At 42.8% G+C, this 144,179-nt stretch overlaps 1 protein-coding gene across 1 annotated transcript; it reads right to left on the bottom strand.

The window, feature by feature from the left end:
• Positions 1-32,692: 32,692 nt before the first annotated feature.
• FNDC4 (fibronectin type III domain containing 4) lies at positions 32,693-113,571 on the bottom strand. Its single transcript, XM_030195533.1, has 6 exons — positions 113,496-113,571; positions 52,978-53,093; positions 50,715-50,919; positions 40,546-40,635; positions 38,606-38,736; positions 32,693-32,728 (listed from the first exon to the last, which is right to left on the bottom strand). Exons 1-6 carry the CDS (start codon positions 113,569-113,571, stop codon positions 32,693-32,695), a joined length of 654 nt encoding a protein of 217 aa, XP_030051393.1.
• Between the last annotated feature and the right edge of the window lie 30,608 nt (positions 113,572-144,179).

Raw genomic sequence — 144,179 nt, 5'->3', positions numbered from 1 at the left:
CCCATCCCCATGAGCCCTGTCCCCATCCCTGCTTCATCTCTGCAAGCTCTGTCTGATTCCATCTGCACAAGCCTTGAACAGTTTTGATTTTATATTAAATAAATTTAGTAAAGTATAAAAACAAAACCTGGGCTCCATTCCCACTGCATCTCTTTGTGACCTTGGGCAAGTCACTTAACCCTCCATGGTACAGAACCCCCCCCCCTAGACTGTGAGCCCTCTAGGGACAGAGAAAGTACCTATATATACAGCAATGTGTACAGTACTGCGTATGTCTCATAGCAGTATAGAAATGATTATTAGTAGTAGTTTATAAATCACAAACAATACAAAACAAGTACATAAGTACATAAATATTGCCATACTGGGAAAGACCAAAGGTCCATCAAGCCCAGCATCCTGTTTCCAACAGTGGCCAATCCAGGTCACAATATGCCTGGCAAGATCCAAAAAAAGTACAAAACATTTTATACTGCTTATCCCAGAAATAGTGGATTTTCCCCAAGTCCATTCAATAACGATCTATGGACTTTTCCTTTAGGAAGCCGTCCAAACCTTTTTAAAACTTCGCTAAGCTAACCGCCTTTACCACATTCTCTGGCAATGAATTTCAGAGTTTAATTACACGTTGAGAGAAGAAACATTTTCTCCGATTCGTTTTAAATTTACTACATTGTAGCTTCATCGCATGCCCCCTAGTCCTAGTATTTTTGGAAAGCGTAAACAGACACTTCACATCTACCCATTCAACTCCACTCATTATTTTATAGACCTCTATCATATCTCCGCCTTTTCTCCAAGCTGAAGAGCCCTAGCCGCTTTAGCCTTTCCTCATACGGAAGTCGTCCCATCCCCTTTATCATTTTCGCCACCCTTCTCTGCACCTTTTCTAATTCCACTATATCTTTTTTGAGTTGCGGCGACCAGAATTGAACACAATATTCGAGGTGCGGTCACACCATGGAGCGATACAAAGGCATTATAACGTCTTCATTTTTGTTTTCCATTCCTTTCCTAATAATACCTAATATTCTATTTGCTTTCTTAGCTATAGCAGCACACTGAGCAGAAGGTTTCAACGTATCATCAATGACGACACCTAGATCCCTTTCTTGGTCCGTGACTCCTAATGTGGAACCTTGCATGACTTAGCTATAATTCGGGTTCCTCTTTCCCACATGCATCACTTTGCACTTGCTCACATTAAACGTCATCTGCCATTTAGACGTCCAGTCTTGTAAGGTCCTCTTGTAATTTTTCACAATACTCCCGCGATTTAACGACTTTGAATAACTTTGTGTCATCAGCAAATTTATTTACCTCACTAGTTACTCCCATCTCTAGGTCATTTATAAATAAAAAGCAGCAGCCCGAGCACAGACCCTTGAGGAACCCCACTAACTACCCTTCTCCATACTGACCATTTAACCCTATTCTTTGTTTTCTATCTTTTAACCAGTTTTTAATCCACAATAGAACACTACCTCCTATCCCATGACTCTCCAATTTCCTCTGAAGTCTTTCATGAGGTACTTTGCAAACGTCTTCTGAAAATCCAGATACACAATCAACCGGCTCACCTTTATCCACATTTGTTCACCTCTTTAAAGCACTGTGGAGTGGAGGAGTGGCCTAGTGGTTAGGGTGGTGGACTTTGTTCCTGAGGAACTGAGTTCAATTCCCACTTCAGGCACAGGCAGCTCCTTGTGACTCTGGGCAAGTCACTTAACCCTCCATTGCCCCAGGTACAAATAAGTACCTGTATACAATATGTAAGCCACATTGAGCCTGCCATGAGTGGGAAAGTGCAGGGTACAAATGTAACAAAAACAAATGTAGTAGATTGGTGAGGCAAGATTTCCCTTCACTAAATCCATGTTGACTTTGTCTCAGAATATGTTCTGTAATTTTGTTCTTAATAATAGTCTCTACCATTTCGCCCAGCACCGACATTAGACTCACCGGTCTATAATATCCTGGATCTCCTCTGGAACCTTTTAAAAAAATCGGCGTTACATTGGCCACCCTCGAATCTTCCGGTACCACGCTCGATTATAAGGATAAATTACATAAGGATAAATTACATATTTCTAACAATAGCTCTGTAAGCTCATTTTTCAGTTCTCTCAGTACTCTGTGATGAATACCTTCAGAAAATGCTACCCTAGAGGATCTGGATTTGAGCTTTCTACCTAAGTGCCTAAATTTGGCTTCCAGAACCTCTCTCCCATATTTTCCTATGTCATTGGTACTCACATGTACCAAGACAGCCAGCTCCTCTCCAGCACTATCTAAAATTCTATCTAGGTGGCGCGTGAGGTCTGCCACCTTCGCACCAAGCAAGCAAGTCACCAGGCAATCCTCATGTCCACCAGCCACCCAGCTATCTATATGCCTAATGATTGAATCACCAACTACAACAGCTGTCCTAACCTTTCCCTCCTGGACAGCACTTGGAGACATATCCTCAGTGCGAGAGGATAGTATATCCCCTGGTGGGCTGGTCCTGGCTACAGGAGTACTTCCTACTTCACCAGGGTGATGCTCTCCTTCTAGGAGACCTCCCTCCTCCAAGGTAGCACAAGGGCTACCAGACTGGAGGTGGGACTTCTCTACAACATCCCTGTAGGTATCCTCTATGTACCTCTCTGTCTCCCTCAGCTCCACCAAGTCTGCTACTCTAGCCTCAAGAGAACGGACATGTTCTCTGAGAGCTAGGAGCTCTTTGCATCGGGCACACACATATGACATATCACCAACTGGGAGATAATCATACATGTGACACTCAATGCAAAAGACTGGATAGTACCACACTCGCTGCTGGACTGTTGACACCATCTTAGTGTTTTTGAGTTTTTTAATAATTTAAAACTTGCTACAGTATTAAGGATATTAGCCTAATATAAAAGTGTCTTTTAGTTTATATAATATCTTGTATGATTTATTTAGTGTTTCCTTCTTAGATGGTAATGAAATGTATTTAAAACTCTGCAAGAGCACTCCTTGCTTGTTACCCTAATTACAATAACTGACTATAAATGAAGAGTTGTTCTAGGGGTGGACGGGTATTGGGGAGGGTGGTTGGGAAGACTAAACTAGATCCTGCAGTACCTGTTAGATTCTATCTGTTAATGCTGTGGTACAAAGTTTTTAAAACTAAGTGGAAAAGACTATGGAGATTAGTTGATAAAATTGCTTTTTATATTTTTATTTTGTCTAACACTAACCTACAATTCCTCCTTTAAACCCCAATCTTTAAGTTCCCAAAGCACAAAGCAAAATAGCGTTCACTTAGAAGAGAAATGTCCTCTTCTCTCAGAACTTCTCAGAAAGAATGTTCAGTGGGACCTTTCCTCTTTATATAGTTTTGAATCTAAGGGGCCTTTTTTAAACTGGCTCTTTGAAGCTGACTCAGCAACCTATGCAAGTATTCTACTTCCCCACACCTTAATTAACACTTAATTGAGGTCGCTGGATGAGCTACCTCTCCAGCAGCCAAGGAACAGAAAATAACTGCCTTTTAGAACAAGAGTTTTTGGCTGTTTAATTTCTTCCTCTAGAAAAGGTTTCAGTTTAAAAGTATGGGAAAAATGCCTATCTCTAGAGAAAATTTCAGTTTAAAACTATGGGAAAAGGGTTTGTACACTATCCTGCTTATTTTCGAACAAGAAGGCCGGCCATCTTCCGACACAAATCAGTATAATCGAAAGCTGATTTTGGCCAGCTTCAACTGCTTTCCGTCGCAGGGCTGGCCAAATTTCAAGGGGGCGTTTCGGCAGGGTATGGAAGGCGAGACGGGGGCATGGTTACGAGATGGCCAGCTTTGGCCGATAATGGAAAAAAGAGAGCCGGCTCTGACGAGCACTTGGCCGGCTTCACTTGGTCCATTTATTTTTAGGACCAAGCCTCCAAAAAAGTGCCCCAACTGAGCAGATGACCACCGGAGGGAATCGGGGATGACCTCCCCTTACTTCCCCAGTGGTCACCAACCCCCTCCCACCCAAAAAAAAATTAAAATTCATTTTTTTTGCCAACCTGTATGCCAGCCTGAAATGTCATACCAAGCTCCATGACAGCAGTATGCAGGTCCCTGGAGCAGTTTTTAGTAGGTGCAGTGCATTTCAAGCAGGTGGACCCAGGCCCATCCCCCCCTACCTGTTACACTTGTGGTGGTAAATGGGAGCCCTCCAAAGCCCTCCAAAGCCCCCCAAAACCCACTGTACCCACATGTCGGTGCTCCCCTTCACCCCTTAGGGCTATGGTAGTGGTGTACAGTTGTGGGGAGTGGGTTTTGGGGGGGATTTGGGGTGCTCAGCACACAAAGTAAGGGAGGTAAGTCCACTGCAGTGTCCCCTAGGGTGCCAAGTTGGTGTCCTGGCATGTGAGGGGGACCAGTGCACTACAAATGCTGGCTCCTTCCACGACCAAATGCCTTGGATTTGTCCGGGTTTGAGGTAGCCGCCATTAGTTTCCATAATTGCTGAAAACCAATGCCGGCCATCTCTAAAGCCGGCCCAAATGTTGAGATTTGGCCGGCTCCGACCGTATTATCGAAACAAAAGATGGCCAACCATCTTGTTTCGATAATATGGTCAGGACGCCGCTTTACGGGGTCGGCCTTGAAGATGGCCGGCCATATAGATGGCTGGCCCTGTTCGATTATGCCCCTTTATGGCAACTAGTTAATGATGCTTGCTTTTCTCTCTCTCTCTCACTCTCTCTTTTATTCCCCCCTTAATACTAAACTAGGTCCTGCTTGCTTTTCCCTCTCTCTCTCTCTCTTTTTATTCCCCCTTAATACTAAACTAGATCCTGCAGTGCCTGCTAGATTCTATCTGTTAATGCTTTGGTACAACGTTTTTAAAACTAAGTGGAAAAGACTATGGAGATGAGTTGATAAAATTGTTTTTTATATTTTTATTTTGCCTAACACTAACCTACAATTCCTCCTTTAAACCCCAATCTTTAAGTTCCCAAAGCACAATGCAAAATAGCATTCACTTACCAGAGAAATATCCTCTTTTCTCGGAACTTCTCAGAAAGAAAAGGATCAACAAAACCCTTTCTCTCCTCCTCCCTCACAAATATCCCCTGCATTATCGAGAAAACTGAACAAGCCAAATTACTATAGAATGCTACATAGAAAATTTATGCTAACAGACTACCTTGGTCACACATAGAGAAACACAAGTGCTAAAATACATAATAGCTGACAAAAAATTATATTATTAAACCAAAACCCTAAGAAACCGCACCAAAGAATTAGAAAGAAATGCATTTCCTCCTATACCGTGCAAAATATAAAGATTACACATGCCAGGGAGGGTGTTAGGGGAGTGCAACTAGGAGAACTGCCCCCTGGCCAGAGAGCCTTAATCCTTCTGGAAGCTGAAGGCAACACGGCCTGGTAGGCTTTGGGGTCCCTTCCCAAATTTTTGCCTTGTTCTGCAGCCATGTCCAACTAGATCTCTGGCAGGATACACCAGGGGCGTAGCTACGGGTGGGCCTGGCTGGGGGAGGAGCCTGCGAGCCAGCAGCCAATGCCTCAGCAGCCAATGCCTCAAGGCTGCCGAGACAGTGCCTGCCGGTGCCGCGCTTTTTTTTTTTTTTTAAACATTTCTCGTCCTTACTCCTTAGCGCCGTTAGCGCTTCTTCTTTTTGTAGTGCCGGCCCTGCTGCTCAACAGGAAAAGCAGCAGTGGCCGGCAATGGGAGCTGGGGCTGGCGCTGGCATGCAGGGCGGGCCTCGTCGAAGAAAAGAGGGAAAACATGGAAGGATGGGGAGAAAAAGAGGGAAAACAGATGGAAGGATGGGGAGAAAGAGGGAAAACATGGAAGGATGGGGAGAAAAGAGGGAAAACAGATGGAAGGATGGCAGAGAATGAGGGAAAACATGGAAGGATGGGGAGAAAGAGGGAAAACATGGAAGGATGGGGAGAGAGAGGGAAAACGGATGGATGGGGAGAGAGACTCTGGATGGAAGGATGGGGAGAGAAAGGGGAGAGACTGGAAGGATGCAGAGAGAAAGGTGAGAGACTGGAAGGATGTGGAGAGAGAAGGGACACTGAACAGAAAAGGGTAGAGTGATACAGAGACACTGGTTAGAAAGAGGGGGAGAGACATTAGATGGAAGGATCAGGAGAGAGGATAGATGGATGGAAGGATGGGGAGAGAAAGAGGGAAGACGCTGGATGGAAGGGTAGGGAGAAAGAGGTGACACTGGACGGAAGGATGCAGAAAGAAAGAGGGGAGACTACTGGAAGGATTGGGAGAGAGAGGGGAGACTGGAAGGATGGGGAGAGAAAGAAGAGAGCTGCTGGATGGAAAAGGAGAGTAGTGAAAGACTGAAGAGGAAGGGGCATGGGGAGAACAAGGGTGAGAAAAAGATGAAAAGCCATAAGTAGATGAAGGAAATTAAAGAATGGATAGTAAGAATGAATTAAATCAGGACAGAGAGAGAGAGGCAGAAAAATATTGAAGAAAGCAAAGAAAAAGGAGAGAAAAATGAGAAATGGCCAGGAAACCGTGGCAGAAGAGTTAAGCGAAAACGAAGGAAAGCAGAATCTAGAGACTGGGAGTGACACAATGAGAAAAAGTAAATGGCCATACAAGAAAGGTAAAGAAAATAATTTTATTTTTAATTTAGGATAAAGTAATATGGTACCTGTGTTAATAAAGGTTCAGAGACCAATACTTCCTTCCTTAGGTCAGGCGAGGATACCGTAACAGCATTATACTGACCTGAGGTAGGAGGTTTTGGCCTCTGAAAGCTCATGGAAAAGGGTGTTAGGCTATTAAAGAAATTATTTTCTGAAATCTGATGCACTGAAAAGCAGCACTTTACCCTGTGTGACAAATGCATCTGATTAGCGTGACTAAATTTTGCTGGGGGAGGGGGATAGAGAGAAAATTTTGTGCCCACCCACTTTGGGTTCAGGCCCATCCAAAATTGGCAGTCTGGCTACGCCACTGGGATACACATTTGAAATCTGACATATTCTAATCACAAAATAGAGAAGAATTTTTTTTGTACCTTTTGTTGTATGGTCATTTGATTTTTCAAATCATATTGTTCCCAGGTTCTGGTTTCTGTTTCCTTCTTAACTCAAGCGCCAGGGTCTCCAGTCTATTTAACATTTCTTCTTTCTCCATGCTCATCATCCATTTTCCATCTCCATATACTTATCTTTCCCCGTGTTCAGCATTTCCCTTCTCTGTGTCCCCTACACTACCCTGCCCAGCATCTCCCCTGTGTCCATCTCCCTGCATTCACCATCACCACTCTGTGTCCCTATTCGCTTCCCCTATGTCCAGCATCACTCCTGTGTGTCCCTATCCCCTCCAAGTCCAGTATCTTCCTTCTGTGTTCCTATTCTTCCTCATTGTCTAGCATCATCCCTCTGTGTTTATATACCCTCCTATGTCTGGCATTGCCCCCTCTGTGTCCATATACCATCCACATGCAGCATCTCATGTTTGTGTCCCTATTCCTATGCACTCCTCCATGCCTATCATCTCCTCTCTGTGTCTTTATACCTTCCTGTATCCAGCTTCTCCCCTGTCTTCCTCCCCCACACATCAATGTGTCTCTCTTCCTCCCTCAGCTGTGTGTTCAGTATTTCACTCCCTCTTCCTTCATCCCCTTGGTTCAGTATCTCTCTTTACCTTCCATTCTCTGTCCAGCATCTCTCTTCTTTCCCTCCAGCAGCCCATCCATGGGTCCAGCACCTCTCTCTATTCCCTTCCTCTAGCCTCCAGCCCCCCCACCATGGGACTCCAGCACCTTTCCCCTTACCCTTTAGCTCCAGTTCCTCCCCTTATAGCTCCTGTACCTCTCTGTCCTTTCCCTTCAGCTCCAGCTCCAGCCCAGTCCCCCTTCCTGCGGGTTCAGCATCTACTACTACTACTACTACTATTTAGAATTTCTATAGCGCTGCCAGGGTTACGCAGCGCTGTACAAGTTTAACATGGGGAAAGACAGTCCCTGCTCAAGAGAGCTTACAATCTAAAGGTTACAAACTATGTAGTCAGTGTAGGTATCATGAATGGGGAAGGTGGTTATGCTCCAAAAGCAAGGGTTCAGCATCTCTGTCCCCTTCAGCTCCAGCCCTCCCTCCTGTGCTGCTTCTGTCCCCTCCAGTGCTGCCTCTGTCCCCTTCATCTCCAGCTCTCTCTCCCTTCCCTCTAGCTCTGCCTCTGTCCCCTTCAAGTTGAAGGCTTCATCTCCAGCCCTCCCTCCCTTCCTTCCCTTCCCTCCAGCACTGCCTCTATTCCCTTCAGCTCTAGCCCTCCCTCCCTCGAGCGCTGCCTCCCTCCCTCCAGCACTGCCTCTGTTTCCTTCAGCTCTAGCCCTCCCTCCCATCCCTTTCCTCTATCACTGCCTCTACCCCTTCAACTCCAGTCCTTCCTCTCTTCCCTTCTCTCCTATGCTGCCTCTGACCTCTTCAGCTACAACCCGCTCGCTCTCCCTCCCTTCCTCCAGTGCTGCACCACCCGTGCACAAGCCCGGCATTTTGTTTTCACCATGAAGAAGATCCTCACAAGCCTGCTCCAGGGCCTTCCCTCCTCTGCCTGCTTTCGCCTTCTGATGTAACTTCCTGGTTGCTCACCAACTTTTGGCTCAGGAACACTCCACAATTGGAGTACTCTTTGAATGGCTAGTGGGGTTGCTCAATTACTGCCAGAGGATGAGATTTGTGGCTGGAACTGCCTCAAATGAGGCAGTATATCAAATTCGTAAACAATAATTCAATAATAACTGTATAGGGAAGAAGTCGATGGCCTCCCTTCCTGCCGCTGACATCGGCATGCCTTGTGCCTGCTCAGTTCATGCAGGAGCTAAGCATGCACGATGACTGCTGATGTCGGCGGTAGGAAGTGGGGGGGCTGCCAAATTCTTCCCTGCATAGGCAGTGCTGAGTCAGTTTTGGCTGCAGGTATCATCCCCGTCAGCAAAGATACGAAATGTGGCAGCGGAAGCCAGAAGGGGGAGAGAAAATGCATTGCCCCCCCCCCAGTCCACCCTTTGACCCCCCCTTTCTGCACTAGCCCTCTGAGACTAACCTGTCTTATTCCCCACGGGTATCAGTTAACTGGATTGTGCTGCTATTATCACTCCCTTTCCATATGCTGCCCTGCACTGTTCAATACTTTCTCTTTGTATCCCACTCCCTCCCCCATATATCTGCATGTAGACATCCCCCAAATGTCACTTCATTCATCTGAAGAAGTGGGTTCTGGTCCTTGAAAGCTCATGCCTCGATCAATTGGTTTGTCTATAAGGTTCCACTTGCCTCTGTCACTGGTGTAATGAACTGTATCTCTGTGTTTGCTAGAGCCACCTCATTTATTTATACCCAGCAAAGATTTCAAAACATATTCAAAATCTCTTTCTGCACAGATATTTTGTGTTTTCCAAAATGCAATAAAGAGTCATATGGATCAGGTTTGTAGATACCTGTTATTGGCATGCTTGAGGCCATTATATGGCCAGGGTGTGAGCAGTGAACAAGTTGAGTCTTACAAGTGATATACAGGAGTCACTAAAGGGATAGCTATATAAGCCGGGCCCTTCTTTTAGGTGCCCCAATGCTGTGCAGTGAGAGCCTATTCTATTAATGGCATCTGGGCACCCAGATTCCATTATTGAATACTAACGTAACCTGGTATCTGCATTCCTAAATGCAGCAAGGATGCGCATAACTTACTGTATTTTGTAAGCTGTGTGTCCTACCCATGCTCCACCCATTTGCACACCCCCCTTGCATTTATGCATGCTGTTGCAGAATAACAATCAATTTGCTCAAACTTACATGCATAAGTGTGGGTTTTCTGTACCTTTACACATGCAAATGGCGCAAAACTGTAAGTGCTCAGTTATAGAATTGCCTTTCATTTGCATTGAGATAGATGGTTTTTTTTGGTGTATATATGATTTAGGGTTAGCACTTGCTCTTGTAGTTACAGCAGATTAGACATTTTCTAGCTGGATTCCCTGTATAGAAGTCCTGGGAAGGAGCTACAGGGATTCTCAAGGGCATAAAAAACAATCCAGAGGTTTTGGATGGAAATTCTCAAGCAGATCTCCAGAAATCAGTAAGGTGTGGGTATAGGTCAGGCCCAACACCAAAGTAAGGAGGGGATTTTGGGTGCTACCCTAGCTTCAATAAGAACACTAAAAGTAGTAACCAGAGAGAGAGAGAAAGAGAAAGAGAGAAGTGCTACTTTGTGGGAAGTAGGTGGAGGCTGGTGGAGAAAGCCAAGAACCCTGTAAAAATACATAGAAGAGAGTAAATGCCTACAGCTTGGTAAAAGGACCCCTGGGTGACTGAACAGGTAAATAGATTGCAGTATTTCCTGCCTTCTTTTACCAAAAGTGAACAGGCTTTGTCAGCATTGCCACACCGGGAATCACTAGCATGATTTAGTAAAAGAGGCCCTTAACATAAGGTCCAGAAATGTACATCTAATAGATTGGATATATTTATAGAGTATACCTCTTTCATTAAGTATTTTTGATGTGAGTGACTAGTGTTGTCTGATTATTTGAATTTACATATACATATAATAGGCATGTAACTATTAGCACCCACTTTATAGAATTACACCCTATGGGGTGAATTTTATATATGACACCCAAAGAATTGGTGCAAAAAAAAGCCCTATAAGCCACACTTAAATTTAGGTGAGGTTTATAGAATAGCGCTTACTCCTGGGAATCGCACCTGAGTTTAGGTGTGGCCATTTGCACCAACTGAAATGTGGTGAAAATCTTCACATCTAAATTTGGCAAATATCCCCATTATTCTATAACTACCCACATAAATTTTAGGAACACCTCCATTCCACCCATGAACTCATGTGTAAAATTTAGGTGTGGATCCTGCACGTACATTTACACATGCATATTTTAATTAAATATAATTAGTGCCAATAATTGCTTGTTAACAAGCCAATTATTGGCACTAATTCAATTATTAAATGTATTGCGTGTGCAAATTGGGCATGCACCCAAATTTACGCACACAATTTTTAGTGATTTTTCTAGAATTTGGGGGTATATGTCCCTATATCATTGTTGCTGTGCCATCTCACAACCTTTTTCAGTTAACCAATGTGGCTCTGCAGCATGAAAAGACTTAAGGGGCCCTTTCACAAAGCCACGGTAGGGCTACTGTGGCAATGGTGCATGGCAAATCGGCTCTACTGCTGGGCTACCGCAGGAGCCCGGCAGTAGTTCCAGTGTGTGCCACGTACCATTTCCAGTGCTCCAAAATTATTATATTTTTAGTGCCGGGGGCTTACATGGCAGTAATTGGGCCGAGCTGCGCGCTACCCAGTTACCACTGGGTTAGCAATGGAGCCCTTACCTAAGGGCTTCCCCAGGAAATGGCCGTGCAGCAAGTGCTTAACTTACCACACAACCATTTCCTATTTAAAAAAAACCCTTTTAACCACTGCGGCAAAATTGGGCTTTGTCGCTTGGCAAATCTACACGCTGATTTGTTTGTATTTATTTGTAACACTTATACCCCGCGCTTTCCCACTCATTAGCAGGTTCAATGCGGCTTTCATAGTACTACAGGCTAGACAAAGTAGCATAGAATGGATGCAGCTGTGATAAAGTAAGTACAGAGGTGGTCGTTTAAATAGTAATACAGATAAACAAAGTAATATCAAATGCATGTAGATGTAATATAGGAAATAAAGAAGTGATCATAAGATGTGGATAGGTGAGATGGGCAAGGAAGGAGGATGGTAGAGGTAGGGAATGGGAGATGGGTGTGTAATGGGTTTATCGTGTTGTTTATAATGGGAGAATGAAAGGGAGGGAGGAAGAGGGAAGTACTGGAATGTATACGGAGGTGTAGGAAGAGGAGTGTACTAGAAGAATTATACGTGGACATATTCCAGTTGTCCCCGTAGCCTGGTAAAAGGACCCCTAAATGCATAAACTCCTGCTGCTGTGGGGTAGAGTTCTGCGATAAGAGCTATATAAGAGACTTGACAGGAGGAAATGGTGCACTTAAGTGCTTTTCTCAGTGGTGTCCAGGCAGAAGTATATATATATATTTTTTTTTTTTTTTGGGGGGGGGGGGGGGGGGGGTGTAGAGTATCAAGGTAGCATGTAAGGTATAAGGGGCAAACCAAAGGGACATTTCTGCACATCATGCCCACTACATCATAGCTGTCCCCTCCCCTCCCTTCAAATAAGTTGGAATAAATACTACAATAAAATGTTTTAGTGGTCTTTTATGCATAAAGAAATCCATAGACAGTTACAGCCACCCAATGTGAGAGTGAAGTCTGGAGTCCATACAGGATAGGACAGAAACTTGACATAAATCCTACACCTTTTTATTTATTTATTTATTCATCCATTCGATTTTTAGCCCATTCTCCTGGCTGCATACGGAACCGGTTACAGAATAACACACATAAACAAATTAATCACAAATAAAATATACAAAATATCAATTAAAATAAATGTCAAGTCTCACACAAAAACAACTTAACAAATACACCGAAATCATTTAAAATCATTGTAAAAACAAAATCTAACTAAAGACATTACAGCTTTCCTAAACTACAATAAATCATTCATTGATCTTCAGGATTAAGGAAATTTGTTCCAAAGAAGAACAACAGAGTGAGAATAAGCCCAAAACTTCACTCTTTTAAGCTGCAAAGATCTACCAGGAGGAATAACAAAAATTCTCTCACATTGGGAACACAATAGACAATTAAGACTATAAATCAGTTCCTTCATTAGCAAATAACCTGGAGCGATCCCATGAAAAATCTTAAAAGCCCAAACCAATAACTCAAAATACAGCATCTCTCTATGGGAAACCAATGTAGAGAGGAAGAACTGGTGAAAATGGCAACCCAATGTTTGTCTAAACCCATGCTGCAGAATTTTGTACACATTGCAGTCTCGTAATACTTTTAGCTGGCAACCTATGAAACAAAGCATTACAATAATTCATGCATGACATAACATAAACATAAAGTAACTGTGCCAGATGTTTTTGAGAAGAATAGCAGCTAATCTTACAAAGTTGTTGAATGTAATAAAATCAGGAACCAACAACCCATGAAATATGGCCATCAAAACTCAGACCTGCGTGCAATTCTACACCTGAGCTCCATACTTGGTCCTTTGCCAATAGCTCGATTCCTTCCCAGAGCAGGCTAGGGCAAGGGCCAAGGCCAAGGCAACTTTCTCTAAGAATCCACAACAGTCTTAGAAGGATTCAGCTACAATTGATTCAGTATCATCTAATTCATAATAGTTTCAAAACAATTTTGCAACTTTTCCATATGACTCTCTCATGTTGATCCCAGGGGGAGGAACAATTGAATATCACTGAGAGTATACAAAGAAGCACTAGAAGCCTTCATAAATGGAATAAATCTTTAATTCATGGACCTGAAAAACCACAAATTCATGTACCCAGCATGGGCCGTGTTTTGCCGCACAGCGCCCGCGTCAAGGGTCATTGGAAGAAATGGGTGCCAAATACTGAAAACCTGATTTCAGCTGATAAGTAAATTTTAGCAACCAAAAGTGTTGTGCCGCTAACATTCCAGATCAAATGAGCAAAATGACGAGAACGCCAATCTGGAGTGTCAGCGGCACAACACTTTCGGTTGCTAAAATTTACTTATCACCTGAAATCAGGTTTTCAGTATTTGGTGCCCGTTTGTTCCAAAGATTCCTGACGCAGGTGCTGTGCTCTGAAACATGCCCAGTGTTGGGTCCATGAATTTGAGATTTGTTGGGGCCATGAATTAAAGACTTTTTCTGTTTTTGAAGGCTCCTAATGGTTTGTGCTTTGACCCTCTTTGTATTGCTCAACTGAATATCATCATCATAAATATGATATGTGTGCAGCATGCAGGTTCGCAATTTCTAAAACTGGTATGACAAAAAGATTAAAAAGGTTTTGGATTTGAAACCTCCGATCCTATTATAATACATTGATGTCTATCCTCCAAAAAAGATCTAAACCAAGATAAAATAACACCACACAACCCAATCTCAAAAAGTCTGTTCAATAAAATTGAATGATTCAATGTATCAAACACAGCACTCAAATCTAAAAGCAACGTAAAAACATCTGTTCTCTTATCCAGATACTTCCAACAATTATGCACAATAGCTATTAATACAGAGCTATGGCATTTCTGAATCCAGATTGATATCCACATTCATCAACAAAATGTTGCAATTAAGATAATACTACCTTCTCCTGTAACTGATAAAAATGGCAGATTGGAAACTGGCCTAAAATTATCTGGCTTCAACAAATCTAATGAGGGTTTCTTTAAAATAGGGAGCATAGCTGCCATTTTCCAAGCTTCAGAAACCTCTTCTTGTATCAGAGAATCATTAATAGCGGCAAAATTAACTGAGCTGCAATATCATCAGCTACTGTCAACAACACAGAAGGACAAGAAAGATGAAAAGGGTGTAGTAATTCAGGAACATTAGCCAATGAAGTACTGTCTAGCTTCACTGGTTTATTACAAGCCAAATCAACTAGACCTTGATCGGATATTGACTTTAGCTCGGTCTTCACTTTAATCCCCTCATTCTTTGCATCCAATATAGTTTGAATCTTAACAATTTGCTCATAATGTTTTACTATCCAAATTAGAAGGACACTATATAATTCACCTCCAGAAACTGAAAGCAGGTGGTTAGTTATTACAAAAATACCCTTAAATCAATTTAGAACTTTTGAAAGCAGCTGAGAAAGATACATTTTTGCCTCAAAAATCGCTGTCTTATTTCCCTCAGCCTATTTTCTCCACACTCCTCTATTTTTATCTGTTTTAGTTTTACACCAAGCTCTCTCTGCTTTCCTGACATGTCAAATACCCTAAGGGGTCCTTTTACTAAGGTGCGCTGAAAAATGTCTTGCGGTAGTGTAGGCGTGGGTTTTGGGCGAGCGCAGATCAATTTTTCGGCGCACCTGTAAAAAAGGCATTTTTAAAAATTTTTGCTGAAAATGGATGTGCGGCAAAATCAAAATTGCTGCATGTCTGTTTTGGGTCTGCGAACTTACTGCCAGCCATTGACCTAGCGGTAAAGTCTCACATGGTAACCAGGTGGTAATGATGTACACGAATCAAATGCCACTTGACGTGAGTGTGATACACGCATCCGAAAATAAAAATTATTTTTCGGCTGCACGTATCGGACGTGCGCCAAAAATGAAATTACCGCAAGAGCCACTCATAGCTGGGCAGTAACTCCATTTTGGCGCACATTGGGCACATGTGGACGCTTATGTGGCTTAGTAAAAGAGCCCCTAAGTTAATCATTAAACCAAGGAGAGGAAAACTTACCAGAAGAACCTGTAATTTTCTTGTAGAAGTTAAACTTTCATATAGAGAGCATACTTCCAGATTTCAAACATCTACACTTTCATCTCTTTCATCTCTCACTTCTATAACATACATTCCACATTCCTCAACAGTGGAGCTGGGACATTTGCTCTTATAACTCACCATACAAAAACATATACTGTATATCAGTGGTCTTCATTAATTTTTTAGCTGGAGCCACTTTGAATTTGAATTATCCGAAGGAGAGCCACCGCATACCTTCCCATGGAGGACCACAACACTGCTGATCAGTGTGTGTCAATGACATCCATCCCTACCAGCCCACCTTCAAACTTCATTGGGGGTATCCTCAAGGATTTGAGCATTTCCAAATGTATTCTCTTTTGTCTATTGAGAAATGCCTTATCCTTCAAGCATGCAGTTCCATCCCCATTCACGTTCCCCTTTCTGTCCTGAGACTTGGTAGAGAGGCAGAGTAGCAGAAAAAACAACAACAGAAAGATAATGGGAGCCACTCCAGAGGTCTCCTGGGGCCTCCATTGGCCCATGGGCCTTGCATTGAAGAACACTGGTATATATTATTAAAATAGGTGTCATCTCAAGAACACATTCCACTGCTAGATGTTTTGCAAAGAAATATGCAAGATTGTAAAAGAGATACTCAGAACCTACAGTGTATATAGTAGCAAACACCACACTATGCCTCAAAGTGCAACAACTCTACCTATGGAAAGTCAATGCTGCAAATATTGCATCAGGCAGGCCTCACAACCCTATATTCCTCCTACTTGGGAAAATGGAACAAATTGGACTGCTATAGATCCCTACACAGGTTCTATATGTTAGCAGAACCCATGACAAACCCTCGTCATGGTTTTAAACAAATTTAAAACAGAAACCCGCAGGCAAAAACTGCAACAAAAAACTCAAAAAGCTAGACTCCTTGGAGCTGATTCTTTCCCTGGTCTCCAACTCTTACCCCAAGCCTCCTATTATCCTTCTTTCACCATCTTCTCAGTTCCATTTTCACCATTCTTATACTTTTCAGAGATCCATCCCTTTCAATTATTACAGCTGATCCATCGCTTTCCTCTCTTTTACCCCTCCAGAGCACCCTCATTCCTTTTCACTGCTTCTCATCCTCTCTCCATTTCCTCCAGGTCATTCATACCATGTCTCAACCTCTCCCCATAGTTCATCTCCTCCTCTTACTTCCATCTTACACCATCATTTATATCCCCAGACAATCTAACACCCTCCCCCCTACCCACTCATACTTACTCAATTGCCAGGTAATCTCTGCCCCATACATTTCCCATTTATTCTCCAAGTTCCTGGCCTTTTGCCATTCCCAATTCACTGCTTTGCACTCCCAATATTTTACCAAGTTCTCTTCTTCCTGTGTTCTTCCCCCCAGTCCCCCTGGATCCTATTCTTCCTCAGGCCTTATTTCCCAAGTCTCTAAGTGCATGCTTTCCTTCTCCCCCAACCAATTACTAAGTCCTTCCTCCTCTTCCTGGCACCAACACTTCTAACCTAGCCTGGCTGCTGCTCTAGCCATGATGGTTGCCTCCTGTTTCCCTTACAATGAAAGAAGTACCAAGAGCCTTCACAAACGGGACAAAACCTTTTATTTGCACACCATCAGGCATATTTTCAAAGCACTTAGCCTTCCAAAGTTCAATAGAAACCTATGGAACTTTGGAAGGCTAAGTGCTTTGAAAATATGCCTCGTGTCCTGTATATTAAACTTGTACCATGCTAGAAGTGCAAAAGACGTGACAATCCTGTGTATAGTTAGCAGGCAGATTGTGAATGCTGTTGGCGCGGACTTGAGTTTAGTTCTATTCAGATTCAGCTATCAGGTTTTGTCTTGCTTGTGAAGGTTCCTGGTACTTCTTCTTTTGTTGTTTGGACCTTGGCTTGTGTTTTGAACCCTCTCTCTGTTGTTGTTGCCTCCTCTTTCCCATAGCCATGTGATTGAAACAACCCCTGTATCTGTAGAGGCCTGCATGATTCAAACTTTCTGCACAGGCTCCAGTGGTTGGCACAGCTGATGTGTCAACCATGCATGGCTCTGTATATATAGAGCCCGTGGTTTAAACAGATATTTCAATCTGTAGCTGTAGGAAGGAGGAGGTGCCCGTGGCTAGAATTCGAGCCTTTCCCCAGCTGGATTAGGTTAGATGTATTTGCTAGTTTTGATCTGTGGTGGAAATTCGTCTTTTGGAGCAGCCTATGACACTTCTTGCAACCCTTAGGCTTCTCTTGTCGCAGTGCGTCATTGGGTAATTGAAAAAAGGTTGGGGTAAGGGCAGAAACACTTCAGGCGAAAACATCAGTGTTTGCTAAGCTTTTGCCAGCCTCAAGATAGCCTAAGAAAATTATTTGAGCAGGGCGCCATTTCCTCTGCTCCCACTGCCATTGTCATGAGGGGCCCGCAGCAAAATTTTAATAAACCTACATGATCTGCACAGAAAAGACTGGTAGTGTTTCTGTTACACACTACTTGGCAATCATTGGGAAAACTTTATAGTGCGTAGATGGGATTTCAGTACAGATATTTCTTCCTGAGTGTTCCGCAGTAACTTAATGGTTCTTAAGGGAGATAAGTGAATGCTGCTTTACTCAGCACTGCTGGCTCATGGATATTTTCCACCTAGGAATATAGGACACAATATGAAATCCAACACACGTTTTTCTTCATTTTTCTTTCAATCCAAGAAACTTTTATTTGAAAAGAACCTGACAACGGTCTTACTGGTCTTGCCTCTGGGATGCAGAACTCACCTTTACTAAAGCTAAAGGGTGCATTTACACCCCAACGAATCAATATGAATATGGTAGATTTGGCACAATGTAGTGGAATGTTCTTTTAGTAAAACTCCAGATTGGCACAAGATGTGGTAACTGTGTGCAGTTTATCCACTGAACTGTGGCATGCAAACGGTTATCGCATGAAAATAGTTTGGATTTTGACACTATAACATAGCGGGCCTATCCCCTCTCATGCTATATTTAATGCTAACATTAAGAAACAATGGCACTGATCATTTAGTAAAAGTTACTCTTGCACCATGAGGCAAAGACAAAATTTACAAGAAAAATTCCTGAATAACTCCAGTACAAAGTGTCTATATCTCTGTTTTTACTGGAAGACTCTTGATCCTGTGCTGCAAAAATCTGAGAATAATGCCAAGACATACAGTTATTTACAGTGATATTGCAGACATACCATCCAATGTTATATACAGAGTAGTGATAAAACATACACTTGATCTATAGAAAATACAGAGCTCTAGGGCCAGAGTTAAGGTTTGGACCAACGTGGGGCAAAAGAGTGCCAACATCCTGCCTGCCAGGTTGGTGGAACAGTTTTGAAATAATTTATCTTTTGCCCTAGAATATAAATTTCCTGCAACTTCACAAAGTGATGCAGGAAAAAACTTCTGCAAGATGGACACCCGGTGTACCTGAATGTAACTCACCTTGAGCTGCTACTGAAAAAAGTGTGAGCAAATCCAAATAAAATTGTAGGCTTTCAAAGGGACACGATGGAGCTCATTTTCAAAAGAGAAAAACGTCCAAAAGTGGCATAAATCTGCATTTGGATGTTTTTCTCACAAAAACGTCCAAATTGGTATTTTCAAGACCAATTTCTATGAAGTCCATTAGCAGTGCATTCAATTCACAAGGGGACATGTCAGGGGCATGTTAAGGGCAGGATCTGGGCATTCCTAACACTTGGACGTTTTTCAGCCATAATAGAACAAAACAAAACCATCCAGGACTAAAAGCTAGCCCAGTTTTTATAATGAATAAGCCACAAAAAGGTGCCCTAAATGACCAGATGACCACTGGAGGGAATGGGGGATGATGTCTCTTTACTCCCCCAGTGGTCACTAACCCCCTTTCACCCCCCAAGAATGTGATATAAAACATTACTTGCCAGCCTCTATGCCAGCCTCAGATGTTACACTCATGTCCATTAGAACAGCATGCAGGTCCCTGGAGTAGTGGTGTGTGGAGTGCGCGGCAGACAGGTGGACCCAGGTCCTTACCTCCTCCTACCTGTTACACCTGTGGAGGAAACTGTGAGCCCTTCAAAACTCACCAGAAACCCACTCTACCCACATATAGGTGCACCCTTCACCCGTAAAGGCTATGGTAGTGGTGTACAGTTGGGGTTAGTGGGTTTTGGGGGGGGGCTCAGCAGACAAGATAAGGGAGCAATGGTGAGATGTGTACCAGGGAGAATTTTATGAAGTCCACTGCAGTGCCCACTAGGGTGCCCTATTGCTTTCCTGGGATGTCTGGAGGACCAGTCTACTACAAATGCTGGCTCCTCCTACATCCCAATGGCTTGATTTTGTGCGTTTTGCACTTGGACTTTTTTTTTTTTTTTTTTTCGAAAATGGACCAAGAAACAAAACGTCCAAATCACAAAACCTTGTTCAAAACATTATTTTTGAAAAAAGAAAAGATAGACGTTGTTCTTTTTTGAAAATGACCTTCTTTCCTATTCAGATTTTTGACGTTTTTTTGCAAAACATCTAAAGTCAGACTTAGACGTCATATCAAAAATGCTCCTCCACTATACTGGCCTGTGAGGCAGCTTGAAAGAATGATGTAAACCACTTTTACCATACACCTTTGTATGAGATGACTGTTATCCACTTAACAATTTGTTTTATTTACCAGACTGGCATTATTCTTCTTCCCATTCACCCAGTCTGGACACTACATAGCCCTCTAAAAAGGATATGTTTATGGGATGTCTCAAAGCAAGCGATAACAGGATAAAAGGGCTGTGACTCAAGGGGGAGGATATGGAAGTAAAAGAACAGTAAAGCTGATCTCTAGTTCGATGCACATGAGAGATTTACAGTGCTTTCGGAAAACATTTTTGCATGCTTCTTCCTCTCCCCCTTGGAACTTGTTTTTCCCAGGCAGAAGAAGTGAAATCCTTGCAGCATTGATGAACTATTTCAAAAATATGCAAACTGACTTGGAGGATTTTCTGTGCTTTTTTTTTTTGCCCTTTTTGGGGCCAAAACTTAAATCTGATCCATATCTATTAATTTACAGAATGCAAACATATACTCTTTGTCTACAGAATAACACCAAGACATACTGCGCTTGCATTTACAGACCAATGACAGGATGTAAGATCCATATGTACATAATATTTCAATTTGTAAGCAGAATAATGGAAAACAGAGATTTATTTACAGAATAATGCAGAGTAAGACAAATTGCTGTAGTTGGTACATATTTCTTGTGCAAAAGAGAGACGTGCTCAAACCCAACACCTGCTTCCCTCTCCCCCCCTGCTTTCCTAAATTGGCCGTTCCACTTTTTTTGGCATGTTCATGCAGTTTGAATTAGTTACAAAGCTCATCTTTACAGAACCATTTAAAAGAATACAGCCCTTATTTACAGAACTATGTTTATGCAAGCCTTGTTTTATTAATGCAATGACCAGATGGGTGGGGAGAGGTTATCAACCAACCATTATGTTTTTAATAAAAATGTAGGTTTCATATCATTTGGCATAGGGGAAGGCTGATTTTTAGATTGTGACAATTGCAGTCCAAAAAAAGCAGCACTTGATTTGCAACTGGATCGATATTCAAAGCGATCTAAATAGCCAGGAGAGACTCCTGTCCATTGAAATTGCTTGTGCAGGGCTATCTAGGGACATTCAGCGACACTTAATTGGATAGTGCTACAGAATATCCCCTCTAACCATGCCGAAACAGGCCAGTTTGTGGCAGGGGCGTAGCCAGACCTCGATGTTTGGGGGGGTCTAGAGTCCAAAATGTGTGTGTGTGGGGGGGGGGGCACAGTTTGGCCTGCCTCCTTGCCTTGCCACACCCCCATCCCACCGCAACCCCACATACCTTGGCTGTCGGGGGGTCCCCAACCCCTGCAGGCTGAAGCCTTTCTCCAGCGCTGTTCTCTGCACATTGCCTGCCCTGCTTCCCTCATGTTGCGTGCATGCTCACTTTTAGTGAAACTGAGCATGCACAAATTCGCATATGCTCAGTTTCACTAAAACCGAGCATGCACATGAAATGAGAGGAAGCAGGGCAGGCAATGTGCAGAGAACAGTGCTGGAGAAAGGCTTCAGCTGTTGGGGGTTGGGGATCCCTGACAGCCAAATCAGGGGCCCCGTATCCAATTTGAGGGGGCCCAGGCCCCCCAAGTCCCCCGTTAGCTAAGCCACTGGTTTATGAGCAGTCTGGGAGTGGAGTTAGGACAGAGCGAAAACTTAGCCATTTAGCAGCGATTTTCAGTCCACTGACTGACTAATTAACTGCAAAACAGCTGTCCTAACTTTCTATGGCAAGTTAACTGGGCATCGGTTCGAATATCGGCTGGTGCCTGGTTAACTTCCAGGTCAGAGGTCATACCTGGACATTCAATTCCAGGAGCTGCGCAGGCCCTGGCATTGAATATCTGGGTTTAAATCAGTGTCTGGAAGCAGCTTGAATATCTTTCCCCTGATTGCATTTTAGTGATCTGCCAGAAATGAAGGGTAATAACCTGATCAAATTTGATCCTTCATAGAACTCAATGTTTATGATCTAATAACGGGCCCATCTCTAATTTAGCATGGTGGCTTACAACTGTGATTAGCGCCTGGGTTGCCGCATGCTCTGGCCACTTTGTGCTGTGGCTGAAAAATGGCTATATTCATTTTTTTTTAAATGGCCATGTGCTAATTTCCCCATTAGGAAATGGCCATTACTGATGAGATCCCTTGCCGCTACCTATTTATGAGGCAGTTAAGGGCTTCCGCACTACTCCTGCACTAATTGGGTAGCTCATGGTAATGTGCTCATGCTACCAATTAGCACAGGGCATGCCTACTCCCCACCCTCGTGCTAGAAAAAAATTTCTATTTTCTGCCACGGGGATCAGCATGTACTGATCACAGCAATGCCATGGGACGCCTCAGTGTGCCCTGCTGTGTTGCTCTTTCCTCTCACGTGGTGCTCTGCATGGTAGCCCTACCACCCTTTAGTAAAAGGGCCCCTAAGTGCATGTTATTTTTTCCAATTTATTTTTTGCTGGGAGAATGGTATGGATGGGGACGCGGTAACTAGATATTGCACGTTAATGTGGACGTGCTCTCTGGTTAATGTTGGCTTAATGCATGAGCCCTTGGTGCCTCCTTAATGGGAAGAGCTAAGTGCTCTGACATTCATTTTTTTTCAGGTAACACATGCTAATGCAAACATTAGCACATGGCCTGAAAAAAAATTTGAAAATGACCTAAATCCTGGGTACACTAGAAATATGCTTAGCGTGCAGGAAAGTCCCATGTTAGCATGCGCTAAGACCATTTCCTAGTGCCCTATGTCTAGATCTTTGATTTTCCATGTAAATCTTGAGAGGTGATACACATCTTCCCTCAGATTCTATAAACGGCACCCAAAGTTTTGCGTGCAATTTGAGCAACAAGCTAGTAAGCACCAATAATTGGGTGCTATCATTTATTGGTGTTAATTGGAAACAATTAGGATTTGCACACTCATCTTGCTAAAGGCTGTTCTATAGAGATGTACCTGCAAATCTTTTAGTGCATTACTTCAAAAGGGGCGTGGACTTGGAAGGGCCATGGGCAGGTCGGGGGCATTCACTAAAGATGCGCATAGTATTGTAGAATTCGGGGGATTCGTGCCTAATTTACACGTGAGGATGTACACCAGGTTTCAACAGGTGTAAATCCTCATGCCCAAAGTTGGATGCGGATCCTGATACTACACGTTATTCTATAAACAGCGCCCAACTTGACGCATCATTTATAGAATAGCACTCAGTGTGTATTTTTTGGGGGGTGCCCAAATTTTGCCTCCATTTACTAAATCTAGTCCCTTATGGGGTTTGTATGGGTCCTTGAAATCTGTGTATGTTCCTGTAGTTCTATATTGATCTCTTGGACTAAGGCCACTGACAGACCAATATTCAAAAGATCTATGAGCCTAACTTAGGGGTCCTTTTACGAAGCTATGGCAAAAGGGGGTCTGCGCTGGCATTGGCATGTGTTTTTGATGCATGCTGATGCCCCCTTTTACCGCAGGAGGTAGAAGGCATTTTTTTTAAAGAAATAGATGTGTGGCTAGTGAAGCACTGCTGCACACCCATTTCGGGTGGGAGCACTTACCGCCACCCATTGAGGTGGTGGTAAGGGGTCCTGCGCTACCCCGGTTTTAACCGGGCAGCGCACGGCAGTGCCAATTACTGCGCTACAAAAATAAAAATATTTTTGTAGTGCCAGAAATGGCGCTTGCTGGGGTTGGGAACTCTGCGGTAGCCCAGAGGTAGTTCTGGATTAGCGCTGGGCTTACTGCTGCTTCGTAAAAGGGCCTCTTAAGGAGTTAGGGACCTTGATCTTCATAAAAAGTGGGTGGGGACAAAGGTGGGGTCAGGTCAGGAGACAAAAGATAGATTCCCAGCAAAGAGAGAGTCCTAATTTAGGATCTTTTCTTCAGAAGAACTGAGATGCCTAAGTTAATATATGCAAATAGGTCCTAGCTTAAGTCCCTAAGGGGGCTTTTTATAAAGCTTAAAAGTGATTTACGCCAGCAAAAAGTGAAGAAATATCGTAGAGATCAGACTGATTATCATGATGGATACGTGTATTCCTAGATGCGTAAAGAGCAACAGGGGAAAGGACATATTAGTGCTCAAGGTTTATCGAGCAGCTCCAGCAGCAGTGATGATAAATCAGCTGATGATGATCAGGATGGGGAGAGCAGGAAAAGTCGGAGCAGAGGATGAGGCAGAGGCAGAAGAGGGCAGGGTCCTCGACCTAACACTCGAGCGCAGCGGAGAGCGCAACAAGATCGACTGTGGTAAACATTTCAAAACGGACATTAACATCAGCTGAATTGTCCGTGCTATCTAAAGGGCTCTCCTTCATTCCAGTGAACACACACGACCCCTTCCAGCTCAGATTAGAAGTGGAAAAATTTGTTAGAAGACTACAGTTGCGGTTATTTTTTAATGATCAAAATAATACAAAATATGACCATTCAATGGTATGGGATCGGTCAACTTGGTTACCACCAGGTCCGATGGATCCAGTAATCTTGATGTTTAAAACCATGGCCATTAAAGACATAGAAAAAATGGAGAAAAAGAAGATGTTTAGGAAATTTAATATCACACATGAAGAATGGTTAGCTTTGTCTTCTTTGAAGAATGACAGCAATGTAGTCATAAGAAGAGCTGATAAGGGAGGTGCGGTGGTTGTGTAGTCTTTGGATGACTACATGAAGGAGGCATATAACCAGTTAGATAATAGTGACAACTACTCTGTTTTACCACAAGACCCGTCCCCTGCCATCACTGAGATTTCTTTCAGTTCCTCCGCATTGCCACCCTTGAAAACTATTTCTGGTACAGGTAGATCTTTTACATCTTCTTCAGTAAAGATCGAAGCAAATAATTCATTCAATCTGTCCGCTATGGCCTTGTCCTCCCCGAGTGCCCCTTTTGCTCCTTCATGATCTAATGGTCCCACAGATTCGCTCACAGGTTTTCTGCTTCTGATGTACCTGAAAAAGTTGTTACTATGAGTTTTTGTCTCCATGGCAAGTTTTTCTTCATATTCTCTTAGCCTTCTTTCAGTGCCTTGCATCTAGCTTGATACTGCTTATGTTGCTTCTTATTTTCTTCATTCAGATCCATTTTCCATTCTTTGAAGGATGCTCTTTTGGCTCTAATAGCCTATTTCACTTCACCTTTTAATCACGCTGGCTGTCTTTTGCTAATAGGTGGAATACATTTGGTCTGGGCTTACACAATGGTATCTTTAAACAACATCCATGCCTGATTTAAAGTCCCTTGTGGCCAACCCTTTCAGTTTCTTTTTAACCATTTTCCTCATTTTGTCATAGTCATGCTGCTACAGTAGATTTCTTTAGTGACTTCACTCCAGATATCAGCTCAAATTTGATCATGTTATGATCACTGTCTCCCAGCGGATCTCATCACCGCTACCTTTTGTACCATGCCCTGCATTCCACTAAGAACTAGATCTAAAATAGCTCCCCATCTTGTTGGTTCTTGAACCGGTTGCTCCAAGAAGCAGTCATTTATTACATCTAATAATTTTACCTCCCTGATGTAGCATTTATCCAGTCAATATTGGGATAACTGAAATCACCCATTGTTATAATGTTGCCCAAGTTGCCAGCTTTCCTCATTTCTGTAAACATTTATTCATCTGTCTTAAACTTCTTAAACACTGATCTAAATTCTGATGAACACAAACTACAAATAAAAAGGTTTGTTTCATCTCCCCAGATGGAACTGCCTGGATGAATGCACACTTTTTCTGGAGAGCTGCAGATATGGTCATGGACTGTGTCTATTAATTATGTAGCCAGCAAAAATCGACAGTTGATTCTGTTGTGCTCTGACTTGTCAATATATCTGATGGTATGCAACCTTTCAGAAATCAGCATCATGTGCTCAAACTGTACTGGAAGATCTAAAAAAATGTATAATTACAAACCGGATAACCAGAAATGGCTCCCTAGATAGAAGGGACAGTGCCATTTTCAGGACCACATTCCAGAATGCACAAAACATCTATATTTTCAGTACGAACTTGCTACAGCCTGCAGGTGACTGAGTTTTTGCCTACACATTTACTAGGTCAAGAAATACCTTGAAAATAATAGAGGCTATCTGCTCAATACATAATATATTTCATTAACAAAAGGAAAACAAAGCTAAGGTTTTTGAGGGGCAGCAGGGGTTCTCAACCCAGTTCTCGGAACACACTTAGCCGGTCAGATTTTCAGGTACCCACAATGAATATGAATAAGATTTACATATAATAAAGGAGGTGCATGCTTTGAGAGTTGTGACTAGAATGGATGTGCAACACTTAAGGGAACAATGGGTAATAACTGAAGGTCTTTAACAGAAAGCTAGTGAGTCAGGACAGGAGGACACTATTATACTGGCCTGTGAGACAGCTCGAGAGAATAAGGCAAATAAATCCATGCACTGCAAACTACTTTTACCCTACACCAGGGGTTCTCAACCCAGTCCTTGGGACACACCCAGCCAGTCGGGTTTTCAGGATATCCACAATGAATAAATGAATACGAATGAAAGAATCTGCATACAGTGAAGGCTGTCCATGCACAGGACTGGTAGAGATCAGGAGGTGATGCTTTTGCGAGACACTTCACATAACAATGATCGCCTCATGGAAACAGATAGGCAGCTACTGTTAGTTACTGGCTGTGCCATCTGATCAGGTTGAGCTGGGTCTAGGTTTTTTTTTTTCTCTCGTTGCATCTGTACACTTATACTTCACATTTTTCAACAAAAACAGGACTACAAGGGTAGTAGAACAAAATCAGGACCGACTCGAGTGACATGATGAAATGGAAACCATTTTCACCCTAATTTTGTAGCAGTTGTTCTCAGCCCAGGACCTGAAACACACCCTGTCAGTCAGGTTTTCAACATATCCACAATGAATAAATTAATATGAACGAAAGAAATTCGCATACAATGAAGGCAGTGGATGCAAATAATTTCATGCATATTCATTGTGGGTATCTTGAAAAAAAAAAACCCCCAGATTGGTTGAGTGTGTCTCGAGGACTGGGATTTGAACTATAGATGTGAACCGGGGGTTCCCAACCCAATCATTCAGGTTTTCAGGATACCCACAATGAATGTGCGTGAGATAAATTTGCATGCAATGGAGGTAGTGCCTGCAAATTTATCTCATGCATATTTATTGTGGCTATCCTGAAAACATGACTAGCTAGGTGTGTCCCGAGGACTGGGTTGAGAACCTCTGAAGTAGATCATATTGATTTTGGGTACCTAACAACACAACTGTTCTAAGTGCAGTGTAGCAATATATTGATAAGTGATACACCATCACTACAATGTACTACTGTAGGATTTATTTCACATAGAACCTGCCAAGATCCACTCTGGGATTTCACATTATGATAAAGGAAAGTATGCATTATTCCTTTCAAACACATTTCACACTCTGGAGATTTCTTGTTCTTATGGAACCAGAGGAAAATGTCAGAGAGAAGCTGTAAATTATGAAAAGGAGTGTCAAACTGGAATTCTGGCAGGGTGCAACCTGGTCTGGATTTTAGCATATCCCTCATAAATACCCACATGATTTGCATAGGCATTCTCTATACAATGAAAACCAGATCAGTCTGCAGTTTTTCAAGACTGCAGTTTGACACCCTTGCTCTTCAAGCCACTGAATTAGTGTGTGAGACATTAGGAAAGGGTTATATCTGTTACTTAGCTCTTATATATTTGGCACTCTTGTCTCTGCCTAGCTCTCTCTGTCATTTGGCACTCTGTCATCTTTAACAGTATTTTTGTGATATATTTATCTATCCACAATGGGTCTCTCTTTAAACTAATCTGTTGTGAAGTAGATTTATTTTTTATTTATTGCATTTGTATTCCACATTTTCCCATCTATTTGCAGGCTCAATGTGGCTTACATAGTTTTGTTATGACATTGTCATTCCAGAGTATCAGATACAATTAGTGATGTGCAGAGATTAAGTAAGGGAAGGAAGGAAGGAAGGAAGGAAGGAAGGAAGGAAGGAAGTGATAGGGTTAAGTATAGAAGGTGGACTTTCATAGCTGGGTGGGTTGGTGAAGTTGATTAGTGAGGTTATAGGTTTGTTGCACAAACAAATGCAGGTCAATTTTCAGTAAGATTTCTGGGGGGGAAATTTGAAACATCTAATCTAGACATTTCATATATTCCTAAATTTAGTGGTACTATATATATAGCTGCCACTGCTGAATATACTACTAAAAGTAACACATCCAATTATATATATGTTTATATGTGGAAGCACAGAATACCAGGGCTTCTACGTATAAACTATGGGGGCAATTTTATAACTTGGTGTCTTCATTTAGGCACCCTGAGGATGTCTGGTGGAAGCCTATTCCTTAATGGCATCTGGGCGCCCAGACTTAGGGGCCCTTTTACTAAGCTGTGGTAAAAGGGGGCCCTGGGCAGCAGCTGTTTTTGCTATGTGCTTGGGCCCCTTTTACTGCACAGGGTAAAAAAGTCAAAAAAGAAATGGCCGTGCGGTAAGTTCGAACTTCTCGTGTGGCCATTTTGCTGGTGGTGGTGGGGGAGCACTTACCGCCACCCATTGAGGTGATGGTAAGGGTTCCCACACTAACCTGGTGGTAACTGGGCAGTGGTGACGTTGCCCAATGACCACCAGGTAACTCCCTGCAGAAATATTTGAAAAATATTTCTGTTAGCGCTGGAAGTGGCATACGCTGGAGGTGGAACTAATGCTGACACCTGCGTTGGGCTGGGGTAGTTCCGAGTTGCTATGTGGCATGCCTTTAGTAAAAGGGCCCCCTTAAAGAATGCTAGTGTAACCCGATATTGGTGCACCTTACAATTACATGCCTGCAGTTACACCGTGATAGACATGGCATAGCTGTGTCAGGAATGTGTGTAATTTATAGTACTGGTATTCAGTAAGTTACGTGTGAAAGTGGGACTTCTGCCCCTATATATGTCCTCTTGTATTTACACATTATCCTCAAGATTCTATATATTGCGCCAAGATTTCCATGTGGAAATCGAAGAGTATTCCATAACAATGCGCATAAGCTAATTGGTTAACAAGCTAATCAGCATTGATAATTGGATGTTAGCAACCAATTATCAGCACTAATTGGCATTAATTAAAATTTATGTGCAGAACTGTCTAAGCGTATGCTGTAACGTGGTGCGCATAAATTCTAAGTCGCGCAGGTGAAAAGTGGGCATGGCCATGGGCTTGGAATGGGCATGTCATGGGCATTTCTAAAATTTATGCGTGTTGATACAGAATACACCTGGTCTACACATAATTTTGGTGTTGGGATTTCCTTGGCGTTACTGCCCACAACTAAGTTTAGTTGTGCGGAGGAATGCTCAGCATATTCTATAAGCCATGCAGAAATTTAGGATTATTCTATAAAGTATGCCTAAAATAAGGCATACTTTATAGAATATGCTTAGGCGAATTTCATTTTGATGCTGATTTTTTAGGCGTGATATATAGAATCTAGTCCTATGGGGGAAATTCTATAAATGGCACTGAAGATAAGGTGCCGATAAAAATTGGCTCTCAATGTTATTCTAGAAGGGGTGCTCCGGGATGAGCACTCTTTGTACACTAGTGTTGAGCACTGAATTCCACGCTCAACTTTGGCCGTGAGGACTTATGCCAGCTGAAACCTGGTGCAAATCTTGGTGTACAAGTTGGATGTGGATCTCCTCTATTCTGTAACACTGCACACATCTTTTGTCAATGCTCCTGACCCGCCCATGCCCCTCCCATGGTCACACCCACTTTTGAGTTGCACATGATCCGATTTATGTGCCCATTGTTACAGAATAGAGCACAGCCAGATCGGTGCCCAAATTATGTGTCAATTATGTGATTAACTCCAATAATTAAATCATTGGAGCCCGTTAACGAATTATAGGCACCAATTGGGGATTGCACCTAAATTTGAGTGCTCATTATGGAATTTGGGGGTATGCCATTCACGTGCGCTGTTACAGAATTAGTCTCCCTGCTTACACTTTCATGGGTAGGTGTACACTCACACACGAGAGTGTGGGCATTCTAGATATTTACGCATGCAGGGGACACTTGAATGCGGGATCCTAGGTTATAAAATCACCCATCACATGTTTGACTCTGACACCCCAAGTTATACCTGATTTTACTACATCATTGTAAATGTATAATCTATCACTGCCTATATGTATAATCTCTATGTATTATGGCCCTGCCCCCAGAATGCCCCAACCCCGTCCTTTCCATTCTATGTATAACTAAATATACCTAAACAAGGAAATTCTATATATGGCACCTAACATTATGCGCTATTTCTGTGCCAAAAAGCGTTATAATGTAAACAAGGCACCAAAACGAACCAAAAATGTCAGATCCACACACAACTACACTTACATGCCCTATTATAGAATAGCACCTAAGTGTTTCTGAATGGATCTGAAAAGGGGACGTAATGATGGGAGACACGTGGGCAGGTCAGGGGCGTTCCCTTAAAAGGCATGAAGTATTATAGAATTAGGGGGAATCCATGTTAATTTGCATGCTGGGATTTACACCTGGTTTCAGTTGGTGCAAATTGTCACATCTAAAGTTGGGCACGGATTCTGGCACTATTCTGTAAAGGGCACCCATTCTTATAGAATATCGTTTAGTGCTGATATTTTCAACGCTTCATTTTTTGATGCTATATAGTGAATCTAGCCCTTAGATGTGTGTCATGGCACCAAATATTGAAGTGCTTTTTCAATACTGACCCGATAGTATATAAGACATATTTTGGGGTGGATATAGAATTGTAGTGATGTACACAAGGAAAAAAATAGTCAGGTATTTGGCCTTTTTTCCAATTGTCTGAATTTCTGGGGATTGATTCACACATTTGTAATATCAATTTTTTAAAATATGCATGAGAAATTGTTAACATCGATTCATGCACATTAAATTCATAGGTTAATGTGCTTTAAATCAAGTTTGCAAACACTAGAGGGTCAATCCTACAACAAGGTGTCTCCATTTAGGCACCCCTGTAATGTGGGGTAAGAGCCTATCCTGAATGGACACTTGGGCATCCAGGTGACCGTATAGTTCACTAGTATGTTTCAGTGCCCCCATTTACACCTACTATAGACCTGACACATAGGAGTGCCTAAATGTAGCAGACACATTGGCACTTGTAGTATTCTGTAAATTGCCCATCAAATGTTTGCCTGTCCTATGGCCTGCCTGTGCTCCGCCCATGTGAATGCCCCCTTTACAAATACAAGCTGTTCTATTTGAACACCTATTTCTAGAATACCACTTAGGCCACCAAATGACATTTTTATGGGTAAGTTTACACTCAGGTGTCTAAATGTTGGCGTTCTGTACGTTCAGGTGCACAGTTGGTACGTAAATGTGAGTAACTTGTTATAGAACTGCCTTTTACATATTTTAAGGCATGCTAACAACTCAAATGTTCATCCTTAATATCTAGCTTGTATATCATGCTTTCTCTGCGTCTGAATATGCTTTTATCATCCACCTTTAAATATATTATCTCTGCATATTTCTCTGTCATCTCACCTTTTCCCCAGCAGTTAGTTTGAGATTGTCAAAACTTTTGTTAGTTTCTATGTTTTGCATATCGTACATTTTTCTAAAGTGATGCAGCAGTTCCACAGATTAGCTGACCTCAAAGATCTACCCAACACATATCACATCAAGTTTAGGTGACTATGACTCGTTATTACAACATAAAAATTAGTATTTTTGCTGAATTAATAGATGATAAGGTAGCACAGTGTGAATCTGATCAGATTCAATCACTTCAGGAAGTGGAACATCAAACTCATACGTGCGTGGTGTATGCCAGCGGAATGACTTGGGGCAAGAATTAGCATGTTTTCCTCCAGAATATTTTTGCTTGTTGACTATACTTACTAAACTATTGCTTTCTGTATTATACAAAGAGAAAAGGCTGATAAGTGGCAGAATTCAAGCATACCAGCATGCATTTCCATAAACCTACTGGATACTGGATTCTGATGCACTGTAGAAATTAATGGGTCCAAAAGTTCTCTCAGCTTTGTAGTCAGTTTTTGAATGCAAGATGGGTCATCTTTAGTTCAACTAAGACCATCTTATAGCAGTTTTCTAGGCCATCATTTTCTCTACAGACAAGTGTTTCTGTCTTGAGGCCACGGCTACACACTTAAAGACAGACCTTTCCAGGTTCATAAGCCAGCACAATTCCATTTAAATAATCAGTCTAGGTGTACTCAAGTGAGGCCTTTGAATCCATAGTGTTTTTAAAACAATGCACAAGGAACCTACCATAAGTCTTTCAATTCAGAACTGCCACAAGAATCCCCCTCTCTTAAAAGCTTCTAATAAATGGAATAAGACCTTGTGCACTGCACCGAATGGTAAGATAAATCCTTGCATATTGCTGATTGCCTCTCTTCAATTCTCCTTTGCTCCTTTTCACCTTCTAACGTTTGGTCCTACAGTTGGTTATAGACATTTTGGATAGAATTCTGCATGCACTATTCCAGGCCAACTCCAAGCATGGGAGCCCAAGATGAGTGGGACCTGTCGTCGGAAACAGTGGTGTTTGCATGGCTGGTACAACAGACTGGAAAGCTGTCACTGCTGTCCTGATCATCTGTCATTCCTCTTCCTTTAGCAGAATCCTCCCCGCAACAACTCCAAAAGTCAGAACCTGTACTAGACTTCGATAATGTTGACAGAAGGAGCTTTTTTCTGTGGGTGAAAAATATGCATTAGAGCCTTAACCTTACTCACATAAGAACAGTTGTATAAAATAATTAGGCTGATCATCCACTACAAAGGGGATATACTTCAAAGAGTTAAACATCTCCTTAGAATATTATTACTTTTATGAAGTGCTGTTGCATATGTTTAAGGAATACTTAATGTTTTTGTCTGGAACCATTAGTCATACTACTGATAGGTGTTAGAAATATTTCTGCTGGGAGATTTCCATTACCTCATCACTTATAAGTATAAGATACTGAGCTGCACTGCTACCAAACCTAGGAACTTTGTTACGGAAACCACAGAAGTTATATTCCTGAGGCATCTAGCCTAAGATCTATGATAAAAAACCAAAATAAAATGACAAATTATAGAATTTATACAATGATCAGGAATGGTTGGCCAGAATGATTTTCTTTTTGTTGACTTCTCAGAGACTTCTGAAACATTGATGCAGGATGGAAAGATCCTGCCATATTTTGGGGTGAGATTCAGGCTTCTGCAGCCTACCCGATTGCCAGAAACATTATTTCTTTAAAGCACATATAAAACTACATATTTTTCTGCTCTAGCTAAGAGATTTCTATGATACTGTCAAGGCTTGTTTTTTGTCTGCTTAGATTCCCAGCAAGTAATATATGTTTGACCCTTTTTTATCAGCTGTGCCTATGTAACCCCTGGTTAGGTTTGGGAATTATTGAAAAGGGTAAGCCTGATAGAGAAAGTCACTGGGGGGGAGTGACTGGGAGGTCCCTGGGTGGGAGAAAGCCCCAGCCCAGGGGAGGGTATATGGAATAAAATGCAGAAGAATAGTACCCCTGATTTGTAGAGTTACAGTTTGGGAGGAAATAAAAGAGCAGAATTAGAGCTGGAAAGTGTCCTTGGTGGCCTAGGTCTTGAGTTACCTACAAGCCCCCTGCCAAGTGACCCACAGAAGGATAAAGGGGGGTCCTGAAGTGCCAATTTAAGGGACAGTTGCTGTCAAGTTCACAACAGCCAGTGAAGGAGCCAGAGCGTCAAGCGGATTGGGGAATCCGGCCCGTAATTGGGGTTCAGGGTAGGATGAGGTCTGCCCATGGCTGGGATGTTGTCTACAAGGTGATACCCATGAAAGAGAGACAGCTATAAAGGGTCACAAATCAGCCCTGGAGTTACATCTGGCTGCAGGATAGGCACAGAGAGGCTGTGTTTATGTGTATAGCCCTGGGAAAGAAACTGCTCCTTGTAAATACTCCTGAAAGGTATAGGGGAACGATGTCCCCCCATGGTGATCGAAGTCTGTCCTTGAGTTATAGGAGCATCTATTTCATTGATTGTGTTGAGGATCATTGAAGCAAGAATTTGCCAGTTGCTGAAGTTGCAAATAAAAGTTCAAGTTATTATTAAGTCTCTGGAGTGTCGAGTGGTTCCTGGACTAAAGAGTTGAATGGAACCTGGGATTAGATAAGTATCTACCAAAGACCCCAAATGTTATTCTGGACCGTTACCCATCCCAGCTCGACTGAAAAGGAGAATGGGAGGAAGTGTGAGGTTTGCAGAGCTTGAGAGTGAGCAGAAGTTATGGAACTGAAGCAGTGTGAAAGTGTTTCTCTGTGGCCTGGGTTCGGAGCTATCCCGGGTGAGACTCGGGTTACCTAATACAAAAAATAGAGCTCTAGTGACAGCTTGTGTGCTAGTACAAAAAATGAAGAAAAAGCCCTCAGAAACCGTGGGTAAAGTACCCAGGGTTTAGTGCGCGGTTATATTGCTCTTATAACACACGCCACGATTCTATCATTGGGCAAAAAACTTCATTTTAGATTAAGCTTGCAATTTTTATAGCTTTTTAAACTTTTAATTCTATAGCTTAAAATGCTTTATGCTTTCATCAAACACACTTAAAGCACTCCGTTCCCGATGAAGCCGCGTTTCTGGGCGAAACGGGTTCCCGTAGAACAGACAATGAAGAGTGCCCAGCTTAAAAGCTAAGTGCAACAGTTTACGCCTTATTGTTAAATAGTGGTTGTTGGAAAAAGAAAAGAAAAAACATATCTGGAAAAAGAACGAAAAAACATATTTTATAATAGCAACATTTTAAGCTATAGAATTAAAAGTTTAAAAAGCTATAAAAATTGCAAGCTTAATCTAAAATGAAGTTTTTTGCCCAATGATAGAATCGTGGCGTGTGTTATAAGAGCAATATAACCGCGCACTAAACCCTGGGTACTTTACCTACGGTTTCTGAGGGCTTTTTCTTCATTTTTTGTACAAGCACACAAGCTGTCACTAGAGCTCTATTTTTTGTATTAGGTTACTTTTTTGCTCTAGCGCTACTGCTTTTACTCTGTTGTTTGGTCCTATAGAGACTCGGGTTACACCTGGAGCAAGGAGAAACAACAATGTGAGCATGTCTGCTTTTCCAGAGACACCTGGACATTTGTTATAAACACATTTTTTCATATTCTTCTATTTGTTTTTGCATTTTTCTGAATGGCTTGAGACACTACCACCTCTTGGGAAGCTAAGAATAATCTCTATTGTAAGATCCAGTTAGGTGGGACTTTTTTTTTTTGGACTTTTGTTCAAACATCTCGTATAGACATTAGTACTGAGATCAGTGCATGGCCCCAGGACTTTAGAGGTGCTGTCTGTAATCTGCTGCTGCTCTCACATCCCTGGGGCAGGGGCAGAAGAATGTTCCCCCAGTTTTCTGCAACTCCTGCTGATGCACCTCCTGTGATTACCTGCAAAACAGCTGTGTCCACCTGAACTCTGATTCCTGATTTACCATCTGTTTATCTCATAGTCTGCTGATGAATAATTAGCTGTACCTGAGGATCTACTTCTTTACTGTCATTACCATCCACTGCTGATAAAAGATGTGTCTATCCTGGGGTGCCTGAGTGAGATTTGTTTGCTCAGAGTCATGCAAAAATCTGGGCACTGTGGCCCTATCTAGTTGTTGCATAATGTGAGATAAGTATCAAATAAATAAAATAAATAACGAGAGAGAGAAATAACAGGTGTAGTAAAGAGTAAAAGTCGATCAGAGAGAATGCAGTGTTGGGCAGTAATATTTTTAAATGTAATGAGTAACTATAATGATTACTTTTCTGCAAATGTAATGAAATAACTGTAATATATTATATCTTTCAGTAATGAATAATAATGTCTAGTTCCTTTATATAGTTACTTTTTAGTGACACTCATCCAATTTTCTTTGCCTCACTAGGCCCATTATTGGGCTGCTTCTGGTTTCCGGCAAACTTCCTTTTGAGTGAAATCATTCAAGCGTGCAGCACGAGGTATAAAGATGTTGAGTCTTCAACATTTAAGCACTCTGTTTATGTCAGTTTTTTTTATTTAGTAAGTGAAAAAGATAACAATATTTATGTTAGGTGCAAGTTATGTCCGGTAAGCCACAAACCTGAGAGTGATAAAGTAGCATCAGTGCCAGCAAAGAAACAAATCTTGTTCAATCACCTCTTGATTTTAACCATGACATCAAAGTGCCACAGAATCAAGTGGATGAACTCATTATGAACTTTTTCATAGAAGATATGCAGGCATTCAGCACTGTCAAGCTTGTCACAGGGTTGCAACCAGCGAGATCGGTTATGAGCCAGAAAACTCTTGTTGGACATTTTGAGGATAAATTTGGCAAAATGAAGGAAACACTGACAGTTCAATTGAGCAAAATGCCATATGTTTGCACAAGTGCCAATATCTGGACAAGTCATAACTGCAATTTCTTCAGCGTGACGTGCACTAGTTAGACAAAACTTCTCGTGCACTGCTCTTACATGTCAACATATAAGGGGGCAATACACTTATGATCTTGAGACTGTGCACAATAACTATAATCTGGCAGCTAAGGTGACAATGACCATCACATACAATGTCTGACTAAAAGTTGGTACAAACCTTAAATATGCCTCATCTCTGGTTCGTGCACTTCAATGTGGGCTCGATGTCATATGTGGATGACATGCTGGTATTGATCCCTATGGTTGATACTCATTCTACTATGTTGTCTAATATCGCGTCCTATATTTCCACTGTTGAATACTTTAGCTGCATTCATGGATTTAAACTAAAAAAGGCCCAAACTAAACTCCTCTGGATAGATGCTTCTACTGTTTCTATTCTAGATGTACTTACAATTACCAATGATCTCTTGATAAAAGTTGAGCGACTATCTAAGGTGCTGGACTCAATTCTCTCTCTTGAACCTCAAGTTAATTATATTGTCAAGACAGTGTTCTTTAAACTGTGACAGTTGCACAATGTACGTCCTTACTTTGATAAGAAAAACTTCTCTCTCTTGGATCAAGCATTGGCATCATTTAGATTAGTATAATAGTTTGTATTCTACCAGTACAGTTAAATTACACACTAAGCCCAAGATTCTTCAAAATATGGCTGCTTTTCATACGAAAAACTTTGATAGAGTGATTCTGGGCTTGATTTCTTTACACTGGCTACCAGTGCAAGCTCAAATTTATTTCACACTTGCCTGTTTTGTGTTTAAAATGTTTAATGATTTATCCCCAGTTTATCTGTTAAACTTGATTGCTTTTCCTCTGAGAAGATCCAGTGATCCTTTTCTCCCTTTTTTGTGGAGATCAGATTTAAGAAACGTTTAGAGAATTCTTTTAGCTTTCAGGCTGCACAATTTTGGCTCTCATTACCTGTAGTGCTATGGGCAGCCTCTTCTTTTAGAAAAGGACTAAAAATGTTCTTATTTAAGAAATTTTAATACATAATTTTTCTGTAATGTTTTAATTTTGTTAACTGCTTTGAACCACCATCTGGTAGGAGTTGGTGATATACAAGCAACATATCATCATCATCATCACTGTCTTGACTGCAAAGGGTTGAAGAGCAATAAATGAAGAAAAAATACTACTTTTTGAAGCATTGAAGCCAGTGAAGCTATCATCAGAACAAACTGCACCAGCTTCAACCAACAGCGATTGTGGTGATGAAGATAACGACTTCTGTTTTCAGAATGTTGATGGCAGTGACAGAAGTGATGTTGCTGCTGAATTGGACCTATTTCTAAATCATCACAATTCTCATTAAGTAATCAGTGTATCACAGTTTCCTCATATCAAGGCACAGTTTTTTTCAGCATGGGCGGAAAAATTATGACTCCAAGAAGTTGCAGAATGACAGACAAACATTTTGAAATGCAATTGCTCCTTTGTTGTAAGCTATTTTAGTTATACTTCAAAAACAATGCCTTGATATGAGGAAACTGTTATTGGACCTATTTCTAAATGACACTTCAAAAACTGGAACCCTATGAGAAACCATTCTGGTTGAACAAGTTTTTATTTCTTTGCTGGCACTGATGCCAGAAGAAGGCTCTAACTGCTGATGCCACACAGAGGACTGCTGAATATAGATAATGTTTGATTTCTGAACTGCTTTTATGCTAGTTATTTTCATGTTTTTTCCCTCTTAAGAGATATCTCTTTGATAATGGATGGATTTCCAATTGCTAGAATTAATTTTATGTAATGCCCAAACAACTGTTTATATCCAAGAATTAAAAACAACTAAAAGTAACATATTACTTTCACTAAACAAGTAACTGTAATATATTACTTTTTCCTTGCAGTAACTTTAATATGTTTGGGAGACTGTCTGATTCTGTCCAAAGGGAAATCTGTATGAGGGATTATCCCCCCAGTTTATGCTACATGATGTTTATTGGGTTCACAGCACAGCCTCCTGTTGCACAGTAATACTCCCAGAGGGTAGTCCATGCTCCCACTTTCCATATTATTTTATTTTTTATTAGGATGACCCTACCTATCGAGCATTTTGACTACTCCTTATACAGAAACCCTTCTGTGGGTCATGCTGGTGACCTACCTTCCGTAGCAAGCCTCCTGTATGCCGCTCCGGTGTGCTCTGCTCTGAGGATGGTTTGGTTTTTTCTTTGTTATTGTTAGAGTCATTGTCCTTGATGATGTCATATTGGCGGCAGAAAAGTGCAATCACAGCTGGAAAGAATGATGAGATGGAACAATGAGTATATTCTGGTGTTTTTATTGCATGGATGAGAAGAGGGGGGAGCTGTCAACTTTGTGCCTGTTCTCATGATGTATCTCATGTTTCAGTTAAGATACAAATGCTTCAGTGTACTTCTCTACATATCTTGCCATTTGTCATTAATGGCACATTCATGTTAGAATAAGGGTAGTGAAGTGAGAAGTCATTTAACATTATGTGGATTTTCAGCAGTGCTATCTGCCAGGGCTGGCCTAACCATTAGACAAAACTAGGAGGTCACCTAGGGGCAGCAGTTTCTTAGGGGCAGCATAAAGCAGCTGCAGTCAAAATTAAACAATAGATCTTGACAGCCACAAACGCTAATAACCATCGGCATATAGGGCTAGATTCGATATATAGCGTCTAAACATCAGTGCCAAAAAATACCTGTGTAAAAGGTATTCTATAAGCCATGCCTAAAGTTCAGCGCTGTTTATAGCATTAACGCTAAGGTAGACAGGTCACATATAAATTTAGGTGTCGCATGTGGTGCAGATGCCCTTATCTAAATTTACGTGCGGAGCACCATTATTCTGTAATTATGCGCAGAGCACATCTTAATAGAATGAGGAGGATAGTTTAACCTACATTGTTATAGGATGTTTGTGTACTGAACATGATTGCTGGGTTTAATATCAAAATCTTGGAGGGGCTGCAGATGAAGGGCCTGAATGCTAGCTGAGTGAGATGTAAGAGTGAAAGTTTGCCTAGGGTGCCCACCAACCTGAACCTAAGCAGTTAGAGGATTTTCTATTAAGCAAAGAGAGTGTAATTGTGAAAATTTAATCCTGAATGTAACACTGTATAGTAGCTTGGATTAAGTCAACAGAGCATGGTGCAGTCTTTGGTTTAACAATTAGAGAATAGGCTTTGTTATATTAGCTTATAATTTAATTTCTTTTTCTTGGATCAATTCCTAAATTGTGGTCGATAAGAGTTTTTTTTTCTATTTCTCTTTGTATTACTGTTTTCCTATGGTGATGTTGCATATTTTGTGTATTTTATTCAAGTTTATTGAATATTGTAATTATTAAAATTTGAAAAAAAAAGGGTGCCCACCAACCTTTCACTGGCTCTGCTATCTGCACAAGTAGCGCTGTTGAAAATCAATACGTGACTTTATGGGATAATTTTATAACGCCTTTTTCTGCACGAAAAGTCTGTTTCACAAACATTATAAAATAATGTGACTGCATATTTACATAAAAAAGTAGGCAGGCACATAGATTGCACTGCACATAGACATTTCACGGGGTGCAGGTTGGGTAGAATGTTTGCACAGCTGCAATGAACACACATATTTTATATAATACACACAGGTACACACATAGATAGAAGCACACATTTACACCAAATGGGGCAGCTATAAATTTGTATGTGAGCGTTCAGGCTGCTTGTAAGTTCCTATTACATAAGGGGCACAAAGGCATCTATGCTGCCTCAGAAAACTGACGCCTTCTTAAGCTTCAAAAATAGGTGCAATTATTTTAAAATGTATTTTTTTATTAACATTTATTTTACACAGCAACAATTAATGCCCTCTTTTCAGATGGTTCTTTCCTGATATCTTGATTTGGCTGTGTTGAATTTATCTTGTTATTCTGACACATTTCTCTCTTATTGCTATTTATTTATTTCATTTCATTTATATCTCACATTATTCCAATAGATCAGGTTCAATGTGGCTAACAGCTTATTGTAATTAACAGCACAAAAGTGATGCTTTTGACCTACTTGTTTATACTCACACTCCTACTCACCTGCCCACATGAGTAACACAACGATAATAATAATAATTTCCCCCGTCTCCAGCTGCCTCTCCTTGTCCACACCTTCTACGGTTATCTCACCTAAGGAAAGAAGAGAGAGGATCATTCTGTGTTAATAAACAGGAAAACAGAATGCAAATCAACTTATTTCTAATACACAATCACTGTCTGTTCTTGTGGTCTACAAAGTAGAAGCTGAGATTTAATACTAAAAATAGCGGTGTCATGCATTTGAGCTGTAAGATCCCACAGGTGTGGTGCAGTATAGGAGGCTGACATTTTTCTGTGCACAAGAAATGAGCAGGATCTGGGAATAATCATATCTGAGGATCTTAACATGGCCAAATATGTAGAAAAGGTGATGGAAAAGCCAGAAGGATAGGGATGCATAGGGAGAGGAATGGCCAGCAGGAAAAAGGAGCGTGCCTCTCTATAAGAATCTGGAAGACCTCATCTGTGCAGTTCTGGAGAAAGGAAACCAGAAGGAAACTGATCCAGAAGGCAGCTACTGAAATAGATACATTAGAATTTTTGTGAATGATTAGGCTGAATAGGGACCGGTCAGTATTTCCTGTTATTAGGGGTGTGTCAATATATAACAAAGTTGCAGGGAAGAGTTCGAGCAGTTTTGTGGATTTGGATTTGACTTTTGGGAGATAGATTTCTACAGTGGTACAAGCATCCTTTGCCAGTTTGTGGACATTGAATTCAACCGTTCAGTTAGCAGAAGAATCTGGCTACTATGATCCACACTTTGGCAACTGGCCAGCTTGATTATTGCAATAGTTTGTATTGTGGTTTACCACAAAATCAATTAAAATGATAGAGTTCATCCATAATGGGACAGCCTGCTTACTGATAGGTCAGCATCACCCATTTTGTTCGCCATACATTGAATTCCTGCAGAATTGATGGCTCTTGAGAATGGTTATGTGGAAAGTGAGGAGGATAAAGCTAATATGCTAAACAATGACTTCTCTTTGGTGTTCACTGAGAAAAATCCTGGTGAAGGACCGCAGTTGGCTGCTGAAGGAATATTTGGGAATGGAGTGGATACTGCACTGTTTACGGAAGAAAGAGTTTATAAACAGCTGGAGAATCTGAAGGTGGACAAAGCTATGGGGTCAGATGGGATACATCCCAGGATACTGAGGGTGTTCAGGGAGGTCCTGATGGGACCTCTTAAAGATTTATTTAATAGATCTTTAGAGACAGGAGAGGTTCCGTGAGATTGGAGACGAGTGGATGTGGTCCCTCTTCACAAAAGTGGAAGAAGGGGGAAACTACAGACTGGTAAGTCTCACGTCGGTGGTAGGAAAAGTAATGGAATCGCTGCTGAAAGAAAGGATAGTTAACTTTCTAGAAGACAACGGGTTACAGGACCTGAAAAGGAAAATCCTACCAAACGAATCTCATTGACTTCTTTGACTGGGTGACAAAAGAAATGGATGAAGGCCATGCGCTAGATGTAATCTACTTGGATTTTAGCAAAGCCTTTGATACGGTCCCCCACAGAAACTCATGAATAAGCTGAAAGGGCTGAACTTAGGACCGAAAGTGGTGAACTGGATAGAAAACTGGTTTACCGACTGATGGCAGAGGGTGGTGGTAAATGGAATCTGCTCGGAGGAAAGGATGGTGAGCAGTGGGGTTCTTCAGGGGTCAGTGCTGGTGCCCATTTTGTTTAATATATTTGTGAGAGATATTACTGAAGGGTTGGAAGGAAAGGTTTGCCTTTTTGCAGATGACATGAAGATAGCCAATAGAGTGGATAGTCTGGAGGGAGTAGAAACGATGAGAAGGGATCTCCGAAAGTTAGAAGAATGGTTGCGGGTCTGGCAGTTAAAATTTAATATTAATACAATCCAGAAACCAGAAATTGTCATTACTGACTGGCAGTTCTGAATTTGTGTCATACCCCATTAGCCATCATAGCACCAAAACCTCCTACCTCTCTTATATCTAATGAATAAAGTGATTCTGACTAAACTACCACATCTTAATCTACTACATCAACTGTACTCAATTAGATACTTATTTTCTATAGAGATGACTGTGGGTGCCGTGACGTTCGGCGGCAGCCCTGTGTGGTTCGTGAAAAAAGCTGTGATAAGGCTGTGCTTAAAATAATGGTTCCCTTTCAGTTATTCACGTTAAAATGTAATGCCAAGAAGTGCAGAGTGATGCATTTGGGGTGTAGAAACCCAAGAGAGAGATACTGAATAGGAGGGGAGAGATTAGCAACCTCGACTCAGGAGAGAGACCTTGGGGTGTTGGTGTCTGAGGATATGAAGGTGAAGAAACAATGTGACAAGGCGACGGCCATGGCTAGAAGGATGCTAGGCTGCATAGAGAGGGGTATAACCAACAGAAGAAAGGAGGTGTTGATGAGGCCCCACTTGGAGTATTATGTTCAGTTTTGGAGGCCGTATCTGGCTAAAGATGTAAGAAGACTGGAAGCGGTGCAAAGAAAAGCTACGAAAATGGTATGGGATTTGCGTTGCAAACCTTACGAGAGACTTGCCAACATGAACATGTATACCTTGGAGGAAAGGAGAAACAGGGGTGACATGATACAGATGTTCAAATATTTGAAAGGTATTAATCGCATACGAACCTTTTCCAGAGACGGGAAGGTTTTAGAACTAGAGGACATGAATTGAGGTTGAAGGGGCAGACTCAGGAGTAATGTCAGGAAGTATTTTTTCACGGAGAGGGTGGTGGATACGTGGAATGCCCTCCCGCAGGAGGTGGTGGAGATGAAAACGGTGATGGAATTCAAACATGCATGAAATAAACACAAAGGAATCCTGTTTAGAAGGAATGGATCTATGGAATCTTAACAGACATTGGGTGGCAACGCCGGTATTTGGAGAATAAAACCGGTACAGGGCGGACTTCTATGGTCCGTGCCCTGTGAAAGGCAGGGACAAATCAAACTCGGATATACATATAAAGTATTACATACCATGTAAAAAGAATTGATCTTCTTGGACAGACTGGATGGACCATTCGGGTCTTTATCTGCCGTCATTTACTATGTTACTATGTTTAAGGTCTTGTATTTAAGTTCTTTGGAGCCCTTTTACAAAGGCACGATAGGCTCTATGCAAAAGCAGTGAACGCCAAAACAAGATTCACACCACGCTAGAGTGCACCCCTGCCCGTAATTTCAGATTTGGTACGTGCCTATAACTCCTGGACAAATTATTAATTTTATTTCCTACCACATACGGTGTTTCTGTGTTAACTGGCAGTTGGCGCACACCGACTGGTCATCGCACATGTAGCATGTGAACGCTTACCACTAGATCAATGAGTGGCGTTAAGAGCTCATGCCGTAAATAGGCGTGCACTGGTTTCAATTTTACCACAGGTCCTTTTCCAGGACCATTGAAAAAAAGCCCTTTTCCCCAGATACGGTAAAAACTGGCCCAGCATGCCCTCAAAAGACGCAATCGCACTACCGCAGGCCACTTTTTACCGCGGCTTAGTAAAAGGACCCCTAAGTCTTTGTATCAGAATGAATCCTCATATTTGAGGTATCTATAAGTTCTTTATGTTCTATCTAGAGCTTTGTGATTGTCACAACAGCTGCTTTTGCAGCCTCAAGTTTCAGTGAGGTTACAGGTCCTGATTTTATTATTGGCACCTATATGAAGCATCCAAAAAAGATGCCTATTTTTAGACTATAATAGCACAAATGGGTCTTCAAGACTGGAATAATCAAGAGTTCTTTGTTAAAAATAGTGGGCCTTAATCAACCTCAAATTGCAGAAAAACTGTGAATCCTGTAATATAATGACTCATCACAATGAACCTGTGCAATTACAGTGTGGAACCAGTGAAAAACATAATAAATTAATTGTGTCAGCTGATGTGACCAATCCATAAATAGACACTAAACCAACTATAACCAAAGAAAAAAAGACTAGTCATAAATAGACACAAAAGTGGAACTTTATCCCATGCACTGTTTGACAAAAACTTTTTAAAAAGGAGTATTTATATCTAAATAGAGTTTAGCAGCACAACACGGCAGAGCACAATGTCTTTTATTTGCTTACTGGAACAGACTAATCATGTCTAAGATCGATTGTGTATTGTCAACAAATGAGCTAAAGGGAAAAAACCTCAATGTATAACCAAATCACAAAAATATCGGTGAAAGCTATCTGTTCAAAACATAATCCTTCCCTTTCACAATCAAACCAATCATTTGGTCTTACCAAGCAGTAAAAATGGCTGCCTTATCATTAACAATGCATGAAAACTGCCGTCGGTAGGAAAAAACCCGCCAAAAGTGAAACCAGATGCACGTGCATGGTCTCAATAAGTAAAGCAGAAAACAGTGCATTATTAACGACGTCACTGAGGCCCATTTGTGCTGTGTTTTGCTTTGCTTGGTTTAGGTACTTGTGAACCCTCTCTTCTTACTTTTTTATTTTAAGACTATGTCATAAAGGCAACATTATTAGCACCTATGTGCCTTATAAAACAGGCACTCAGAACTAGCTCCAGTAGTGTCCACTCTGCCCTTGGGAATGCCTACATGTGGTACGTGTATACCTATGTGCTTGGCATGGGTACTTACACACAATTTAGATTGTGAGCCCTCTAGGGACAGGGAAATACCCAGTGTACCTGAATGTAACTCACCTTGAACTATTACTGAAAAAGGTGTGAGCAAAATCCAAATAAATAAATAAATAAATAAATTTTATGAAATATCTTTTCTTTGTGTAAAACAGGCTTTATATGTGGAAAAGCTTTTATAAAATGACTCCCTGGAGCCCACAAAGTTTTGTTTTCATGTACTGTGGCCCTGCTGGTGAAATGGCATGTCTTAAGATTTAGAATAGGAAACAGACTACCTGAAGTTTTGCACAAAAATCAAGACTTGGGCAGCAATTCTATCAATTGGTGTCTCACCGTAGGCTTAATGTGAATTCCAAATGGCCTAAGGGTGCAACTAAGCCTTTGTAGACTAATGCAAAGTTACATCGGTGCATCAAAACTTAGGCATGCCTACTTATGACAAGTCAATGGCTGGCATAAGTGGGCACTCCTAGGTGCGCCATGCAATGACCACAACTGATAGCATTCTATATATTGCATGCGTTGCATGGTGACACACCCATGACATGCCCATGTGTATACTCTCCTATCAATTATGCACCAAGCAGTGGAGGTGCACTGGTTATAGAGTAGCATCTAGCACTTACATGTATAACTGTCATGTATTGGCACCAATCATGCATGATCATGCTACCCCATGCTTGATCGAGTTTCATTGGTTCCATATTTATGCTCAAATTTCTTTTAAGTTAGCCTGTTGGATTTATAAAATATTTGACGGCCCGTGCCATTATTAAAGACCATTATTATTTGTTATTTATTTATTTATGATCAACTGTATTTAAATCATGTCTTGACTCTATCATAACCTTACTCTGTAAGCCACATTGAGCCTGCAAAAAGGTGGGATAATGTGGGGTACAAATGCAATAAATAAATAAATTTGTTACATTTGTATCCCACATTTCTCCACCTATTTGCAGGTTCAATGTGGCTTATGTGGAGGGGCATAATCGAACGGAAACGCCTATCTCCATGGGCGTTTATCTCTGAGAACGGGTCCGTGAAGGGGCGGGCTGAACCGTATTTTCGAAAAAATGGACGTTTTTGAGCTGGGCATTTGTTTTTTTTTTAGCGATAATGGAAACTAAAAACGCCCAGCTCAAAAACGTCCTAATCCGAGCCATTTGGTCATGGGAGGGGCCAGGATTGGTAGTACACTGGCCCCCTGATATGCCAGGACACCAACTGGGCACCCTAGGTCAGTGCGGTGGACTTCAGAAAAAGATCCCACATGCATAGCTCCCTTACCACGGGTGCTGAGCTCCCAACCCCCCTCCCCCAAAACCCACTACCCACAAATGTACAACACTACCATAGCTCTTAGGGGTGAAGGGGGCACCTACATGTGGGTACAGTGGGTTTTGGAGGCCTCCCATTTACCAGCACAAGTGTTACAGGTAGGGGGGGATGGGCCTGGTTCCACCTGCCTGAAGTGCACAGCGGTACCCACTAAAAGTGCTCCAGGGACCTGCATACACGCAAGCCTCTAGGACTTGTTGCTGCTGTATAACATTGGAACACCAGTTGACACCTGAAGACTAATCTCTCCAAAAACGTCCTTTATTGGAATAACTGCGTTTACTCACAGTTAACTGCAGATCAGAGGTTGTGCCCCACTGGCAACGAGTCTCCCTGGTACTGATATGAGCAGTAGGTCAGAGCTGGCAGAATGTTGTACAATGCCCTTTTTCAGCCACATTCAAGGTAAGAACTACGTTCTGTAACGTGGCTAACACAGGAAAGGGAACTAAAACTGGCTTACAAAAATGGCCACTACCGCATGGACTACAACAGGAAACACAACAGGGCACACTCTGACCCAGTAGGCAGGGGGAAAAGCACCATGGGAGAAGAGCCTACCAACTACCAACATCGTGAGACTGTAACACAAGCTAATGAAATCACAGAGCCCAATACCCTACACCCACCACAATGCAATGCTGATGTGACCCTGTACTGCAACCGAGAGCCACATCTGACCCAGGGAAAGGCTGTGACAGGATCAAACACATTCTGCTGTCATGGAGGTGGGTACGGCATTTGAGGCTGGCATACAGGCTGGAAAAAAGTTTTTTAAGTTTGGTTTTTTTGGTGGGAGGGGGTTAGTGACCACTGGGGGATTCCGGGGAGGTCATCCCCGATTCCCTCCAGTGGTCATCTGGGCAGTTGGAGCACTTTTTTGGGACTTGTTCGTGAAAAAAAAGGGTCCACAAAAAGTGACCCAAAATCGCTGTAAAAACGCCTTTTTTTCGATTATCAGCTAAAGACGCCCATCTCTCCTCGGCTGATAACCACGCCCCAGTTCTGCCTCCACCACGCCTCCGACATGCCCACGTCAACTTTATTCGTTTCCGCAATAGAGTGCAGTTGGAAACGCCCAAAATCGGCTTTCGATTATACTGATTTGGGCGCCTTTGTGAGACAAACGTCTATCTCCCGATTTAGGTCACACTATAGGCGTTTTTCTCTTTCGAAAATAAGCTGGATAGTACCGTAAAGGCATTCGCCAAGTCCGGTAGAGGAAAAAATACAAGATGATATTGTGGTAGATTAAAGGTACATTCGCCTAGTCTGGTAGAGAAACATATACAAGGTGATATTGTGGTCGATTAAAGGTACATATGTTTCAGGAATGATGGGGATCAAGGGGAGAGAAGGTTATATTGTGTCCATTGTGAGCATTTTCCATCTCACAGATAGGCTGCAGAGAATACCTTCTCCTGCTTTAGACTTAGCCTGGCCTCAGAATGACATCCTATAGTATATCTCCTATCAAACTGAGCTCTCTTTTTCATCAAGCACTGCCATTTCCTCCCCTCACCCTCCCCACTGACAGTTTGAACTTCGTGGGTGTGGCTTGGATCTCTTTCAGGGAGAGAAAACTAACAACTTATAGCAGCAGCTTCAGAGAGCATTTTCCATCTCACAGATAGGCTGCAGAGAATACCTTCTCCTGCTTTAGACTTAGCCTGGCCTCAGAATGACATCCTATAGTATATCTCCTATCAAACTGAGCTCTCTTTTTCATCAAGCACTGCCATTTCCTCCCCTCACCCTCCCCACTGACAGTTTGAACTTCGTGGGTGTGGCTTGGATCTCTTTCAGGGAGAGAAAACTAACAACTTATAGCAGCAGCTTCAGAGAGCATTTTCCATCTCACAGATAGGCTGCAGAGAATACCTTCTCCTGCTTTAGACTTAGCCTGGCCTCAGAATGACATCCTATAGTATATCTCCTATCAAACTGAGCTCTCTTTTTCATCAAGCACTGCCATTTCCTCCCCTCACCCTCCCCACTGACAGTTTGAACTTCGTGGGTGTGGCTTGGATCTCTTTCAGGGAGAGAAAACTAACAACTTATAGCAGCAGCTTCAGAGAGCATTTTCCATCTCACAGATAGGCTGCAGAGAATACCTTCTCCTGCTTCCACCCACCCTACCCCTCTACCCACCCACCCCTAGAGTGACATGTCTTATATAACCTCCCTATCAACCCACTCATTACTTTACCTCACCCATTTCTATTCTTCTATCACCTTCTCCCACTACTCCAACCAGAGTTACACCTAATCACACTGACCACCCTTCAACATCTTCTGTCCTTCTGTGACTGTTCTCTTGTGCTTGACTGCTTAAATATTTTAAATTTAAATGCTTTACTTTTTGTCTATTAGATTGTAAGCTCTTTGAGCAGGGACTGTCTTTCTTCTGTGTTTGTACAGCGCTGCGTACACTTTGTAGCGCTCTAGAAATGTTAAATAGTAGTAGTAGTAGCTTTGGTTATGCTGTGTTGCAGAGTGTAGGTATTTAAGTTGGGTCGATGGGATATCCCTTTTTGAACAGGTTGGTTTTTTTAGTGATTTCTTGAAGTTTAGGTGGTCATAGGTTGTTTTCACAGCTTTTGGAAATGCGTTCCATAGTTGTGTGCTTATGTAGGAGAAGCTGGATGCATAGGTTGCTTTGTATTTAAGTCCTTTGCAGTTTGGGTAGTGGAGGTTTAGGTATGTTCGAGATGATCTGGATATGTTTCTGATTGGTAGGTCTATGAGGTCTGTCATGTATCCTGGGACTTGGCCGTAGATGATTTTTTGGACCAGGGTGCAGATTTTGAAGGTAATATGTTCTTTAATTGGAAGCCAGTGCAATTATCGCGATTTGCCAAATATTAGTCTAGCTGCTATATTTTGAGCGGTCTGAAGTTTCTTAGTGAGTTGTTTCTTGCATCTCACATAGATTCCGTTGCAGTAGTCTGCATGGCTTAGAACCATTGATTGTATTAGGTTATGAAATATTTCCCTCGGGAAGAAATTACAGTGGACTAGGGGAAAATCCACGAAAATCCACTGCTTATTTCTGGTATAAGCATCATAAAATGTTTTGTACTTTTTTGGGATTTAATCAGGTATTTGTGACTTGGATTGGCCACTGTTGGAAACAGGATGCTGGGCTTGATGGACCTTTGGTCTGTCCCAGTATGGCAATACTTATGCACTTATATGTACTTAAGCTATTTTCTTTTCCTTTGTCCCCTACTTTTTCTAGAGCTGGAGATCACCATCTCCTTTACTTTCTATCATCTGTTGGGATGAAATATAGAAGATCTTTACAATTATCTTTTCCCTATCAGGACATCCAATTTTGGTGTTCCTTGCCTATCACACTTAGAACAATGTCTACATACTCATCTTTTTGAAAAAAATGTGAAGACTTATTTATTCCAGAAATCATATTTACAAGTCTTGTGTTTCTTTCTTTGTAATTGTAATCTGCTGTGAACCTATATAATGGGAGTTGGTGGAATATAAGTACCATGTCATATCATGGTACAGCACATGAGACATGGGAGTGTGTAGATGTCTTTGAGCGAGAGCAGACGAGAACAAATTTGGAGTCTTTACAAGCGTGTTAAACCCCTGAAGCAGCAATAGCGAAACGGGGACTTTCCTGTTGGGTTACGATTCAGCTACAGATCGTGTGTGCGACACCATTACATTGGGAGTCAAGATAAGTAATCGGTAGCTTTATCACAGTAGCATATTGTAAAGCAGAAAACATTAAGATATTTTTTGAGACAGATATACTCTGTGATCTCTATTTTTTGATACAGGCATATATCCATTGTCTACCCTTAGGACCAAGTCCATCTTTGATATTTTTGGACATTTGATAGTGTGGAGTTTTTGGGGGGGGCTGGATGATGCTGCGCCGGGCCCATGCCTTATAGTCCGTTCATCTTGGGCTGGCTGGGTGGCGTTACTGAAACCCCTTTTTTCTCCACTTATGCTGAAAGATTTGCATAGTATTGTGGGTGACAACTGATTCTTGTATCCTGTAACAATATACACAGGTAGTGTGAAACTGTGACTTTGGAGTTTCAAATTAATTGCAAGCTTGAGTGTATCATTAGATATAATTTATCAACCAGATTAACTAGGTAATATGAATGAAGGAAAGGTGGAAAAGTGAGAGGGCTCTTGAAAACACAAGAAATGGGTGAGGGAGAAAGGAAGATGGTGCTTGCCTTGGTTGGAACTGTTGGATGGCAGTCGGTCAGTTTCTTTTAAGGTACGGAAATGGACCCGTTTGCTGGCCTGGCTCTCACTGTGAAGCCCAATGGACTGCACCTGGATAATGTAATCTGTGTCCTCCTCCAAATCCCACAATACACAGGCCCGATTCGTGGTGTTGACTTCTCGAATGAACCTCTGCATCTGGCCATCCTGTCGCTGTGAAGCAAAGGCAACATAAAAAATAGGGTTGCATTATAAATAAAATTTTTAATCACGATGAATCACACAATTAAGTTATTTTATTTATTTATTTCCTACTGTGGCTCTTTGTGACTCTGGGCAACTCACTTAACCCCCCCCCCCCTCCCTCCAATGCTCCAGGTACAAAATAAGTAACTGCAGATAATATGTAAAGCACTTTAATTGGAACCACAGAAAGGCAGTATATCAAATCCTATCTCCCTTCCCTTCCCTAAAGGACTGATAATCTCCCTCCCTCTTACCCCCAGATCCAACATCTCTCCTTTTCTCTTTTTTCCCTCCCTCTCCTTTTCCCTCAGATCCATTATCTCTCTTTCTTTCCTGGGGCCCTTTCTCTCTCTCTCTCTCTCTCTCTCCCCTTCTCTCTTCCCTTCCTCCCCATCGTCCAGCACCTCTCCCTCCCTCCCCTCCAACCCCATAAGCTGCGACTCAATCTTGGTGGTGACTTGCACCATGCTGTTCTCGTGGCATGCTCATGGGTCTGCAGCTTATTCATCTTCCTGACCTAGGGTTTGGCATCTGCAGCCCCTCAATTCCACCCCGTAGTCTACCTTAAAGGTGGTCTTCTGTTGGTCCCTGGCAGTGGCAGCATTGTACATATGCTGCCTGCAGTCTGCTGTGAAGCTTTCCTGCTTGTCTGTCCCCCTTCCTCCGACTTACTTCCTGTTTCTACATGGGTGTGACTGGTCAGAGAGGGGAAAAACTTCAGACCAGGCTGCAGGTAGAATATGTGCAACACTGTTGCTGCTGGGGACCAACAGAAAACCACCTTTAAGTTGGACTAGCATGAGGGGAGTTGATGTGCGTGGTGGGAATAGGTGCTAGATCATGCCAAGAGCAGGATTCGGGAACAGAAGAGCAGAAGAGATTGTTGGAGAAGACAAGTTTACACTGCAACATGATAATTTCTTAAAACTGAGATTATTTTTTTAAATTGTGATTAATAATTAATATATTAATCACAGCATTAACTGCAATTAACTTGCGGCTCTAACTAAAAAGTGACGACAAAGCAGCAGCAGCAGCTCAATCAGCGAGATTCAGCAACAAAAACACTTCAGGTACCAAAGACCATTAAAAGGGTGCTTTGAGATTAATAAATTGTTTGCAAGCTAGCCATCTATAGGTAATAGGTCATCTTTTCAGATGGTTGGCTAATATGCAGAACAGAGGATGAAATACTTCTATTACTTATTTCAACCCAGCAGGAGGGTAAATTTATAATGCCTTTTCTATATGGAAAGGCTGTTGTACATGCAGAATAGGGCTTTTATAACATCACGTGACTTGAAACGCGTGCAAAAGTAGATGCAGGGTAAAAGTGCATAGGTATTCCTGGGGTTGTAGTGTGGGTGGATAGAAGTAGAGTTGCAATGCATGTGCATAATTTACAAAATATGCTGTTTTATGCCTAGAGCAGGTATGAATCTATAAGAGCATCTGCACGCCATCTTGGGATTCTATTTTATAGAAGTACATAGAAGTCTATGTTGTCTTTATAAAATAGTCTTAAAATAGGTGCCTTTTTAGACTTCTAACTTTGGTAACCTATTATAAAATAACCCCCCCCCCCCTTAAGATCTGTTTACTTGAATAGGGCATAAAGAAATTTGTTGGCAATTTTTAATAAATTGGGAGTTGAGCAGTTCTTAGAGACCTTATACATTTTTAGCTTGTTTTTGTGAAAGGCTGTATACTAAACCAACACTAAACTAAAGATGTAATTAAAGGAAGATAAGGCAAATTTAGCTAAATTTAAATGTTTTGCATACTCAAAAGATTTCCAATAACATTTGGGGCCCTGTTTACTAAGTTGCGTTAGCGTTTTAAACGCGCCTATAATTAGCAAGTGCGCTAACTGTGTAGGTGCCTATAAGGATATTGTAGGTACGTACACTGTTAATGCGCGTACATGGTTAACACGTGATAAAAATGCTAACGCACCTATAACACAGCTTAGTAAACAGGGCCCCTAATGGGTATGCAGTGTTGGTTGAGAAGAAGAGGGCTTACCTGCTGTAAGATGGCATAGCCAATGATGATATCACCTTCGGGCACATCCCATGACACCGTTGCGGAGTTGGCCTTTAGCTGAGTGACAGTCACATTGACAGGAGAAGGAGGTCTGTCTATGATATCCATCAGAAAAGGATCAAGAGAGAGAGTAAGAAAGAAAGACCAAGAGTTAAGGCAGAACAGATAATGAGATATATAGTGTATTGGAGTCTATGTACTAACCTGTGTTAAAATTAGTAGATGGGGGAATTCTATAACAATGCATCTATATAGGCCCCTAGAGGGCACCTAGTCTAGAATGGAAAGTAAGTGCCTACTGTCCTTTAGAGAATACTAGTGTAACCAGGCATAAACGGACCTATATTATAGGTACAACATTTATGCCAGCCATCGAACTGGCATAAGTGCTCTAAATGCTGGAGATATGCATGCAACGTATGGTCATGCTCGAACCAGACTCCACCTATATCTACAGCTCCCTGCAAAATATGCGCTATGTAAGATAACACGCATATTTACAGAATAGTGCTTACGTGGAGTTTTGGCATGTATACGTTAGCATACACTTTATAGAATTATGCATGCTATCCACCAATTTTAACATGGGCATTACTTCCATTTTAATGCAGGATGTACAGCACTAATGAGATACAGAACATATTGGTATTAAGCTGGCTGCGTTAAAGACAGCATGGCCAGGATAATGCTGCTGCATTCAACAGCTTAGGTCTCCTTGCCCCCCCCCCCCCCCCCTGTAAAGGAAGCAGTGAGTCTGTACCCACAGTCCTCCAATTCTCACAAAATGAAACAGCCTCTGAGCGCCCCTCTACTACCCCTCTGAGCTAGATAACAGTGAAGAGAGCCTTTAACTTCCTACTGGCTTGGCCTCCTGCTTCCAAACGGCACTGCACAGCAGCAAGCCAAACTCTGAACCAGAGACAACAGAGTGCACAAATAGAACAGGATGTGTGTGCCAGGTTGAATACATGCATATTAATCAGTATTACAGCTAGCTCGGTCGCTGTGGGTATTTTGGGGACTGAATCAGTGCATTTTTGATGAGTGTCTGGTTGATGCCTTTTCACTCATTTATAGCCTATGGAAAAGAGCTAAACAAATGTTAGGAGCATGCAAATGTCAGGTGTGTGAATTCAGAGGGGACATACAGTTGTACAGGCTACTTTCTGAAGGGAACATGGCTTAAGATATGAGTGGAACAACAAAGAGAGTCCAATTCTCCCGTAAAAAACAACAGAAAAAACAAAAGAACGGAAGAACTCAAAAGAACCAGACTCAAAAAATATGAAAAGCCAAATTTATTGCACAAGACCCTACACGGTCCGTGTTTCGGCCAAAAGGCCTTCCTCAGGGGTCTATAAATTGGCTTATACAAATATTCATATATACATCCAAAGATTCATTCGAATTCGGACAGATCTGCTGATCCTATCCAAGCTGATGCATAAGTACTACTGGCATTAGTGTGCCGCTACCTTATTCTTCTATTCTCCCTGATATAGTATGGTTTGAGTTATTGTTTGTCATAAGTTTGTTGTGATTTATGCTATTTATTGCTTTATAGTGTGAACTGTTTTGTGTAATGATGAAAGGCCATATAGCAAATTTTGTATCAAATAAGTTAAATTATGCCTGTAATCACTAAAGTCTAGTACTGTACAAATATAATGGCAAGTTTTAAAAAGGTCACTGGGTTGATCCAAAAAGCTATAGACTTCTACCATGGAACATGGTGGAAGGTATTGTTAAGAACAAAATCAATGAACACATTGATAAACATGCATTAAAGGAGGAGGAATCAATACTGATTTTCCTGGATTTTCAAGAGGCAATGTGAGAGACTTCAGAGGAAATGAACATATAAATACAGAAATGTAGAGCCTAATATTCACCTGGCAGTGTTCAGCATTTTGCTGACTGCTGCCATCGTTAAACCCGTAAATTTAATGCCAGGCCATGTTCAGGCTCTGGAATTGAATTTCTGGGTATAAGGAGCCAGCTAAAACATAGCTGGTTAAGGGAGTCTTTTACTAAGGCGTGCTGGCATTTTTAGTGCGCGCTGGACAAAATTACTTATAGCAGTGCGGGGATTAACACAAGTTAATGTCTTCAGAACCCATCCCAGGCACAAATGAATTTTTTAGTGCAGTTTAGCCTATTGTGAAGGATCTTCAGAATTCCTGCATCCAGACTGCTAAATTCACAGTCAGGTGCACATCATCATTGATCCTTTAGTGTATGTTTTTTGCGTATAATATTGTTTCTTTTTTTATAAACATCCCTTATTCAGAAATCTCATGCTTCATGTCATGCTTCATTTCTTAATTCTACCATTACTTTCAATTACTACTTTACTTTAGCTGGCAGCAGAGTGAAGACCTCAGGAACCTCAACTGACTAGGCCAGGTTTGGCGACTTCATCAGGGCAGAGGTTCTTTTTTTGCTCTCCTGCTTCAGTCTTCTTGTTAGAAGATATAGGAATACATTGGCATCTCTAGCGTTTAGCGCGTGCCTATTTTTAGTGTGCACTAAAAATGCTAACACGCCTTAGTAAAAGACCCCCTAAGTTCGATATTCAGCACTTCACTGGCAATGAAGAACCATATAAAGACAGGACTGTGTTTTATGGTGTCCTATTTATGTGATTATCTTAACTGGTTAAATGCCAACTCTGCCCCTGGAATGCCCCTCAAATAGCTGTTTTTGGTAACTGGGCATTTTTAGTGGCCTATCTGGTTAAGGACTGCTGAAAATGCCTGGTTAGCCCTAGATAGGCGATTTAAACGGCCAAGGCCCATGGAAAATGAAGGCAGGTAAAAACCAAATGGCCCACCCATACCAATTACCATGCTCTATAATCCCTTCCACTCCCTCAGACATCCTCTGTGCTGGTCTCATGAAATTTAGCGTATACAAGCATTTAAGATGCACAATGAGAAAAACAATCCAAATGATATGTACACACTGATGGGTTTCATACTAAAATCTTGGAATAACTGTAAATAATACTTTGAAATTCTCAGCTCAATGAGTAGCGGCGGCTAGAAAAGAGAATAGAATGATTGTTCAAACTGTAGAACAAAATGAGAAATATTACAATGTCTTTGCATTGATGCATAGTCAATTATACCTTGGATGCATGCAACATTCAAGGTACAATTGCACTATGCATCAGTGCAAAGACGTTGTAATAATTATGGCTATCAGCTCTTAACAACGATATGGTGGAACTAGAAAAATGCAGAGAGGGGTGACAAAAATGATTAAGGAAATGGAAAGTTTACATGGGTTAGGGATCTTCAACTTGGAGTAGAGGTGACTGATAGGTGATGTGATAGAGGTCTATAAAATCAGGAATGGTGTAAATAGCTATTTACTCTTATCAATACAAGTAGGAGTAGGATACACTCCTTTAACTAGTAGCAGTTCTTGGTAGTGTGTTTTGTTTTTTTAGTCAATGCACAATTAAAGTATGTAATTTGCTACTAGAATAAGTGGAATGGGCTAGTAATATAGCTTAGTTTAACAAAGATTGGGACATGTCTTTTAGACAGGCAGTCGTGGATGTTTTCTGTGAATAAGCAGCAATGAATGGGCATTTCTATTTGAAATCTGATAGGTACAGGTACTCCTGCAGACCTGGACTAATCACTGTGGGTGAGAGGATGCTGGGCCTGAAGAACCACTGATCTGACCCACCATGACTTAATTTTAACCCATTATTCACTTGTTCAGTATCCATGTTTGTTTTAATTATTCCCATAATAAATAACTCCTTAATCCCTTATTTGTCCCATTTGTCTTGAATAGATTGTAAGTTCTATTGAGCAGGCACTGTCTCTTACGTGTTTTGTGTACAGCGCTACGTACATCTAGTAGCGTTATAAAAATGACAAGTAGTAATAATAGTAGTAGTTTTTATTTTGTAGCCAAGTATGTAATTTTACAAAGGGGCAGAGATGAGACCTCACTACAGTTGGATTCTAGTTCCACAGGATCCTCTTTCAGTCTTCAGTGTGCAAGCTATGCCTGTTCCTTGATCGCTGTAAACCTCTCTCCATTGGTAGCTACACATGTCCATGGTCTCTCATTAGTGCTGTAGTCATTGCTATTTCTTTGCTGTGTGTGATAGCCAGTTTACTAGTTATCTTTGCTGCTTCTCTCTCCGACTGTTATTCAGCTATTTGGTCTAAGTGTCCTATAAATAGTAATTGAGGCTTCAATCATTCATGCCTCTTACTAATATTTATGACCTTGAGATCTCTTCCCTTGCAACGTGCTTCTGTTTCCCACCCCATCAATCATCTCTGCCAGAGAAGTAGGCCACTGCTGTGAAAGTACCACAAGCAGAGAGGTTCACAGGGGCTTGGTCGTCATCAGCTGCCAAAATCTTCCACCTCTTGCTGCACCGCCATCTGTCTCACTCACTCACTATGCAGGTGTTTCTCTCTCTGTCCCTGCACAGGTATTTGCCTGTCTTCCTGCATCTCTCTCTCTCTCCAGCTAGTGTCTATATATAATTTCTCTGAATATAATTTACTGATCTAGCTGTATATGTGCCCATCTGATCTATCATCTATTTACATATCTGTCTATATTATCTCTGTACAACCATCAATTGCATTCTGTCATACAGTTCTGGGAATGCTCTTCCCTGTCGCTCCAGGTTCTGATATCGTCACGAGTGTAACATTAAGAACAGTTCTCCGTGTGTCGCTCCTGTGATCCAGCATCACCATGCACATCACATAGCAATGCAGAATCATGGACACCGGGGCTCAGAGCCAGCGCAGGGACAGCTGCATCAATTAAGCCAGATCCTCTGAACTTGTGCCGGAAACAGAACTTGCTATTTAATGAGAGTGATTAGGCAGCATCAGCATTTGGCAGCTCGTCCTGAATGTCATTCTGCCAAATATACCACCGTCTGCACGAATTGGATTTCGATGCAATTTTAGTCTGAAGCCCATGCCTCCCCCTCACCTGCCACTGGTGCATGGCTTAGCCTTACTTCTTTAGATTGAAGACCTCTGCTATGATCTATGTAGTACTGGAAGTGCTGGGCAATATGGGAAATTGTGAATGTCCTTGTGAGTCACATTTCTACATAAATGACAGAGATAGAAAGGGATCTATCAGAGTGTACACGAGAGGTCCTAGTAATAGGGGAGGCAGAGAGACTTGACAAAGTATGCTACAGAGAAGTAGAATGGTCTTGTCACCTAGCCACTACTCCACAATCATTAATTTGCCTCCCTGGTGTCTATACTACTGCTGTGTACTATTATAGAGCAGCCAAGCCTTCAGGGACCACCTGGCTAGTTGGGTTTTCAGGATATCCACAATGAATATGCATTCAAATTAACTGGGTATACCATTAATATTTCAATATAGTTACACTGATATTCAGTATCTAAATATATAATAACTATAACTTCTTTCTCATAAAACAAATATGTACAACTTCATTTATTCATTACAAAATTAATATTCCTACATAGAGCTTCTACCTATGTATCTCGCAAACTAATCTCGTTCAATCTCACTCATATCATTCAATCCTTCAATCCTTCATTCATCCAATAGCCATACCAGTTCTTCCAACCACTGATCCTATATAATAATTCTCACCTCCAACGTTCTGACTTGCCTGGGACCGTGGCTCATTCCGAGTTGGTCTGCTAGGCTCCGTAGATCAGGCTGACATCACCGCAGCCATTATGATGTCAACGTCAGAACCCGGGGGAAAAAAAACCATGCCTCACAGCTGATCCATGTCCAGAGGAGGGTCGCTGGACATGGGTGGCTGCAGGGGAGCCGAGGAAAACCTAGCTAGCGCCCGTTTCATTTGTGTCAGAAACGGGCCTTTTTTACTAGTTTAAAATAAATTTCCCTTCTCTATTTAGACATCAGATAGTAGCAATATACGGGTCCTTTTACTAAGGTGGCCTGAAAAATGGGTTGCGCTAGTGTAGGCGTGTGTTTTGGGCGCATGCAGATCCATTTTCAGCTTGCCTGTAAAAAAAAGCCTTTTTAAAATTTTTGCCAAAAATGGAAATGCGGCAAAATAAAAATTGGCGCGCGTCATTTTGGGTCCGAGACCTTACCGCCACCCATTGACTTAGCGGTAAGGTCTCTTGCGGTAACCGTCTACGCGTGTAGAATTATGATTACCGCCTGGTTTATGGTGCGCATAGCACACACGCGTGAAAACCAAAATTACCGCCCGGGCCACTTGGTAGCTGGGCGGTAACTCCAAATTGACGCACGTAGGATGCACATATGCACCTACGTGGCTTAATAAAAGGGCCCCATAGATCTTAATGAATATTAACCATGTCTCTTTTCCTTCAATACCTTTCTCAAACTCATATTCAGCACATAATAGATACCTAAACATATATTATAAATCCTTACTTCCTTTCAGTCCAACAATAAAAAAAACTATTTCCATCATTACAGATGAAATTATTCCCAAAGATTATGTGTCCAATAATAGAGATGGCATAAATTTGACACAGATCATCAGAAAAGTTGCTGTTTCTTTCATGAATCTGACTATTCGTCTTCCATATAAGCAGCAGGTGATACAACACGATGCAGAAAAATCCTCAGTTACAATAAATCCCTTCAAATAGACTGGATTCCACCACAGTTCTTTTCCTTAGGTCTAGATCAAATTCCTGGATCCCGACACAGTTCTGTGTTTCGCAACTTGTGTCATCAGGGACCAGATTAAAATAACAGCAAAAGAACATATAGGGAGCACTATACAATATAAACTATCATATCCCCACAACCACATATATTTATGATAAGATATTTATGGTAAGAGGGATAAGATATTTATGGTAAGAGGGACCTGCAATATAAAAAATTGAGTTCCTAAATTCAGTTGATTTTATAACACGATAAGATGGTACATCCAAAGTTAACTGATCATCTGACCTACGCAACCGAATTGGCTGATATATGCAGAGTTTGGCAGCCAGGACCTTAGATATGTGTCCCATTAAAATTTTAAAAACCAGACAAATAGTCTTAAACTGGACTCTATCGGGCTCATTTTCAAAAGAGAAAAGCATCCAAAAAGTGTCATAAAGCACCATTTGGACAGATTTCTTCTCAAAACATCTAAATTGGTATTTTTGAAACCTGTTTTGCAGTCGTCTATCTACGCATTTCATCTGCAATGCATCTAAATCACAAGGGGGGGGGGGTGTCTAACACATGGACGTTTTACAGACATAATGGAACAAAGCCAAAACATCTAGGGTGAAAACTTCAACGTTATAATGCCTTTGTATTGCTCCATGGTGCAACCACACCTTGAATACTGTGTGCAATTCTGGTCACTGAATCTCACAAAAGATATAGTGGAATTAGAAAACGTACAGAGAAGGGTGACGAAAATGATAAAGGGGATAGGATGACTTCCCTATGAGGAACAGCTAAAGCAGCTAGGGTTCTTCAGCTTGTAGAAAAGACAGCTGAGAGGAGATATGATAGAAGTCTATAAAATAATGTATGGAATGAAACGGCTATATATGAATTGCTCTTTCCAAAAATACTAGGACTAGGGGGCACGCAATGAAGCTACAAAGTAGTAAGTTTAAAACAAATCAGAGAAAATATTTCTTCGTTCAACGTGTAATTAAACTCTGGAATTTGTTGCCAGAGAATGTGATAAAAGCAGTTAGCTTAGCAGGGTTTAATAAAGGTTTGGATAGCTTCCCAAAAGAAAAGTCCATAAGCCATTATTAAGATGGACTTGGGGAAAATCCACTGCTTATTTCTAGGATTAGCAGCATAAAATGTATTGTACTGTTTTGGGATCTGGCTAGGTACTTGTAACCTGTATTGACCACTGTTGGAAACAGGATGCTGGGCTTGATAGACCTTCGGTCTGTCCCAGTATGGAAATGCTTATGCTATGTTCTTATATATAGATTGTATTTACCTCAAATCATCTTAAAATGTTTTCACAGATGCTATCCCAGGCTGGATACATTGAACAGAACACTGCAAAATGGTGCCAGTCTCAAAAATCGCCAAGACATGCGCAATGATTGTTAACTGTCCTATTTACCAAGTTGAGGACTGTTATGTGATTTAAATCGTGGGCCATTCAACTTCTTTAAACCTGTAGGGGGTCACAGTTTTCCATTAAAAAAAATAAGCCATTGTTCCTTTCTCTGTACTATCGCTGAAGTATCTCCTCCCCTAAAATTGTCTATCATAACTAGCACTAAAAACTTTAATTCTTCCACAGTATGTTGGGCTATTTCCCAATGTTCGACCAAAGGGGCTTCTCTTCTGTTTAATCGTAAATTACTCAAATGTGACATATGATATTTAATTCTCCTTTAGTTTGTCCTATGTACCATAAGTTACAAGGACATCGGATGCCATATACTACATTCTGTAAATCGTCCATCTCTTTCGAAAATGAGCCTGATAGTAACCTATGGAACTCTGTAAGTCTAAGGGGCCCTTTTACTAAAGGATTACTGCGCGGCACCCTGGAACTGCAGCCCGCCCAATGCAGGTGTGCTGGCAGTAGTTCCAACCCCAGTGTGCGCCATTTCCAGCGCTAGCCGAAATACCACAAAATATTTCCGCTGGTAATTGGGCAGTGTTGTACATTGCCAGGATACCACTGGGCTAGTGCAGGAGCCCTTAGTGCTCCCCTCCTGAAATGGCCACGTAGAAAATGTTTACTTACTGCACAGCCATTTCTTTCATCGGCCTTTTTACCCTGTATGGTAAAAGTGACCTCAGCGCACGACACCAACATGCGCTGCCGCTAGCGCAGGACCCGTTTTACTGCAGCTTGGTAAAGGGTCCTTAAGTGCTTTGAAAATGAGCCCCATACCAGCTTATTTTCGAACAAGAAGGCCGGCGATCTTCCGACACAAATCAGGAGATGGCCGGCCATCTCCTGAAGCCGGCGAAATCGGTATAATCGAAAGCTGATTTTCGCTGGCTTCAACTGCTTTCCGTCACAGAGCTGGCCAAAGTTAAAGGGGGCGTTTCGGCAGGCTATGGAAGGCGGAACGGGGGCGTGGTTACGAGATGGCTGGCTTCGGCCGATAATGGAAAAAAGAAGGCCGGCTCTGACGAGCACTTCGCCGGCTTCACTTGGTCCATTTATTTTTAGGACCAAGCCTCCAAAAAGTGCCCCAACTGAGCAGATGACCACCAGAGGGAATCGGGGATCACCTCTCCTTACTCCCCCAGTGGTCACCAACCCCCTCCCACCCAAAAAAAAAATTAAAAATCATTTTTTGCCAGCCTCTATGCCAGCCTGAAATGTCATACCCAGCTCCATGACAGCAGTATGCAGGACCCTGGAGCAGTTTTTAGTGGGTGCAGTGCACTTCAGGCAGGTGGACCCAGGCTCACCCCCCCTACCTGTTACACTTGTGGTGGTAAATGGGAGCCCTCCAAACCCCCCCCCCCCAAACCCACTGTACTCACATGTAGGTGCCCCCCTTCACCCCTTAGGGCTATGGTAGTGTTGTACAGTTGTGGGTAGTGGGTTTTGGGGGGGGGATTTGGGGGGCTCAGCACCCAAGTTAAGGGAGGTATGCACCTGGGAGCAATTTTTGAAGTCCACTGCAGTGCCCCCTAGGATGCCCGGTTGGTGTCCTGGCATGTGAGGGGGACCAGTGCACTACAAATGTGGCTCCTCCCACAACCAAATGCCTTGGATTTGGCTGGGTTTGAGATGACTGGCATCAGTTTCCATTATCGGCGAAAACCAATGCTGGCCATCTCTGACATTTGGCCGGCCCCAACCGTATTATCAAAATGAAAGATGGCCGGCCATCTTTTTTGATAATACGGTTCGGGATCGCTGTTTGCTGCGCCGGCCATGTAGATGGCTGCCCATATAGATGGCCGGCGCTGTTCGATTATGCCCCTCATAGTAACCTATGGAACTTTGTAAGTCTATGTGCTTTGAAAATGAGCCTCTAGGTTTCATTGCATAAAATAGCATGAGTTAGTGGTAAAATAACCCATCTTAATGGTAGCCCACATCGATAACTTCCTCCCTCATACTGTTACCCTCTGGATCACCTTTGAAGCCAGTTTTATCATTCTTAGACCAGTTGTTGCAACCTGAGTTCTACAAGCATGTTCATGTGTGTGTGGGATTTGATTTGTGAGTAGTGGGTCCCCATAGTAGAGCACTGCTTTGGGCTCCAAAGGCTACAAAAAGGAGGTAAATTTAGTTTTGGGTCCTGAGAACCAGGAGGAAGGGAACTCCATCGAATCCTTAGTCTACCATAATGACTTCTCATCTCTTGTATATCTTCCAAGCTAACATCCAACAGTCCACATCAAAAAGTGACAACTCACTCCAGTAATTGTTAAAAATAAAGGATATATTTTATATGCTACTTCACAGACACATATCAAAAGAAAATGAAAGGAAATCCAAAAATACAATGCAAAAATAGATACTGGGTACTTGTAGGGCTCAAAGTATAAGTCCCTCCTTATCTGTGGGTTTTCAGCAGCACTGTGGATAATCCTGGCAAAAATATCCCTGTAAACATCCTGGCACTATCCAGTTACAAATGAGGTGGAATTTGAGTGGCAAGAAGGCAGTTCTGTCCAGCTAAACAGATAGCAGGAATATTCAGCCACTATCCATATAGTTAAGCAGTTTTCATTATCACCACAAACCACTACGAAATGGACTTGGGAAAAATCCACAATTCCAGGAATAACATGTATAGAATGTTTGTACGTTTGGGAAGCTTGCCAGGTGCCCTTGGCCTGGATTGGCCGCTGTCGGGTACAGGATGCTGGGCTCGATGGACCCTTGGTCTTTTCCCATTGTGGCATTACTTATGTACCAATTTTTATTTGATATACCGCAAGGTACTCCTAAATATTAACCATACAGTTATACACATACCCCCACATTCTATAAAAGATTGCCCAAATTTGGGCACATATCCCAGATTGGTACCCAAATGAATTAGTTAACGGACTCCAATTATTTCATTACTGGAGTTAACAAGCACTGAATTGGCACTAATTTCGATTTGGGTGCTGATCTGGCTACACGTTATTCTGTAACAATGGGCACCTAATTTGGATTGCGTGTAACTCTAAAGGGGGTGTGGCCTTAGAAGGGGCATGGGAAGGTCAAGGGCATACACAAAAGATGTGTGCAGTGTTATAGAATAAGGGGGATCCGCGCCCAACTTATGCACCAGGATTTACACCAGGTTTCAGCTGTCATAAATTCTCACGCCCAAAGTTGAGTGCTGAATTCGGTGTTCAACGCTATTCTATAAAGAGTGCTCAACCTGAAGTGCCCTTTATAGAATAGTGTTGAGCACCACATTTTTATCAGTGCCAAATGTATAGAATCTAGCCCATAGGGGGTAATTCTAAAAAGAAGGTGCCAACATTTAGGAACTAAGAATGCATGTGAATGAACAGAATACTGGTGAATAAATGCATAAATGGCGATAACCAGGCTGCACTCTATTCTATAAATGCGCCCCTTTATATAATCTCCTTTGCAACTGGATATCACTGCTATGTGCATAGTTTAGCTATTGGTGGTTGACAGCATCCTATATAATAAAAAGCACTACCAACATTCTGAAGCTGACTCCGTGGCACTGTGGCAGTGTAGGGTTCATAAGTCTGTAGGTCAGCATTTCATTGGCTCTTACTGTCCCCGCCTTCATGTCGAGGAAACGGAATGCTGCATAGTTGCCAAGCAAACAAACGCGACGTCACAGGAACGAAGAACCAATCAGACAGAATGGAACTTGGAGGAGGGACGTGGAGTGGATTGAATCTCTAACAAACAATCATATACAGGGAGGTACGAACATCAGTGGAGGCAAGTGCACAGAACGGAAGGGAAGACAAACATTTAATCACTTTGTCACTCACACACATACACACACATACTCAATCACTCTGTGTAACTCTCTCTTACACTGTCTGTAAAACACACTGTCACTCTCTCAGATGGGCAACTGTATGTTGCATTCTCACGAGTAAGGAGCTCTTCTGATGTGATTGTTAAACTGATTGAAGGGCCTGAACAAGGAAAACTTTTACCACATTGTAACACAGTTTACACAAAAAATATTGTATATAAAGAAATCTTACATATGTAAACAACAATTATATTCAGAATACAACCGTGGAAACATTAATGGCAGGAACTCATTACATTGCTAGCGCCGTTTCATTGTGTTAAGAAACGGGCCTTTTTTACTAGTATATGTATATTAGGCAGGTAGCCAGACCTTGAATTTTGGGAGTGTCAGAACACAAGGTGGGAGGGGCACAAAATTTTGCTTTGCCCAGCCCTAAACTTTGTCTCCCCATGACCCCTCATACTTGAGCTTGTGAGGGTCCCCAACCCCACCAGTAGAAATGCTCCTCCCACGTATGGTCGCTGCCACCTCTATGATGGGCCTTCCCCCCCAGCACATGCTTGGTTTCTGCAAAACCAAGCAAGTGTGGAAAAGCCCCGCCCCCTGTGTATGCTCAGTTTTGCAAAAACTGAGCATGTGGGGTGGTGGTGGGAGGCCCGGTGCTGCGGCAGCAGTGGTTACGAGTGGTAGAGCGCTTCTACTGGTGAGACATGGGGACCCCTGCCAGCCAGTGGCCTAGAACACATATTGGGGGGACCCCAGATCTCCAAGGACTCCCTGTGGTTATGCCCTTGTTGTATATTCAGCACTGCTGTCCATATAGATAGTGATTTTAAATATATGTGTTTTTTAAACCCCACAGCCAGCATGTCTTTAAAGAAAAGCTCTGGCTTCTTACCTTCAACAGTGGGCTGTTAGGCTTTAAGGCAGCTTACAATTAATTCTATCCAACTAATAAGTATCCATACTAAAATCAGCAACAATAAAAGTAAGGAATATAAAACTACAGGAAAACAAGATCAATAATATAAAAAAAATCTCAATAAAAATACAATAAATCAATCATTAAACAATCACTGGCCTATAGTCTTATGCTGTAAAGAATTTCAAACAACACTCTTGCTCAGATCTCAAAGTTCAGCTGAGGCAATGAGTTTAAACAACCTTTGTAGATATAATGGCACCATCCCTTTCATTTGATTTTAAATGCCACTGCTAAAAAAAGCTCTCTATAGGTGCACTGAGCTAATCTTAGAAAAAGCAAGAGCAAGTGGAAACAGTGAGTGTCCTGGACAAGGGAGAGGGATTACTGAGAATAGGCAGAAATGTGATAAGAATGGAAAGGCCATGTGAGTCGTTACCCTTTGCACAGCTGCAGCCCCAGCCAGACCAGCTTACAGGTGGTGGGCCAAAGATGGGATTTGGGTACTTGGAACCTTGGGGGATAAGGGGTGAGGGGAACAGGGGGGGGGGGGGGGGGGAACAGAGCAAAAGATAGATGGTGTTGGGAGTGGGGAGGGAATAGGGGGGAAGATGGATAGGATTTGAGGATTGAGTTGGACAAAGCAGAGTAAGAACTGGACTCTGCAGAACTGGGACTTGGAGATTGAATGGTAGAGTGTTGGGAACAAAACAAGGAATTATGGGTGGGAGAGACTGAGTAGGAATTTTGAAGGGATAGTGAGGACCTGGCAGTCGGTAGTTATGAATAGGGAGTGTGTTACATAGGTTATGAGTAAATGCAAGGGATGTACAGTGGGGGAAATAAGTATTTGATCCCTTGCTGATTTTGTAAGTTTGCCCACTGACAAAGACATGAGCAGCCCATAATTGAAGGGTAGGTTATTGGTAACAGTGAGAGATAGCACATCACAAATTAAATCCGGAAAATCACATTGTGGAAAGTATATGAATTTATTTGCATTCTGCAGAGGGAAATAAGTATTTGATCCCCCACCAACCAGTAAGAGATCTGGCCCCTACAGACCAGGTAGATGCTCCAAATCAACTCGTTACCTGCATGACAGACAGCTGTCGGCAATGGTCACCTGTATGAAAGACACCTGTCCACAGACTCAGTGAATCAGTCAGACTCTAACCTCTACAAAATGGCCAAGAGCAAGGAGCTGTCTAAGGATGTCAGGGACAAGATCATACACCTGCACAAGGCTGGAATGAGCTACAAAACCATCAGTAAGACGCTGGGCGAGAAGGAGACAACTGTTGGTGCCATAGTAAGAAAATGGAAGAAGTACAAAATGACTGTCAATCGACAAAGATCTGGGGCTCCACGCAAAATCTCACCTCGTGGGGTATCCTTGATCATGAGGAAGGTTAGAAATCAGCCTACAACTACAAGGGGGGAACTTGTCAATGATCTCAAGGCAGCTGGGACCACTGTCACCACGAAAACCATTGGTAACACATTACGACATAACGGATTGCAATCCTGCAGTGCCCGCAAGGTCCCCCTGCTCCGGAAGGCACATGTGACGGCCCGTCTGAAGTTTGCCAGTGAACACCTGGATGATGCCGAGAGTGATTGGGAGAAGGTGCTGTGGTCAGATGAGACAAAAATTGAGCTCTTTGGCATGAACTCAACTCGCCGTGTTTGGAGGAAGAGAAATGCTGCCTATGACCCAAAGAACACCGTCCCCACTGTCAAGCATGGAGGTGGAAATGTTATGTTTTGGGGGTGTTTCTCTGCTAAGGGCACAGGACTACTTCACCGCATCAATGGGAGAATGGATGGGGCCATGTACCGTACAATTCTGAGTGACAACCTCCTTCCCTCCGCCAGGGCCTTAAAAATAGGTCGTGGCTGGGTCTTCCAGCACGACAATGACCCAAAACATACAGCCAAGGCAACAAAGGAGTGGCTCAGGAAGAAGCACATTAGGGTCATGGAGTGGCCTAGCCAGTCACCAGACCTTAATCCCATTGAAAACTTATGGAGGGAGCTGAAGCTGCGAGTTGCCAAGCGACAGCCCAGAACTCTTAATGATTTAGAGATGATCTGCAAAGAGGAGTGGACCAAAATTCCTCCTGACATGTGTGCAAACCTCATCATCAACTACAGAAGACGTCTGACCGCTGTGCTTGCCAACAAGGGTTTTGCCACCAAGTATTAGGTCTTGTTTGCCAGAGGGATCAAATACTTATTTCCCTCTGCAGAATGCAAATAAATTCATATACTTTCCACAATGTGATTTTCCGGATTTAATTTGTGATGTGCTATCTCTCACTGTTACCAATAACCTACCCTTCAATTATGGGCTGCTCATGTCTTTGTCAGTGGGCAAACTTACAAAATCAGCAAGGGATCAAATACTTATTTCCCCCACTGTACACATAACCAGAGCATGACAGGGCTCCTACTGATGCGCATATCTTACGGTTATGGTTAGCTTGGCAGATAAAGTTAGCACAGCCTTTATGCTGAACCAGTTAGCACACTGAATATCATTGCTAACCAGTTAAGTGCTGGCTCTACCCCATGGGCAGTGTGGCAGTGGTCAGAGGCACTATTCAGTGGCTGAATATTAGTAGATGGCCAGCTCAGTGGAGTTTAACCAAGCAGGAGCCTGTCCTGCCCTGTTGAACCCTTTTGAATAACGGGCTCATTATTTACAAGAAAAAGTAAAAAAAGTTAAGGGCTCTTGACTCATTGGTCTTAAGTGCACAAGAAAGATATAGTAGAATTGGAAAAGGTGCAGCGAAAGGCGACTAAAATGATAGCGGGGATGGGACGACTTCCCTATGAAGAAATACTAAGGAAGCTAGGGCTTTTCAGCTTGGAGAAGAGACGGCTGAGGGGAGACATGATAGTGGTATATAAAATAATGAGTGGAGTGGAACAGGTGGATGTGAAGCGTCTGTTCACACTTTCCAAAAATACTAGGACTAAGGGGCATGCGATGAAACTACAGTGTAGTAAATTTAAAACAAATTGGTGAAGGCGGTTAGCTTAGCAGAGTTTAAAAAGGGGTTAGATGGTTTCCTAAAGAACAAGTCCATAAACCACTACTAAATGGACTTGGGAAAAATCCACAATTCCAGGAATAACATGTATAGAATGTTTGTACGTTTGGGAAGCTCGCCAGGTGCCCTTGGCCTGGATTGGCCGCTGTGGTGGACAGGATGCTGGGGTCGATGGACCCTTGGTCTTTTCCCATTGTGGCATTACTTATGTACTTAATAAAGGCCTTCTTAAACAACTAGAAAAGAAACAGTAGCAATAGAGACTATGATTAAAACAGTGACATGAACAAGAAAATTGTAATATGCCAAGTTATTGAGAATGTGAGTACCCTATCTATATCTATCTATCTCTCTATATAAAGCACAATAAATTATGGTGGGGTATTCAACAGCACAATGCTTTCCTTTTGTTTCTATATTTAAAAAAATGTGTTCATTTATTTTGTTTTGTTACATGCACAAGTCCAGTTTTTATACCTATAAGTATATTTTAGGCACAAAACTTTTACACACAAAACAAAGAACAACCAAAGGCACATCCCTAACATATAGAGTTAATGGGGGGGGGGGGGGGGGGACACCACATACGTGTAAAGTCTGTGGGTGCTTTTTACTCACAGACTGACACAAGGAAAGTACTCACAGTTATCTGCCCTTCTTATTCTTTTACAATCCAGAAGTATGCATGTAAGTGACCTTTCCATTGCAGCCCTGAAACATCACAGGTACATTTACATGCTTATGTCTTTGCCAATTTTGAATATAAAAACCCTGTTTTATGTATGGAAATGATTTCAGAAATTGCCCTTACTGAGGATCATTTTCTTAATTATTTTCTGTGTTTACGGCTTGTTTTACAGATGGAAAATGGCTGTTATAAATTGCAAGGCTGAACACCTGTACTGACAAGATGCATTTTGGCATTCCTGGTATATAGTTTGGGTGGAGCATGGTGCCGTTGTGATGTATACGAGGGTAATTTTATAAAGCGATACTCAGTGCATTATTTCTAACAAAAAAGGTGCCGGTACTCAAATGCCAGGCCATCCTTCAGGGGACAGGTGCCCACCCCACAATAGCCAGGTCTCCTGCAACCAGTCACAGAATCTAAGGAAAGGAAGACTTGGTGTGCAGAGTCTGACTTCTTTCATTACACTTGTGGACCATGGGTCAATTTTAGCAGGCAATGGAAAAGGTGCCGCAACTCAGTATTCCCAAGTACCCCCCTGAAAAAAGGCCTTGGAGATACCTATGTAAGAAATTCAAAAAGTTGCCTATGCTAGGCTGTATAGAAAGAGGGGTAACCAGCAGAAGAAAGGAGGTGTTGATACCCCTATACAAGTCGTTGGTGAGACCCCACTTGGAGTATTGTGTTCAGTTTTGGAGGTTGTATTGCTAAGGAGGTAAAAAGAGTTGAAGCGGTTCAGAAAAAAGCGACAAAAATGGTATGGGATTTGCATCACAAGAAGTATGAGGAGAAGACCTGATTATGTATACTTTGGAGGAAAGGAGAGAAGGAGTGATATGATTCAGACATTCAAATATTTGAAAGGTATTAATCTACAAACACACATTTTCCAGAGATGGAAAGGTGGTAGAACTAGAGGACATGAATTGAGGTTACAGGGGGGGGGCAACTTAGGAATAATGTCAGGAAGTATTTTTTTTATGAGAGGGTGGTAGATACCTGGAATGCCTTCCAATGGGAGGTGGAAGTATTTTTGTTTATGAGATGGTGGTAGATACCTGGAATGCCTTCCAATGGGAGGTGGTGGAGATGAAAATGGTAACAGAATTAAAAAATGCATGGGATAAACCTAAAGGAATCCTATATAGAAGATTGGGAACCAAACAAGCTTAGCAGTGATTAGATGACACCACCAGTAATTGGGAAGCAAAGCCAGTGCTGGGCAGACTTCTACGGTCTGTGCCCTGATCACAGCGCGACAGGTTTGGATGGGCTGGAATGGGACTTTGATGACTACTTCAGTAGTTGGAGAACAAGGATAGTGCCAGGCAGACTTCTACGGTCTGTGCCTTGAAAATGCAAAGACAAATGAAGATCAAGTACAGATGTGTAGTATCACATCATACCTTATGCCATGACTTATCTTGTTGGACAGACTGGATGGACCATATACATCTTTATCTGCCATCATCTACTATGTTAGGATACTTCCATTCAGGCTCCGTGGAGCCCTTGACACATTTAGAGAATTATCAACCTGATACTGAGACCCCATCAAGCAAATGTTCAGACTTATTTGAATGATGTCATCATTTCTAATAGTTGGGAGGAGCATTTAAAACAGTTGGCTGCTGCCTATGAATTCCTTAGGCAAGCGGGGCTCACCACCAACCAATGCAAATGTGCCCTGGGTCAGAAAGAGGTCCAATATCTAGGCCATTACGTAAGGGGGGGGGGGGTTTGGGTAAAATCTATGACCTCAAAGATAGAGGCAATCCAGAATGTAAAGACCCCTCAGACTAAAACGCAGTTACAAACAATTTTAGGTCTGATAGGATATTACCAGAAGTTTACACCTAAATTTGTAGAGTTAGTGACTGATTTCTCTGCATTGTTACGGAACTCCCGACCCAATAAATTAGTAAGGGACAGAGTGGCAGATCATGCATTTTCCCAATTAAAGGAAGCTCTATGTAAAGATCTAGTTTTAAAGAATTTAGACCTGTTAAGAATTTATTTTACTAACTGATGCCTCAGGGACAGGAATAGGAGTGGCATTAAATCAAGGGGTAGGGGAGGAAGAACATCATATATTATATCTTAGTAGAAAATTGTCTGAAACAGAAGATATTCCACCACTGAAAAAGAATGCCTGGGAGTCAAATGGGCTATTGAATCACTTACTATTATTACCTGTTGGGAAAGCATTCACACTAGTAAAAGACCATGCACCCTTGAAGTGGTTGAGTCAGATGAAAAATAATAACCCAAGACTTATGCATTGGTATTTGACTCTCCAACCATATGACTTTAGTGTAACACATAGAGTTGGGAAGGACCACATAAATACCAACTTTCTATTCATGGAGGAGGGTGGCAATAGAAAAGTGGAACTTAAAGTCCCAAAACAAATGGGGGAGGTATGTGACAGAATATATATCTCATTACAGGGAGGTTTGGGAGGAGATGCACAGGAGAGATTCAACAAGACTCAGGTTTCAAGACTTGCAACCTGGGTTTGAGGTTGGTTTCATAGCCCTCTCGTATACTTAGGGTGACTGGACTGGGACTCTGCTGTGGGTGGTTGTAGTCGATCAGGAAAGGCTACGAGGGAGGTGTGGTGGTGGTGGGGGACTAACCCTTCAGGATTTCCATCTGCCCTATATTTAAAACCATTTAAACTGGCTGGTTAAATGGCACTTAACCAGCTATTTGGCAATATTAAGCCAGCGATAGCCAGCTATCTCCCACTGAATATTGCCGATTAGCGCTTAGTGGATAGCTAGTTATATCGTGTGATATAACCATCTATCCACTTATATTCAGCGCATCACCAACTAAGTTTGGCAGCCAAATTAGGCTGCCAAAAATCTGGAATATCTTTGGCTGGTTTCAGGGCCGTGCCAAGGGTCTGTGGTGCCCCCTGCAAGGGATCGGGTGCGGCCCCCCTCCCCCGCAGACAAGCGGTTGGAGCGCGCACGGCCCCCCCCCCCGTGTAGATGATCGCTGTCCTCTCTCCCCTGCCCTCCCGCTCCCATGTCCCAACTGCCTGCCCTCTTCTCCCCCCAACAAAATGTCTTTTAAATTTACCTCCGTCCGGCTGGCAGGGCAGCAAACCGCGCAGCGTCAGTGAAGGAGGCGGCGCTCCCGACGTCTCTACTGGTCTTCCCTTCGCTCAATGTCCCGCCTTCTTCTGATGTCATTTCCTTGACGTCAGAAGAAGGTGGGACATTGAGCGAAGGGAAGACCAGTAGAGACGTCGGGAGCGCCGCCTCCTTCACTGACGCTGCGCTGTTCACTGCCCTGCCAGCCGGACGGAGGTAAATTTAAAAGACATTTTGTTGGGGGGAGAAGAGGGCGGGCAGTTGGGACATGGGAGCGGGAGGGCAAGGCAAGCATGGCGCGGCGGGGCGCCCCCCAGAGGACGGCGCCCCCCTGCTACGCTTACCTCGCTTACCGTGTTGGCACGGCCCTGGCTGGTTTACATTTAATTGGCCAGCGCTGAATATCGGTTTGGCTGGTTAAATTTAAACTGTCCAAAGAACAACGGAATATTCAATGCTGGTCATTGGAAATTGCCCGGCATTGACTAACTCAGCACCAACCGTGGGAGACAACCTGTGGTCTGAATATAGGGTCCCATTAGTACAATTCCCTGGAATTTTGGGAGCAAACCAAGAATACCCAGTTAGTGAAGGGTGAACTGGATAAAGATTTGCATCTCATTCACATATAGAAAGTGAACTGTGAACACTGCTTTCTGAGAAAACCCTGGAGGGGAGAACAGGACTCTGATAGGTCCGAAAAGGAGCCAGGAGGGGGGGGGGGGGGTGCCTGTCTGCCCCAGGACTCTAGAGGCAAAAAACTATTTATTCACGGGGAGTGAGGACTCATAGTAACTGGGGAAGGGGGAATGAAAGAAAGACCTCCCAGAAGGTCAGCCTAAAGAAGTGGGACTGATATCTCCTTTTTGTAAGGAGAGATGATGCTGTCTTGGAGACTGAGTTCAGATGAAAGAGGCAGGATCTGAATCAAGGAGCATCATGGACTGTTTTCTTATCAGAGAAGCAAGGCCCGGAGAACAAAAGACAACAGTGGCAGTTTCTCTGATGGAGTGCACTATTAACTTGAAGGCTTCTCCTCTGTGAATAGAATTATGCTGAGCATGGCAAGTTCATTCTTATTCACTGTAATATTCTTTGGCTCTCCCGCATGGAGTTTCTGTGCGTGATTGTTCCTGCATCCCACACTTAAGTGCCTCTATTTAAAATAGTGAAAGAGCTCTGAAATCACAAGTCATCAAGCACAAATCTGGAGAAATTAAATTTATTACAGTTGACTTTCCAAGCTTCATCCCTTAAAGCTACTTTGTATCGCTCTGAACAAAGATATTTTCTAGGACAATCTCCATTAAAGAAGCGGGGCTTTTTACTCAGAGGTGGCAGTATCCCTGACCATTGCTTTTATAGGTTACTTCAACCAAATGAAAATTTATAACCATAACATTTGTTTCCAATCAGCAGACACTGAAATGCATCTTCCGTGCATTATAGAACACACATTCACTGCTGTTTACTCTGAGGGATACCCTAATATTCAGGAAAATAAAGCATACTATTTCAGAAATTCATAAATGTAACGATCCTTTATGATTCACTACTTACTGAAGGTAAGGAGGAGTCTGAAGGCATTTCTAGGGCCCCTTATTTAGAGCTCCCAGTATGCCGTAAAGGAGAGTCATTTGGTTGCCTAAGAGAGACAAAATAGTGAAGAACTTTGAGGTGGTGTCATCCAGATACCAAAGTGCAGAAGAGGATGAGAACATGGAGTTGATGAAGCATTGAAGGAGTCTGCACTGGATTAAAAGTATGAGAGAGCGATTCATTTGAAAACTCAGGAGTCCCCAACTCACAGAGATTGAAGAGTCACACAAGAACAAAAGAAGGAACATTGGGTCTTAGGGACAAGAACATTTCAGAGATCATAGACACAGACATTTAGGATTTAAGCTTTCCAAGTACTGGTGTGTTTGCAACAAATTCTGAATATTGTTGATTGCCTTGCAATACTGTATTCACCTCATTTCACATCAGTAAATCTATATTGTAACACAATCTCCACCTCCTGCTGTGATTTATGGTTTTATATTAAGTTGTTCTAACTCTATGCCTGGGCTCTTTGCTTTCAAAGACTCAAACAGAATACAGTATGTGATGAGCAGGACAGACTCATTCCTAGTAATGAGTGGTACCCCTAGTCCCGAAGGTCCATCAAGCCTAGTATCCTGTTTTCAACAGTGGCCAATCCAGGTCACAAGTACCTGGCAAGATCCCAGAACAATAAAACAGATTTTATGCTGCTTATACTAGAAATACACAGTGGATTTTCCCAAGTGCATCTTAATAATGACTTATGGAACTTTTCTTTTAGGAAATTATCCAAACCTTTTTTAAACCCTGCTAAGCTAACTGGTTTTACCACATTCTGTGGTAATGAATTCCTGAGTTTAATTAGAAGGTTCAAATCAAGAATTCTAATCAGTTTACAATGGATAAAATTAGAAAAAAAATGAATAAGAAAATTAAAGAGATAGGAAGCAAAGGAATGACACATAAGGAAACTAGGTTATGAATTCCACAATTATATGGTAGAGGGCAGGGGATAGGGATCCAATTAACCATAAGTAAAAGATAAAAGGAAGGAAGAAAGGGGGAGAAAGGAGATGGACAAATTAACAAATAGTTCCAGGGCATCAATACTCAGCAAGGAAGTTAAACTACAGGATCTATAGATCAGATTAGACTATACCAAATGCCTAGATCAGATTAGACAATACAATACCAATGGCCTTACAGAAGAAATAAGTTTAAGGCAGCCCTAAAGTTCAAAAGAGAAATCTCAGAGCAGAGATCCAAAGGTGAAAAGTTCCTTTGGATAGGGCAACCACCAAAAAATAGGTAGATCAGGCCAAGTGTGAATGCATCGTGAAGGGATGACAAGTAAATGCTGATTAGATGATTGCAGAGAGTGATTCGGTACATATGGAAGTAGAGATCTAAAGAAAACTGCAGTATCCCAGAATGGAGAATTTGATATGGTAATGCTAGAATCTTAAATATCTTACTATATAAATGATGAGTGGCCGACATGCCGCACAAGTTCTGTGCATGCATGTCACAGGTCTCTCCTCACATTGTTACCAACCGCCCGGGATCGCCGCCCCTGCCCCGCCGACGTCGCTACCGCTTCTAAGTTCCCCCCTGAAGTCGCCGCCGGCCCCCCTCTACCCGGGCCAGGCCCTCTCCATTGAACTCACAGCGCCTGACCTCCGAAAGCGCAGCAGGCAGCGCCAGATCGCCTCCGTTCGCCCTTCCTTCCCTCCCTGTGTCCCACCCTCGACAAAGTTACGTCACACAAGGGCGGGACACAGGGAGGGAAGGAAAGGCGAAGGGAGGTGATCTGGCGCTGCCTGCTGCACTTTTGGAGGTCAGGCGCTGTGAGTTCAATGGCGAGGGCCTGGCCCGGGTGGAAGGGGGCCGGCGGCGACTTCAGGGGGGAACTTGGAAGCGGTAGCGATGTCGGCGGGGGCGGGGTGGCGATCCTGGGCGGTTGGTAACAATGTAGGGAGAGACCTGTGACGTGCCGCGGTGAACTCAGAGGGAGGGGGAGAGACCCTGGAACTCGGGTGGAGGGGACCTGGAACTGAGAGGGGGGGCCCTGGAACTCAGAGAGGAGGGGAGCCCAGGCCCTGGAGGGAGGGGGCCCTGGAACTCGGAGGGAGGGAGGGAGGGGCAGAGGGGCCCCTGGAACTCGGAGGGAGGGGCTGGGGGCCCTGGAACTCAGAGGGAGATGCCCTGGAACTCGGAGGGAGGGGTGGGAGCCCTGGAACTTGGAGGGAGGGGGGCCCTGGAATTCGGAGGGGAGCCCTGGAATTCAGAGGGAGGGGCCCTGGAACTCGGGGGGAGGGAGGAGCCCTGGAACTCGGAGGGAGGGAGGAGCAGCCTTAAACTGGGGAGAGAGAGGGGACCTGGAACTCAGAGGGAGGATCAGAGGCATGTTTGTCTCTCACTCACACACACACACACTCTCTCTCTCTCTCTCTCTGAACTCATTCTCTCTTTATCACAGACACACACTTTTTCGCTATCTCTCTCTGAACTCACTCACACTCTCTCTCTCTTTCACACAGACACACACACTCTCTCTCTCTCTCTCTCACACACACAAACACACACACACACACACACACACATACACAGAGCGGGACAGCGACGCCGGGAATGGATCCCAGGCACGTCGCTCACACACACCACACATACAGTGAACTCATTGAAGTCCAACAATACCGCACCATACCCCATATAGGTTACAAGAAGATGTATGGGGGAGGGGGGCAGGCTACTCAAAAACAAGCCCTGCTTTGCTGCCTCAAACAACTGGCTATAAGGAGCAAATGACTCCACTGTCACAGGGACTCCTAGCAGCTCTCTCTCTCTCTCTCACACACACACACACACACTCACTCTCTCTGTACCCCCAACTTTTCCCCGCACCCTTTAAAGCACTACACATTACATTTATCAAATTTTACATTATATGTCAGAAATAAAAAATCTTGCCCGTTTTAACGGGCTTTACGGCTTGTCATTATATAATTGACAGCATCATTCAACAAATTCTTCTATGTGGGCGTGAAGTTTGGATTCTCAACAGGGTTGGTCAGAATCTCAATATAAACCTTGAAGCTCCAGTTCTGTGTCACAAGCTCATATACCCCAAAAATGAAGCCACCCCCTTATAACTGGTCAAAATATTAAATTATGACAATCAGCTCAGGAACAGCACACACTCCTTCTACTACCAGATACTCTGCTTAAAGGACATGGGTTTTTGTTTGTATGGTGACTCTACCACAGTGCTTCTCAACCCAGTCCTTGGTGCACACCCAGCCAGTTGTGTTTTCAGGATATCTACAATGAAGATGCATGAGATAAGTCTGTATACCAAGGAGGCATTGTATGAAAATCTCTCTCATTCATCTTCATTGTGGATATCCTGAAAACCCAACTGGCTGAGTGTGTCCAGCAATACTCTACCAGAAGTGGAGACCCCACTAGTCCTGAGCATTTTTATTTTTCAAACAGGCCAGACACTTTGAAAAATAACACAAAACCCTTCAAAAAAGCTCTCAAAACCAGGGCCTCCGAGAGACTGGGCCAGGCCCCGGACAAGGCCGCCCCCAGGGCCCCACCGCCGCTCCCCCCTCCACCCCCCCGAGGTTGCCACCGCTGCTCCCCCCGCCCCCTCGATCCGCCACCGGGCCGGGCCCCCTGCATTGAAATCACAGCGCCTCTCACCTCCGTGTTAAAGTGCTGCAGGCAGCAGATCACCTCCCTTCGGCCCTCCTTCCCTCCTTGTGTCCCGCCGTTGTGGAAGTTACGTCAGACGAGGGTGGGACACAGGGATGGAAGGAGGCCCGAAGGGAAGCAATCTGCTGCCCTGCTGCCTGCAGTGCTTTAGTGCTTTCACACGGAGGTGAGAGGCGGGACTATGGTGCCGGGCCCCCCTTGGAGGCCCGGGCCCAGGGAATTTTGTCCCCCCTGCCCCCCCCCCCTCTTGGCGGCCCTGCTCAAAACATATATAGAAAACTTACCAAATTATAATAGCCCTAACCCAACTATAAAGGCAAGCCCTAGAGCACTAATATAACCCACTACTGGGAAACTAGAACAAGATGGACTGTTACAGATTCTTGCACAGACACCACAGGTCCACATGCCAGCAGAATCCTTCACCTCAGTTGCAGAGAAAAACCATAAGCACAGATACCAGACACTGCATTTCATGCAACACCAGAGAGATAGAAAGAAATGCATGTCCTCCTGTACAGTACAAAATAAAGTTGACAGATATAAACTCTCAACACCAGCATAATGCAATCACTAAACTGAAAATAAAATAAATTTTCCTACGTTTGTTGTCTGGTGATTTTATTATTTTAATCATTTTGCTCCCAATTTTTGGTTCTGCTTTCCGCTGTCTGTGTTCTTAACTCTCTGTCTAGGGCCTCCTTTCCATTTGTTATTTCTTTTCTCACCTCCTTTCTTCTTCATTTCCTGCCTTATGTCTGTTTGGCACCAATTTTTCACATTCAGCTTTTTTTTTTCAATTTTTCTGCCTCCTTTTCAAATCTATCTAGCTTTCTCTTGTCCTTTCATGTGCAGCATGTCTCTTCCCTTCATGTGCAGCACGTATCCCCTCTTCCCTCCCCTATACGAGCAGTACATCTCAGCACGTCTCCCCTCTTTTCTTCATATGCAGCCTTTCATCCTCCCCCTTCCTTTCCATTCCATCCACGTGCATTTCCCCCCTCCCTTCCCTTCTATTCAAGTGCAGCATTTCCCTCTCCCTTCCTAGCCAAGTGTAGTACTTCCCCCTCCCTTCCCTCCTATCCAAGTGCAGCATTTCCCCCACCCCGTCTCCCTTCCCATCATGGGCAGCATTTCCCTCATATCCAAATGAAGCATTCCCTTCCCTTCCATTTATATGCAGCCTTTCCCACTTCCCCATCCCTGCCCTCCTATCCAAGTGCAGCCTTTCCCTCTCTATCTTCTCTACTATCCAAGTGTAGCCATTCCCCCTCTCTCTTCCCATCATGTAGCATCTCTCTCCCACAGACAGCAATGATCCCCAGTTGCTGCTGCTCATGCTGGCTCAGAGAATTAAAATGGCAGCAGCTACCTCTCGCAGTAGTCTTGCAGGAGTTCTCTGCCATCATTTAGAACCACGGAGCTGGCACTGGAAGCAGCGATTTGGGGAACGCTGCTGCCCGACCAACATCAAAGCCCCCTCCATGAATTAGGGAAAGTCCTGAGTCCCTGGACCTACTTGAACTGTCTGGGTAGGTCTGGGGACTCAGGGCTTTCGCATGCGGCTTTCACTGGAGGTGCAATGAAGATTTTGGGGGGTTCATTTGCACCCCCTTAGCAATACCTATGGTGCTGTGCTTGCCTGCTGCTCCTCTTCTTGCTTTGGGACAGGCAGGCATTATGGTTTTGACTGTAGAGGGAAGCCAGCAGAGGACAAACAGAGGGAAAGCATGGCTCCCCATACCTACAAGATGTTGGAGATTGAGGGAGTTAAGAAGGGTCAGATGACTGTGCCAGGGGTATGTAGGTGAGGCATAGATGATTGTCCCCAAGGGGCAGGAGGAGGTAAGCTGATGGTACCATGGGGCTGGAAGAGAAAGAAGGGAGGGGTAAGGGGGGAAATGGAAGATGATGTGTGTCCTGATGGAATGAACGTGTGCCAGGCATGCCATAACATGAAAAAGTTTGAAAGCCATTGTTTTAAGCAACTGAGAGTGGTGTTTCCTGGATGAGTGTGATATAAAGCTGCCAGCATGAGAGTTGATCTTGGTCCCAGACACCTCTGATTACAATTCTGGATGAATTTTAAAGTCAGTATTGCTTTATATTCTTTAATATACTTTCCTTCCCAATACAGTTCAATAAAAAAATCTTCAGAAAACAGTTAGTGGAGTGCCACAAGGGTCACATCACCTCTTTCGCCAATATTGTTTAACGTACTGACGTCTACATTAGGTTTATTTTTGGAGGGGGAGGGTTCAGCTGGGGGAGCAAAGGGGTCTGTTAAGTAGTCGTTGTTGGTTCTATTTTATAGAAGGACCTAGAAAGTGACAGAGTTACAGTGTTGATTTAGGAATAGAATGTTTAATACTGAAATTAATTAACTGCATGTATTAGCAGAAATCCCAGAGTCATTTTTTGTGAGAACAGCAAAACTGCTATAGCAGTGTGCAGGACCTAGTGAACTTTAATTAATCCCATCAATGTTAATTAGTTCATCATTAGATTCAAATTTTCAGTGTAATTTCAGGAAAATCCATCTGACCTTGATTAAAATGGATTAAATCTACGAGCAATGATTAGATCCAATGTGATATAAAAAATGTATGCGCTATAATCTATACAGTTCTTTAATACATAACAGATACATGTGCTCTTTGAATGACCTTTCTACTAGGGCATTTTATTTACCTCATTGTAAACAACTAGAAATAAAAAGTGCATGGTCCCTGCAGGACAAGTTAGGCATTCTGCTATAGTTTTCCTTACTTTACTTTCACCTATGTTTACTAACAGCGCTATGGGTGCGATAGCGTTTTAAATTCATAAATGGTTTACATGCATTAAATGCTAACTCACCAGTAGAAATGTATAGGCGCTTTAGCGTTTAACGTGCCTTAAATTTACAGGCACCTTAAAAATGCTAACGTACCTTAGTAAACATACCCCTTTATTTCTTATGGATCGCCAATATGCCCCAATGGAGTTCAGTGCAATTTACATATAAGAAAGAAACTGGACATACCAGAAATTACAAAACCTATGTTTACTAAGCAACATTATGGGTGCGTTAGCGTTTCTAATGCACGTAAATTGTTTACTCACATTAAACGCTAATGCGCCTATAAAAATGTGTAGGCGCGTTAGTGTTTAACATGCCTTAAATTTACAGGCGCGTTAAAAATGCTAACATACCTTAGTAAACATACCCCTTTATTTCTTATGGATTGCCAATATGCCCCAATGGAGTTCAGTGTGATTTATATATAAGAAAGAAACTGGACATAACAGAAATTGCAAACCCCATCATAAAATATAACCCACTCTCAAATCATACCCAACACATACCTTTCAAACAAATAAGCTTTAAGAGCCTTACGAACATTTTGTAACAAGAATTATTTTGTGGAATAACATTCCACCATTTCGCAGTCAAATAGGGAAAAGTGGCTGAATGTACCATCTTATATCTAACACCTCTTGACTCCCCCCTAGTCTTTGCTTCCTATAATTAGATAACAAAATCCATCTATTTCAGGTGTTTCCCCATAAAATATCAAAAAGAGTAATGTACACAATTTAAATATTCCACTGGCCTCAACAGGAAGCCAATGCAACTCGCCATAAAGTGGACGCACCCTCTCATACCTAGTCTTTGAAAAATAAAAATCAACCAAGCCGCTACATTCTGGACAGTTTGCAATCTCTTTCATACAATATTAGTGCAACCCACATATAAAACATTACAGTAATCTATCTGAGATAAAACCAAGGATTGCACCAAAAATCTAAAATTTTCCTTATTTCAACAATGATGAATCCATCTTAATTTCTTTTAAAAAAACAAATACTCTTTTAATCACTGCTTGCATCTGATTTTTCAAGGCCAAATGCCTATTTATCATAATCCCCAGACTCTTCAATTCTGGTTCTAGTTTCAGAGGAATATCATCGAATCTCAACTGCAGACCCGAGATATCAATATAGGGTGAAGTTACAACTAAAAACTTTGTTTGTTTCTATTTAATTTCACCCAATTTTCCACCAACGTAATGCTACGACTGATGAACTGGTTAATATCATCCTTGGTTTTATCAAAAGGAGAATAAATAGTGATATCATCTGATACTATAAAAGCAGTTAATACTCTCCCCCTCTAAAAAGAAACCTAGTGTAGACGTCAGTACGTTAAACAATATTGGCAAAAGAGGTGATGTGACCCTTGTGGCACTCCACTAACTGTTTTCTGAAGATTTTTTATTGAACTGTATTGGGAAGGAAAGTATATTAAAGAATATAAAGCAATACTGACTTTAAAATTCATCCGGAATTGTAATCAGAGGTGTCTGGGACCGAGATCAACTCTCATACTTGAGGACTACAACAAGGGACAGTCAGCAGCGGGTAAAGCAGATGCTGGCAGCTTCTCGATTCCACAGGGGTCAATCCATTACATGGGCCCACTCCACATTAAATGTAATTTGAATCAAAGTTTCTATTTTAAAAATAGAATTGTTACATGTGTACTTTACATGGTTTACATTTTGCAAGTTGTATTTGTTCAAGAAAAAACTCTTCTTTCACATCGATTATATTTATGGGTAATTTAGTACTTATTGCTAATTTGTAATACTAAATTATTTATACTACTTTATGAGCATTTTACATGGCAATCAGGAAATCAATACTGAATAAAAATTAATCCAGTGCGTGTATATTTCATATGTGATTAATATAGTGTATTGTACAAGCAGACCATGCTGAAATACTTCTCTAAAGCAAGATCATATTTTTGCTGCATTGGTGACATTTTGATGGATTAATAGAATGGTTCACAGTTAAATAATCTCAGTCTTCCTGTTACTTTAGATTTTTACATTCACTTCCACTTTCAGGCTGCATAGGGAAAGGTCCTTCGAGCTTGTTGCAGACAGAGTAAAGATACAGATTAGGGGGAAGGAGGCCTACTGTACAGCAAATTTGTAGGCCACCAATTTAGATGAAGCTTTTCTTGATTATTGTTATTATAAGATCTTGTTATTAGTACATGTGAATTAACAACAGCAAACTCCAACCCAACCCCATCATTCCCTCACAACTACTGAATAGTAGATAACAGGAACAATATACAGTACAGATGCATGCAAAACATCAGTCCAGGGCCTGTGATCTTATGACCCCCAAACCAAACACTTACCAAAAACTAAATTCCCTACAGACTCCTCTCCGCCCAACCCCACCCAAATCCCAGTCTGAGAGCCCATGGAATATACAAAAAGGAGCATGAAACTAATGATGAAAATAATTCAAAACATAACTGCAGGCTTTGGGAGATATATTTTGAAGGTAAGCATCCCACATAGATAAAATTCTTTTTAGCCTTTTAGGAGAAAGTTGAGACCCAAAGGACTCCTACAGCATTAATTCACTTAGTTTGTTCCGCCAGTGCCAAAAGGACGGAGGGAAAGGTGACAGCCAGTGGTTAAGAATACATTTTCCACCAACATTTAATCAAAAATATCTGCTGTCCCAGACTCCTAGCACCCAATAACTTAGGCAAATTAAAAATAGCCCCTTCAAAGGAAAACCTGAGAGGGCGACCCATTATGAATTCTAAGTAGGCAAATAGTTCTTTCCAAAAAGTCCGAATGGGACTACAATGCCATAAACCATGAGAAAAGGTGCTGCCTTCCAACTGATATTTCTGGCAACAAGGAGTATCTATACACCCTGCATGGTGTGCTTGTCTCTGTGAAAAAATAGGCCCGATAAACTGTGCGGATATGGCATTCCCAAAGCTTAGCACTGTGGACTGTTTCGGATAAGCTTTTAAAAGTGTGCTGAAAAGAGAGAACAGAAAGGCATCTCCCCAAATTTCTGTCCCAGGCCTCCTGCAATAGTTGATAGTACCTGGGTGGGTGACGTTTGACTAAGGATTTGTGGAACCATGATATGGACACTTAACCCAATGCATCACTCTCTAAAAACTCATGCAATTGACCAACAAACTGCAAGGATAAACTCGGATCCAGTAAAGAGGGCACACTGGATTAGATTCTGTATATGGAGCCTGAAAGATTGACGCCAACAATATTTCTGCCTAGGTGTATATAGTGTAAACCGCACTTAGATTTAGGCTTAGCTTATAGAATACACCTAGTGGCCATGCCTGCACCTAACTCTAGGCAGATCCATTTATGCCAAGTAAAACTTGGTGTAAATATTGTCACCCAAGTTAGGCGCAGAGTGGGTGTATTCTACAACCCTGTGTATAGATTTTTGGAATGCCCCTATTTTGTCCATTCCATGCCCATGACCATGCCCCCTTTTTTGCAGCATGCATTAGAATTTACACACATCACTTTACAGAATACACCTTGCAAGTTGTGTGTGTAATTTCTAATTAATGCCAATTAGTATCAATAATTGCTTAAGTGGTAATTATTGGTGCTGATTGGCTTGTTAATTGATCAAACTGAGTGCTCAAATCCAGAATATGACCAGATTTGTGCGCGTAATTTTGGTCACACTATATAGAATCCAGGAGAGAGTGGACATATTGATTATAAGCAAAATGATCAGCCTGCCCAAAAGCAAACCAGTGATGTAAATCAAGAAATCTCAGAAAGGACCCATCCTCCTGCATCATATGCTCCAATAAGATGATACCTTTCCATGCCCAGCGCTTAAAGACCACATTATCCATACCTGGTACAAAATCGGCATTCCCCACCAAAGACAGAAAGGTGCTACTAGTTGCCCCCGACCCTAAACAGACAACAGTTCCCTCCAGAGGTTCCATAGGGGAAGAAAGAGCAGGCTGTTGCACACTGGGGGTCGGCAGCCAAGCAAGCCATGCATGCAAAATATAATTGAGATGCAAGAGAAAAAAATAGTCTTGCTCAAATGTAATATCCTTAAAGGAACTGGTATTAAGGATCCAATCTCAAAGACGACGCAAAAGGCAGGCCTGATTATATATCCACATAACAGGCACCCCAAGCCCTCCATGACCCATTGGGCATACTAGACAGTTACATCTCATTTTTGGTTCCCCCCCCCCAACAAAATCAGGTCACTAACCATTGTAAAGCTTTAAGATCTCGATGAAACAAGCGAATGGGGAGTGATTGAAGAACATATAACCAACCCGGGAAAATTATCATACAGTACAAGCTAATTTTACCCACAAAAAATAAGGGCAAATTGCTCCACTTCTCAAATTGAATTTAACAAGAGGGTATCCATGGATAACTGCACCCCAAGATAGCAAAATGAGTGACTTACCCAATGCAACAGAAAGGCATTCCCTCATTCTCTCCTTAGGGAGTTGGAGCTTGCCAATACCTCCGATTTTGCTAAGTTTAAGTGAAAGCCCCCAAAGTCTCCGTATTCTCGCAAGCTCTCCATTAACACAGGAAAAGAAGAGAAAGAGGTTCTGTGATGTACACCAACAAATCATCGGCAAAAGCCGCTATTTTAAATAAACTTCCTCCCTTGGTATAGTTCTGTACCTCTAGGTTTCCTTGTATCTCCCAAATTAGGGGATTCAGAGTCAGAATGAGGAGCACAGGAGACAACATGCAACCTTGACGTGTTTTCCAGCCAATTGAAAAAGGGATCAGATATGATGCTATTAACGCAGACTCTCATCCTGGGGTCTGCATAAAGGGCCTCCACTGCTCTATAAAAGATACCCTCCATGCCATAGGTCTTCAGGACACCAAAGGGGAATTCCCCACTTCACCCTGTCAAATGCCTTTTCTGCGTCAAAACTGATGAGTAGAGAGGAGGTACCCTCCAAAGGGTTCTGATTCTAAGACCGCCAATATCCATCACATATTTTTAGATATCACTGAAGGGACCACCCTGGGTAGCCTATTGGCCAAAATCTTTGCCAACAGTTTGGATTCATAGTTAAACAAAGAAATGGGACGGTAAGATTCTGGACAGACCGAATCCTTCCCAGGTTTCAAAAGTACTATGTCATGTCCCCTACCTCAACGCAAGTTTGGCTTGAGAGAGGGATTTGGGGTGGGCTGTAAAAAAAAAAGAGTTGGGCTGCAGAGATACACACAACTCAGCTCCTGAGCCCCAGAATTGCCAGTACTCAGAGTTAGAGCTACCACAGAGCTCCAGCTAAAGATGGGGGGGGGGGGGGGGGGGGGGAGGCTGATATTGAGACACGGGGGGGGGGGGGTGGAGCCTGGCTACTCCTGCAGTTAGCGGCAAGCTTGGAAATCCAATGCTGGGGCCATATCAGGCAACTGGCATTGCATTTCTGTGTTTTTGGCCACTATAAACATAGCTGACCTGCTAAGTTATAGCGGCCAAAGATAGACCTGCTATATACGTGGGTCTATCTGGCCGCTAAACTTAGCCGGTCAGCTAATAAATATTTGAGCCAACCAGCTATGTCATGCAACATAGTTGGTAACTGCGCTAGCTGGTAAGTGGTAATACTCAGCTGAGATCGCCAGCTATCTCGTGCTCAATATTAGTGATTAGCTGGCTTAATTAAGGCTATTTAACCAGCCAGGAGCCATTCCTGGCCGGTTAAACAGTTTTAAATATTGGTGGCTGGATTTTTTTTTCTGCTGCAGAACAGAGCTCCTTTAAAGGCCCAGAACAGCTTTTCCCTCCAGTCTGCAGCCAGAAGGAATAACAATGGGACTTTCCTACACCAGTAGCCTAAGGTAAAAATGGCAAATCTCTCTCTGGGAAACCAACATTTGAGACAGTCAGCCCATAACAAACATGGCTGTGCAAAAAGGTAGTTTTACCCTGTGCTACATGCCCGGTGACTGCAACTGCTAATAAACCCATCTCAAGCAAAGCCTTAAATAATAGAGCTCTGCAGGAACTGCCTAGCACACATCTAATGTGTCCACCTTAATCCTTTGGGCCCCATCTGAACTCTGTGTGCATACCCTAAAACACGTTTGACTCGTTTTTATGTCTTTTCTGTAAGTCCCCTTCGTGGTTGCCAGAGTTGTAAAGCTGATGTGTTTATATAGGAATCAAATTTTAACGTTCAATGCATTTTATTTAATTTAATTATCTAACTGTTTATATCTTTGCAAATAAATTCTCACACATAAGGTGTACAGTGAAATTAATGAGTACATTATAGTAAAGATGTTTTGTTATTGAATCCAGCCTGGTGTCTGGTATAATTTGGAGTGTTTGCAGTTTTTCTATAGAGCTTAGGAAGCTGCTATATGTTATGATACTAGATGAATACCTATTAGCCTGTACGGGTCCTAGAACTTTGATTCCAGGTATAGCACAGCTTGCTCCCATTAATCAAAACTCCTTATAGCTGAAGCTGTACCAGGGCCTTCCTCCTGCAAAACATAATTAGTCACAGGGCTAAAAAGGGGGTCTGGGGCTACATATAATCATTATAAATATCCTGAAAACCCAGCTGGTTGTAGAGGCCCCAGGACAGACTTAGGAACACTTAAACTACAGCTTTTTTAGGGGGTACTTGGGGGTACTGAGTACTGGCACCTTTTCCATTGTCTGCTAAAATTGACCCATGGTCCCCAAGTTTTAATGAAAGAGCTCAGGCTCTACACACCAATTCTGCCTTGTCTTAGAGTCTGTGACTGGTTGCAAGGGGCCTGGCTATTGTGGGGTGGGTCCCTCAGTGATCACCCCACCCCTGAAGGGTGGCCTGGCATTTGAGTACTGGCACCTTTGTCACATTTGTGACTATTTTCTTGGTTTGTGCTCCTCTCGCCCTCTGGTGGCCAGAATCGGTGGCTGCCATAGACTCTCCGGGCTCCATTGTTGGGTCCGGTCCGGAGATTGTAGTTCTCCAGTCTTGCTTGGAAGTTTGGCAGCAAGCCTCACCCTTAGCTGCCTTGAGATTGTTGCAGTGAGCCTCAGCTGCTGATGGGCTTATTAGTTTCCTGGAAACTTTCTGCTTGGCCTTTGCAAACGCTGAAGGTCACGGTTAGTGCTTAGTGTTGAGGAGCACTTTCTGCTTGTTGGCTTCCTCTTTTAGTGCTTAGGAGCACTTTCTGCTTTTCCCTGTTGGCTCCCCTGCTTTCCCTTTTTAGTGCTTAGGAGCACTTTCTGCCTTGTTCTGGTTTTTTCTGTCTGCCTAGTCCTGTTCCCTCTGGTGTCTGTCTGCCTTGCCTGCTTTGTGTTCTCTAGTCCCCTCTGCCTTTCCTTGAGTCCCTGTTTAGTGCAAGCTTGTGTAGTATTGCTTTGTCTGAGGAAGTCCCCTCAGTCCTGTTTCCTGTTCCTTGTTGGCAAGCTTGTTTTAGAGTCCCAGTCCCTGCCGGCCACCAGAACCCAGGAGCTCAACTCCAGGGGGCGGTGGCTAGGTATAGGAGAAGTGGAGTTCCAGTCCATTGTGTTCCAGTCCAGCGCGTACCAGTCCGGTGCATTCCTGTCCAGTGTGTGCCAGTCCAGTGTGTTCCAGTCCAGGGTGTTCCTGCGTTGCAGCTCCTGTCCTGTCTGTTGTGTCAGCCCAGTCCTGGTCGGGGCATTTTGCCTGCTGCTGCCGCTCAACGGCAGTAGCCCAAGGGCTCACATACCTCTAGTATCCGAGATCGTGACAACCTTCTTCACTAGAAAAAATGCACTGACTTAAACATAGAAAAATGTAGGCAGATAAAGACCATATGGCCTATCCAGTCTGCCCATCCATGCCATCTATTCTCCCCATCACTCCTTTAGAGATCCTATGTGCTTGTCCCAACCTCACTTAAATTCAGATACTGTTTTTGTCTCCACTCCACTTCCACCGGGAGGCCATTCCATGAATTCACAACCCTTTCTGTGAAGAAGTCTACCCCCTTTCGTCTTCATCATATGCCCCTTCATTCCAGAGCTTCCTTTCCATTGGAGACACTTGCCTCCTGTGCACTTATGCCGCACAAGTATGCATTTAAATGTATCTATCATATTTCCCCTCTCCTGCCTTTCTTCCAAAGTATACATATTGAGATCTTTAAGTCTGTCCCCATACATTTTATGACAAAGATCACTGATCATTTTGGTAGACTTGGTCTGCAGTTCCCAGACTAACACACTTATTTCAGTAACTAGCCATTGAAAATTCAGAGAAGAGACTCTTATGAAGATCAGGAAGGATTTGTCTGGCCTGTTATGATGCAAAGCTAAGTTATTAAATGAGACTGCTCTTGTCAGCATAAAATGATCTTACCTTGCATAATCTATAGAGACATGCATAAGTGTTTTTTTTTATTGATCTAAACCATTGGATTGATGCAATGTAGACATGACCTAGATGGGTGAATGTCCAAAAATAGAAACTGAGTCATTTGGCATAATTGGTATAATTAATATGTCTTGATGTCTAACAAAATCAGACAAGATGCATGGTATTTTTGTCTTTCTACCCTACAGCCTGTGCTTTTCTGAAACCTCAGCAACCATTGACGCATAGGAGAAGGTTGGGTCAGGCAATTCTCTGTGCAAAGAGGCTGCAGAGAGACTAGAAGGGACTAGCAGAAAAAGATAAGGAAAAGGTAAAAGGTGAGAACTCACTCCCCCCCCCCCCCCCCCATGAATAAAAGTAAAATTTAATAGGCCAACAGAAAGACAATTAAAAAAAAAAAAAAAAAGAAAAGTTGTTAGACAAAAGAGGAAGGAAGAAGATTCAGGTAGGAAGGAGGAATACAGCTGTCCTGCCACAGTGTAAGTGTCTGAGCCTTATTCTTCATCTTTGGAAATAGAGTAGCCAGACCTCAATCTGGGAGGGGGCATGAGCCCAAAGTGGGAGCACATTTTGCCCTACCTCCCCACCGCTCTTGACTCCCACCATAACCTGACCTATCTGGTCTGGTGGGGGTCCCAAAGCCCCACCAGCAGTAGCTTTCCTGTGGCAATATTGGCCACCATGCTGCCTGCCCTGCTTTCCTGCCCCAGCAAGCATGCTCATTTTTAGTGAAACTGAGCATGTGTAAAACTCGCACATGCTCAGTTTCACTAAAAATGAGCATGCGCATAGGGGAAGGGGAAAAGCAGGGCAGGCAGCATGGTGGCAAATATCACTGCAGGAAAGCTTCTGTTGGCAGGGCTTGGGGAACCCACCAGCCAAACCAGCAGACCTTGGGGGGCCCAGGCCCCCAAGGCCTCCCCCCCCCCCCCGGCTATGCCACTGGATGACAGGTACCGACACTGTGTGAGGAAAGCTGGCATCATGATGCAAACTGTATAAAACATTACCCTATGTAAAGCTTCTTTTATAGGCGGAAAATGGTTCTTACAAAATTGTCTAGATGCATATGTACATGTCAGTGTGTCTGCTAAGAGCTCACATGCTGCTATGTGACCTCAGCATAGGCATTTTGGGGGGTTTGGTCTGGGCAGAGTTACAACAAGTACACATATTTGCACTTGCCTTGGAGCATGTGTAAATTTATGCCCCAGCACTTGTGTGCTGTTGGACATTACTGTAGGAGCATATTCTATAAATGAGTAATAAATAGAAATAACTTGAAACAGAGAAAAGAAAATAAGATGATACCTCTTATATTGGACTAACAAATTTTTGAAAAATATATTGAGTCCAATAAAAAAGGTATCATCTTATTTTCTTTTCTATGTTTTGATTTATTTCTATTTATTACCTTTAAAAGTGGACTAACACGGCTACCACACCACTTTACTCATAAATGAGTGAGAAAGCAACAAGCCAAGCAGTCCACCAAATCCAACATGGAAGACCTTATAAGAAACAAACAGTCTTTATTGCTGTTCAAAGGCTCCCAGGGATTCAAACATCTGTGCCCGACATGGCCCACGTTTCGCCTGAAAAATTGCTGTTTCAGGGGCAGAATTACTAGCTGGTGTAAAATCATAGACTTCACCATGAATGGTCCAACAGATAAAAAGACAGAAGGCAATGCTCCTCTTGTTTCTGTCCTGCCTATTTGTGTGGCCTTTATCAAAAATATTCACAAAATACGCATGTTTTTGAGAATTTTTATAAGCATTTGGTTATAAAATTATTGCATATGTGTATAAGAGGAAAACAGCTTGCAGTAGCTAGAAAAAACACACTGATTTATGCCAGGCAGGTAGTGTCAGTGTGCCCCCATGAGTACCAAATGAGTTAGTTGAGTGGCAGGTTGGTCATGGGTTCAAAACTAGATAGGGGCTTTATTTCAGCAGAACATAAGAATAGCCATACTAGGTCAGACCAATGGTCCATCTAGCCCAGTATCCTGTTTCTGACAGTAGCCAAGCCAGGTCACAAGTACCCGACAGAAACCCAATTAGTAGCAACATTCCAGGGTAAGCAGTGACTTCTCCCATTTCTATCACAATAAAAGACTATGGACTTTTCCTCCAGGAACTTGTCCAAACCTTTTTTAAATCCAGATATGCTAACCATTGTTACCACATCCTCCTGCAACGAGTTCCAGATCTTAACTATTCTTTGAGTGAAAATACATGTCCTCCTATTTGTTTTAAAAGTATTTCCATGTAATTTCATTGAGTGTCCCCTGGTCTTTGTACATTTAGACAGATTTAGACAGCATTTAGCAGTGCTGCTTTGTTGAATCCAGTTCGGAGTCTGACATCGCAGCACGTTGTACGTGCATACAACGTGCTGCAACGTCAGACTCCGAACTGGATTCAACAAAGCAGCACTGCAGCGTTACTTCCTTGCAGCATGGCCACAGAGGAAGACGAAATATGAAGACTGCGGGTCGGACCTCGGCTGGCGGGGGTTGGGGCCCCCCGCCAGCAAAAGTAAGCAGCGGGGGAGGGTTGACGGCGGGGGGGGGGGGGGAGGCAAAAATGTGCCCCCCCTCTCTGGCTCCTCTACCGCCGGATTCCAGATACGCCCCTGGTTTTGACAACTTTGAATAGTTTTGTGTCATCTGCAAATAATTACCTCATTTGTTCTGATTTTCAGATCATTTATAAATATGTTAAATAGTACCGGTCTCAGTACAGATTCCTGTGGCACTCCATTATTCACCCTCCTTCAAGAGAAATGGCCATTATTCACCCTCTATTTTCTGTCCAATAACCGATTCCTAATCCACAATAGAGCATTACCTCTTATCCTATGACTCTAATTTTCTCAGGAGTCTCTCATGAGGAACTTTGTCAAAAGCTTTCTGAAAATCTAGATACACTACATAAACTGACTCACCTTTAACCACATGTTTATTCACACCTTCAAAGAAATTAAGCAAATTGGTGAGGCAAGACTTCTCTTGGCTGAACCCATGCTGACTCCGACACAAAAACTATGCAAGGTTGTTAAAACACATACAGACTGTGAAAAATTGCAGGAAGACCGTAGGAAATTGGAAGACTGGGCATCCAAATGGCAGCTAAAATTTAAGGTGGACAAATGCAAAGTGATGAACACTGGGAAGAGTAATCCCAATTATAGTTACCTGATGGTAGGGTCCACCTAGATGTCATTGTAGACATTACACTGAAATCTTCTGCATAGTGTGTGGTGGCGGCTAAAAAAGCAAACAGGATGCTAAGAATTATTAGGAAAGGGATGGTAAATAAGGCTGAGAATATTATAATGCCTCTGTATTGCTCCATGAAGTGACATTACCTTGAGTTTTGTGTTCAGTTCTGGTCGCTGTATCTCAAAAAAGATATAGCAGAATTAGAAAACGTTCAAAGAAGAGGAAAGGCTAAAGAGGTTAGGACTCTTCATCTTGGAAAAGAGGAGGCTGAGAGCAGATATGACTGAAGTCTACAAACTCCTGAGTGGTGTAGAATGAGTAGAAGTGAATCAATTTTTTACTCTCAAAAATTACAAAGACTAGGGGAACACTCAATGTCATTACATGGAAAGGGTGGTGGACTTTGGTCCTGGGGTACTGAGGAACTGAGTTCGATTCCCGGCCCAGGCAGCTCCTTGTGACTCTGGGCAAGTCACTTAACCCTCCATTGCCCCATGTAAGCCGCATTGAGCCTGCCATGAGTGGGATAGCGCGGGGTACAAATGTAAAAAAAAAATAGGAGGAAATATTTTTCACTCAACGAACAGTTAGGCTCTGGAACTCGTGGTAATGATGGTTAGCGTATCTATGTTTAAAAAAAGGTTTTAACAAGTTCCTGGAGGAGAAGTTGTCCATAGTCTGATATTGAGACAGACATGGGGAAGCCACTGCTTGCCATGGGACTAGTAGCATGGAATGTTGCTATTATTTGGGATTGTCAGGTACTTGTGACCTGGCTAGGTTACTGTTAGAAACAGGATACTGGGCTAGATGGACCATTGGAATATGGCCAGTCTTATGTTCTTAACATTACAAATAAGCAAAAGTAAACCAAGTGAAAAGGGTGTTACAATGGCCCAAATTTTATAAGACAAATTAAACAGGTCAATGAATAAAGTTTATAAAGAAGGCTTGAAAATTAATATAAAGATAAGTTTAAAGTTTTATTGACTAATGAAGATGTAAGCAAGTCATGAGAAATGTTCTCATGTGAGATGAGTCGCTACTGAGGTCTAAGTAGAAGAGCCTAATAGTGAAATTGTGAAAAGTGATATAATGTTAGGATCTATTCTGATTGGTGCCAAATTCTGTAACAGCATAAAGGCATTTGGTCACCAAAATTCTATTATAGAATGCTAATCAGCTGGCATCTATGTGGTGTGCCCACTTATGCCATATCAACAGTGGGTATAAATGCACATGCCCACTTCTACCAACAGCACCTACTTATGTCAACAGCAGGTGTAAATGCACATGTAAATGCACATGCTAGATCAAAAATGAACCAATCCCTATATAGAGACAAATAAAAGCAGATCAATCAGTGATATGGTTCAAAACTTTATTTTCAGAGATTCGCCATATCACTGATTGATCTGCTTTGTTTGTCTCCACGTTGGATTTTGCGGATCGCTTGCCATCTTGTTTCTTAGGCCAATCCCTATATATACCAGATAAGTGAAGCTCAGGTACTAACTTCTTCAATATATACATTTTTAAAGGGAATGTCAGAGAATTCAGTGTAGCTGCACTTGCAGCAGAGCGTGCATTTAGAGTGAACCAGCCGATAAACGACCCACTTAATTGCTCTACACATCACCAATCTCCTTTAGTTAACTCCCATTTTTATATGAAAAATAATTTTGAAAATTCAATAAACCCATGAACAAATATACCAATAGTGATTATAAAATTTAGTACCAAAGTCACTTTTAAGTTCAAATTCAAATGAGAAGACACAAACTTTTTTTTAAAAAAAGGCTAAAACAGTCTGTCCCAACACCTCCATATGCAAAAGCAGACAACTACTTATCTAAATTCAGCACTCCCTAAATTCAGCACTTCATGGCGTAACTTATCATAACAATGTTGGTCCTGCCCATATTCTTCTCATATGAATACCCTCTTACATTTATAAAATAGCACCGAGCATGCACCTAACACATATATGCGCACACTTACCTGTGTAAGCGATATCTACTATAATAAAACTCACTCTCAACGTTCTGAAGACAATGTTCTGAAGTCACTCAGTCACTCTCTGAAAGGTTCATGGATTCATGGTGGTGAAGCCACAACACTGACCATGTCTCTCTGCCCCGCCATCGCATGACGGACCAATCAGAAAAAACACCCTCAACATTCTGAAACACAAAGGACCATCACAACACCGTTCCCAGGCAACACTAGGCAACGTAAGACGGACCAATCAGAGGAAACTACGTGACAATAAGGGAGGAGCATTCCCCAGCAGAATGGCTCATTATCTGTGCAGCATGGAGAGCACAGAACCACGGCTGGAACGAGAGAAGAATATTCCTGCTGTGGGTATGTGCAAAAATAGACCGGGGGAGGGGGGGGGGGGGAGAAATTTTTAAATGCCTAATGCCAGTACTGAAGAGTGCCAGAGGGCCTGTAGCACAGACTATACTTGGGATCGCTTGACATGGAGTCAGAGGAGCCGGAAAACAACGTGCCCGTCACCATCTGGGACGTGGACGAACAGGACAAGCTGCGGCCCAGCTGGAAGGATTACCCGCGACCCAGCCAGCAGCAAACAGCGACCAAGGAAGGGGGAGGAGTACTCCTTCCCTGCCTAGGAATCGCTGGAGACTGGTTGGCAAACTAACGAAACAACCGCACACCGACGCACCACCTCCATCATTCGAAAGGCATCCACTCTTTCTTCAACAGAAATGCAAACTAATAATACAAAACAAACAAAGAATACATGGTTTCTCAGGCGGCTGCAGGTAACTCCCCACCCCCTTCCTCTTCCCCTTTTGCCGAAGCGGCCAAGGACGTGCCCAACCATCCCCAGCCTCAGGCAAGCTGTCTCCCACCTCGGGGATTCCCCGAGCACTCGGAAAAAGATGGCGCTGATTCCTGCAGCGCATAAATGTTCCAGCATTCCCCTGCAGCCGGCCTGAAATGGACCAAACATACCGGATCACCCCCCGACGGCCCAAGACCGTGCTCTTCTCCCTTCCGCCAACTTAAAACAACCATCCCCGTCCTCAGGCAAGTCGTCACCCACCTCCAGGATGCCCAGAACCCCAGCCCAATGGAAAAGATGGCGCTGCTTCCAACAGCACATTCTCTTCCAGCATTCCCCTACAGCAGCCCTGAAACAGCCAAAAAATACCGACAGACAAAGAACGTGCTCCTCTACCTTCCGCCCATCTAAAACAACACTGCTGCCTCAGCACAACACAAAAAAAAAACATGGAAAAAAAAAACACTCAACAAAGGCTGACCCCCCTACAACCACATTTACATTTCACCAACCCACTTTGCCAGCACAGCACAGCACATCCCCCAACCCCCAAGCAAAAAACAAAACAAAACAAAAAAAGACACACATCAACAACCTGCACACACACCGCACCCTCACACACTCACACACACACACACACACACACACACACACACACAAAATAACTCTGTGACACATATACACACACACAAAAAAAACCACATGCTAGCGCCCGTTTCATTGGTTTCGGAAATGGGCCTTTTTTACTAGTCTTCAATAAAATATTTTGGATATTATACTGATCTGCTTGTTCATTCTCCACGTTGGATTTCGCAGATCGTTTGCCTTGCTGTTTTCTGCGCTAGTATAGGCATGTGTTTTGGGCGCACGCAGATCCATTTTTCAGCACGCCTGTAAAAAAGGCCTTTTAAAAATTTTTGCCGAAAATGGACAGGCGGCAAAATGAAAATTGGTGCGTGTCCATTTTGGGTCTGAGACCTTACCACCACCCATTCACTTAGTGGTAAGGTCTCATGGGGTAACCAGGCAGTAATGATCTATTCACATAGAATGCCGATTACCGCCTGGTGTTTGCCGCGCGTCCAAAAATAAAAATTATTTTCGGATGCACGTAAAAAATGAAATTGCCACCCGGGCCATGCTGTAGCCGGGCAGTAGGCTTAGTAAAAGGGCTCCTTGGTGTATTATATAGAATCTGGGGGATAATACTTTATAAAGAAAACATGAAAATTAAACACCACCCTGGCCTCTATAGGAAGCCCCAGTGAACCATTAAATAAAATTGAGACACTTGATCATATTTCTTCAAAGAAAAAATTAATCAAAGAGAGGTATTCTGTATAGTCTGAATAAATAAACAGCAAAATAAATGAGATTACAATAATCTATTTGACTCATCAATAGAGCTTGAAGAAGTAGCCAAAATCATTCTTTGTCAAAGAATTTACGAATCTGACAAAGCTTCCTCATTAAGAAGAACATTTTTCTAGTTAAAAAAAATGAATGTGAGCTTCTAAAGAAAGACTGATCCAAATAAACACCTAAACAATAACTTGTATTCTGTCTGATTTATTGTAATAACTGAAAAAGCAGGATCTGGTTTATTATCAAGAGAAGGAAAATTTGTTTTTTCAGCATTCAATTTTAACTTATGCTCCCTAACATCCACCTTTCAATCACCTTGATATCTTTATTAAGAAAAGAAAACTCTAGATTTAAAGGCTTGTGATAAGGAATCAAAATAGTAATATCATCTGTATAACTGTATGTTAAGCATCCTTGCCTCTCACATTCAAATTGCAGTGAATGCAAAACGCATTAAATAACATCAGAGACAGTGGGGAGCTCTGGGGCACCCCAGAAGGATTCCGCCAAGCAACCGATAAACAATCCCTCATCTTGACCCTGTAGGATTGCAATGACAGTATCACGATTCACAAGGTCAAAGGCACTAGAAAGGTCAAATTGAAATGCCCGCCTACAATCACTGAGAATAGATTTTGCTTTATGAACTACCGAACTAATCACTGTTTCCATACTATAATATGAATGAAAACCAGATTGTGAATAATGCAAAATATTATGAAAGTCTAAAAATTCAGTCAATTTAGAATTAATTATACCTTTGATGAAAAAAGGTATAGATGTGACTGGTCTATAATTACATATTTGCTGACAGGGCCATTTCTGTCCTTCAAGTTACAATAATTTCACCTAAACTCTCAGGAAAGACACCTGAAGTCAAAAGGAATCTAACCAACAGAAAAGTGGTTGGCAAGTGATGGGCAAGTGATAACTTCAAAGGCAATGGATTGACTCAGTCATACTCATCAGTTTATGCATTTAAACCATGCCAGTGTGGCATGTTGCTGCCAGTGCATCGATAAAGGAGCAAGACAAAAGACCTCATTTGTGCGCTCCTTCATGTGCATTTTGTGCCATTTTGTCTTATTTTGGTTCCTTTTGTTGTGGGTTTTTTTTAGTCTTTCTAATGTGGTGGGAGCTTTAGCTTTGGGATCTAATGATGTGGTTAATTACTTTTGTTGAGAGAACAAAGTAGTAGGGCTGGGACAAGTGTCCAGAGGTTGATTGCAGTAAATTCATTATAAAGCAGAACACAGGCTCAACTCAAATACATATACACTTGACTCAACACAGATTGTGTTTTGGCAAAAATGCCTGCATGAGGAGTCAATGTATCTGGTGTCTGAACCTCTCTATATTGCAATTGTTATGACCAAAAGATCATTGTAATTTAAATCAGCAAAACAAACGCCATATTTGCACTGTCAAAGCGCAATATACAGAGGTTCAGACACCATATACATTGAGCCTTTCCTGCCCAGTTAAATTGTTTTAAATAGACCCCTATGTGTCTATTAGCTATGATTTACTTGTACAGAATCAGTTTCATGTACTGTGTATTGTGGAATCATGGCTTTCAGAAGCACATATGCTATTACATGGTCAGGTGAATCCACCATCCTATATAATCTGGCTTCAGCAGCCTTTTATGAAAAGTCAAGGGATAGGGGGTGTGAGAACCGGTGGAAATGGAACTTAAGCCAGTGAAGACAGCTATTGCTCCTAATGCAGGATTTGGGATCATGATCTCTTAAATTTGGACGCATTTGTCTGGATTATTTAGCAAACTTGATCAAATTTCTTGCTTGTTTAGATATTGATCATGCCCATTTGATTGTTCTTAAGAACGTAAGAGTAGCCAGTGGGCCACACCACTGGGTCACCTAGCCCAGTATTCTGCTTCCAACAGTGGTCAATCCAGGTCACAGCAGGGGCGTAGCCAGACCTTGAGGTAGAAGGGGGCCAGAGCCAAAGGTGGGGGAGGGGGCACATTTTGGTCGCTGCCCTTCCTCTGCCCACTGCCGCCACAAATACCTTGGCTGGCAGGGGTCCCCAACCCCCACCATCTGAAGATTTCATCCAGCGTTGGTCTCCTGCACCACCACATTGCCTGCCCTGCTCTGTCTTCCTCTCACATCTGGCATGCTCAATTTCACTAAAGGGAGTGTGCCCAATTTGAGGGAAAGAGGCAGGCAATGTGGCAGCGCCACCGCAGACCAGCGCTGGATGAAGTCTTCAGCTACCGGGGGTTGGGGACCCGCGCCAGCCAACCAGGGACCCAGAGGAAATTTTGGGGGGGCCCAGGCCCCCATGGCCCTACCTAGCTATGCCACTGGGTCACAGGTACCTGGAAGAAACCCAATTAGTAGCAACATTCCATGCTACCAATCCTGGGGTAAGCAGTGGCTTCCCCCATGTCCATCTCCATAACAGACTATGGACAGTTCCTCCAGGAACTTGTCCAAACCTTTTAAAACCCAGATACGCTAACCACTATTACCACAGCCTCTGGCAACAAGTTCCAGAGCTTAACTATTTGAGTGAAAAAATATTTCCTCTTATTTGTTTTAAAAGTATTTCCATGTAACTTCATTGAGTGTCCCCAGTGTTTGTACTGTTTGAAAGAGTGAAAAATCGATTTTATCTGTTCTACTCTACTCAGGATTTTGTAGACCTCAATCATATCCCCCTCAGCCATCTCATTTCCAAGCTGAAGAGCCCTAACCTCTTTAGCCATTCCTCACATGAGAACAGTTCCATTTCCTTTATCATTTTGGTCACGCTTCTTTGAAGCTTTTCTAATTCCACTATATCTTTTTTGAGATACAGCGACCAGAATTGAATGCAATACTCAAGGTGAGGTTGCAACATGGAGCGATACAAAGGCATTATAGTATTTTCAGTCTTATTCACCATCCTTTTCCTAATAATTCCTAGCATTTTATTTGCTTTTCTGGCTGCTGCCGCACTGGGCAAAACATTTCAGCTTATTGTCTACAATAACATCTTTTTCTTGAGTTCCAACTCTAAGGTGGACCCCAGCATCATGTAACTATGATTCGGATTATTCTTCCCAATGTGCGTCACTTTGCATTTGTCCACATTAAATTTCATTTGTCATTTGGAAACCCAGTCATCCAGTTTCCTAAGGTCTTTCTGCAATTTTTCATTCATCCTCCTCCAGTGAGCAAAATGGCCATTTAACCCTACCCGCTGATTTCTGTCTAATAACCACTAATCTGTCTGTAATTTCCTGGATCACCTCTGGAATGCTTTTTAAAAAAACAAATTGGCATTACATTGACCACCCTCCAATCTTCAGGTACTATGGATGATTTTAAAGACAGGTACAAATCAATAACAGCAGATCAGTAATCTCACGTTTGAGTTCTTTCAGTACCCTGGGTTGTATGCCATCTGGTCCAGGTGATTTATCACTCTTTAACTTGTCAAATTGGTTCAGTACATCTTCCTGGCTTATTTTTTTATTTTATTTTATTTATTTTATTTGTACCCCGCGCTTTCCCACTCATGGCAGGCTCAATGCGGCTTACATATTATATACAGGTACTTATTTGTACCTGGGGCAATGGAGGGTTAAGTGACTTGCCCAGAGTCACAAGGAGCTGCCTGTTCTGAGATTTCTTTCAGTTCTTGGAAACTTTAATATCTAAATTGTTTTAGAATTAATGCCTGTGGTTGTTGATATTTTTTTATGGTCATTTACCTGTTTGGGTTTTAATTAGATGGTTAACTCTCCAATGCGTCAGGAAGGGTACGATCTTGCTTTTATACCCAACAGTTGTTTTACATCATCTGGCCCTCAATTAAACATTGATGTCCCCATCTCATGGTCGCATCACTCGTTAATTACCGTTTTTGTTATGTTTTTATTGAGGGTTCCTGTTAAATATAAGGATGCAACTTCTAGATGTCAGAGTACTCACAATATTGATAAGTCCTTGTGATTGCACAAGGCTAAGGAAAGGATAACTAGAGATATTGTTAAAGAGTTGACTGACAGAATACAGTAATTAAGGAGCTTGTGACTGAGGCTATTAATATTCTGAAGAGACAGAGGGCTTCTGCTGCTCCTTGGTTCTTGCATGTTCTTGTAATTAGTAAGTGAGAAATGAGGAGGGCTGAGCAGCAGTGGCATAAAGATAGCTCAGGAGTCAATAAAGAGTTCTATAGGGTGTCCATGGAGGTATATAAGCTTATTTTATGGAAAATATACATTTGGCTTTGATTCAACCTCAGGAACTGTTTTCTACAGTGTACAGTTTACTGCATGAACCGGAACTTTAAGTCTGGTTGTGTCTGCACAATTTGAAGATGCCTTTGTGGCAAAAGTTAAAGTATCCTGTAGTTTAGAGTTTCCTACCCCATGTAGTTCTGTTTTAACTGAAAAAAAAAATCTAATCTAATCCATTTTTATTCTGCTTAAACAAATTAAGGCTCTAGGCAGATGACAATAAAAGAAAAGAAGCTGGGCTATAGTCTCAAGAAAATTATTATTCATACTAGGGTGCAAAAAAAGCCATAGAAATCATAAAAATCAATTTCCTAATAAATACTGTTGAAACAAATGAGCTTTCAAAAGACATCTGAAAGCAAATTAGCAACCAACTGCTCTACAAGTACAAGAAAGCCTATCCCATAAGTCAGATCCTCTGCCTACAGTCAATAGAGCGTGGTGGGAAAATGTTATTCCTTTTTCAACAGATGAAATGATATTCTTGTGAAGATCAATAACGTGACATACTCTACTCAACCCACTCCAACATGGATTGTGAACTTACTCAGAAAGTGTTTTTATGATTTTTGTGTAGTATTATTAATGTTTGATAGCAGGTAAATTTCCGGGGGCCTTGAAGTATGTCAGTATACATCTAGGTTTTTATTTTTTATTTTTTTATTAAATACTAATCAGGATGTTTCTGATCCCTGCAATTTTCACCCAATTTCCAATCTTTGTTTTTAGGTACAATTTTAGAGCAACAATTGAATTTAGCTGCTAATTTATAGAATAGCACATAGGCAAAATATTTGCATTTATTTATTGGGATTTATTTACCATCTTTTTGAAGGAATTCACTCAAGGTGGTGTATAGTAAACATAAATCAAACATAAGCAATAGACAATTACAGCAGTAAAAATATTCAAATAGCAATACAAAGTATGGCATAGAATGCTACTTACAATGTCAACACAATATGTAATAAAACATTTTAATAGACAGCATAGGGAATAAGCAAAGATGGAACATATAGAGGGGCATAATCGAAAGGGACGCCCAAGTTTTTCTGAGGACGTCCTCGCAGGACATCCCCGTGAAGGGGCGGGCAAACCCATATTATTGAAACAAGATGGATGTCCATCTTTCATTTAGATAATATAGTCAGGGACACCCAAATCTGGAAATTTAGGCCGACCTTAGAGATGGTCATCCTTAGACTTGGTCGTTTCTGATTTTCGGCGATAATGGAAACTGAGGACGCCCATCTTAGAAACAACCAAATCCAAGCTCTTTGGTCGTGGGGGAGCTAGCATTCGTAGTGTACTGGTCCCCCTCACATGCCAGGACACCAACCGGGCACCCTAGGGGGCACTCTAGTGGACTTCAGAAATTGCTCCCAAGTACATAGCTCCCTTACCGTGTGTGCTCAGCCCCCCAAAACCCACTACCCACAACTGTATACCACTACCATAACCCTTATGGGTGAAGGGGGGCACCTAGATGTGGGTACAGTGGGTTTCTGGTGGGTTTTGGAGGACTCAGATTTACCACCACAAGTGTAACAGGTGGGGGGGATGGGCCTGGGTCTGCCTGTCTGAAGTGTACTGCACCCACTAAAACTGCTCCAGGGACCTGCATACTGCTGTGATGGACCTGAGTATGACATTTGAGGCTGGCATAGAGGCTGGCAAAAAATATTTTTAAAGAATTTTTTTGAGGGTGGGGGGTTAGTGACCACGGGGGAGGTCATCCCCGATTCCCTCCGGTGGTCATCTGGTTAGTTCGGGCACCTTTTTGTGGCTTGGTTGTAACAAAAAAAGGACCAAGTAAAGTCGTCCAAGTGCTCGTCACGGACGCCCTTCTTTTTTCGATTATAGGTCGAGGATGCCCAAGTCCTACCTTTGCTACGCCTCCAACATGCCCCCGGGAACTTTGGTCATCCCAGCGTCGGAAAGCAATTGGAGACACCCAAAATTGGCTTTCGATTATGCCGATTTGGGTGACCCTGTGAGAAGGACGCCCATCTTCCGATTTGTGTCAAAAGATAGGCGTCCTTCTCTTTCAAAAGTAAGCCTGATAGGGGCCCATTTACTAAGCTGTGGTAGGGCAAACATTCAGGTAGCGTGCCCCAAATCGGCACTATGGTAGTTTTGAAGCTGGTGTGCGCTGTTTCCTGTGGTAGAAAATATTTTTCTATTTTCTACCGCGGGGACATTCCTGGCGGTAATCGGCAGCCTGGCCACATTGGTGCATGCTGCATGATTACCGCATGAGTAGTGCATGAGCCCTTACAGCTAGGTCAATGGGTAGTGGTAAGGGCTCAGGCAGTAACTAGCCACACACTACTTTTAATTTTAGTGAATGGCCATTTACTGCCCTATTGAAAAATGCCTTTTTTCCCAGCTGCAGTAAAAAAATGGCCCAGCAGGAGCCATAAACACGCACCCACACTACCACAGGCCACTTTTTACCGTGGCTTAGTAAAAGGACCCCATACATAGGTTAGAGAGAAAGAAGAGTTAGAAAATAAGGGGCCTAATTTAAAGAAAGTTGCATAAGAGGTCAGAGAGGTGATTAAATATTATCTCAGCTAGGCTAGGAGTGGATAAACATGTCCTGCTGCAGCATGTGTAGCCCATGTCACTCCTTGTGTGTGTATGTGAGACTAACATGTTAATTACTTTTTTTTTATTATTACTATTTATGCTTGTATGTTCTAGCATTCTGATTATTCACGTACATTCTTGGCACCTGAATGTTAGCATCTTTTTTATACAATTACCCCCCACCTTTTATGTCTATGAGAAATGTTTAGTACATCTGGTCCTGTCTGGCAATGGCAGAGTTCTGCAACTGTGGACAATGGATTAGTTTCAGTAAATGGAACCCAAATTTGGGCACAAAAAAAATGTTCACCAAGCGCTATTCTATAAATGGCACTCTGGACGCCATTTCTAGAATAGAATATAGCACTGAGATCTGCACCTAACTTTGGTTATGAGGATTTACACCAACTGAACACTGGTGTAAATCCTCGCTTGTAAATTAGGTTCTGATGCCGTGAATTTTATAATAATGTGCGTATCTTTGGTGAAAGCCACGACTCGCCCATGCCTCTCCTATGGCTACACCTCCTTTTTAGTTGCACACTAACCCCCTAATTCTAGAAAAAGCACTAATAATGTGCATGCAAATTTGGGTACGAATCTTAATTGCATAACAAGCTAATTAGTGCCAATAATTGGCTTTTTAACAAGCAAATATTACTAACATCCTATATAATAATTCTCACCACCAACGTTCTAATGTGTGACTGCCTGTGTCCGTGGCTCCTGGAGTTACTGAGCTAGGCTCCATAGCCAGGATGACGTCACTCACAGCTGATTCCCAGGCAGGGGGAGGAGTAGGGAAACACGCGTGTTTCCCTACTCCTCCTCCTGCCTGGGAATCAGCTGTCAGTGCGCCGCTTCCTGCCACTTCGGAGCAAGTGGCAGGGAGCGGTGCATCAATAAACTACATGCGCAGCACCGCATACCCCCCCCTCGGCGCATCACCCAAGCCCCCCCTGGAACATCAAACACCCCCTCCCCCCACCAGAAGCATATCAACACCCCCCCCCTCCGGGCACATCAACCCCCTCACCACCCGCAGCTGCCACTGGTAACGCTGTCCGGCCGCTGCTGCTTCTCCTGTTGAGAAGCAGCAGCCGCTACAAAAAGAAAAAAAAACATAAATGTTTTTAAACCCAGCCCAAATCATTCGCAAATCCCGAGTCTTAAAACACAGTCTCTGCAGCCGCTCCTCCTCTCGCCTCCATGTCACTGCCCCTGGAGTAAGACCCCGGAGGAGCGCAGCGACGTGAGAGGCGAGAGGAGGAGCGGCTGCAGAGACTGCGTTTTAAGACTTGGGCATTTGCGAATGATTTGGGCTGGGTTTAAAAACATTTATCGCTTTTTTTCTTTTTGTAGCGGCCGCTGCTGCTCAACAGGAGAACCAGCAGCAGCCGGACAGCGTTACCACTGGCAGCTGCGGGTGGCAAGGGGGGTTTGATGCGTCGGGGGGAAGGGGAGGGTTGCTGGACATGGGTAGCTGCAGGGGGGCAGGGGGAGAGGAGGGTCGCTGGACATGGATGGCTGGAGGGGGGGCAGGGGAGAGGGAGGTGGGAGGGGGTCCTGAGACCAGAGAGGTAGGGTGGGGAGGGGGCTCACACTCACTCACTCACTCACTCACACACTGTCTCTCACATACACTCTCTCTGACACACTCTATCTCTCTGTCACACACACACAGTCTCACACACACAGACACTCTGTCTCTCACACACTCTCACACACACAAACACACACACACTCTGTCTCTGTCTCTCTCTCATTCTCTCTCAGACACACACACTCCATTTCTCACACACACTCTCTCTCTCAAACATACACACTCCGAGGAAAACCTTGCTAGCGCCCGTTTCATTTGTGTCAGAAACGGGCCTTTTTAACTAGTTAACAATACATTTATATTCTCACATATACCTTTTGGTTCAATGCAGATAACACATTAAAGAAGACTGGACGTTTCCAGGAATAATAAGATGCAACTTAACAGAGATATTATATCCCTAAACTACATAATTTTGTACACAAGGAAAGAAAATTTAAACAGGACTTGCACAGGGAGCCAATGGAGCTTTACATAATAGCATGATACACTATCAAATTTTTTTTAAGAGAACATCAAATATAATGCTACATTCTATATAGTAAGAAGTTTCTTCAATATCTGTTTGAAAGCTCCCAACATTACAATAATCAAGCAAACTCAAAATTAAAGCCTGAACAAAAAGTTGAAAGTGATCTCGATCAAAATATTTCCAAATTCTACGCAAATTGCGCAACAGAAAGAAAGATCTCTGAGTGAGAGTGTTAATTTGTGTCTCTAATGATAACGTATTATCCAATCATACCCCCAAAATCTTAATGGATGAAGAAAACAGATACCGAGTCTTATTTATCATAATACTCGTTTCATCCATATCAGAACTAAGGCCGATTAACAAACTTAGGGCCCTGTTTACTAAGGTACGTTAGTGTTTTTAGCGTGCCTACACTTAGCACACATGCTAACCATGTAGGCACCTATAGGGATATTGTAGGCATGTACATGGTTCACGCGCATACACGGCTAATGCGAGTTAAAAATATTAACGCGCCTATAATGCTGCTTAATAAACAGGGCCCTTTGTTTTGTCTGAATTTAATTTGAGCTTGTTCTTTAGCATCCAATGTTCTATTTCATTTAAGATGTTTTGCAATAGCTCTAAGTGTGAAGCAACTGAAAAAGTAATGGGGACCATAACTGTAATATCATCAGCATAACTGAAAAGATAGACTTCCAACTTTTCTAAAACATATCCTAACGAATGCATGTAAACATTAAAAAGAACAGAAGATAACTGCAATCCCTGCAGAACCCCATATTGGTTGAGCCATTCAAATCTCATCTTTAAAAAACCTGAGAACCATTTATAGACATTGCCAGAAATTCCCAAACTGTCCAAAATATGCAAAAGAATATCATGAGCCACCAAATCAAATGCACTAGATAGGTTGAACTGTAGAACTGATGCCTTCTTGCCCTCAGCCAAAGTTTTACGACATTGTCTAAGAGCGAAGTGATAACAGTCTCGGTGCTAAAGTTTGACCTAAAGCCCGATTGGGAAGCATGCAGAAATAAGACCAAATATTAAGCTTACACAACAAAGGAATTGAGGCAACAGGCCTATAATTCTTTGTCAGTTGAATGGATTCCTTTATGTTCTTAATGATAGGAGTTATAATAATATTTCCCATATATGAAGAAAAAAATCCTGTTCTCTAAAGATGTTTGCATCTAATTAATCAAAAATACTTTAAGGGGCCCTTTTACGAAGGCGCACTGAAAAAAACGGCCTGTGGTAGTGTAGATGCGTGTTTTGGGCATGTGCAGAATCATTTTTCAGTGCACCTGTAAAAAAAATGCCTTTTTTTTTATTTTTGCCGAAAATGGACGTACGGCAAAATGAAAATTGCCACGCGTCCATTTTGGGTCTGAGACCTTACCACCAGCCATTGACCTAGTGGTAAAGTCTCATGCAGCAACCGGGCGGTAATGACCTATGCGTGTCAAATGCTACTTGGTGTGCGTCCAATACGCACATCCAAAAATAAAAAATTATTTTTCGGATGCGCATATTGGACGTGCACCAAAAATGAAATGACTGCAAGAGCCACGTGATAGCCGGGCAGTAACTCCATTCGGGCATGCGTTGGGCACACGAAGATGCTTGTGTGGCTTAGTAAAAGGGCCCCTAAATTTACCAGATGCTGTTTGCATAACATAAGGTGGACAGGAATCTAAACTGCAATAGGAAGTGGCATATTTGTTAAATACGGTATTCATTAAAGGCCAAGAAATATTGGAAAAATCTTTCCAGATTGTCTACTGGAAATTTAAAGAATAATTTAGTCTAAAGGATTTCATTCAAGGTTGGTCTGATTAAAAAGACTTCTAACAATATTAGTGATTTTAGAACTAAAATAAATTGCTAATTGAATAGCTGATGGTTTATCATCAGGCGGAGGTATAAATTTATCTGTGTTAGTAAGATGGGAAAGAACCTTAAAGAGCAGTTTAGTATCCGTTGATTTCCTATTTATTAATGTTGAATAATAATTCTCTCTTTTTAAATTTTAAGGCGCGCTTATATTCCTTACTAGCGAGTTTCCATTTCTCCTTATTAACCATGGATGGATGTTTACGCCATCCTCTTTCCAATGATCTACATTTTCGCTTCAAGGCCAGTAATTCTGAGTCAAACCATCTATCGAAAGATTGGAGTAATTTCTCTTTGGTTCTTAAAGGTGCTAACTCATCTAAAATTTCTTGACTAATTCGTAACCAATCTTTAGCTAAATCTAATGATTCTGAGAGAACCTCATTTTCATTAAAAGGGGGCCAAAATGCAGTACAATCTATAGTCTCCCTAGAAGCAAAAGATGTTTTATTCACTCTCCTTTCCTTGTTTAACTGTTTCCAATTAACAGAAAACTGATGAAGAAAATGATATGATCATGGAATTTTCATCCATTGGCCCTCTAAGAAATAGATGTTACCAGCATCATGACTGGATGAAGCAATTAGATCTAACTGATGACCCTTTGTACCTCTAGAGTTAAATTAAAACACTTTGGGCCCTGTTTACTAAAATATATTACTGTTTCTAGCATGCCTACACTTAGCGCATGCGCTAACCATGTAGGCGCTATAGGGATATTATAGGCACATACATGGTTATTGCGCGTTAAAAATGTTAACGCACCTATAACACTGCTTAGTAAAAAGGGCCCTTTATCATTTAAAGCATTAAGGTAAGAAAAAAATAGGTAATATTTTCACGTTTTCTAAATGTAAATTTACATCACCAATTAATAAGTTATAATTAGAGTGCAGGGAATTCCGAAAAATAAAATTATTGAAATGATCTTGAATTTTGATCCATTTACCAGGTGCAATATCAAATATTATACAAGTGAAGGAATCAACCAAGGAGTCATCCTTCACTTGATAAGCTGCAATTTCAAAGTCTGATGAAATACAAGAATCCAATAATTTTATCTTTATGAAATCTTTATAAATTAGAGCAGTACCACCACCCCTTTTATTTTCTCTACGAGTAATCTTAATATTATATCCCGGCGGACAAATTTCCTCTATTAAAGGATCCTTTTCAGATAATAGCCAAGTCTCTGTCAACATAAAGCATCTTAATTGATGTTCTGTGATGAAATCCTTAATTATAAGCGATTTATTGCCAACTGATCTTACATTGGTATATGCACAAGGAATGGGTAAACAGGAGTGATTTATATCTGAATGCTCAACATGCTTTAATGCAGATAATACCTTTCATCTAGTATTGAAATTTCCCTTATTATGATGTAATGAACAGCACCCTGTTTGTATTTCAATGTTATGCATTAAAGTGTTCAGAACAATCTATCAAGTACCAATGATTAGTAAAATATTGACCGATATAAGAATGAGATTATTATGTCGGTCCTGCATTGAGTTGCTGAAACCCTTGCCCTCCTGATAGAATCAACCACAGTACTATCCAAAAATACCAATCCATGTTTGTCATTTAAAAAAATAAAATCAATATAAAACCTGAGAAATCTTGGCAAAAAAAATAGCAATAATTGCTGACCAGGTCTGCACAAAGTGCTGGGTGGCGGGTTGCTGCTAGGCACTGTGGTTTTAAAGTTCCCGCAGCGTCCAACACTGAAGTCTGTAGCTGGAGCTGGCTCCCACGCCCAATCCTAGCTGACAACAAAGTAGAGTGGGTGGAGCATGCTCCCACGGCGGTACTGAGATAGTACACAGATTAATGTCCCAGGGAAGATGACACATAGGGCAGCAATTCAGCGCTCTCCAATGGCAAGACCAGCGGAGCTACATCTAAATTTTATGCGTGAGTCAGAAAAGGGGGTGTGGAAATGGGAGGGTCATGGGGCGGATTGGGGGCATGATTTTTATTTACATGTGTAATTATAGAATAAGGAGATTCTGCTCCTAAATATAGATGTGGGCATTTGCATCACGTTTTTGTTGGTGCACCTCCTCGCATCTACTTTACGGAACTCGCTTCCACAACACCTCCACTTGGAGAAATCTTTTCCATGCATCCTTAAAGACCTAACCTTTTCAGCTGGCATTTGACAACTAGTAGCCTATCATCTAGGTCCTGCGACGGGTGAGATGGCCTTTGAGCAAATAATAGATGGGAACTGACCACATATCATATTTTGAAGACTGCAGCGAACGGTGTATGGCTGGTTTTCTTCTGTCTGAGGGCCCTCTGGTTTGGTTTTTCTATCTTGTCAATTTGTGGACTTCTTTTTTTTCATTATGATTATTTTATAGATTGAAAACCGTCTTGATTTGTTGCTATTAGAGGTGGTATATTAAGCAAAACAAACAATAAACAAAATGATAAATGGCTGCTCCTAAATGTAGGGGCGATCCCTGGGCTTAAGCGCTATTCTATAAACCACACCTAACTTTAGGGGGTTTATAGAAAACCGCTATGCGCTTTTTTCAGCGCCATTTATAGACCCCTCCTAAAAGATCTGCTTGCACATCTTTATGGACTAGCGCTTAAGAAGATGCATGCGCAAATCTAATTGTTGCCAATTAATGCCAATATTTGATTGTTACCACCCAATTATTTTCGCTAATTGACTTGCACTGCTAATTAAACAAGAGAACATGGACATGATCAAAGAATGTTCTGGGATCATTAATCCCCCTGTATTATATCTAGTCCTGTTGATGGTCGAAACCTCCCTTTCTGTTTTGTGTTTTTTTTTTTAACTACGCTTTTTTTTCCATTGGCTTACTGACACCTCCCCTTTAGGCCACTCTGAGTAAGGTATTATACAATACTGCTATATTTCCTAACATGTAATTAAACAGGAACCCACTATTCAAAAACCACACAGTATAATGTTCCTAAACTGCCAGGCAGCGAGGAGTCTCGACCGCTGCAGAGAGAGAATATATTATAAATTATACCCAGGGACGTATCAGCATGCATTCAGCATCTTTACCACACACTACAAGGAGCCGCAAAGAAACCAAAGCAGTGAGCTGGATTCTCACCGAAGCAACAGACAGAAATCCTCAAGCAGTACACTGTCTGTTTTGATTAGTATGTTTTTAGTTCCAGAAGACGAAGAAAAGCTAAAAATGAGCAGTGGCCTTAGGTAGCTTTCTAGAATTGCCATCTAATGTGCTAAGCTGAGTTCTCACTGGCATTTGATTAACACAGTGCCTCTTTCATTAGCAGATCTGAGGCTGCCAGCGTGGAGGCACTTAATTGGGATCTTTAGGTTTGTCTTTCATTCTCATGAAATTGGAATTGATTTTATGGTAAGCAGCAGAGAGTGGCTTCCAGCATATGTCCTCAGAGGCTTCCATGGGAAGAGGCACGTGGAGTGTTTGTTCTCCATGATAATAGCAAACACATGTTTCCTAGTGATGTTGGAATCAATCTGACAACTCCAGTTGGAAACGTTTTTTTGGGGCGTTCCAAACTATTACTATATTTATCAAATGATGGGCTGCTAGCTCTAAGTCTCTTCCAAGTCATAAGCACTGCTGCAAGCTTCACAACCTTTGCCAATATTATTATTCGCTCGGGGAGTGACTGCTTAAATGCAGCTAATTCAAAGTACAGTTTCAGTTGGGGTTTTTATTATCCTGCTGTTCCAATGCCTTGGGGCAGCCCGAGGATTCAATCACATATAGCAAATACGGGGGGCCCTTTTACAAAGGTGTGGTAGGCTCTATGCATGTGCAGCATGCACCAAAATGAGACCACCACCAGGCTAGCGTGTCCTCTGGTGGTAATTTTGGATTTGGTGTGCGCCCATAACGCCGGGACAAATCTTTTTTTTTTTTTATTTCCTACCGCACGTGGCGTTTCTGGCATTAATCAGCAGTGGGAGCATGCCGACCTGTCACCGTGCATGTAGCACATGAGCCCTTACCGCTAGATGAATGAGTGGCATTAAGGGCTCAGGCCTTAAATAGGTGCGCTGGTTTCAATTTTACCGCAGACCCTTTTCCCGGCCCATTGAAAAAAAAAGCCCTTTTTCCCAGATGCAGTAAAAACTGGCCCGGCGCACGCCAACACCATGCACCCACACTACCGCGGTTCACTTTTTGCTGTGGCTTTGTAAAAGGACCCCACAGTTACCCTTGCTTCTACCTCTGCGACTTCCTTGATTCACTGAAACATTTCATCCTACAAATATTTGCATGTTCCAAGCTGCTCTTGCATCTTGCTTTCATTTCAATGATCACATATGCATCCTATCCATTCAGAACCAAAATCTTATTAAAACGGGTAGAAATGGAAAAGTCCATCAGGGGACAGATATGAGCAACATGGCCTAGGAAGATAGGGTTTTCTTATTAGCGTAACAAAGGCAGCTGCTCTTTTTGTTAAGTGGGAGAAGCATTACTTTGGTGGCAAAAGTTGCTGGTTCAGATTCTGAGATCCCTTCTCCCCCACCCCTGGCAGCATGATCTCTGTGATGCTGCAGAGCAGAGAATCCATTGAAATGTAATATATAATTGCTGAAAAACTCCCAAGGCATGTTTAGCTCTGATATTTTATGTATATGAAGCTCTGCAAGAGCTCAGGCATAGTTTTCTTTATTATACGAAAATAAAAAACAATTCTCTGTTTCCAAAGCTGGAAACGTTTTCCTGGTTTGTATAGGGAGATAAAAGAAATCCTTATCAGACATATTTGGAAGTGGAATGCTTGCAGATGACAGTTACCTGGAACCATACCTGCTATGTTATAGAGAATCTCTCATACACAACTCAGACATGATATGCAAGCCAATCCATGCCTATACATATAAGAGTGTCAAAATATATTATGCATTCAATTTTAAATACCATGCACATTCAGTCCTGGTCACAGTTTAATTTAGTGTCCAATGTTCCCATAATAAGCCATATGGGAACAGATTGATGGGAACATTGGACACTAAAGGGTTAAAATCCATAATCAATAATATAAGAGAATTCCTGTTCCACTAGGGTTCCAGATATCTGTGACACGGGGTGCAAGTTCATTCCATACCCACTACTTCAACGGTGACGTTCACAAAACTGAAGGAGCGAAACATGCATGGTGACTGATCTCCCTCGCAATAATGGCACCATGCAACTTCTCTGCAACCATTTATCTGCTTCAACTGCAAGAAGCCACAATGTCATGACACAGAAAAAAAGGAATCTGATTTTTGCAATATCCTTCCCCACGTTTTCCTTATTTGGATATCCTATGTACTCCTCCATCTTATACTTCATATATTTATAGTATTCATCACCTCCCTCATACACTTAGATCCAGTTTTTCCACCTTCCCACATAACTTATTGTTCATATCTTCCCTGTACCTACTAACAAAGGGTAGTGATCCTAAAAAGATAAGCTAGTCTATGGAGAAATGAAAAACCAATGCTTTACTTCATAAAAATGGAGGGAAAAGGGGCCTCAGTTAGTGCCGCAGCCAAAACAATGCTCTAAATGAACGTTTCAAATGATCGACTATAAACGGCTGTTCGATCATAGGCTGTCCTAAAAATATCTCCACTATCAAACTGACCTGTAAAGTGGCATATATTTTTCTTTCTGCATACTTCTTATTACTTTTTCAATTTTCAATTTCCAATTTTTTTTGCCAATAGAAATTTTATAACATGTCCACATAGATCAAAATAGCTTGTCAAATTAACCTTAACATCATTGCTGGGTGGGAGTACAGGAAACGTCTCTTCTTTCCTAGACTCAATACAATGAGCGAGCATGAGAGTGATTAAGGGTTTTTTCATGTCTCCATAGACTAGCTTGTCTTTTTAGGATCACTACCCTTTGTTATTAAGTGAAAACTATTAGTTTGTGATCCTTTTCTTCACTGTTCTCTGAGATATTCCTCGTACCTACCCCATACCTTCTCATCACCTCCGCTATCCTCTCATTCCTCACCCTATATTCTCCTCCACCCTCCATATCTTCCTCGTCCTGCTGCAGCTTTTTTTTCCCCCTTCTCCCCCATTTAGAAAGAACTTGATGCACTTACTTCCTCTCACCAGGCAGAGATCACAGCTGAAAAGCACCAGTACTGCCGAGTTCAGGTACATTGGGAAATAGGCCATCTCCTCTGTTACAAAAGTTCTCTGCCACACGTTTCCCTTGATTGTCCCAGAGAAGCAAACACTCATTGGTTTGAAAATAAAACAGGGCCGGGTCTGAAGTGGAATTGCACGCTCTTCTTAACGCCATAGACCAGTCCTGCTTGGCTGCCTTTCCCTCTGATGCAGCTTAAAAGTTTCCAGCCATACTCCTGCAGAAGAGGAGCCCTCCAGAAGCAATCCGCTGTCTCTTCTGTTAAGGAATGTTCACTGGAATCACAGCACTTCTTGGAATAATCCAGAAGCTTGTGCCTCTGAGCACAAGAAAAGTCCGATCTTCCAGATTAAAGCTGTGATTTCGGAGTCTCATGAGCTGAGCAGTGAGCACAGTTACTAGATAGATTAAAAAAAGAAAGAAAGGTTAGTGTTATGAGTGCCAGAGAAGCACGCAGCTCCCCTGCATATATCATTAACAGTATTAATCCCCTCAGTATTAATGCTGCACAATCTTAGGATGTCCACTGACTAAGGAGCCCTTTTACTAAAAACCGCGCTAAAAATGGGCTTAGCATGTCGTTACATGGGTCTTTCCCATGCACAAACCCCCAGATTCTATATATGGCGCCTCGATTTCCGTGCAGAAATCAAAGCGTATTCTATAACAATACACATAACTTAATTGGTTAACTAGCTAATCAGTGCTGTTAATTGGATGGTAACAAGCAATTAACAGCAGTAATTGGCATTAATTAAAGTTTACATGCACAACTCTCTAACCCCCCTGTTTAATAAGCCATGCTAGTGGCTGCCATATGCCGACACAGCCGTTCACTTTGAATGGGCTGTGTCGGCACTGATGCGCAGCTTAGTAAACCGGGGGGGGGGGGGGGGGTCAGCGTATTCTAGAATGTGGTGCACCTAAATTCTAAGTCACATAGTTGAAAAGGGGGGTGGGTGTGGGGGTTTCTACAATCTATGTACGTTATTATAGAATACACCCGCTCTCCCCTGCATTCTATATAGCGTGCCTAGAGATCTGCAACGAAATCAGCATGGATTCTATAACAATGTGCGTAACTTATCAAGCCGAACAAGCTAATGAGCGCTGATAACAGCATTTAACAAGCAATAATGAGCACTAATTGGCACTGGTAAGAATTTAGGTGCACAAGTCACTAAGCATATTCTGTAATGATGTGAAATGAACTTCTAATGCATGCAGGCAAAAAGGGACATGGTTATGAGTGGGGAAATGGGCATTTTGTAGGCATTCCAAAATGTATGTGCCTAGTTATAGAATATGGCCCAGTGTACCTAAAACTATGTGCTGAGATTTACGCCACATTTTCATTGCTGTAAATGGATACATGTAGATTTAGGTGCTGAAATATCAACTAAGGATATTCTATATAATTGGTGCCTAAATCTAGGCTCCGATTTTAGAATACGCTTAGTCAACACCGATTTCAGCACTGATTTTTTTTAGGTGCCATATATAGAATCCCCCTCTGTTTCTAATTTAGGCATTGGGATTTATGCCAAGTAAAACGTGGCCTAAATAGACGCGACCAAATTTGATCACGTGGCGAGCCACTCAGTGTATTCTGTATACCGTGTGGAACTTTAAGCCTATTCTATAAAATTTAGGTGTACTTTAGAGAATATGCTTAGGTGTCATTTTTTTCCACACAGATTTTTCAGGCGCCATACATACAATCTCTATATAGCATGGCCGTCAAAAAGGGCTTTTTCCTATTTCTTTTATTTCTGGCAATGCGCTAATGTTAGCATTAGCATGTGCCACTAAAAAAAAAATTACAATGGGACAGGGGCGTAGCCAGACTTCGGCGAGAGGGGGATCCAGAGCCCGAGGTGAGGGGGCACATTTTAGCCCCCTGGGTGCTGCTGACCCCCCCCCCCATTGCCGACCTCCCTCCGCTGCTGCCACCACCACCAACAACTTTGACCCCCCCCCATGCCGACGACCCTCTCGTCTCCCCCTCCTGCCGCCAACCTGCCGTCACCATCGCCTACCTTTGCTGGCGGGGGATCCCAACCCCTGCCAGCAGAGGTCCTCTTCTTCTGGCGCAAGGCTTCATTCTGTTTCTGAATCTGACTAAACAGAACAAAGCCTTGCGCTGGAAGAAGAGGACCTCGCCAGCAAAGGTAGGTGACAGCGATGGCGGGTTGGCGGCAGGAGGGGGGTTGAGAGGGTCATCCGCTGGGGGGTACAGCGCCAAATCTATGGGGACCCAGGCTCCCGTGGCCCCACGTAGCTACGCCACTGCCATAGGAGCACTTACTGCCTCCTATTTAGAAGGCGGAGCAAAGAGCTCTTGCTTTATGTTGTGCTAACCAGTTAGTGCAGTGGTAATGTCGGCGCACTAGCTGATTAACATAGCCAGGCCCATTCTCTGCCCCTCCCCTATTAGCACCTAACACAGTGGCCCTTTTAATAAGCCACATAAGCGTCTATGCATGCTCAACGCACGCCAAACTGGAGTTACCGCGCATCTACCGCATGGCTGTTGCAGTAATTTCATTTTTTGGCGTGCATCCAATACGCGCATCTGAAAAATATGTTTTATTTTCGGGCGCGTGTAATGGATGCAAGCCAAGTGGCATTTGATACATGTAGGTCATTACCACCCAGATTCTTTACTGCTAGGCCAATGGCTGGTGGTAAGGTCTCAGACTCAAAATGGACACGCGGCAATTTTGATTTTTGCCACATGTCCATTTTCAGCAAAAAAAGAGAAGCCTTTTTTACAGGCGCGCTAAAAAATGGATCAGCATGCACCCCAAACCCATGTCTACACTACCGCAAGCCATTTTTCAGCTCGCCTTTGTGAAAGGACCCCACAATTTAGTAAAAGGGCCCCTAAGTTACATATCCCTTGATGACCAGACTACTTCCCTGTGAGATTCTTAGATGTGCTTACGTTGAAAGGTTGAGAGCAGTATCATAGAAATACCAGTGTATACGGACAGCGAGAACTCAATCGCTAACCTCCATCCTCTATCACAGTGCTTCTCAACCCTCTCCTGGAGACACACCTAGCCAGTTAGATTTGCTGGAAACCAAATTGCATGCAAGTCTCCTTGCAGATTTACTGTGGTAATCCTGAAAACCTGACGGGCGAGGTGTGATTCTAGGAGAGGGCTCAGAAGCACTACTTTATCACACTAGCACTATCAGTCCATCCATCCTTCCTTAGCTTGGATTCTCCGTATACCACGAAATATTTCCAGTAAATATCAGCATTGAATATTTCCCATATATCCTCAATAAATATACATACAGTTAGACAGCAATGAGGGAGAATTTTAATGCACATCCCATTAAATATTACTCCATAACACATGTATTCAAGCTATGACGCATCACCTAATGCAATGTGTGGGCTCAAAAAGAATGGATTTCTCTGCTGCTACTGGGGCTTGGAAATCTCATTTCAGTGGCATCAGGGGAGGGTTTAATTTTCATTTTTAAATTCAGAAATGTTGCAAACCTCCCCACAAAAAAAACTGAGCAGAAATGAAAGCCTGGGGCATCTCTCTTCATATTCTGTTATTGCTTATCCCTTTTTAGAATAGCGTACTAGAGCTATTTAGGAAAGATGGCTCTAGCAGCATTGTTATACAAAGATGTATTTTAAAATGCCAATTTGTCCTCCCTCTATATGGCTAATTGTTCCACACAATTTGTTCTTGCACCTGTATAGCAAGAAAGCTTTCCTGGAATTGTGTTTAGGTCAGGAGTCAAATAACATATTTCGATCCATTTTCTATGGGGTGGGGGGGAAGACCCAAATCAAATGCAGCCACAAAATTCTATGGGTACTTTTTCCCCACACTAATTGTCAAAGGATAGAAATAAAGGTTAATGCATAAACAAAACAACAACCGAAAACAAATATGTGATATCTTTTTATTGTACTAACTTCATACGTGTGGGAGGTAATTTTATAATAGAGCACCTATGTGAAAAGTTCTAAAAGACACCTATTTTATGCCTATTTTATAACGGCAACATAGGCTCTCAGATCCTGCCTGTGGTGGCACACACATTCTGTCCAAATCTACACCTGTTCTGAAGATGGTATAAATCTGTGTGGTTACTCCACGTGGGTTCCCATGTATTTCATAAAATGTGACCTGCTAAGCAAAAAGGTTCCAACAGTGGGGTATGTGACTTATTTATACCATAAGATAAAAGGATATCAACTGTATAATCCTGCAAAATTTCAGCCTCAGGCATGGACTAATTATGTCCTCAAAAAAATGAAAAGCATTTATCAATAAAAAAGTATGTTGTTTGGAAACACACATTTAAAAAACAGCAAACTTAAAACATCTATATCTCTGTAATTCATAAGAAATGATGGATAAAATGTTGACCATGTTTTGTATACACTTTGATCAAATTTCAAAAATGAAAGTTGAAACAAAAAAACAGCACCACGGGCCTTTAAAAATGGAACACAGTTCTTTAATGAATAAGCCTTGACAAAAAGACCCAACATGGGCCATGTTTCGGTGACTAGCACCTGCGTCAGGGGTCACAGTGATGACGTGGAAAACTCGGGGAATAACTCAAAAATGTTCCTCTACAATATATTATTCCTTATCCCACGTCTCATATAGTAAAGGCTACAAAGCAACAAGGCACTTTCACTTTCTGTATCCTAATGGACGAGGTGCTAGTCACCGAAACACGGCCCGTGTTGAGTCTTTTTGTCAAGGCTTATTCATTAAAGAACTGTGTTCCATTTTTAAAGGCCCATGGTGCTGTTTTTTTGTTTGGACTTTAGTATGTACTTTGTTCCCTCTCTTTTGCTATAAAAAATGAAACTTGACCATATTTACCCCTCCAAACTTTTAAAGCCTTTATCTCTGTTATTTGTAACTCCACTTTTGGTACCTTTTTGCTTAGTGGGCCACAAATTCATACATGCATTGCAATTCTGCCTTTGCTCCACCCCAACTAACCCCTAGATTTATGCAGCATGTACACATGTAAATATCAGCATTCTAGTCATTTATATGTGTATATGAACTCATCTGCATGTAACAAAGTAGATGACAGCAGATAAAGACCTGCATGGTCCATCCAGTCTGCCCAACAAGTGCATTGTAATACACTCCTCCCATTCTTTGATGCACGATATACCAAACCCACCTACCCTCTAGCCAATTTCTCATGTCCCTGCCTCGTTTGAATCTCCTGTAGCAAGACTATTTCAGCTTTTTGGCCTGTTATCTTTTTCCTCTAAATGAGAGAGGAAAGACCCCATACACATTCAATAAAAATACAATGCACACTATTTGCCATCTATATCAAGCTCTCAATAGGTGTGCCATATACAAGAACGATGCTCCAGAATGAAACCCCCAACAAAATTGACTCATTTCTCAGATTTGCATATATATAGACAAATGCATCCAGATCATGGAAGCAATTCCATAACTGGGCACCCCAATGTTGCATGGGGAGCACCTATAATGGCATCTGGGCACCTGAATTTGGTTGTACAATATTAATGTAAGCCTGCGTCACCTTGCCTAAATGACAATAATCCAAGTACGCACCTATCCTCAATGGCACATACAGGTGAGAATTCACATGGGAAGAGTAGCTTAGAGAATACTGTAAGTTATGCACATATCCTCCCAATCTAGGCATGAGCATTTTACCAGCTCTATGGCTGTTGTAAGTGCTCACATAAGACTTCAGACCACGTTTCCCCGCTGTTGCAGGATCACCACAGTTTACCGTCAAACAACAACTCATTTATAAAATAATTTTACTAATATTTAAGGCTTTCCCAATTGGCCTTCCTGCTTACTTATCCTCCTTCACAAGACCATACACTCCGACTCATTCCCAGCGATCGCTGAATGACCATTGTTTGGTCCTTCCAGATCTGAAATAGGCAACACTGGAATCAACCCAGCATTGAGCATTCTCTTGTGCTGAACCGTTTCTTTGGAACTCATTACCTTTACCTATCCATGCTGAGCAGTCTCTAAAATAATTCAAAATTGCCTTCAAGACATGGCTCTTTACCCTTGCCTTTCACTCTGCTTAGGGGAGTGCAGCGCTAGTCCTGTAGAGTTAGAATCTCTTTTATTCCACCCCTACCCTGACCCCTTTACCCTCCCCCCCATCTTTTACCACAACCCTCATGTTATCCTGGTTTCTGTCCTGTGTGATTCTTCTTGTACGTATGAGTTTTCTTTGCTATCAAAATATTGTAGTTCAGTTTCTAAGTGTATTTTGTTTGTGAACCTTTTAGTCTATACATTGCCTTGGTCTGCCAGTTAGTGAAGGCAGTATAGCAAGTATTAATAAATAAAAAGAAATATGCATGTATGCACCTGATTAAATAGTATTCTATAGAGGAAAATAGGTACTTACTTTCCCTTACAGAATAGGCTGCAAATAGGCACCAAAATATAGGCACCCCTTTACCTCTGCAAATGCAGTTACACAAATTTTATAAAAGTTGTTTTCTGGCTGAAAACAGGTTTTGCATGTGGAAAAAGCTTTAGCTTTGGGGTACTACCTCCCCTTCCTCAGGTCAAGATAGCATGAGAAAAAGATGGCAATGAATCAAGCATTCTAATGATGGTCTGAAGGGGAAAAAGTGTGTGGGGGGGCGGGGGGGGGGGGGGGGGGGGGGGGGGGGAAGGGAGGGGACCAGAAGAAGGGATGGGTGCTTGGAAGGTCACAAACCAGTAGAACTTGTTAGTTTCAAAGTATCTGATCATTTCTTTAAAGTTACCTTATAGTACCCTGAACGTAGGGTCACTGATGCAGTGCTCTGATACTGAGAAATGCTGCCCCACAGAAGTGTCACCTTGGTTTGCTTTGTGATGTGATTCTTGTTTTTTTTAACATCTGTTCTGTCTCTCCAACTGCTTTCCCTTTGAGAATTAGTGTATAGCTGGTGGGTAAAAAGTACCTCCAGACTTTGCACCAATATGTATAGTACACCCATAAGCACATTGCTTCATGCCTCCTGCATCGAAAGAAGTGATGATATAACAGCAACAAAGAGTACTGTGTATTATGCATTATTATTATGAAATGTGAGTTTCAAAAGCAATAATAAGAGCAAACAACATGTCAGTTAATCTAGGAACAATCCTGGGGTGAAGTTTCTGCTACATCATTCAAAATGTTTCACCTTGGGTTCCTTTTTATTAAGCTGCGGTAAAAAATAGCCTTAGTGTTTGGGAAGGATGGTAAAAAGTAACCTTAGCATGTGGGAAAGACAATGAAAAATAACCTTAGCATTAGAGCTGCCGAGAGACTGGGCCAGGCCCTGCTCCCGTCGCCCCCGCCGTTCCCCCCTCCACCCGCCACCGGGCCGGGCCCCTTGCATTGAAATCACAGCGCCTCTCACCTCTGTGTGAAAGCACTGCAGGCAGCAGCAGATCGCCTCCCTTCGGGCCTCCTTCCCTCCCTGTGTCCCACCCTCGCAGAAGTTACATCAGATGAGGGCGGGACACAGGGAGGGAAGGAGGCCCAAAGGGAGGCGATGCAGCGCTTTCACACGGAGGTGAGAGGAGCTGTGATTTCAAAGCAGGGAGCCCGGCCCGGTGGCAGACGGTTGACGACAGAGGGCGAATGGGACTGTGGTGCCAGGCCCCCTTTGGAGGCCCGGGCCTGGGGAATTTTGTCCCCTCCTGCCCCCCCCTCTTGGTGGCCCTGCTTAGATGGTAAAAAGTAGCCTTAGCGTGTGGGAAAGACAGTAAAAAGTAGCCTTAGTATATGGGAAAGACCCATGTAAGAGTGTGCTAAGGCTACTTATTGCAGCTTAGTAGAAGAACCCCAAAGCGAAACATTCTGAATGATGTAGGACAGACTTCCCAGGCAATTAGTAAAAATTAGCATCAGCCCTTACCACCACCCATTTTGAATGTGGTAAGGGCCCATGCGCTAATCCTGCACTAAACAGTAATGTGGTTGTGCCAACTGATTTGCGCTGTCATACCCACTCTCTGCCCCCAGACATGCGGTCCGCCCCAGGTGCACGCTGCTGGAGGGTGGCAGAGGGAGCAGGGAGCCAGCAGAGTCGACAGGCACACTGCTGCTCTCTGCACCCTCCAAAAGCCAAGAATGCACCCGGGGAGGGGGGTGTCATTGCGCTGGGAGGGGGGGCTTGATGCGCCGGGGAGGGGGGTGTCATTGCGCCAGGGAGGGGGGGCTTGATGCACTGGGGACAGGGGTGTCATTGCATGGGGGGGGGGGTGTCATGCTGTACCCTGGGGGAGACGGACACCGCTGCACCCGGGGGGGGGGATATATAGTGGCGATCCGCCCCGGGTGGCAGCCAACCTTGCTATGCCACTGGCTCTAAGTACTATTCCATAAATGGTATTCAACCCAGAGCACTATTTACAGAATAGCGTCTCACACCAATTTTTTTCCCCACTGCTGAATTCTTGGTGCCATTTATATATACTTTGGAAGAAAAATGGAAGAGGGAAGATGTGATACAGATATTTACATAGCTCCATGGTATAAATACACAGGAGGTAGGCCTCTTTCAATTGAAAGGAAGCTCCGGAATGAGGGGGCATAGGATGAAGGTAAAAGGGGGTAGACTTAAAAAAATACTTCTTTATGGAAAGAGCGGTGAATGTGTGGAATGGCCTCCCTATGAAGGTGGTGGAGATGAGGACTGTATCTGAATGTAAGAAAGCATGGGAGAAGCACATAGTAGGGACACTAGAGATTAGTAGTTGGTATGGATGGACAGATTGGAGAGGTCCTATGCCTTCATTTTCTCTTTTTCTATGTCTCTTTCACCTCTTTCCCAGAACTACTGTTTCATCTCAGCTGAAATGCCTGTTTCAGTTTCCTAAGTGGAAAGGAATGACCAGAAAGAATGCTATCCTTCTCATGAATCTACCATTTTAATCCTTCCCTCCAGAGAATCTTTAACCCATTGATAAGAAGGCAGTACAATTTTATCACAATCTCATCAACATTGCTTCCAAAACAGTTTTAGATGAATTCTAGGATGGTTTGGAAAATCATTGTTTTTCGCTATTCAAAAGAAGCTCATAACCAATTTCCTAGCACATTAGACAAGCAGGTTAAATGAAGAGTGATCTGTAATTTGAGTATGTTCACTCCAAACCATTTTAATATAGTTATTTTTTATTTTCTCCATTTGATTTTTGTTTACAGATACTGTAAAACTGGTGATCTTGTTTTCATGATTTAGTTCAATAGGCTGACTTCTTTCATTTTTGCTCTAACATAGAGGTTCTCAACGTGTCCTGGGGACCCCTATCTAGTCAGGTTTTTAGGCTTTCCATAATGAATATGCATGAGGGAAATAAGCATGAAATGGAGGCAATACATACAAATCTCAGGGTTACAGGATATCCACAACAAATGTTCATGAGAGAGATTTGTATGCATTACAGCGACTACATATGCCTTCCTGCTCCATTGGGAGGCCCATGCACTCTCTCGAATGCATACAAATCTCTCTCATGAACATTCATTGTGGATATCATGTAAACCTGACTAACTGGGGGTCACTCAGGACAGGTTTGGGAGCCTTTGTTGTTACATATTTTGTTATACCAGCCATGTCTGACTGCAAATCAGAAGGGCTGCTAATCAGTCAGATTTTTCCTAATGAATATTCATGAGGTATATTTGCATGCACTTTTTACATTATATGAAAACTAGCCGTTGAGCCCGTAAAAACGGGCTAGTATAGGACGGGGGGGGGGTTCAAAGGCCCCTTCTCCTTGCCGCTGCAAGGCCCCCCTGCCGCCGAGCTTGCCGCTGCCCCTCCGAGGTCACCGCTACGTCCCCCTCCCGGAGTCGCCGCCACCCCTCCACCCGGGCCCTCGCTTCGCTATTGAAACAGCGCGGGAATGCAGCACACAGCTCAGATGAGCTGCCGTCCTTCTTCTCTGCCTGTGTCCTGCCCTCGTGGGCGAGGGCGGGACACAGGCAGGGAAGGAAGGCCGACGGCAGCTCAGCTGAGCTGTGTGCTGCGTTGACGCTGTTTCTATAGCGGAGCGAGAGCCTGGCCCGGGTGGAGGGTGAGTGGTGGCAGTGACTCCGGGTGGGGGGAGTGGTGGCGGCGACCTTGGGGGGGGGAAGCGGTAGTGATGGTGGTTTTGTCCCTCCCCTTGCGCAGTAGAGACCCTCTCTGTCTCACCCTCGTCATCATGTATTGACGCGGGGGCAGGACAGAGAGGGTCTTTACTGCGCATTTGCGAGTGAGTTCGGTCACTCGCCGTTTATATGTTTGATATCTCTGACATATTCATTAAAGATATCCTGAAAACCTGACTGGCTTTTGGCTGTCCAGGACTGAAGTTAGACTAAAAGTATTTGCTCTTTCATGGAAGACAATTTTTCCAGATTATGGAAAAGCTTTCACTAGCTTGGGCTAATCATTTATATAGAGCTAAAAGAGAGATGAGCTATCATAAAGAAAAAGAACCACTGGTGAATTAGGAAGGTCTGAGGATATCATCTTTGTCAGGAATGGATGGGAGTGGTTTTGTCTGAAATACAGAATTTCACCTCAGACCTCTGCCCGAGCTTGAACCCAGATGTCAACAAGGTCATAAAAAGAAACCTAAATTAAATAAATGGCCAGAGGTTGAGAATATGAAACTAAGTTACTCTGACAAGCAGAAGAATTCTGCACAGATGATACACGTGAGTGTTGAGGCTAACTACACTTTATTCTTCTGATGTCAAGGTCACTGTGTCATCTAAGATGCATAACTCCAGAGGCTGCACATGCTGCTAACCTTACTGTCCAGCCCAAACTCTTGAATCCTTACCACCTGATAGCAGGGCCAGTAAGATCATGTTCCATAGCTGCCAGCCTCTCTCCACTCTCTGTGATGGCTCCACAAGAATCTTCAAAACTCATGGGTCAGCTCTTTCTAGCATCACAAGTTTTTGTGATCCAGAAAGTGACCGTCCGTGAGTTTTGAACATGGCACAATGGTGGAATATGGAATGGGGTCAGCAGCAGCTTGAGGTGCTCCCACCACTGAGTTAGGTCAGCAGAAGGAGGCAGGGAAAGAAACAGGGAACAGAGGCAGATGCTGGGGGGGGGGGGGAGGGGGATAAGAGAAAAGATACTTGGAAGAGAGGAAAAAGACAGGAGGACAAATGCTGGGAAAGACGGATAGAGGTACTTATTTTAAGGTTTGTTATTAACTCTGTATGTAAAATGTATTTTGCAAGTTGACTATAAAATGCTTAGAAATGTTCCAATGTGCAGGTAAAAGTATATTAAGTGAAATGAAATAATAGTCTTGATGCTGGGGGTGGGGGGGTGGGGGTCAAGGAAAAAGTGGTAAATGGGATAGAGAGAGAAGAGCAGTATTGAAAATTTTGAAGGTAAGGCAAAAAAACATGGAGGGACTGGAAAGAAGGTATTTTAGGCTAAGGGATGCTGTGAAGATGAAGGAACAGAAGATAGTGGAAAGAATGAGAAACCAAGAAAAACAATGGAAAGATAGAGGAGAAAAAAGAGGAGTAGAGGTGAATGCAGAAAATGTGAGACGTGAGTACATAAGTACATATAAGTACATAAGTATTGCCATAATGAGAAAGACCAAAGGTCCATCAACAGTGACCAATCCAGGTCACAAATACCTGGCAAGATCCCAAAAAAGTACAAAACATTTTATACTGTTTATCCCAAAAATAGTGGATTTTCCCCAAGTCCATTTAATAATGGTCTATGGACTTTTCCTTTAGGAAGCTGTCCAAACCTTTTTTAAACTCTGCTAAGCTAACCGCCTTTACCACATTCTTTGGCAATGAATTCCAGAGTTTAATTACACGTTGAGTGAAGAAACATTTTCTCCGATTTGTTTTAAATTTACTACATTGTAGCTTCATCGCATGCCCCCTAGTCCTAGTATTTTTGGAAAGCGTAAACAGACACTTCACATCTACCTGTTCAACTCCACTCATTATTTTATAGACCTCTATCATATCTCCCCTCAGCCGCCTTTTCTCCAAGCTGAAGAGCCCTAGCCGCTTTAGCCTTTCCTCATACGGAAGTCATCCCATCCCCTTTATCATTTTCATCACTCTTCTCTGCACCTTTTCTAATTCCACTATATATTTTTTGAGATGCGGCGACCAGAATTGAACACAATATTCGAGGTGCGGTTGCACCATGGAGCGATACAAAGGCATTATAACATCCTCATTTTTGTTTTCCATTCTTTTCCTAATAATACCTAACATTCTATTTGCTTTCTTAGCCACAGCAGCACACTGAGCAGAAGGTTTCAACGTATCATCAATGACGACACCTAGATCCCTTTCTTGGTCCGTGACTCTTAACGTGGATCCTTGCATGACTTAGCTATAATTCTGGTTCCTCTTTCCCACATGCTATCAAGAAATGAGAAGAGATCACAAAGAAGGGAAGAGAGGTGGAAGCTGAGATGAGAAAAATGAAAAAATGAGAGAGAAGCCAGAAGAAATATGGAATTCAGGTCTTTGATGGTGCTAGTAGCTTGTGGTGGCACTGTAGTAGAAATAGCAATATGGGAGGTGGGGGTTGGAATGCTCCACCATACACACAAACACACCACGAGTTGAAAAGTTGTGTGCATAACAATAGGTGAACCCACACATTCTGTAAGAAAAATACATTTGAAGGAGCAGCTTTCTGGCACTTGATAGATATCTGCCTGCAGTATCCTCCATATTGCTTCCCCGACCTACTCACACGTTGTAGTTGAGAATTAATTCGCAGGCCGCTTCACCTTCTTTCCACACCACTTATTTTGGTACTTAAGTTTCCTACCATATATCTGTCCCATGCCTAACATTTCAGCATCAGACAGCTCCTCTCCCATTCCCTGGCTAAGATTTCAATGCCGCAGTTTCCTGCCACAATGTTCACAGCACAGGGATTTCAGCACCGGACAGCTCCTTCCCTCCAAATTTGAACTGGTACTGCAGTTCCAGGGCTGTACACTTGGCAGCAAAATAAGCTTTTAGGGTTGCGGGGATATTTCTATGTAAATATTAAGCGTTCCCTTGCCCAGCATTAGGAACTTGGTTCATTCAGGGGAGATCTGACCAATAAACCTGGCTACTGCCATTAGAAATAAATGTGCTCATCTCCAGCCCCAAGCAAATCATTTGCAGTGCAGCTCATACAGAGCTTTATGTGGTTATGAAAATGCTGAGCTCGGTGAACATCTTCAACTTTTTTCAGTCTCGTCCTAACATACAACGGATGCATTTCCATGCAGTATCTTTGCACATTTTCCCCGTAAGAACAGCCTTAGCTATTTCATCAGAGAAAGGCAATATATCATATAATCAATGGAGCAGTTAATGCCTGTTTGTATATTAGTGTTCAGAATGTTCTTAATCATTTCAGCATGGGACAAATTTCCATATAAACGACAGACACTAACACACGGTATCCTGAGCCAGAAATGTCAAACTTCCCACTGGGGGTCTTAAAAAGAAGCGCCCCTGCAGATTTTCTTGCGATTTCCATACTATGTGTGCCCTCATGCTTACATCGGGGGTGCCCCTCACCCCTCGCCATTGAGCGCTGTGCGTTTTTACCTGGGTCCTGCGCTGCCTCTCTGCACCACCCACGACTTGAGAGAGACGGTTATGTTTCTTAAGAGGGTAAATTGCCTTGGCTTTGATCAACCTGGGATGAAAAGCTCATTCCACTGCATTTCTCTCGAATCCATTTGCTTCTCATTCCATTAGGGAAAAAAAGCTCCCTGAGCTGTAGATAGCTATCCTAAGTGCTTGCACGGTTTTGGTGAGAACCTAAAGCATCATTTTGTAATGGGCTCATATATTTCTCTAATTGCATTAAACCGTCCCGGGAATTTTTCGGGAGGGGGGGGGGGGGCTAATGAGAACACCCTCGAGACTTTCTAGCTTCCTGCACGTCCCACCAGCCCAGGGCTGTTTCATTTGCACACTGATTAATGGATTCTGAGATTCAACCCGGGGGGGGGGGGGGGGGCTGTTTTTTGCCCCTGCTTTAGTGAGCACTCCTCTTCTAAACTCTTAAGCTAACAGTCACGTCCCCTTCGCTAGTTCTTCTTTTTACCTTAAGATCACAGCTGTCTCCCGGATGTCCTTTCCCTCTTCTTGATCCTCGAGTGCTGGATTAGAAGGTTTAGGCAGCCCAGAATCTCCGAACATCATGGCAGTTCAGCCAGGGTCAGATCTAGTTCGCCGTGGCTGTGATGCAGAAGCAGAAACGGCAACTGCACACACTGAAGAGTGTCTAAAGCAGCAAAAGCAGCAGGGTCTGTATTAAATAGAGGCGCCTCCGGCACATAACTAGTCAACCTTTCCCTTTAAACCTCCCCTTTAAGGAAAGTGCACTCGTCTGACATCATGGCAGGACTAGGTTCAGACTGGAGTTGTGGGGAGAGAGCACAGGTAGGAAGCCGCAGGATACTTGCAGCAAATGGTTGGCCTCCCAGGGTGGAGGGAATAGGTTATGTAACAGACAGGGGGGAAAGTTTACTACTGTTCGTTATGGAGGTGTGTAAAACTGACAAAACTTCAGAAATATCGTCAAAAATCCTTATCCCAGGCAAATATTGGGTTGTCAGAATATGCATGAGATAGATTTACATTCACTAGTTCCATTGTATACTAATATAGCTCATTTATATTCATTGTGTATATGCTGAAAACCTTACTGGCAGTGGTGTATCTAGGACTGAATGGGCCAGAAGCAGAAAAATTAAGGTGAGTCCCCTATAACACCATTGTTCCTTAAGTGATGCACAGGTACAGCGAAGGGCGACGAAAATGATAGTGGGGATGGGACGACTTTCCTATGAAGAGAGGCTGAGAAGGCTAGGGCTTTTCAGCTTGGAGAAGAGACGGCTGAGGGGAGATATGATAGAAGTGTATAAAATAATGAGTGGAATGGATCGGGTGGATGTGAAGCGACTGTTCACGCTATCCAAAAATACTAGGACTAGAGGGCATGAGTTGAAGCTACAGTGTGGTAAATTTAAAACGAATCGGAGAAAATTTTTCTTCACCCAACGTGTAATTAGACTCTGGAATTCATTGCCGGAGAACGTGGTACGGGCGGTTAGCTTGACGGAGTTTAAAAAGGGGTTAGATAGATTCCTAAAGGACAAGTCCATAGACCGCTATTAAATGGACTGGAAAAATTCCTCATTTTTAGGTATAACTTGTCTGGAATGTTTTTACGTTTGGGGAGCGTGCCAGGTGCCCTTGACCTGGATTGGCCACTGTCGGTGACAGGATGCTGGGCTAGATGGACCTTTGGTCTTTCCCAGTATGGCACTACTTATGTACTTATGTACTTATGTACTGGTATAGTACAGTTTATAACTTAAGAAGAAAATACATTTTTCCTACCTTTATTGTCTGAGCAATGCTTTGGTCCTAATGTCTCTCTCTTGTTTTTTTTCTGTTTTTATAAACTCTCTCCAGGGTCTCTCTCTATGTCTACCATCCATCTTTCTTGTGTGTCCCTATCCATCCTGTCCAGCATCTCCTCTCTATGTCCGTGTCCACCCTCCATGTTTAGCATCTCTCCTCTGTGTCCCTATCTGTTCCCTTGTGTCCAGTATTGCCCCTCTATGTCCCTGTTCCTATGCTTCCTCCACTGCCAGCATCTATGTCCCTACTTCTCCTCCATTGTGTGGCATCTCTGTCTGCCTCCCTACGTTGATCCAGTGTCTCTACCTGTCTCAGACCTGGTCCAGTCTCTCTCTCTCTCTTTTCCCTCCCCCCAGTCCAGCATCTGCACCCTCTCTTCTCCCTCCCCTTTGGTCTAGACCCCCTCTCTTCCCTTTTCCCTATGTAAACTCTCTCCCCCCTGCTCCTCCAGCATCTCTTCTGCCCTCCATTCCCCATTCCCATCTCTCTAGCTTCTCCCTGGTGCTGTGGTGGGTGGCTCTGGCCAGTGAGTTCTTTCCTCTGCCACGTCCCGTTTCTCTGATGCAACTTCCTGTGAGCAGGATGTGGCAGAGGAAAGGCCCCGCCGGCTGGAGACAGTCAGTTTACAGGGCTGTCTCTGCTGCTCAGCAGGGGCGTAGCTACGGGTGGGCCTGGGTGGGCCCAGGCCCACCCAATTTCACCTCTGGCCCGCCCACCCAATCGCACACACACGCCCGCCCACTTTTCTTCCAGGCCCACGCCAGCCCCAGCTCCCATTGCCGGCCACTGCTGCTTTTCCAGTTGAGCAGCAGGGCCGGCGCTACAAAAAGAAGAAGCGCTCAGCTGATTGAGCTGAGCGCCAACGCTAACGAGAAAAAATGTAAAAAAAAAAAAAGCGCGGCACCAGGTCCGCAGGCAGCCTTGAGGCATTGGTTGCTGGCTCTGCAGGCTCCTCCCGTCTCCCTACATCACTGCCCTGTTTCGCTCCAGGGGCAGTGACGTAAGAGAAGGGAGGAGCCTGCAGAGCCAGCAGCCAATGCCTCAAGGCTGCCTGCGGACCTGGTGCCGCGCTTTTTTTTTAAAAACATTTTTCTCGTTAGCGTTGGCGCTCAGCTCAATCAGCTGAGCGCTTCTTCTTTTTGTAGCGCCGGCCCTGCTGCTCAACTGGAAAAGCAGCAGTGGCCGGCAATGGGAGCTGGGGCTGGCGGGCCTGAATCAGGAGAGGGGAAAACAGATGGAAGGATGGGGAGAGAGAGGGAAAACGGATGGAAGGATGGGGAGAGAGAGGGAAAACGGATGGAAGGATGGGGAGAGAAAGAGGAAAACGGATGGAAGGATGGGGAGAGAAAGAGGGAAAACAGATGGAATGATGGTAGAGAAAGAGGGAAAACATGGAATGATGGCAGAGAAAGAGGAAAAACAGATGGAAGAATGGGGAGAAAGAGGGAAAACGGATGGAAGGATGGGGAGAAAGAGGGAAAACGGATGGAAGGATGGGGAGAAAGAGGGGAAAACAGATGGAAGGATGGCAGAGAGAGGGAAAACAGATGGAAGGATGGGGAGAAAGAGGGAAAACGGATGGAAGGATGGGGAGAGAGAGGGAAAACAGATGGAAGGATGGCAGAGAAAGAAGGAAAACAGATGGAAGGATGGCAGAGAGAGGGAAAACAGATGGAAGGATGGCAGAGAGAGGGAAAACAGATGGAAGGATGGGGAGAGAGAGGGAAAACAGATGGAAGGATGGGGAGAGAAAGAGGGGAGATGGATGAAAGGATGCAGAGAGAAAGGGGAGAGACTGGAAGGATGTGGAGAGAGAAGGGACACTGAACAGAAAAGGGTAGAGAGATAGAGAGACACTGGTTAGAAGGAGGGAGAGAGAGACATTAGATGGAAGGATCAGGAGAGAGGGTAGATGGGTGGAAGGATGGGGAGAGAAAGAGGGAAGACGCTGGATGGAAGGGTAGGGAGAAAGAGGTGACAATGGATGGAAGGATGCAGAAAGAAAGAGGGGAGACTATTGGAAGGATGGGGAGAGAGAGGGGAGACACTGGAAGGATGGGGAGAGAAAGAGGAGAGCTGCTGCATGGAAAGGGGGAGTAGTGAAAGATCTATATATATAAAAGGCAACCCCAACGTTCTGAAGCCTCCATGGAAGTTGAGGCGCCCGAGATATCCGGTGTGCCCTGGAGTGTCTGCACCGCCCTCGCGTCAAAACGTCATGACGCGTCAAAACGTCATGACGTCGAGGGCGGAGCTATTGACACTCGAGGGCCGAAACGGCCCACAGCGAACAAGGCAAGTAGCTTTGAGGGACGAAGGGAGGGGGCCCCTTGCTAGCGCCCGTTTCATTCCGCTCAGAAACGGGCATTTTTTCCTAGTTGGAGAATAAGAGGAAGGGGCATGGGGAGAACAATGGTGATAAAAAGATGAAAAGCCATAAGTAGATGAAGAAAATTAAAGAATGGATAGTAAGAATGAATTAAATCAGGACAGAGAGAGAGAGAGAGAGAGAGAGGCAGAAAAATATTGAAGAAAGCTAAGAAAAAGGAGAGAAAAATGAGAAATGGCCAGGAAACCGTGGCAGAAGAGTTAAGCGAAAACGAAGGAAAGCAGAATCTAGAGACTGGGAGCAACACAATGAGAAAAAGTAAATGGCCATACAACAAAGGTAAAGAAAATAATTTTATTTTTAATTTAGGATAAAGTAATATGGTACCTGTGTTAAAGTTTCAGAGACTAATACTTCCTTCCTTAGGTCAGGAGAGGATACCGTAACAGCATTATACTGACCTGAGGCAGGAGGTTTTGGCCTCTGAAAGCTCACTGAAAATGTGACTAAATTTTGCTGGGGGAGGGGGATAGAGAGAAAATTTTGTGTCCACCCACTTTGGGTTCAGGCCCACCCAAAATCAGCAGTCTGGCTACGCCACTGCTGCTCAGAGTTGCCAGGTCCACAGATTTCACGCCTGGGCATTTTTTTTTAGATTGCCCGTGGAGAAATTACCTGGTTTGCGGCCTGCTGTTTTTTGGACTGCTTTCTCGGTCATGCATGGTTTGGGGATGGCTGCCATGGTTCTCCCATCAATTTCCTTCCTCTTGATGGCACCAGTCAGTCGAATGATGATGACTCCAAAAGCTCAGCGTTTTTTTCAAATTCAAGCCTCATCAGGCTCCACCAATAGCGGAACGTGTCAGTGAGAGAATGTGCCGCTATTGGTGGAGCCAGAGTGAGGCTTGAATTTGAAAGAGCGAGTTGGTTGTTCTTGCGTTGATGACATCAGTCACCTGCCAGGTCCGATGACTGAGAATATAGGCTCGAGCTTGGATTGGCAGAGCCAGCACTACTCTATGTACAGTCTGAGTGCAGGTCACAGAGAGAGAGAGAGAGAGGAGAGAAAAGAGAAGAAGCAGCGAGCGAAGATGAAGCACTGCGAAGAGGGAGAAGAAAGGGGCATAGCCAAGCACAGCAGCAGCAGCAGCTATTCTAGACTATCAGCAAGGACGATTCCTTCTTCCTGGAACCTGAAGGAGCTGGCCAAGCTGAGCAACAGAGCATCTGAGCATTGCAAGAGAAGCAACAAACAGCAGCATGTGGAGCCCCTGGAGGACATTTTGAGGAGAAGATGGGCACATACATTGGGCAGCACAACACTGCACAGGTGAGGCCTCAGACTATATGCAGCCTATGACTGGGGGGCGGGGGGTAAAACAGAAATATGGCATGGCCCGGTGTGTTCTGTTTGGGAGGAGGGAGGGAGGGAGGGAGGATAAAACAGAAATATGGCCAGGTGCTCCATCACATAGATGTAGAACTTTGGGCTGTAAAAAAAAACAATAAAACTTCACTTTATTACAGGTCTAAATAACTGTTACAAACCTTGAGGCTGCCTCAAGGTTTATAACAGTATTTTGCCTCAAGGTTTATAACAGTTTTTTTAAACCTGTAACAAATTGAAGTCTTTTTTTTCCTCACTGCCCAAAGTTCTTCATCTATGTGAAAAGAGCAGCCACATTTTATATAGAAAATATTTCATACCTATTACTCCTAGGTAGAGTAATTTTCAGTGTGTATTAGTGGATCAAGCTTAGCAAATAAACTTCTTTTCCCCCTTTATGTGTACCACAGCTTGTTTATTGATTGCCATGCGAGTCCCTCAGTCGAGCCAACAACATGTGAACGAGAACATCTTGATTTTCCATCACACATCATGGGAAAGTAGGCACAGTATGGAAAACGTTACAGCAAGAACTGGGGAAAAGATGATGCCTTGAAGGACTGGATATGTAGTGTGCCTGATGACAATACCAAAGCTTGTTGCTGGTATTGCAAATATGATATCTGTGCACGTCATGCTGATTTGATTAGGCCATGCCTCAACGGCAAAACATAAGCAGAATGCAATTCCCTTTTCCAGTTCATGGTCTTTATATGATGTCAAGACAGCAGAACTGAAGTTGGTGGCACACACATGCTAAGAACATAAGAGTAGCCATACTGGCTCAGACCAATGGTCCATCTAGCCCAGTATCCTGTTTGCCAAACAGTGGTCAAAAGCCAGGTCACAAGTACCTGCCAAAAACCCAAATCATGGCAACACTCTATACTACAAATCCCAGGGCAAGCAGTTGCTTCCCATGTCTGTCTCAATGGCAGACTATGGACTCTTCCTCAAGGAATTTGTCCAAACCTTTTTTAAACCCAGATACGCTAACCGCTTTTACCACATCTTCCGGCAAAGAGTTCCTGAGCTTAACTATTCGTTGAGTGAAAAAAATATTTCCTCCTATTTGTTTTAAATGTATTTCCATGTAACTTCCTCGAATGTCCCCTGGCCTTTGTACTTTTGGAACGAGTAAAGATCAATTTACTTCTACTCATTCTACACCACTCGGGATTTTGTAGACCTCAATCATATCTCCCCTCATCTGTCTCTTTTCCAAGCTGAAGAGCCCTATTCCAGTATTGCAACGATTGATCACCTAGGCGAGGGTTAGGCTGAGTATCTAGGGCAGGGGTTTGAAGAGTCTGTGGTAATTATGTGGCAGCAGAGTGCACATTAAAAAGACTTCATACAAAAAAGGTATAATCCAGTACAAAAAAACCCAAAATAAAACAAAACAATAACTGGAAATGAGGAATAAACTTCCAAACCTGACGAAACAAAAGACTCCCCAAAATGAAGCAGGTGGAGGAAGAAAAGTGCCTTCTCTTAAGGGAAAATCTAGATGGGAGGGAAAAGAAGTATGGTGTGGGGTTTGTCCTGCCTTTCCCTGAGAAGAAAAGAGACAGCTGTAGCTTCTAGTCCTAGAACACTCAAGAGCCAGCATGAAAAGAGAGAACAAAACAGGTTACCAGAGCAGTAAGATCACACTGAATTCAAAAAGATAAAAAGAAACATTCTTTCTCGAAGCAAGACCAGCAGCAAAATACCACCACCAACCCCCCCCCCCTCCCCGCACCTACCCCCACCCCAATCCATTGAAAAATGAGAACAAAAGAAAAAGCCTGTAGCAACTGGAGGCTTCTTAGCTGGCAAGTTCCTTTGAAAAAAAAAAGAAAAGGCTGAATTCCTGTCAACCACTGAAGCAGATTGTAGGCTTAGGACAGTGCTTCTCAACCCAGTCCTCGGGGCACACCCAGTCAGTCAGGTTTTCATGATATCCACACTAAATATGCATGAGAAAGATTTGCATGCACTGCCTCCTTGAGATGCGGATCTATCTCATGCATATTCATTGTGGATATCCTGAAAACCCAACTGGTTGGGTGTGCCCGAGGACTGCTTTAAGAAACATTGGTTTAGGGGACCAAACCTGCAGGCTCTAGCTGAAGTAGGATTGCAGGGACTTGATGTCCTGGGCTCCAGGAAAATGCTTAAGTTGCTGTAAAAGGAGGATGGAGCCTATTTAAGAATAAGTGTTCCAGTGTCAGCTGCCTGTGAAAAATCTATTGTGACCCTTATATATCCTTTGAAAGTCAAACTGCAGCTCCCACATTGCATGGGGGGGGGGGGGGGGGGGGAGAAGGCTGAGTGGAGATGGGAAGCTGCTCTTCACATACAGATCTGCTAGAAATGTAGCTATACATGTTACTTTTAAAATTTCAATAAAATGTTTGAACTAAAGAAATTTCTGTTTTATCATTCCACCTTGAGTAATTCCCTAATCGCTTATTTGTCCTGTCTGTTTTGATTTGATTGTAAGCTCTGTTGAGCAGGGTCTAGTAGCACTATAGAAATGATATGTAGTAATAATAGTAGTAGTAGTAGTAGTAGTAGTAGTAGTAGAAACCTGGTGTAAATGCTGGTGCCCAAGTTAGACGAGCTGAGGCAGTATTCTATAACAACGCGCATAACTTTTCAGAACATCCCTGACATGTCTATGCCCCTCTCATGGCCACACCTTCTTTTGAGTTAGGTGCCATGCCTTATAGAATAGCGTGCAGCCAGATGCATGCACAAAAATTAATGAGTGTCAGTTAACTGCCATGATTGGTTGTTTGCACCTAATTATTAACATACATTGTCTGTTAGCACCCAATTAATTGGTGCATGGATCTCGGGACCATGCCTACATTTTGGCCCATAAACCTAGGCGCCATATGTAGAATCTGGGGATTTCTGACCAAAATCTCTCACCTCCTGAAGCAGAAACAGCAGGCTCAGTTGCCAGTGGAACCCTTGAGCTCAGGTCCTTGTCTTCTGTCATGTTGCTAAGCAAGCCATAAAGTAACTACACCCCTATGGCAGAATCTCCAGCTTTCCTGGGCCAGCAGATATGGGACTGAACAGTCTATGCAGACCTCAGAGACATCAGCAAGAGTTTTCATCTCCATTGCCGAGACATACAGCTCTTGAACACATACCTGCTTATTTTCGAAAGAGAAGGGCGGCCATCTTCCGACACAAATCGGGAGATGGTCAGCCTTAGGAGAAGCCGATTTTGGCCCACTTCAACTGCTTTCCGTCGCAGGGCTGGCCAAAGTTTAAGGGGGCGTGTTGGCAGTGTACTGAAGGGACGGGGCATGGTTAAGAGATGGCTGACCTCGGCCGATAATGGAAAAAAGAAGGCCGGCTCTGATGAGCATTTGGCCGACTTTTCTTGGTCCTTTTTTGTTCATGATCAAGCCTTGAAAAGGTGTCTGAACTGACCAGATGACCACTGAAGGGAATCGGGGATCACCTCCCCTTACTCTCCCAGTGGTCACCAACCCCCTCCCACCCCAAAAAAAAATTAAAAACATTTTTTTGCCAGCCTCTATACCAGCTTCAAATGTCATACCCAGCTCCATCACAGCAGTATGCAGGTCCCTGGAGCAGTTTTTAGTGGGTACTGCAGTGCACTTCAGGCAGGCGGACCCAGGCCCATCTCCAACCCTACCTGTTACACTTGTGGTGGTAAATGGGAGTCCTCCAAAACCCACCTGAAACCCAATGTACCCACATGTAAGTGCCCCCCTTCACCCATAAGGGCTATGGTATTGTTGTATAGTTGTAGGGAGTGGGTTTGGGGGGGATTTGGGGGGCTCAGCACCCAAAGGAAGGGAGCTATGTACCTGGGAGCAATTTCTGAAGTCCACTGCAGTGCCCCCTAGAGTGCCCGGTTGGTGTCCTAGCATGTCAGGGGGACCAGTGCACTACAAATGCTGGCTCCTCCCATGACCAAATGGCTTGGATTTGGCTGGATTTGAGATGGCCGGCCTCGGTTTCCATTATCGGCGAAAACTGAGGCCTGCCATCTCTAAGTCCGGCGATCTCAACATTTAGATTGACCTAAATGTTGAGATTTGGCCGGCCCCGACCGTATTGAAACGAAAGATGGCCGCCCATCTTGTTCGATAATACGGTTGGCTCCGCCCCTTCCCAGGGCCGTCCCCGGAGATGGCCGCCCTTAGAGATGGGTGCCCCCGTTCAATTATGCCCCTCATAGTTGCCAACATTTCAAGGTGATTGGGGGTGCCAAACCCAGTACAAATTACCCCTCCCTGTTTGTAATAAAGGAGTTTGCTCAAAACTGGGGTGCTCAGCACCCACTGGCACCCCCAGAGCTGGATCCAATGCTTAGACAAAAGTGGGCAGAACTTCTGAAGAACATCAACTGACTATACCACTGAATCCTTGGACAGAGGTACTGTTATCCTGGCCAACATGGCCCCATTTCTAGCAAGGTATTCAAGCCTTTAGGTCCCTGATGCCTGTTTCCACTATTATGGAGTCCACAACTACCACTAGTTGGAGCCAATGTCAAGATAGATAAGGGGTCAAGGATGTGAGTTACAGGAAACGTCCTATGAGATTAACACAAAACAAAGAAAACCACCAAAGAGTGTCCAGGCTGGGACAGCTTACCTACATGGAGATGACCAAGGATCATGTCTGTGGTTTCTGTTTACCAGGAGGTGTGCCTTTTGGATATAGCTTTTGTCTGCTGAGGAGCTGGACCCGGCCATTGGCTTGTAAATCTGACTGCTGGACCACTTCTGTCTGTTGTGTGTTGAGACAAGAAGAAAGCCCAGCCTATTTTGAGGCTGTGGATTGTATTTATTTCTTTTGGATTGTCTGAAGCTGATTTCCTGCATATTATGACCTCTAATGTTTGCTCATTGTAAGATCTGTGTCTTTTATAGGCTGTTGAAAAAAAAACGGGAGGGGGGGGGGGGGGTTGTTTGTTTTTCTGTTGTTTTGTTTAAAATTGGGTTGATGTGCATTGGGTAGCTGAGGCCTCTCCCAGATTTAGGTGTCAAAATATATGTTTGGTTCCAAGTATATGTTTGGTATACTCTGCTCAGCTGGCTGAACATCTCTATTCTATATTTCTCCTCTTTCTCCTTCTGCTCTAAATGCCTCCAGTCTAGTACTGTTGCTGGACTAGAATGTACCCTGGGCAGTCTGGTATTGTTTGGGAGAGGGGGGGATATTTGCTTACTTCTGATGACCCTGACTGAGTCCCTGCTATTTCCTCCATTCACTGGTCTGCTCACACCTCTTTCCCTCAACCTCTGCCTTTCCAACACATTTTCTGTAGCCAGCTCAGTACACTGATCAGCTGTTTGACCTGCCTGGCACTGGAGCCCTGTGTGGTTCAAAAACTGACGTATGAACTATGAGAGGAAAAGCATAGCAGAACAACTGATAGCAGGCTCTCCTCAAGTGGTCACTCTGCTTTCCAGCCCCTTACAACAGCTGTCCTTAGCATGCTTGCTCATAGCTGTCCTCTGACCTTCTGTCCAGTCTCTGCCATCTGCCAGCTTGACCTTTTGCACCCAGACTTCCCTACTGGGAAAAGTTAGTGACAGCATTCTCTTCTCTTTGGTAGCTTTGTTTATGAAGCTGTTGCAATGGGTTACCCACTATCACTGTTTAAGGCTTTGACACTGTATACATCTAGTCAAAATATAACTGTTGCACTATCCCGTCGCTCTCCAAGCATGTTTAGAGGACATACGTAGATCTGTGTTTTATATTTTTATTCTATTCCTTTGGAATACTATTCTGACAGAACTACAGCTTGAGAGCTCATACTCAGATTTTAAAAAAGGCCTCACAATTATGGCACCTAGCGGGTTTGTTGTGCAGTGACTGAGTTGCGTGTGCTGCTGAAATATTTCTGATTTGTGTCTTTGACTTGGGTCTTTCACTGTTTTCATCTTTTCATTGTTTAATTTTGTCTTTTAGTTGATTGTACAACACTCTGGTGTTTATGTTGAATGGTGGTTTAGCAAACAATGAATAAACATACGCATCAATCAATGCCTCTCATGGGCTGCCTTTGTGTTCTGTTATAAAATTACTCCCCATGAGGGTAATTTCCAAACGTACACCTAAGCATATGTATGCCTACATGTAAATTGAAAAGTATTTTCTAACAACAGTGGCAAGGGTTAAACATTTTCAAAACTACATTAATTCCCCTCCATACCCCTTGTTTACTAAGCAGTGCTAGCGGCTGCCATGCGCTAATGCTAACACACACATTCATTTTGAATGGGCTGTGTTGGCACTGCCACACTGCTTAGTAAACAGGGGGGTAAATTATGTGAATATGTTTGACAATGTAGAGGGTAATTTTATAACAGGGCACCTGGTTTAAGAGAGTAAGTTGATGTCTACATAGGCGCTATTGTAAACAGATAAGTAGGCAGCTACTAGCCTTTATGTTTAAATCTTCTTTATTAAACGATTAAATAGAGATATAATTCCAAGTCTGAACATATCAATTTGCAATACCCAGTCACATGACATTTAATGAAATGATGCCATAAAGAAACCATTCCCAAACCCAAAGGAACCCAAGAAAACCACCCCCTCCCCTCCCCTCAGTACACATAATTATTTTTCACTTCAAAAGCTTTTCTTAAAACTTCATTCATATATGTTGAGATCCCATATCAGTACGTCTAAAATTCTTCATAAGCATAACTCTCAATGCATTTCTTCTAATCAATTATCATTGTGGGGAGAAAAGAGGCCCTTAACTTTAGCGGAAAATGTCCCAATGGGGGACTCATTTCACCCTGTGCTTCTTTAGGGGACGTCTCTTCATGTCACTTTATCTGCAAAATAAATATTTGATTAGAATTCAACTCAGAACCTCTTCATAATGTACTCATACATGGTGAAATCTTTATATTAATTCTCCTGGCTCTGGCGATATCTTACTTCAAACATTCCACTCTTCTCTTCAAGTCTCACTAGCATACTAATCCAAAATGGCATCATCTTATATGGGAAATGCTGAAGCATGCAAATACTGATTGAAAAATATTTAAAGAAACACTGCCCATTCTATCGTATTATTGAGACCCTTTGGTTCTACTGATTGCAACCTATATACCCAGCGTCACTCCCTCTGTGTAAGTTGTCTATCTGCATCACCTCCTTTCACCCTTGGGGGACACTGATCAATCACAACGCAAGTAAACTCATCAAAACTGTGATGCATGGCAACACAGTGAGCCACCAAAGGACCTCATCGCTTCTGGTGTCCTACATTGAAGTGGTGCTCTTTCTTGCGCAAATTTAGAGATCGCACTGTTTTCCCAACAAAAAATTGATTGCAGGGGCATTTCAAAATATATATCACCTACTGTGATTTGCAATCAGTTTTATATTGCAAAAAATATTTTTTGCCATCTTGGGATTGATGAATTCAGTGCACTCCTCCATTATTTGGCATGATTTACAGTTTCCACATTTCTTATGAATACACTTTGTACTATCTTGTCTTGGATGCTGGACCAGTAACGTCGTTGGAGTTTTTTTTTCTAGAGGATCTAACTTAAAAGAGTTATCACAATCCTGCAAAACTGGGTGCGTTCTCATCACTTCCCAGTTTTTTCTCAAGATAGCTGCTACCGCTTCCCCTTCCGACACGAGTTCCATCACACAAACATCCACTTGATCTTCTGCCTCTCTTACTTGACTTTTTGATAACAACCAGGTTCTATCATTTAAACTGCTCATGTATAAGTTGTTTTAAGAATGTTCTAGCTTGTCTTGTGAAATCCTTCTCATATGTGCATATCCTTTGGAATCTTAAAAATTGGTAATACGATAAGCTATCTTTTAATATCTTAAGATGGCAACTCCTGTATTCCAACATCGTATTCTGATCTGTAGGTTTTTAAAACACTTTTGTGACAAATGTTAACCCTATCTGTTCTATCAATACATCCAAAAAATGAATGGATTTTGTGGAACTCTCTGATGTAAATTGTTCCTTTAAGTGCTCTAGACACATCCCCCCTCATATATTCCTCAACTTAGCAAATCCACAAAGTGCAACTCAGACACCCTATGTGCTGCCTGCTGCCAGTATTCAACCAAAAGAGTTTCCATCTGATTGGTGCGAATATTACTCATATGTTCTGCAATACACAACTTTATTCTCCTTTTGGTTTGCTCTATCATAACTGGCGTGGTCACTGTATTGCATTACATTACAATATACTTCTATACCGCTAATACCTTTTGGTTCTTAGTGGTTTACAATAACTGAAAAACCAAGGCAGTCTCTTGGGAAGCAAAAAACAGAGAATCTTATTCAAGAACTAATTTTAACAAACTTCTTAAAAAGATAATTTTTTTTCTTTACATTTTCTTGAATAAGGAAAAAATATAACTGAGCAGCAAAACAAATATTAAAATCACTCCAGGGCCTCGATGCTTGAATTGCAAGAAGTCTAGCAAACATTTTAAATCTCTTTACTCCCTTAACTGATGGAAGGACAAAAAGTGAATTGTGAAATAATCTTCTATTCCTTTTACTGGAAATAAATTCCATTTGATCCATTATATAAATTGGGCATTCACCATTTGGGGCCCTGTTTACTAAGGTGCATTAGTGTTTTTAGCGCGCCTATACTTAGCGCGCGTGCTAACCGTGTAGATGCCTATAGGGATATTGTAGGCAAGTACCTGGTTAACAAACATATATAGTTAACACGCGTTAAAAATGTTAACATGCCTATAATGCTGCTTAGTAAACAAGGTCCTTATTCTTATATTGAAAGGAAAAGAATTTGAACATAATCCTCACGTCTATAGGCAACCAATGTAATTCAACAAAATATAAAGAAATTTTATTTTGCTTCTGTAGTGAAAACATTAACTGGATTGCAGTGTTCTGAACTGTTTGCAATCGTCGAATAACTTGTTTAGGTGCACCCAAATAGATAAGATTACAATAGTCCAAATTGAACAAAAGCAATGCCTGTACCAATAATCTGTTCAAATTCAAAATACTTTCTTATACGTCTTAAATTCCTGAAAAGAAAGAAAAAGCTCTTAGAGCATTGAGTTGAGAGTCAAAGGATAAATTCTAGTCAACATAAACCCACAGTATCTTTATAACAAAAGATAGTGAATGCCTAGTTTGATCCACCATTATGTGTTGAGAATTACGATCTGATGCAGCGATGCGATGACATTATTTGGTTGTTTTCCCCTTGAGGGTTAAGCAAGTTTTCACTGAGCACCTTTCACATACTTTTTATTATATTCAGATTAGGCAAATATTTATGTAAATTTTTTGTGATGATCCCTGTATGGTTTTTTTTCTTATCTGAAAGAGTAGAGAGACCAGGAAACATTATTTTACCCTAAGGTTTTTTGTTTTTTAAAAGTAATACTGGTCCTATACCTAATTTTGATAAAATTGCTGATCTTAGTGGTGATTGTCTAAGATATGCCAAATTTAAAAATGTAGCTGTGGCGTTAATTAATAAAACCTGGAAATGGAATATTAACAAACTACAGGAATTTCATACTTGGTTAAATTCACTGGATAGTAATTTGAAATTTACCATGAATTATGATTATGAATAGACTAGTAAAAAAGGCCCGTTTCTAACACAAATGAAACGGGCGCTAGCAAGGTTTTCCTCGGAATGTGTATGCTTGAGAGAGTGTGTGTGAGAGTGACTGTGTGTGAGAGAGAGCGAGAGAGAGAGTGAATGTACGAGTGTGTGTGTGTGACAGAGAGAGAGTGAGACTGGGTGCGAGTGTGTCTATGAGAGAGAGAGTGAGACTGGGTGCGAGTGTGTCTGTGAGAGAGAGTGTGTGTGTGTGTGAGAATGAGAGTGTGTGTGCCAGGGGCCCCCTCCCCCTCTCTTCCTCCCCTCTCCCTCCCAGTTCCAGGGTTGTCCCCCACCTCCCTCCCTCCCAGTTCCAGGGTCGTTTCCTCCCTCCCTCCCCCCGACTTTCAGGGTCCCCCCTCCCTCCCTCCCTCCCTCTGAGTTTCAGGGTCCCTCCCTCTCTCCGAGTTTCAGGGTCCCTCCGAGTTTCAAGGTCCCTCCCTCCGAGTTTCTGGGTCCCTCCCTCCCTCCCGAGGAGTCGTGGCGGCTGCCCACACACCCTCCCATGGGGCCCGGAGGGGCAGTCGCGGCCGTCGCCTGCTTTCGTCCTCTGCAGCGCCACTCCGACTCCTGAGGTCCCCCCTGCCCCGCACACCAGTACACTACCTAATGAAAAACAAAACAAAAAGGGCTGCAAATAGTACACACTAGCAGAATACTGCACCTTGATCACACATGAAAAACACATGACAACAGATATGACACAAGGAACTAGAAATAAAAAAATATGAAGGCAAAATACTGAACTGGAAAGTTACCTCAAGAAGTTAGACTCGGCATTCAGCAATACTAGAAAAATTGAAACTTACATGCAAAATATCACAGATGCAAATTTCCAAAAGCTGACATATTCCAATTAATACATTCTGAATAAAATACTGTTTTCTGCCTTTGTTGTCTGAGCATTTATTTTTTCTATTCGCTTTGGTCCCAATGTCTTCTGTTTTATGCAGTGTCTTCTTTCCATTTGATATTTTTTCACTCACCATGTGCATCATCCCCCTGTGTCCTTATGTGTCCTGTCTACCATCTGTAGCCCTGTCCCTATCCTTCCTCAAGTTTCAGTATCTGCCCTCAAAGTATTCCAATCCAGCCCTTAAATTCAGCATTTCCCCCTCCATCCATACCCAGCATTTATCCTCACTCCCCTCCCCTCCATCCATCCATGTGCATCTACTTCCTCTGTTTTCCCTCTTCTCCATCCATGTCCAGCATTTCTCCTCTCTCCCTTCCACTCCATCTGTGTGCATCTCCTTCCTTTGTCTTTCCTTCCCTCCATCCTTGTCCAACATTTCTCCTCTCTTAACTGCCCTCCACTCCATCCATGTCCAGTATTTCTCCTCTCTTCCCTCCCCTCCATCCATGTGCATCTCGTTCCTGACTTCCCTCCCCTCCATCCATCCATGTCCAGCAACTCTCCATTCTCCCCTGCCCTCTCCTCCATCCGCCCATATCCAGCAAAATTCCTTTCTCTGCTGCCCCCATTCATCCATCCATGTACAGCAATTCTCCTCTCCCCTGCCCTCCCCTCCATCCATCCATGTCCAGCAACTCTCCATTCTCCCCTGCCCTCTCCTCCATCCACCCATATCCAGCAAATTTCCTCTCTCCCCTGCCCCCATTCACCCATCCATCCATCCATGTCCAGCAATTCTCCCCTCTCCCCTGCCCTCCCCTGCCCTCCCCTGCCCTCCCCTCCATCCATCCATCCATGTCCGGCAACTGTCCATTCTCCCCTGCCCTCTCCTCCATCCACCCATATCCAGCAAAATTCCTCACTCCCCTGCCCTCCATCCATCCATGTCCAGCAATTCTCCTCTCCCCTGCCCTCCCCTC

The sequence above is a fragment of the Microcaecilia unicolor genome, chromosome 3, assembly GCF_901765095.1.
Source record: "Microcaecilia unicolor chromosome 3, aMicUni1.1, whole genome shotgun sequence".
NCBI lineage: Eukaryota > Metazoa > Chordata > Amphibia > Gymnophiona > Siphonopidae > Microcaecilia > Microcaecilia unicolor.
This window is presented reverse-complemented; position numbering and strand designations above follow the sequence as displayed.

Coding starts and splice junctions, on each gene's coding strand:
- FNDC4 (XM_030195533.1), bottom strand. CDS start 113,571: ATGGCCTATTTCCCAATGTACCTGAACTCGGCAGTACTGGTGCTTTTC. Junction 53,094..113,495: donor TCTCTGCCTGGTGAGAGGAA/GTAAGTGCATCA, acceptor TGGATATCATAG/ACAGACCTCCTTCTCCTGTC. Junction 38,737..40,545: donor TGTGTTACTCATGTGGGCAG/GTGAGTAGGAGT, acceptor CATTCTTTCCAG/CTGTGATTGCACTTTTCTGC.